General features: G+C 37.4%; 3 pseudogenes; all 3 read right to left on the reverse strand.

The window, feature by feature from the left end:
- Window positions 1-14,389: 14,389 nt before the first annotated feature.
- Window positions 14,390-17,459, reverse strand: LOC149205145 (uncharacterized; annotated as a pseudogene).
- Window positions 17,460-17,547: 88 nt separating this feature from the next.
- On the reverse strand, window positions 17,548-22,055 carry LOC149205146 (glutamate synthase 1 [NADH], chloroplastic-like; annotated as a pseudogene).
- A 2,978-nt stretch (window positions 22,056-25,033) lies between these two features.
- On the reverse strand, window positions 25,034-111,979 carry LOC149205147 (glutamate synthase 1 [NADH], chloroplastic-like; annotated as a pseudogene).
- Between the last annotated feature and the right edge of the window lie 32,200 nt (window positions 111,980-144,179).

Genomic DNA, 144,179 nt, shown 5'->3' on the forward strand with positions numbered 1-144,179 from the left:
TGCATTCAAAGACAGGATTGAGTTTGATGAGCCTAGATCATTGGAGGAGGCCATCCAAAATCTAAAACACTACTATGAACAATCAAAGTGCAGATTTGAGACTAAGATGAACTGGAAACATAATGTAAAGAACAAGGAAAATTAGAAAAGAAGTGAGAAAGTCCTTAGGGTGCAGGTAATAAAGAGAATGTAGTTCCATCTAAGAAGTTCAATGCATCAGACAAAGGACATGGATTTTGATTTGAGGAGAAAAATATGGATGTAGGATGGAAGCCTATAGAGTGTTGGACTTGTGGAAAATATCATCTTAGGAGTGATTTTCCATAGAATTAGGGTAGTAGGACTTCGATATATAGTGCATAGGAGATGTAGACTGTTGGGGATGTTGGTCAGAGCATCCCTCATATCTATATAACACTGGATAACAGACAGGTAGACCATCAGGAATTTATTATTGAGATGGATGGTAAGATTTGTGATCAAGTTGTTTCTATTGTTATTGACCCTGGATCTAATTATAGTTATGTTAGTCCTGACCTGGTGGATAAGTGTGGTTTGAATAAGGAAGTGCATGCAAAGTCTTGGTTAGTGCAGTTGGCTGTAGGTACAAAGAAGTGATTTCACCATTGGGTAAGAGCTTGTGCATTTGATTTGAATGGTATGCCTACCACAACACATTTGAATGTATTACAATTGGGATCATACAATATGTTGTTGGGCATGGATTGGTTGTACCTTCATAGAATCAAGGTCAATTGTTATGAAAAAGCTATTAAGTGTGTGGATGACAATGAGGAACCAAGAGTCTTATAGGGAAAGAAGAAAGCAACATCAGTTAGAATGATAAAAACTATGCATTCAAATCATAGTCACAAGAAAGGGTGTGTGTTATGCACATTGCACATTTCTAGTGACAAAGGTAAGGAGGTTGAGGATGTAGATGTGTTGAGCAGGTACCCAATTCTACAGTAGTTCCATTGTGAAAAATCTATTGAGTGTGTGGATGACAATGGGGAACCAAGAGTCTTACAGGGAAAGAAGAAAGCAACATCAGTTATACTGGTAACAGTTATGCAGGCAAAGAGTAGTCCTAGGAAAGGGTGTGTGTTATTCACAGTGCACATTTCTAGTGAAAAAGGTAAGGAGGTTGATGATGAAGATGTGTTGAGAAGGTACCCAATTCTACAATAGTTCCAAGATGTATTTCCTAAGGACATTTCAGAGTTTCCACCTCATAAGGAGGTAGAATTTTCTATTGAATTGGTTATAGGGGTAGCTCCAACATGAAAGGCACCTTACAAGATGAGTACACCTCAGTTGGTAGAGTCGAAACTGCAGTTGAAGGAAATGTTGTACAAGGGATACATTAGGCCAAGTGTATCACCATGGGGCGCACCAGTATTTCGTATGATGAAGAAGGATGGTACTCTCAGGTTGCGCATTGACTATAAGAAATTGAACAAAGTGACCATTAAGAAAAGGTATCCATTGCCAAGGATTCATGATTTGTTCGATCTGTTGAAGGGAGAAGAAGTGTTCTCAAATATTGATTTGAGATTTGGATATCATCAGGTATGCATTAAAGAAGAGTACATCTACAAGACAACTTTCTAGACCAGGTATGGAAATTATGAGTTTGTTGTAGCTCCATTCGGTCTGACTAATGCTCAAACTACATTGATGTGCTTGATGAATAGTGTGTTGTTTCTGTATTTGGATAATTTTGTTATTGTGTTCATTGATGAGATATTGGTATATTCTGAAAATGAGGAAGAGCATGCTGAGAATTTAGTAGCAGTCCTGAGGTTGTTGAGAGAGCATCAGTTGTATGCTAACCTCGGCAAGTGTCATTTCTTTCAGACTGAGGTACACTACTTTGGACATGTGATTTCCAAGGATGGCATAATAGTGGACCCAAAGAATATAAGAGCTATCATGGAGTGGGTGGGTCCTAAAAACATAGATGAGGTGATATCCTTCATGGTGTTGGCAGGCTATTACAATAGGTTCATCAGGAACTTCTCGCGGATTTATCATCCTATCACATTATTGTAGAGAAAAGGTAAGAAGTTTGAATGGATAGAGGAGTGTGTGGCTAGTTTTGAGCAACTTAAGAAATTGTTGACACATGCACCAGTGTTAAGGATTACAGATCTGGACAAAGAATTTGTAGTATGTACATATTCTTGCAAGAGATGAATTGGTGGAGTCCTTATGCAAGATGGACAGGTGGTATGTTATGAGTCATGAAAATAGAAAGAGCACGAGTAGAACCATCCAACACATTATCTTGATTTGGCAGCGATCATACATGCATTGAATATGTGGAGGCACTATCTTCTGGGCAGTAGGTTTGTGTTGATGAGTGATCACAGTGGTTTGTGGTATCTATTTGACCAACCGAATCTGAATGGCAGGAAGGCTCAGTGGTTGGCCATGATCAGTGAGTTCAATTTTGAGATCATATATATCAAAGATAAAGAGAACAGGATGGAAAATTATCTTAGTAGGCGGATAGAGATAAATCACTTAGCAGCTATGAGTTCCTATGGGACATACTTACAAGATAAGATCTTGTAGGAAGATCAGCAGGATGACAGGTATATAGAGATTGTGCATAGGATGCAACAGAGTACAGGTCATAGTACATTTATAGGTATATGTACAGGTGGTAGTATAGGTACCTTTACAGTTGATGGTACATGTATAGGTACAAGTGGTAGTACAGGTATAGGTACAAGTAGTGGTACAGGTATAGGTACAAGTCCAGGTGCACAGAATGAGGACTATCATCTTATAATAGATGGATTGGTTAGATTTAGAGGCAGGATATATGTGTCAGACAACAATTTACTCAAGAAGGTGATCTTGAGAGAGTTTCATGTGAAACCATATTCAAGTCACCCATGCTATCATATGAAATTGACCACAGTGAAGAAATTCTATTATTAACCAAATTTGAAGAGAAATGTAGCAGGATTTGTTGTTAGGTGCTTGGATTGTTTGTGTGTGAAGGTAGAGTGTAAGCATCCAAGTGGAATGCTATAGCCAATTGTAATTCTAGAGTGGAAATGGGAAGTCATTTCCATGGACTTTATCACAAACTTTCCGAGGAAAGTGAGACAGTATGATTCCACAGTGGTTGTTGTGGATAGGTTGACAAAGGTTGCACACTTAATTCTAGTGAAGTCTAGATTCGCAGTGAGTGATGTGGCACAGGTCTTCATCAGGGACGTGGTCAAACCGCATGGAGTTCCAAGAAAGATTGTGTCAGACATGGATGTGAAGTCCACTTCCAAGTTTTGGAAGGAGTTATTTGCAGGTTTGGTCACAGAGTTGGCCTTCAGTACAACTTATCATCCACATATCTATGGACAAAGAGAGAAGGTCAATAGGATATTGGAGGACATGTCGAGGATGTATGTGATGCATCAAAAGTGGAAGTGGGAAGAGTACCTTCAACTGGTAGAGTTCTCTTACAACGATGGGTACTAGTAGTCACTAAGGATGAGTCCATTTGAGGCATTGTATGGGTGGAGTTGTAATACTCCCATCAATTGGAGTCAACCAGTTAATAGGGTGTTGATTTGACCAAACATGTGGGCAAACATGGAGCGAGAAATGTACGTGATCAAGAAGAATTTGAAAGCAGCAAAGGATAGGAAGAAGAGTTATGCAAATCAGAACAATTTGTTCAAGGAGTTCGAGGTTGGGGAATAGGTGTACATACGCATCAAACTGAAGAAGATTTCCTTGCAAATTGGATCATGTGCGAAGATAGTAGTGCGATTTTGTGGACCCTTCAATATTATTGAGAGGATTGGGCCAGTAGCCTATTGACTTGCACTGCTTTCGATAATGAAATTCCATGATGTTTTCCATGTGTCTTTGCTTAAGAAGTATGTTAAATATGTTTATCATGTGTTTGACTGGTCTATATTGCAGGTGGAACCAGAAGGAGAATTCACGTAGGAACTACAGTGCATTTTCCAAAGAAACATGCTTATGCTCCAGAACCAAGCAATTGAGCAAGTCAAAGTGCAATGGAAGCACTTTGGGCTCAATGAAGCTACATGGGAGATGGAAAATCAGATGCTATGTATCCTTCCTTGTTTGCCAGTTGAGGCAAAGCAGTTTTGGTATGGCGTTTTGGTATATGTATTTCCTATACATTTTGGTACATATTTGATGATGTTTATGTATATGTACATATGTATATGGATTTAAATACCACCATGTGCTATGTTATAAATCTCCAATAAGAAATATGGGTTTCATGTCATTATAATGTTATACATGTTATGTTTTCATGTTGGTTCACTTCTCAGCAGGTTGATCATTGTAAATACTGCAACGTGCTAAGTTATAAGGCTACATGGGCAATGTGTTTTTCTTATAGTGGTCTTGTGGTTATAGGTGTTTTTGGACACCGAGGATGGTATTCCCCCAAGGGGCAGGGTTTTGTAATAACCATAGTGAAAATTCCATGTAATAAAAGTTAATAAAGGAAAAATAATAACCACGGTTGATGGGACACTTATTACAAGCTTAATGTTTGGCAAGACATCCTAGTATGGGTGTTCATTTCAGTTAATATGTCTAATGAAAATAATGGAAATTAGGAGAAAATGGAGGTGAAAGGTAACAGGTTGCATGTGAGGAGAAAAATGAAGGAAAATAATGGAAAATAAAGAAAATAGAGGCCTCATTAATAAAAGGCTTATGAGGATCAATTCACAAACTTTTGCCAGTTCAGTTTTGGAGTTCTCTCTCTGTTCTCTCTCTCATACTCTTGGACACTTAGAGTTTTCTTGGATCACTCTTGGGGGAGTGTGGCATACTTGAAGTTTTAGAGAAACAAAGAAAATGAAGAGAATGAAAGTGCAAGAGGACATCAGGATCAATAGCTACAGTGGATTTTTCTTGTAGGTACTGAGTTGGATGTATGTTTTCCTCACTAGTTTTGGCATGTATGACATATGCATGTGGATTATTAGTCATGATTTGTCACTGGCATGGAGGATTTCTTGGATTGACAATGGATTTTCTTGGCCTTGCCATTTCTTGGATATCCATGGTGTTGTGGAATTATTTACTTGTTTTTTTTGGTTGGTTCTCATGTTTCCTTTAGCTTGGGTTGATTTATTAGTTCTTGGAAGCCCTAGTTGGACAAAGGCTCTTGAAGCCCCATAACAGCTCACGTTGAGTTACTATTCCTTGAAGCCTTGGTTGGAAAAATGCTTTGGAAGCCCTTGGTGGGTTGAGTTAATAGTATTGGAATCCTTGGTTGGACAAATGCTTTGGAAGCCCAGTAGTAGTTGTGGGTTGAGTTACTAGTCTTCGAAGCCTGGGTTGGAACAAATTCTCTAACGCCCTAGAACGATTGGGTGGAGACCAATCTCATGATGGTTTTGTGATTTCCAACCATGAGGTGGAATCACTATTTGATGAGTTGAGGTGTTTGGCCTCTAGAAGCCCTGGATGGTTTAGGGTTGATGTGTTCTATGAGATCCCACATTCATGATTAGAACATGGCACGAGAGCGAATGGCTGAAGAGAGATTTGGCTCAGACATTCTACGGTCAGGTGGAACATTGTAGTCCCATCCCAGGTTTGGATTTTTCATCATTAATATGAGGTTATTTCTCCTTTTATTTCTATGAGTATTATACTGATTTATATGTAGATTACATGGATGTGGTTTCCTTGGTATTTTTGTTGCTATTATGCTAGTTATGTATTTGTTTTATGATAGTAGCTATGTATGGATGTCATCATATTTTTACTTGTAAATGGATGGATAATGTATCTATGACCTAACAAATGAAACTGCAGCTAATGTGTTGAGGCATCAATGCTTCTTAGCAATTCTTAGTTCAGTATGAGACCCTTATGCTTAGATCTATTATTTATACCTGTAGATTATATATTTGTGATATGTTTGACGAAATCCCTGTCATGGCTAGTATGGGTCCAGTAAAGGGCTTGTTCAAGTATTTTCACTTGCACCTTTGTTTCCCTATTATCTATCTATTCTGAAAGTGTCATTAAATTCTAGGCAGTGACCTGGGCTCTAGGCTTGAAAAAGTGGCTCAAATCCTGGGGACATTGGTAGAACACTAAGAAAAATATTCCCTAGACATTGGCATGCCTTGTCATGAGAGCGTCCAAAGCCTCTTGGACACTGTCAGGACCATAGCATGGGAGAATCTGTGGGTCAAGTGTCCTAAAACCTCAATGGGACCCAGGGACTGGTTACCAGAAAGGTTGGGATGGTTCTTAAGAGTCTTTTTGCTGATGTTGAAGGTCTGTATGGTGTGTTTCCATCGGTTCCACTTCCTTAATGTGACTTAGGCGGTCAAATAATATCATAGTAACTTCTCTTCACATGTTTACCCTGGTTGGCTGGTTACTTGGGTAGATGTGGGAGGAGGGTGTTACAATGAGAGTTATCCTTTCATGCATTTAGGATGATTGGAGGTACACCTTGTGATAAAGGAAGGACAAGTCAAAAACTTGGAGAAGCTCTTCTAGAAGGTCAACACCTATTTATCATTGTAACTCACTCCATTTATATCAATACAAAGAGTTCCTTGTTTTCCTAAATGTGATGTCACTATTTCATGTATTTCAATACCATGTTGATCTATTGAATGAAGTAGATAGATGATGCTAGATAGATCTCGTAGTATCTTGGATTGTGTTGTCTACTTGTACAAGTTCTAATTTTGGCAGCAGGAGCTAGGATTGGAGCATTCAAGCCAAAGGAGTGAAACATACGACAAATTCCCAGTAGGTTTCTTCCCATCATCTACTTACTTTAAGGAAAAAATTGGGTCTTTTGTCATTCTGTTGTTATAGGTTAACCACCATACCTAGGGGAGATATTTCTATCCGCAGTCATAAATCCTGCATAACAACCATACCTTTCAAATTCTAATATTCTGAATAATTTTGTTGTTCCAAAGAATTCTGCTGCTCCACAATGCTCCTAGTATATCTCTCCCTTGAAACTTTGGGAAAAATAATGAAATAGTGAATATCTGCTTACTATTTAAAAGACTTTAGGAAATTATATTTCAAAAAATCAATATCCCTCATTTTTCTCTTTTTCGAATATCTTTCATAGTAAAATTCACTGTTGCGTTTACAAGTAAGGCACATCGATTAAGATAATGTATCGGTGTGTTAAATGTTTTTAACACATTGATATGATATAACTCCTTTTTTTATTTTTGAAATTCTAGAAACAGATGTGGTCATTATTTTAATGCACCAGTGTGGTTATTACTTAAACACATAGGTGTGATTAGTTTTAAAATAACACCGATATGATGGAATTTTTTTATTATTTTTTTTTCAAAATCCCAAAAATAGGTGTAGTTATTATTTTAACACAACGGTGTGATTGTTATTTAAACAGATTGGTGCAATTGGTTTTACAAGAGCACTGATATGATAGAATTGATTTTTTATTTTTGAAATCTCAGAAACAGGTGCGGTTATTATTTTAACACATCAGTGCGGTTATTATTTAAATGCATTGGTGCATTTATTATTTTAACGCATAGGTGTGGTTATTATTTAAAGGTCAATGCGGTTGGTTTTACAAGAGCACTAATACGATAGAATTCTTATTTTATTTTTGAAATCCCAGAAACCTGTACGGTTATTATTTTAACGCATCGGTGTTGTTATTATTTAAACACATCAGTGCAGTTAGTTTTACAAGAGTGCCAATATGCTTTAAAAGTTATTTTAAATTTTATTTTCACATAAAATAACATATTTATCTCAAATAATCCTTTAGGATGCATCCACATAAGTTGCAGTAGTTCATAGTATACATTTTCCGCTTAGAATCACCTTATTCTTAAAAAATGGTTTGAACTATATTGAAATTCATATTTTCACTATATGATTCTTGATATTAATTTTAGGTATGTACAAAAAAATTTATTGTTGATTTTTCTCAAATCCAGGGAGAAAATCTCATAATATCAAATGGCCAATTCTTCAAATTCTAGCTCATTCCATATTTCTCAAAGTCTTTCATGGAGTTCTCCCTTTCCATATCCAATAAGTTCATATTTTATTTATATTTCCATTATCTAATTGTTTTTTTTTTAATCCATGTCAATTTGAATCAAAATGTATCCAAATTTGCAGGATCCTAATTTAGAATTGATTTGAGATGCATAAAATATTCCACCATTTCAAAATCATCAGAAGCTCTTATCAAGAGCATCATACTGCAAGCAATTAGTAGATGAAAATGGACAACCACTTCACCCATTCAATTGGAACATGGCATCTTCCAACAGAAATCTTATGTCAGTGGCAATAATAATTCTTTGGTATAATGTAATTTCATCAAACCAATTTCATTGTGCTTACTAATATCATTGATGTGCTAATGTTCAATATTTTTTGAAAAAAGGATTCTAGTGATGATGAGCGACCCACCTATCATCTTCCGAAGCACCCCAATACAATGTCAAATCGAGAGAAGGCTGCATTAAGAGAAAAACTATTAGAGGAAGCATACAAAGAATGGTTGAATCAACCACCTATTCAATTCCCACTATGTCTAGATTCACCAATTAGGAATGAATATGACAATAGTTCTTCATCACAAGTTGGCAATGGAGGCAATAAAATAGAGGTCGGTATGGATGATTACTTATGGGATACGACTGCCATTAAGACAATGTTGTTAGATGCATTCCAAAATGATGAGCTGGGTTTGATGCTCATATCACTGATACCTTATTTGAAAGCCTAAAATTTGCTTCCACCGCCCCTCTCTTTGGACTTGGAATCTAGTCAAAGTCTATCCAAATGGGGACAACGATGTTACTATACAACTTGAAAGAAAATTTTGGCATGTTGAATGCATGTTTCTTGGTAATATTGAGGTAAATGACCATGATAAGGTCCCTTATATTTTGAGAATTCTTGTTACACAATGAAAATTAAAAATGGTTGATTTTATGAACGTTAAATATTGATATTGTACATTCATATTTCTTGCCAACTACAATTTATTCAAAGATAAGGTTCTTTTGAGTGATATTGTCTTGCCTTGTAGCTATGAAGATGCAAACTAGTTGTTGAAAATTTTGGGTGTTGAGTACATATCATATGGTGCATGTTCTAATGATTTTAGTCTATGTAGAGGAGAATATGTAGACAAAGAGATATGTTCAAAATGTGGGCATGACAGGTACCATAAATAACAAAAAGGGTAAATCACACGGTCCTCCTCATAATATATTGAGGCACATGCCTATAATCCCAAGGATTCAAAGAATATTTCGTTGCAAAAAGTTAGCTATGTTGTAGGGATGACATGCCTCACATAGAAGTGAGTCGGGAGTTATGTGAATCCTAACAAATTCAATTGCCATGAAGCATATAGAAGATACATGGCCCAAAAAATTCAAGGATAAAGTACAAAATCTATGATGTAGCATAGACATGGATGGAATCAACCAATATTCCCTCCAAAACACTAGCTATTATGTTTGGTTTGTAGTAGTGATCAATAACAATATTCCCCCATGGTTTTCCCTGAAGAATGAACGTATTACGTTGGCTCTCATAGTCCCTGATAGAAGACAATTGAAGAATATGGATGTATACTTACAACCATTGGTAGATGAATTAAAGGAATTATGGGAAGGTATTACAACGTATAAAGACCCATCCCAACAGAGAGGAGTTTTACATTATATGGCATATGTGCTTACGCCATACATGATTTTCTAGGCTTAGGAGTTTGATCTAGTAAATTACATGTTTATTGATTTGTTCATATACGTAACAATACTATTTCGCATATTAATTTAATTTTTTGCAACTTTTATGATCTTCATGATGGCTAACATGTTATGTACTATACAATAATTTCGAAGGTCTTGTAACAAAAGGGTATCATGGATGCAAATGTTGTGGACCTTCTCTGAAGGCTAGGTGGTCCAACCCCCTATGAAATCCATTGTATGATTGCTCTAGGGTATTCCCCCCAGAAGAGCACCCTTACAAAAGAGTAACATCCGCTTTCAATGGTAAACCAGAGAGAACCCAAAGGCCTATAAAAATGATACCCATTAAATGGATTAGAGCATATGAGAGAGAAGGAGAAGGAGCTTATAAAAATGTTCAATTCAAATGGGGAGCCTATGTTCGATGATCCAGAATTCTTTGACACTTATGTTAAGAAATTTCCCATTGGGATGAAAAGGAAATATGTCTTTTATGAGCTCCCATATTGGGAGCATCTTAAGATTACCCACTTACTAGATCCCATGCATATATTTAAAAATTCTTCATCTTATTTATGGAGGAACATATCATCAAAATAAAATGACACATTGGATGTTAGGAGAGATATTATTTTTTCAAGAAATAAAAAGAAACATTGGCCAAGACAAGAAAGTAGAGGAGAGGTTGGTCCCTCTTGGTCTTTCAAAGAGGGTGATGTCCCATGGATTTTAAAGAAATATGATATTTCTTTGTCAAAGGAAGTTATAACGGGTGTGAGGGTGCCTTCTTTATATGGGTCTTCATATGGTGTTAATTCAGTATGGTAGACCATTTGTCGGGGTTGAAATCGCATGATGATTTAAACCTTCTAAGAGTGTAGAAATTAATAGAAATTTGCTACTACTGATGAAATTGAACTAAAATCAAGAGATTACAAATTTACTCTACTATTCAGTAGAATGGAAATCACAATTTAGAAATACATGCAATGACATGAAACCATTAAAACACTACAAGAACACAATGATTTACAGGGGAACCTAACTGGGAAAAATCCCTTTGCTGCTTTTTATTAATCAGACGAGAATGAGAAACTATTACAATGTCCTGCTTCAATCTTGAAGAACACTCTACACTATAAACATGTTCTCCTACTAACTGTCCTACTCTGGCCAATACTTAGCCAATTCAAGACCCCAACATGCTCCTATTTCCTTGCGTAATTCTGGAGGAAATTAGCTCCTAAAATATAGGAATTTTCTCATATTTTCTTGCATAATTCCCAAGGAATGATTCACCTACTTAACTGTTCATCATGTACACTCAACTAGTATACAATAGATAATTACAATGTGCCTTTTCGTCCACTCTAGATAGGAAAATCGAATTCCATGCATGTTTGGGATATTTTTAGCTAATTGACCAGTTTAAGTGAGAGATCACCGAGTTAACAATAGTTCTACTGCTCAACTAACCATCAACTGACTCAATTAATTACTTGAGCTCAGTTAACTGAGTTCAACTAAAAATAACTGAACTAGATTACTAAATATTAGCAATCAATACATGCACAACTCTACTCTTAGCCTACAAACTCGAATTTACTCATCTAATTGGGAGACAAGAACATGTCACTCTAGCTAACTGAAATCCAAGTCATCCCGCTAATTTGGAAAATCGAATTACTCAATTTGACTAAGGAAAAAGTCAAAATTGAGCATTTTCTTGCTACATTTCTAACAAAGAGTATGTATGTAAAAACAAGATTTTATTATCTGTTATTATTTTTATGCAATGGGATAAAATGTAATTAATAATTGTATGTGTTTACTTTACAATGTCATTATCCTTTGCTTGTGTGTGGGTGTGTGAACCATGACTTTCCCCAAGACCTATGATGTGCAATATCTAAATTATTTGAATTTGTACATTGGATCACAACAAAGGAGATTCATATGGCTAGCATTCTACCACTAGTACAAAATGGCTAATTAGTTACTAAAATTTGCATATAAATGACCATTTTTCAGTCGGTTACCAATAGTGGCTAATTTAAAGTATCTTATAATGCAACCAAATTTTAGTCATATTTAGCTTAGAAATTAATTAGTTGCCTCAATTTTATCATCTAGTAGTATATATATTAAAACATTTGGTCATTAATTTAGTGATTAACTGCCACAATTAATGACCAAATACACAACAAAATATATTACTACATGATCACCCAAGAAAACTAATTAATGACGAAAGAAATATGACCAATTTTTTTTTTTTTCGTGTTATAAGATATTGTAATTTAGCTGCTAATAGTCATATATATGCAAAATCCAGTCATCATTTGTAATCACAAATTTATCATTTACAATAGTCATTTTTTTTTTTTTGTAGTTTCATATTCATTATATAAACAACTAACTTAGTAGTTATAATTCATTTCATTTACTTTAATTAATAATCATTATAAACAACTAATTTAGTTATTATATATATATATATATATATATATATATATATATATATATATATATATATATATATATATATATATATATATATATATATATATATATATATATTTCATCATCAACCAATATAAACTACTAATTTAGTAGTTTTAGATTTTATTTTATGTGTTCATTATTAATCAACACAAATAAATTAGTATGATTTTGCGACTAAATTAAATAAAAAATGTCATACAATATGCATGTTCATCTAATCTGAAAACGCAAAGTTGCATATATTAATGATAATACTAAATAATATCAAGCACAACTATAAATAATTTCAACCACCTAAATTATATTATATGAAATGTCAAGTATTACAATATGAGTTTCCAACTTAATATTGGTTGGACTACAATTTACACATGAATTATTGTTTCATCACTTCAAAACATTATCATTGTGTTGTCAAGGCATTGCAAGTGAATTCACCAACTCTAAATACTGGACCATTAGTTCGTATGTGTGTGTCTCATGTGAGATATTGGATTTGAGGGTATCACTAGATCAGTTCTCTCTCTCTTTTTGAATTTGTCACTCCAGTAGTGTAGTGTTCTCCTCTTTTTTTAGTTCTTAATTCTGATCATCATACTAATTTCCTCTTCTGAAAATAAAAGAAGATACAATGTAGAGTATAAGACATGAAATATGATGAACATTGGATAATATAAATTAAAATAGACTATAAAGGATTTATACGCCATATACCTCAACATTAGCAATGTCAATGCCATTGGTTTTGTAATGGATTTAGACCCCATTTTCACACTCATTAGAAAAACAACTTTAACTTTATCACATAAATTCTATCTGAATGAATGCGGAAAACAATAACTTAATTGACATGTTTATTCTCATCCTCTCTCTGATGCATGTTTTTGAGAGGTAAAGGCACTCTGATTTCATATGGATTACCATTCACATGAGAATCAAACATCTAACCAGAGATTTTTCGTTGATTTTACTTGAACACACAGAATTGCAGTTCCTGCATTTGTGAAAATTAAATTAACTTTTCCAAGTTGATAGGAACAAAGGCATTTTTGTTATGAAGCTATGAAATCCTAGGAAAACTTATTGTTATGTTGTATGGCATTGGCACTACCATGATTAACATTTTTAACTTCTTATGCACATCAAATAATCACAATAATTATTTTCACAAAAACTCACCTATACACAGAGAATCAAGTAACTCTAACTTGGACACTAGTTGGTTCACATTTTTACCTATTAATTTTTATATTCTATAGTTTTTATACGTTATACAAAAGAGATCTTTGTAGTAAAAAACCCTATTATAAGATACAAGAACTGTTAAATTACTCAAAGAAGATTAGATGGAAAGACTATTATATAATCCAATGTCCTTAAAAATTTGATTTCATTAGTCAACTAGAAACAAGCTTTGACAACCAAAATAAAACAAACAATAAACACCAATAATTACAAGAAATACGAGTGTATATAATTACCCTAGAGAATATGAGCCTAAAATTCTCAGGAAATATTCATCGGTGGTTGATAATGAGGACATCTTTCTCAAATTTCAGTTCTGACTCCAATAAGGTTAGTTGATCTTGGTGTCTTCTTTGCTTTATATGTATTTACTACACAAATCAGTTGCTACACCATCAATCAGGTATGTTATTGTTGGAATAAATATTAATCAGATATGTGCTCAAGCTCAAAATTTTAAGTGATATGTTTTAAATACGATTCCATGAGAGGAGTTTCATTTAAGGAGAGGAAGAGAAAAAATGTGAGAACTCAACTTGGTTTTAGACTAGAAAAATAGTTACAGTTTCATAAACAATCCACTTTTCCCACAAGTTTGATTGAAGTCTCTAGAATTCAAATGAGTATAAAATGTTGAAAATATCTAATTTGAGAATTGAATTGGTTCTCCACCTCCATAATATATTTCCATACATGTAATAGAGTCAAGGTTATCTCATAGTAGAGACTCCTTTGAAAAATTCACATCTCCCAAATAGTGCTTACTTTCCCTTTTGATCTCTATCTTTGTTATCTGTTGCATCTCCGTCATCTTCATCCAATAATTTGTGAGGTTGTTTTCTAAGCAACAAATACCTTTCCATGTTCATCACTTATGTAGTTTCACCATAGTCTTCTGCCTTCCAACTGGAACTATCTGAATTTGCATCTTCCCTTATACTTTCCTCTATGTCAGCGTCTGTAGAGGTTCCCTTAGCCCCAAAGGATTTCCCATTACACTATAAAGGCCCTTGTGGGGAGTTTTGAGATTGTAACGATGTTTGTTATCTTTGTTCTTATTGTTGGTCATAGTAAAATGAGTCTGAGTGGTGAAGTTGTGACTTTGAAGTTGTTGGATTCATTTCGCAATAATACTCATGGCCTTGTGGAATGAAGGGCTAACAGTAATTTGTTAGAGGTGGGTAAGAAATAGTTGTAGGTAATGGATTGTAAATCCCACCCTACCCTTGCTGGGTTGCAACAGCTGCATGTGTTGCATATTCAGGAGGTACCCAAATTCCCCCAACAACCACCAACTAAGGTGCTTGAGGATTTGAGCTTGGTGGTGAAGGACTGGGCCTTTTGGTGTGTAGGTGATATTTCTATCCAAATCTAGAATATAAAATCAACAAAAAATATCATTTTCAATGAAAAATACTTTCAAAATGACAGATAAGATAAATTGGGGGTTTGGAAAATATGTTTACCTGCAAATGGATTTTGACCTCATCATTGGTAAGCCCATCCACCTTCATAAACTATCTAATTTTCTTTGGTGTGGCCACTGAACAACACACCAAAATATAACAAAATCATTATTTATATGGGAAGAGAAAAAAATCATTTTTAATATGGAAACAAATGTATTAGACACCATATATCATCTGGTCAAATTAGGCATAGACAAGATCATATGAACATCTCTCAGTAATAGACTCCATCTATCTAAATCCTAATCCCAAATATATATAAAACATGATATAAATAAATAGACTAAACAAAATCCCATTATAAGAAAAGCCTCACCTTGTGAACCAATAAGTTTTTGAACAACATTTATAAAACACTGATGCAATCCAGGTGACCAACACCTTCTCCCCTTCCTTTGTATTTGATCTTGAGATGTATTATGTGTAGTGGGATATGTCTTATCCCCATTTATAACTACAACTATTTCCTTTGCATGTAGTTCAAGTGATAAACACCTTCTACCCTTCTCTATGTTTTATCTTGAGATGTATTAGGTGTAATGGGATATGTGTTAACCCCATCAATAATTCAAATTGTTTCCTTTGCATGCACCAGTGTATGTACCTCTTTTGTTTCTTTGGATATACTAATTCTGGTAGTAGTGGTGGTAGTGACATTCAAGCATATTGTTTCATTGGCCACTAATGATGAATCTACTTCACGCTCAATAGATGACAAAGATATAACAACCTCGATTCAAAATATACAAATAATTACATCAATTTATATGGTTAATAATAAACACCCAACTATTCAACTATTTAACATAAATTTTTTGAAAAAGACGAGTAGAGACGACTTACCTATATCAATGATATTTCTTACTTGTTTTTTGGAGTTGAATGCTCTTTGAATTCTGCTAACCACAACAAAAATTTTGGGGACAATGCTCCACCCAAATCTAGGCTTAGTTGTACATACCTTTCTACAGCTAGCCACCCCCGAGCCCTTAATAAACATTCTACTATCAGGGAATCCTTTGTATCACAACACGTTAAGTTCTCCCAAGAGAATGGATGAAGGAATGGATGAATCTCATCCTCCTCATCGTCCATTAAATAGACTAAAAAATGGAAAGGCATGCACACATTTCATGTGTCAACATGCAACTTTTATTTCATTATTTTAAGTTTTACTTAATATAATATTTCTCTTAATTCAACTCTTTCTTATTTTATTCATTTTTACTTTTTGTTAACTATACTTATTTTTACCATTTTTATAGTTTATTTTTATATATATTTATTTAAAACTCCAGTTTATTATTTAATATTTCATTTATTGATTATTATTATATTATATTCATTATTTATTATTTATTATTTATTTACCATTATTATCTTTTTTTATTATTTATTATTTATTTACTATTATTATCTTTTTTATTTATTTACTATTTATTTACCATCATTATCATTTGTTTATTATTTATTTACTTATATTTTGATATTATATTATTTTATTTATTATTATTAGGGGTCATTACAAAAGCAATATTAGGTAATGTCCTTTCAACAGTACACCTTACAGGTCGGGGAGCGATCACCTAGATTTCTTTCAAAAAAGGTTGGAATGCTCCTCTCGCTCTGTGTTTTGAATCTGAAAACAGTTTGTGATTTGAAGGAAGAGAGTGTACTTGATGCTAAGAATCCTTCTTCTTTAAGGATTCTTCCATATATATCCTCCCTTGTAAGATGAAAATAAGTCCAATCTCAAAGATCATCATTAACTAAATGAATTCCAAAAGTACCAAAAGTCAAACAAACGTAGAAAATGAATTGAATAACCCACAGTCACAATAACCTTTTTAAATATTTTAAGAACATATTAGTGAAGAAAACACAATACATAAGAAATACATAAGTACCCACCCCTTTTTTTCTATCAACAATTTCAGGATCTGGTTTTCGTAAATCAGCCGAGATCATCCAATTAGGTTTATCACCATTGTGGAATATCACCTTCTTGGAAACATGAATTTTTTTTAGCCTCTTGAGAGTATTTCTTAATAGCAATGAAATCCTCAAGCATAGGTATGTCATTCATATTAGGATCATTTTGAACATCCTCATGGGGAGAAATTCATTTTAAGTTAGCCAACTAATCTTTATGAGCTTCAATGGATGGAAACCATCAAATACAAGGTAGTTCATTATGAAAGGGAAAAAATGAGTAGGATTTTGCTTCAACTAGAAAACAAAATATGGATAAAATTAAGACACATATACCATCGTTGAGAATTTGCATACAAAAAGGAAGATCTTGTTTAAATGCTTCAATTTTTCTTCGTTCCTCTTCCAATCCCTTGATATATTCTTCATGCCTTCTCATTTTCTCAAGATGATCGCCCACGAGGGAGATGGAATTAAAAACATTAGAAGTTGAGGTTACAGAAGGCCCACAATTTAAGGTCAATTCTGCTGAGTATCCCATTTCTACATAGATCTATCTGTTCCAATACAGAAATTACTCAAAATATATTCTTTCAAAATAAACATAGGAAAACCTACAATGTGATCTCTTACAACCACTCATCATACCATTGAATCATCCAACCTTATTCGAAAGCTTTATCAATGATGACACATTAAATACTATTAATATATACTAGATTTTCAATTATTCCTAGTACGCATGCACATTCACAAGGGGCAGGGCATACACATCTAGTGAATTCTCAAAAATTATTTTTTTCCAACAATTGTTCCAATGCTTCTCGCCAATGCCCTTGGTGCACTAATTCATTACAATCAAGTGTTTTGTTCACAAGAGGAAATTCACCATTATCTTGCATGGAGGGAAAAGTTTCACATGTTCAGAATACAGAGAAGTGTACAATCTAGCAAAACTAAAAGGATAGAGGGACAAGGAATGTAATTTAGAAGCTTTGCATTATACAAAAAGGAAAAAACTCAAACATTGAATATAACATATGAAGTTTGAGTTGTATAACTACATCATGTTTCACTTTCTGTTTTAATAAATAATTAGGGGAAAATAAATGATGTTTGGGCTATAACCTGATGAAAAATGGGGGTTCCACAATCCATACACCTAGCTGATTGTGTCTCCAGTAGTGGCCCTGCCTTGTTTTCCTCAACCACTTCTTTTGAATCATTTACCTGTGTTGTAGCATATTTTTATGAAAGTCTCTCATGAACATACATCAAAAAACCACGGTTCTTACCTACATTATCTATTTTTATAGGTCTCTGTGCCATAACTTTATGTTCACTTTGCTGCAAATTAGATAGAAATGTTAGCCCCATGACCAGGCCATCACACTCAACATTTATGCAACTTAATATTTGATGATGTTATCAAATAATTTGAAAGAATCAAGGATTTTATATAATGGAGTTAATATTTGATGATGATATACATGTTATACAATTGAAATTAAAAATAAAGAAAACATGAGTTGAACTACACGAAAATATACCTTGTAAACCACATCAATTTTTTTATGTTGATTTGAAGCAAATTTTTCCATCCTCTTCAGCTCGTCAAAATCATATTTCTTCATCAATTTAGCCTCATCTGCTTCCTTTGTGGTATTCCTAGCCTTCATTTCATGCAACACTCTTTTATAGTCTCGTGGAAATACTTTCACAAACTTTGGGAGGAAAGATTCAAAATCAGCCAAGACTTCTCTTACCAACTGATTGTTAGAGTGATGCTAGTGTTGTTGTACCATCATCTTCAGTGTCATGACATCATCTTCCTCTTTGACATTTTCAAGGTCTACCAACTCGAGATTGCATCTTGAATGAAATTTCCATCAACATTAAGAACATAAGTAATACCTCCATTCATTCCAACTATAAAATTCATTATATTGTTTCCCAATATGACCACCATTCCACCAATCATGTATTCACATTAATGATCTCGTACTCCTTCAACCATTGCTTTTTCACTTGAATTCCTCAAACAAAACCTCTTTGCTTCCATACCATTGAAGTATGCTTCCCCACCTGTTTCCCCATATAGAGAAACATTCCCAATGATAATGTTTTCTTTAGGATCAAACGGCCTTCTTCTAGGAGGGTAAACCATGATATTTCCTTCTGATAAATCCTTACCAACATTCCCTATTAGTTTTACATGAATCGTGTCTATGGAAAAACTTGTCCTATTGTATCTTTTTGTAACTTCATGGCTAAGCATTGTACCAACATCTCTATTGACATTCCTTATGAGCATCTCCATTTAAGAAGGTACACCTTTCTCTAGAGATATCTTTGAAATCTTGATCAACTCTTGGTCTAGGACCATATCCATACCATGATCTTGTGCATGAACACAAGATTGAGCAGCTTCTACTCGAATCTATGTTGCAAGCTGAAGTAGAAAAGAAAGTTTGATATTTTCAAGCTTCTCATGACTATCTATAAATTCTTTATCCATCTCTAGCATATCTGCATGACCAACCATATCCTTTACAATTTTGAAACCCATCTCAGACAAAGTTCATGAACCTCTTTGGCATGCATGAAGAAGAAATTAATGACATGTTCTGGTTCTCCTGGAAAATTTTCCCCTAAAACGAGATCCTAAGTAGTGAAACCAACCAAAAATGTCTTTCTGTGACATGTGCGCATCATGATGTAACCCAAACTGATAAGGGGTGTTTTATTGAAACCAAACTCTTTTGTACCAAGTAGAGTAGCTATGACAACATCTCTTCCTATTTTCAATTGACCATCTATTTGTAGAATTGTCTGACCAAGCAAGTCATTAGCCACCAATGTCTGATGAGTCTCTGGTAGCTTAAGTTCCTAAGGCATCCTAGCATTTTTTATTCATATCCAGTAAGATGCTCTAGTACCACCATCATGTCTTGAAATCAATACATGATTTGCATGGCCTTTTACTGCACCACTTGCTATCAATCCAACTCCAACTTCTGAAACTAGCTTTACACCGATTCTAGCTCTTGGATTAGAATTCTGTAGCAAAATCCATCAAAGTAGTCAAATACGTTTTTCTTACCTTCTATCACTGCAAACTTCATATCTTGAACAAGAAACGTTACAAAATGAAAACCCCCAACATTTGGTTTAGAGGAAGGCAGATGGTTTTGAACAACTTTGGTTGACGATCCTTTTAGGAGATTTACATTTCAGGCAAACAAACATTGGAAATTGTATGCAGTTCAAGAAAAGAGGGATTGGGAAGAAAGATAATACTCAATGAATCCTCCAGAATCCAGAATCCATACCATCCATAGAAGGCACATCAAATTATGGTCTATAGTTTAGATGAAAGTTGTGCCTATGCATTTCATGTCAAAAAAAATGTCCCTACTAATATCTAAGAAAAAATTATGAAATTCATTTTGCACAGATTAGTTGATATAACTACATATAAATTTCAGGAACAAAGACTTTTAATATTCAACTGGAAATCCCAGTCCATCTCCTTACTAAGATATACCAAGGCATGTCACATTCTCTCACCACTATAAGATCTGAATAAAAATAAAATAGTGCATAACAAAACAATGTGTACATACTTTTGAAGAAGTAAAACGAAATTTCTTCCTTTAAGTTGTTACTCTATAATTACCTTAAAATCATAAATAAGTTCTGTAAGATCTTCATGTAATAAATATCATGATGTGGAGGAGGGCTAATAAACCCCACACTGATAGTTGAATTTCTTGTAAAAGAAATATCACCAATGACTTAATGGTCAGGAATTCCACCACACTAGATAGGATTTTAACCCTGTAGAGTAACATTTAAAATAAATGATAATAGAAAATATACAGTCTAATGTAAGAAGGATCCTTCACACACATGCCTACAAGTCTACCATGCACAAAACATAATAATCCTAACAACATGTCTTGGAAATAAGTTAAAATAATTATGCTAGCTTAGAAGATGTACTCTCCCAAATGCCACCAGTGTCATCAATAAATTATCTTCTGTAGACTCCTTGAAAAGAAAACTCCATACCTAAGCCATCTTATTATAAATTTCATTTGCATTAGTAAGGTAGATAATAGAAACACCAAATCGCCCACTTGCAACTTGTTTGATTGAACTTCTTTTGGGATTCACTGAGACATCAGGGAGTGTTCCTAACTATGATGGATTCTTTCCCCCTTCACTTGAGGCACATAAAAAATTACAGAAAGAAATATTAATATTGATGGTGCATGAAAGAAATCAGTCTAAGTTATCTTTCAGTATCTTATTTTTGTAAGTAAAAACACATGTGGGATTGTTGGTTCTTATTAGTTGTTGGATTTTTTTTTTATCCTAATATTGTTCCAAACGATAGAAGAAGATGTAGACCTATATTAGATTTTCCTCCAATTTTATCCATTGAAATAGCAAGATTTGTATGAGCCTAAAGTGAAATTGAACCATAACTCATAGCACCTATGCATAATTGCTTCACAACCTCACTAGCAAGTTCAACTTCCTCCAAATGAATATTCCTATTTGGTACTTCCTTAAATTTAGGCATCCCTCGCAAATTGCAGCGTTTGTTTAAAACCTGAATTATTTTAGAGTATTTCTTATACACCACAACACTTTTTTTGTGAGCTGCTTATTGATTCTTTGTAATGTCTAGTGTGTCATTTAGATTTACGTCACCATCTTTACGCCAGTGATAGTCACCAGGATTGGGAAAAGTATGTGCATTAGCACTCCCTTTGGGTGAAAGACTATTGGGAAATGAAAATTTATGCAAACAAAGTGCATCTTGAGAAAGCATCTCAAATGTTCCCCTTCCACCCAACTTTGTGTTCCAAAAAAACACCTTTTAACAACTTCTAATGAAAGTCTAAGTGCCTCTAAAAATTGAGCACCTTTATAAGATGCCAAAAGTGGAAATTCTCATCTTCCTTAAAACCTTCAACATGCCATATTTACTTTCTTTTATGTATTTGTTATCCAACTCTTCTTTAGTGTGTAAGGTTTCATTCTTCTTTGGTGGGATTTTACCATCAATCTATAGTCTCCATATAGCTTCAATTGTTATGTATCGGTGTTGACAGTGCTCAACCATCCAACATTCAAGGGATCTCCTGGGTATGAAGTCCCAACTAGACCTCGCACCATTTGATGTAGAAGTCACATTCGATACGATGGCCCAGTTTCCATTATCTTAGAGATTTTCCTTAGCTCTTGTTGTTTAGCACATGAGATTGTTATGCTTGTATGTTCAAAAATCAAGGTGAGTATGCCAGGTGAGTGCGTAATGTAACTTGTGTCCAGGTTCTCTTAATGTAAAGGAGAGGGTAAAAGTAAGCCTCTAGATGAGAGGTAGTAGTACCACCTAGGGAGAGACACACATGAAACAACAAGGGTCTGACCACCATCCAACGGAGTAGCCCGCAGTGGATGCGGCAGTCATTAAAACCAAATTGCAAGGGAAAACAAGTACACCATCCAGTAGAGTAGTCTCCACGGAGGTGATGGTCGTTATAACTAGGAAAAAAAGAATGGTATGTCTAATGTCCTGTAGAGTAGTCCACATGGATGAGACAACAGTGATAAACAAGACAACACATCTTGAACAATGTAAGTACTAAAACAACCAAAGTAGTTCAACTATCTTAGTACAAGTTAAGAAAACATGCATTACAAATGTTTAAAGAGTAGTCTTACAAACATCTACAAAAACATGTGTGAAAATGTGCTGGCCTAAAACAGGCTTCTGAATTAAGAAAAAGTCCCAAGGCACATATGTACACCATACATCACTAGTCCTAGTAGTGGGACATTGGAGCCACTCCCCACTCCTCAAAGAACAGAATACAGATTCTCAAGGCTATATGGGAGGAGCCAAGGTGAAAATTCCTTTGCTCATACAATGGGAGGGGTATATATAGCCAAGGGTGATGTTTGACCCTTGTGACTCTTAGACTACCCTCATGAATATTCAACTTCCCATGACTTTTCAACTGACGTGACTCTTCAAATTATGTGTGTGTTATTGGACTTCACTTTATCTTGAATTCAGTTACAATGGATATAGCCCATAATGGTGATGTGGCTGAGAGAGATCATGATACAACTTGGTATGACAATGATGACATGTATTGGATGACTGTGGTGTCCATGTTAAGTTGTTGCGCTGTTGAGTAATGGATTTATTCTTGGTGTGCTTTGTCATCTCCTCTGCGTTGCATAATTTTGCAGGGTCTTCGATGGTCTTGGTCTTGCTTGATGGTTCAATGCATGTGTCCCGTTTACTTGTTTCTTGATATGCTTGGTATGCCTGTTGAGTTGGAAGCAAGTCTTCTAGCATATGCGCTACTTCTTCATCCCATTTCTCGTCTCACCATGATTTACTAGTGTACCTGTTCCTGCAATCCACTCATGATGGAACAACATCAAATACAAAACCTCCTAGTCTAGCATGATGCATTGTTGTCGCGTTTCGAGTGACAGGGAGGGAGAAAACTCACTGAGATAGTGTAGAGCATAGCTCAGGCTGGAATGAGGCATTCTAGGAGGAAAACATGCACTGTCGGGAAAAACTATGCAGTGATCATTGGGACGTAGGATTGTGTAGTGAGAGTCACCAATGTCAGCTGCAAGGTGGGACCCTGAGGGTGGCAGCCTCTGCGTAGTTTTAAGAGGGAAGATAGAGCAGGGTTGTATAGGGACTGTTGGTCAGTTCTGTGCAGTTTCCAAGGGGTTGGCAAAGAAGGGTTGCAATCAGAATGTTGGTCATTACTACGTCATTTCCAGAGGGAAGATAGAGCTAGGATGTAGAGGTACCTACTAAACATGATTGCGCAATTTCTGGGAATAGTTCAGGAAAGGCAGTAGGGGAACTGCCAGACATGTCTACATAATTTTTAGAGGTAGGACAAAGCAAGGCAGCAAGGGTCATCTGGGTAGCTCTGTGAAACTTTGGGGAACAGTTCAAAGCAAGGCAACAGATGACCTAGTGGGCATGTTTTCACAAATTTGGAGAACAGTGCAGACCCAGGTCTCAAAGAAGTGTAGGCTTCTGGTGGGCAAGGAGGAGGGTTTATGATTATGCTTGAGAAATGCGTAGTTCAGTTGGATAGGGAGGCATTTTATATGCAATTTTGGGAGGCAAATAGGCTTTTCACCTCCAAGATTATGTAGTGTAGCTGACCTGGAGGACAACCTCAAGCACTATGTAGTTCTGAGTAGCAGAGTAGGTTCACTAAGGGTTGAGACTATGCAGTGCATCTCATTTGGGGTCTGGTGGAAGAGGGTTGTCTGGCCGAGTATATTTTCAAGAAAATGGCTAAGTGCCAAAAGTAAGCAAACTTGTGCAGAATAAAATTATGAACATACACTTAACATACTCGACGACAAGACAACATAGACCACCATGAAATTAAGAAAAAACATGCCCTTAGTGATACTGTTTTGGAGTTGAGAGCGACAAGTTTGACACTTGTGATAGACCTTTGGATGACTGTGATGACACTTGTGCGACAGTTCTTACAGCGTTGTGTGTGAGTAGGACAGATGTTTACATAGCAAAGACAACCCAAACATAGAAAGACATGCTTTCAAACTCACTAGAATTAGATCACAAGCATGGCAAAGAAATCAACACGCCGAAAGACAATTGCTAGTCAAACAAGCAAAAAGGTGGAAAGACTTCACAAGAGCTCATGGGGTGAGGTCGAATGTTTGCAACTACTAAAGGAAAAACCAAGGAAGGCTTAGAAATTTGGATGCAAGCCAAAATTTTGGAGGGTGTTGCAGCTGCTACAACAAGGGGCATATAAGATATACTCCAAACCCTACTAGTGAGATAAGATGGTGATGCACAACACCAACAACTTATAGAGAGATAATGGGGACTCTCTTGCATGATGTAACTGCAAAAGTCAAGATCTGTTTAGTCACACTTTCATCCTTATTGGGGTTAGGGAAATTTAACCACTATCTATATAAGGGAAATATTGTAAACAAATAACAATGATCAAAGTATGTTTTGTCTATTATAATAACCATAACAAACAAGTTAAAAAAGTAAAAGAATTTATATTACCTGCCTCTATCTAATAGTACTAGTAATTTGTAACCTTCACAAATTGCAAGTCGTGCCTCTAAGCTTATCCTCTCCAAGGTCTCTTCCAATCCTCTAGAGCCATGTTCTTTTGGAATTGATATCAAGCACTTTGATATACCAACCTAAATAATTCATCTTTTTAATTGCTTTTGTTTCTTCAATGGAAAGATTAGGACCTTTAAGAGAAATTCGATGGCGCTACTTCTCACTAGTTTTGTGTAAGATCCCCTTCTGGAGCAATCACGCATTCCATTGAGGTGAAAACTGCTTCATGAATTAGATCAATAGGAGGGTTTGTCACTTGAGAAAACATCCTTTTTAAGTACTCAAATATTATTTTCAGCCTATTTGACATCACAACTAAAGGTGTATCATTCCTCATTGAACCAAGAGATTTTGTTCCATATTTTTCCATAGGAAGAAACACAATTTCAAAAGCCTTAACTGTATACCTGAAAAATGAAATGCATATTTAAACAAATGGCGCACAAAACATGGAAACATACATTCAGAAATATTTGATAGCATCTTTACATACAAATCACTTACCCATAAGCCTTCAATAGCAACAACAAGCCATGTATTCCCATGTTTTCCATTGTATCATCCAAATCGTCAACCTGTAAACCAATACAATAAACAAGCTATGGAAAATTTATAGTTGACATCCAAGGTACCCAAGTTATATTAAGATTTCAGAAATCATATTTACTAATCCAATAACTTATTCACGCACTCTTTCTGCTTTTGGAACATAATAGACAATAACTTTTAAGGCTATCTTTTGTCTCTTTATCGATTTTGAATAGGGTCGTGACATGGAATAATGATTTCTTAAGGCCTCATCATCCACAATACCATGTTTTTCAAAATCTAGAAGTAGCATCATGCCAGTTTTAAGCCTTCCCTTTTCACAAATATCCTCGGGTGGAATGTCTACAACACCTACTTCACTTACCATGATAACTCGTCCACTATAGGTTACATAGAAACATCCAAGACAAATTCCATTACGATCTATAGTTTCTCCAAGATAGTGATCGTATGTGATTGCAATGTTTGAACATAATAGCAATATTTACAAGGTTATTATCTATGTCATAGAAACTTGAAAAGCATGTGACCGTTAAAATAATTTAATTATTTAATAGTGTCAAAGCATGTGAGTACAAGTCATATTTCAAGTAATTTCATCTAGATATCCTTTCTAAAAAAGAATTTTCCATTTGAATGAAATACAACTTTGTAGTCCATGCTTTTTAGATAACAATAACCATGGCAATTCATTTTTTTAATTTCTTATGTTTAGTGGCATAGCATGTGACTAAAAGTCATCTTTCACAATAACAGTTTCTCAAAATACATATATTCTTCTAGAAAGGTTGGAAACATATGTATTTTGTGAGGAAATGGTCGATGTGATAAGTCTCAAACACTTTCAAATTTTTTTATATAAAAGAAAATGAAAAAAAATGCTAATCCTTCAAAGAGAGAAACAAATATTTACATGCTACAAGGGTTGGTCCATCCCATGGTTCTATTAAATCTGAGAAATATTCATATAAATATCTACGATCAGGCCACATGTTTTTGTCATTCTTCCTTGCCTATGGAATCATTATCATTACTGCTTCAAGAAGACTCCTAGCTCGAACAAGAAGCTCTAATACACCATCGAAAGCCCCTGAAATACATAACAATTTGAGGAGACAAAATCCTTGATGATGAAGAAAAGGGCCAAACTATAGAAACATTCAAGGGATTTCTTGAATCTAAAGAGCCTTTTCATCCACATTAAGGAAAATTTTTTGCATCTCATTCTTTGAAAGATAAAGGTTTTAGCACTTTAATATTCCTTCCTATGCTTTCATCTTGTAATAAAATTACCAAAAGCAATGCATACAAATGAAAAATAGTCAATATAAAAGCCATAAATAAGTTTACATTCACAAGGACATTGTTTTCTCTCTTGAGAGAATGCAAAAGAGGGAAAAAACTCACCATTTGACATTTCCTCATAGAGTATTTATCTCCCCAATGTTCCCTAATATGTGCATGGGATGAACATGATCCCAGCTAGGAAATGTGTTTGCTGAAAAATGAAAATAAATATGCAAGTAAAACAAGTAAATTTATCTTGGATAATATCACAATCACACATATTTATGGTTGGCATTTCCTTCATTTATGAGGGGTGTTAAAAATTTAGGCTAGAAAAAAAAATTAGATGCTGAAATTAAATGAAGTGGCAAAGGTAATTTTAGAGTCTATCCCATTGTAAAATATTTTGAAACCCTCATATACCTTTACATCTCAACTCCAACTAAATAATTCCCCCACATCTAAGTTTTAACATCACATGATTCATGTGCTCCAATCATCTCTCTGTCTAGGAAATGGAGAAGTCCTCCTCCATTAAACTTTCCATGTAGAGAAATGTATCAACTCTGTAACATATGTCACTCCACATCATGGTTTACACCACCTCACCTATGTGATCGTCAACCAAAACTTAAAAATAATGAACAACATAAAAACCTGAAAACCAAAATCATGCTTGGTTGACAACATCAACTAGAACTAAGTCGTCTAAAGCATAATTAAAATCTGCAAAATGGTCAATCCAACCTTTGGAGTATATTATTGACTTAAAAAGAGAGTAAGGATGTAATTTGCACCAAATCCATGTAGTTGCTAAACTTTTCATCGCCCAAATCTACAATAAAGAAACATATGTGTTCGATTCAACAAATATTCCATGTCAGTTTTCATTAGGAAAAATGTGTGTTAAATCCTTTTCCATTCTACGCTCTATAAAGTTTCTATCTATAAAAGGATTTTGTGATTCTCCTTTATGGGTTTCATTAGTGGTGAGAGCATTAGAGGTCAAGGTAGAATTTGATAAGTATTGAAACATAAATTTTCTCTTGCTTGAGGGTTACTTTTAACTAACCTTTGAAAAACTTGTCATCCATGGAAAAATGTCCAATATCACTTAAATATATCAATGGTTTGTTGAGTTCGATCCCTTGACCTAAAGTTTGATAGTGGGATTTAGTAACATGGATTTGACTATCATTCGCGGGGGGCATCACCATAGTATCTTGAGTCTTGGAAGTGGCTCTTCATTGCAGCATTGTGGATCTTCATCAACTTGATCTAGAAAAATTTGAGTTCTTGCACTCAATCCCTACCATTGTAAACGTTAGGGTTCCAGGATCAATTATGATATGGCAACGATATCTAGGCGACATTTTATTTCATGATCTTGGTCATATTCTCCTTCATCATTCTTAAAGGGTGAATGACCAATGTTGCTATTCCAAATCACGAATTGATGGAGAATACACCAACTTCAAATTCATCCATAAGAATGATTAATTGGAAAGAATTGCAATGCATGAATTCATCTTTTAATTGAAATGTATTTTAAATTGAACTAGATTGGCATGAAATACTCTAGCTTATTTTCCCTAGAAATGAACATTTTGGAGGTTCTCCATTGGCCACTATCTATTGTAATCTATAAGTGGATGGAGTTGGTTTATTTTGTCACATTTTATTGTTGATGTTGTAATCATCAACATTATGGTTCACAATTAGATGTATCTCGCTTGGTATTTATAACTATTATTATTTTCATTGCTCAAATTTTCTCCAACTCATTAGTATTGTAGATACTTTGGAGCAATTGTCATGCTTGGTGCTAAGTGGGAGGGTGAGAATGAAGTTAGAGTCTGTGATTTTCTAATTTCTTTTCCCTTCTCATTTATATTACCTCATTAACAATCCATAGCCTAGGTTTTTCTTCGTTGGTTTGAGAATTTGCATGGGCTACTTAATATTTGGAACTAAGTAATGAGGATTCTACGTGTGATTATTAGTGTTTCCACTTCATTACGTGGGTTTTTGTTGGATGTTGACATTGTTGTATTTGTCCATTAGTATTGCTAGACGATGTCTAGAAGAGTGAGGTTTTTGTTAAAGGTGAGGATTCACAAGGATGTTATGTGCATGCACACTTGACAAATTCTTTGAATTTAATTCCCTATTAATGTGATCAAAGGATATAACATTGAAGATTGTAATCAACTCCATAACTCTAATCATCCACTGATATCATAAAGAATTGTTTAAGTATAACCTTTCACCCAATCTATAACATCCTTTAAATCATATAACACTTGTATGCTTAGATTGTTGAAGTGGCATAATTAAAATGACTAATATAAACGATTGATTCATATTATTGTAGTACTTTTTAGGTAGTCGTAATTGTGTTCCTAGACTAAATTAATCATTCATGTTAGTCATTTTTAGTTGGGTCACTTAAGATTGCTTCTTTTTAGTAGTATTTCACTTGGAAAAGTTGTAGTGAATAAGCATTTGCGGTAATGAAAGGGATGAAGACAAAAAAAGGGGAGCTTCTCCAAATGAATGGAAAAAGGCATATGATAAAGAGTAAGTGACTTATCATTTGTCAAATTTCCACATAGTAACTATTCACACTGAACTAATTCATAATGTATATTTTTATCTCATATGTATTATTTATGTTAGCTTAATTTCATCAACAAATTCATTGTTTACAATTCGGAAGCGACACAAATTTGGGTCGCATTGTATGAATAGAAGAGGAGGAAATGGGACAGTGATACGAAATAATTCAGATGGTTGAATGATAGAATCATGCCTTATCCTGATCATTTAAGAGAAAATATGAGAATGATATGCCCCAATAGTTGGGTCATTTATCAAGTCAGAGAGAAATACAGTGCATCTTGTCATTACCCACATGCTTAAGAGGATGTGCTAAACATAGTGATTGGGTGGAAAAACTCAGTAATAATATATTTTTGTACATTTTTAACTTCATAATTCACCTTTGAATTTTAACATCTATATTATATATTTTAATTATGTTCAGGTTATTAGACACATGACACTGTGATTTTTTCACTTTTTTATAGGGGCATTTTTTCCCATCTATGTGGGCATATAGACATCATTTTTGCATGAAGGATGTCGATGATGGATGCATGACACAAGACTATGGAGTGGAAGTTGGTTTTGACCAATCTATTCATGCTAGCCACCATGATCAAAACCTAATACAGGGGATGTTAGGCTACCTCGAAAAGATACAAGTGATCATTGAAGTGGACCTCTCTTTGTTCCAATGTGTTATTTTTAGGTGCCAGTGGTGGGACACCTTTGATCAGAATAATGTAAAGGAAGATCACGATTGTGGGATGATATCTATCAACTCTAGAAAGATATGGCATGAACCTAGGGAGCCTTATGTTTTCCCCAAACATTGTAGCCAAGTTTTTTTTACCCAGATGTGTTGGATAGGGATTGGTGGTTTGTATTAAGACATGACCCTAGATCAAAACATATTTTGAGAACATCAATGTTATCATGCCAAGTGAGGAAGATAATGAGGGTGATAAAAATGAAGAGCTATATGTACTTGTGTTATTTCATCATTTATGCTATTGTTGTATGTTTTTGTTTTATTATTTTGCTAATTATATTGTTTTTTATTCATCTAGTTGGCATTTTGTATAATTGGTAATATTCAAAAACGTTTTTACATGTTTTATTTCTAGTGGGAACATTTTTATACTTAAAACTAAGTATTTCTAATTGTGTAATTTATAATTTCAAATTAAAATTTATATTTGTTTAATTTATTTAATTCTAATTTACAGTAGACTACTTCTATAGGCTTTGGATATAAATCAGGATGGATCAAAATATTGTAATTCTAAGCATGAGTTATCAATTTTGTACTCTTTTGTTGTAGTTTTGTGACCCCAAACATATATTTATAATACCAAATATTCTCTACTCTAGATAATATAAAAGCCCATTTTGAATCCTAAAGGTGAGCACTCTATTAAGAATGTTTATTTATAACTATTTTCGTTTAATATATCAATCTAAATATACTCATTATCTCCTTTCTCAAATGAGATTGTGAGTATCAATATAAAATAATTCACAACGTGATAGAAAATGGAGATGTGAAATCATATATGTGTTATATATGTGTAATAATAAACCTTCTACAACCATCATCAATTTTTTTCAATATAGTAAGATAACCTCCCTTATTTTCACTATGCAACATATATCCATAAATATAAATGTTTAAAACATGGTGTACAATATATATGATAATAAGGATTCAAGGTGACAATCCTTCTCAAATAGGAAAATGAGAAGAATATCCTAAAAATGAGAAAATAGGGAATTTGGAAACACCAATGAAGTTTTATTCTAGAAAGGTTCACAAGAGAACTCCGTGATTTTCATAAAATAAGTTAATTCTTCCCTACTTGACATAAAATGGTTGAGATGAAGAAATTAAAGAGAAGGAATGTATAATTAGGTGTTATATACTTATTAGTTTATTAATCATTTCACAAGTTTTTTCTTCACGCTTATATCAAAATTAATATAAATCATGTACTGATAAATTTATGAGGGATTTAACAATGAAAAAAAAGTGTATTAATATGTAAGATTAAATTTTTGACAAGAGAGATAAACTCATGTTTAGTATATTTAAATTGCACTTCTTGAAACATTATGGAAACTAAAAGGAGGTATTATGTCCATGTGTAAAATGTTGATTACCTCTTTTTATGGACCATAAGAGAAACAAATGGGCTTTTATGGATGCATGATGTAGAAATTTGGTGATAGAATTGAAACTGCTCAAGGAATGTTAATCTAAATAGAGACACAATTCTACTCTATTGATCTATGGAATTCAATTCACAATTTAGAACAACAATCTCAGACATGCAATAAGAAATAACACACATGCACAATATATTTTCTAGGGGAACCCAACTGGGAGAAAACCCTCAAGCCTCTTTGCATTAAGCAGATGAATAGAGATGTATTACAATTTCTATCTCATTCTAAGCTCAAGCTGCAAGTGAATAACCTATCTCTTTGCTCAATGAGAAGTTGTGACCTATACCTAGTCAATTTATGTCTCTGCTTGAGCCCCTATTTACTTTCATAATTCTTGGAGAATTAGCCCCTATTTTTTAGGAAATTTCCTCCAATTGATTGAGCAATTCCCAAGGTCTGATGATATGCCTCCATGCAACACCTATACACTCAAACTAGTTTATAACTGCTTGTTACACTACCTTGGAATCTCCACCACAACTAGGAACTCAAATTCTCTGTGTGCACTAGTTATTTTAGGTTGATTGATTAGTTAACTAGATGATCACTGCATTAGACTATTGTCCCACTGCACAACTGACCTTCCACTAGCTCCTCCAACTATTAGAACTATTTTAATTGAACTCAACTGGATATAACTGAATTGTATTACTAAAATTTAGCAATCACACATGCTTAAATAAACTCCAAGCCTTCTATCTCAAATTTTCTATGCTAACTGAGTGACAAGGGCCATGTCACACAATTTACCTGCCTCCAAGTTGTTTGTTGATGTGGAAATTCAATTTTTCTCAATTTAACCAAGGCAAAGTTAAATTGAGCCTTTCTAGCTGCACTTCTCAACACATGATGGGTTTTAAATTTTTCTTCATGGAAAATGGAAGATTTTTCACTTTTCTTTTCAATGGTAATTCTACATAAAATTTGAATTAATAAATATTTTATGTCTAAGAATTAAATGATAAATAGTGTGATGGTGATTAAGAGCCATTTGTTTGACCTTCTAATAAACTTGGTGATGCATTTTTCTTTTCTATTTAGATTATGTAAAATAAATGTCTATTTTTTTGTATTTATAAGTAAATTAGTTATAGACATGTCTTTATCATTGTAAACATGATGTATTAGCTAGGATAAATGTGAAAACATGTAAGTGACTATCTTGTGATAAGTATGTGGGAAAAAAAATATTTCTTGAGTTCTTCATTAAGAAATAATCAAATATGTTATTTGTCATAAAGTTAAATCTAATATAGTAATATTCATGTATTATTTAACTCATATTTATTATTAAAAAGAGTTAAATTTAAACCACAATAGTATATAAATAACCAAAATAGCACCAAAATGTTGTATCTTTATTACTAGAAAATAGTTCACTTGTCTCTTTAAGGGAGAACTTCCAATAGAGCAAATCCCCAACTACAAGTAACTTCACAAGCCTTATTTTACATTTTTTCCTCATCTTTAGAGAGCGGATTTTTTATTTTAAATTGGTAAGAGATGCTATAAATATTAAATTTAAATTGCTTGAAACTCTCATAACTTTAGTGATAAAGTAAATTTTATTAAAATAATTTTTTTAAGTTATATTAAATCTAAATTAATTATAATAAATTTTGACTTAGGTTTTTTAAATTTAACAATGGATTGAATTTTATAAACCAGTATAGATCCATCTTAACAATGGATCTCCCAAGAGGCAGGAGGGATCAAATCTCATTATACGAAAATCTCTTTTAGAATGCAAAACCTACAAAAAGGTGTACATGTCAAAAGATTTAATCTCTTTTAGTGCTTCATATATCATTGATTAAGATGGATCTATAGTGGTTTTCTACCTCTATATATAGACCATGTGTAATTTTTCATTGTTTAAAGTGCATTTTCAATCATTTATTATTAATAATATCTTATATTAAAAATTGAATGAGTTACACATTTTTGTCTTATTTATTGACAACTAACTAAATTATTTTACCTTTAATTATTTTTTCCTTGTGAGTATTGAAATATTTTACTAATTAGGTTAGAATGAATATGTATGAACTATCTAAGCAATAGAAAAATATTTATGGTAATTTTAAAATTATAGTTTCAACCATATTAAACTTTGTAATTTATAAAAATATCTTTGCATTTTTTTTTAAGTAAGTCATTTTACATGTAATTTCATATATAAAATTTTGATATAAGTTCAATAATACATAATCTATAATAAATATAATTTCATAAAAATAAACATGATGATGATAACCATATAACAAACATAAACATCATCTAAAATACACATTCAAATTCGCTAACATCATCTAATTATATACACCTCTAGCATATATAAACATCATTAGCTAGCACAAAAATCTAACAATCTAACCGAGCATCATCATTGTGATCACATGTAACAAAACACGATCATTTTAATCTAACATCTTCACCACACACATCCTCAAATATACATCTCATGTCAATTAATTTCTATCACATACACATCTATCTGCAAATCACATTAAATTAGCATATCTAACATGACCTAACAATATACATATCAACACCAACATATAAATTAAGTACATCAACGTGAATAGAAAATATGTACCCTATATATAATATATATACAAACAAGTCAAATAACTGCATAGATTCAAATAAGTTCTATAAAATATCTTATACAACAATAGTAGTGGCAACCTGGTCTATAGTAGAAGACAATGGAAGGTCAACTACGTCAACAATTGAATTATGAGGTGGAGGAGAAGGTGGTTGGCCTATTATCTAAGGATAAACATGCATTATTGGCTGATCATGAGGTGAAGAGGAGGTGGAGTACTACCAGAAGGATTACCAATACCTTGATCATCATTCAAAGGGGTAGTACTGGGTGAAGACTCGTGTATGCTTTCTTCATGCCCATCCCTCCTAATTGCTAATAGCTTGGTAACTCTAAATATATGACGCATAAGAATCATCATATTGCATGGACAATCCCTCAAGAGATCTAGGAGCCTAGGATCTACCCTAATGTCTTGATTCATCATAGTGAGAACTCCCTCCTCAACCAAAAGTCTAGAGAGTCGGTCTTAGTACTCCATCTTGAATCTGGCATCAGCCATGCATGGTCATATGTCCACGCCCATCTGCATCTGAGGATGTGCCTCACCCATCACGACCTTGACCATCTCTACATATGTATCTCCTGGGGGAGGAGTCATGTCCCCAACAAATGTGTTAATACATAATATATAGTACAAAACAATAATTAGACAATTTCATTAAACAATTTAATAAAACAAGTTCAAGAATGTGCTAGAATAAATTTTATTCTAATTAATTAAGACAATAGAATGAAACTATATTAATTTAAAGAAAACACTAATATTACCTCTATCATTTGTAGGCTCATTCGATGTGAAGAGGATATTTGGAAACTATCGCCAATCCATCCTCGTGTAAAGTCATGACACTAATACAATCATGTGGTCATCCTCACTAGTTAGTAGCCCCAGTCAAAATCCTATTCGGATACGTTAGTTGGCCCCTCTTGGGAATCATCTTGCCCCACATGTGCATTTGCACCTAAGTCACTAGCTTAGGAGGGTGATGGTCAAAAGTAGGCCTCGTCTCTATAAACCTCTCAAAAAATAAATAAAAAAGATTTGAATAAAAAGGGAATTTCTCCCTCCCATGTATCATAGCACGAGATCTATCTAAAACCATACAAAACTGCTGCAAAAACATGGAATGCCATTTGATGCATTGTGGCCTCTACACCAAATAATCAACATAAAACAAAAGAGGGAAGCTATTACATTTCCCATCACTAGTATAGTGTGCAATGGTACTCACTAATAGTGAGAGGCACCTAACCTCCATTCCACCAAAAGAAGCGATCCATAGTTTTCCACTAGACACTTGAAAATTTGCTAGATGCACTACATGATCCCCAACATATATTTGGGAGTAGAAAGTTGAATCGTTTCTGCAACACCATGTGAGACATCAGGGAACTGGGGAAATCCCCCCATCTCCTAGATAGGCTAGTGATAAAATAAATGTTCTCCTTAGTGGGATGATACCACTTATCAAGACTTATAGGGAAAGCTTGTTGGTGGAAATTCCACTGTCAGATCAGTTGTGCCAACAACCCAAAGTGCCCCTTTAGGGATGTAGCCTCCTCATAGTACTTAAGGAGGCCCACATTCCTCAATAGGCATTGGGTCATTGTGATAATAGGACGAGGGTATAAATATTTCTCCCTCTCTCGTGCCTCCCATGATCGTACCATATTATATTGGTTCACCCTTTGCTCCTGTTGTTGTTGATCCTCTGTCTATTAATGTCTCTACATGATTGACATATAAAATACATCAACCTCATACATAAAAGATAAAAATAAAATTATTAAATGAAAAATGTGTTTATAAATTTGGAAATATATCTTTTAATTAAAAAAAAATCATCCTTGGTGTGCTAAAAAAACAAGGATGCACTAGACATAAATAAAAACACATTGGTTATTTTTATTTTTCAAGTTGGTGCATCAACATAACATTTCACACCAATGTGTATCCATCACCTTTACGCACTAAAGTAGAATGTTCAGGTTAATGAATGCACTGAGAAATAATTTTTTAATATTATTCTTGCAGTGCATTTGTTAAAAATAAACACACCGGGAAGTAACTTTTAACAGATGCGCTTTCATAAAAGATAAGTTTTCCCGGTGCATTTCAATTTAGCAAATGCACCAACAAAACTGTGGTGCGTTAATGGAACACATCAATTTTTGGTGCACCCTTTAAATTTAAAAGGTGCACCGTAATCGGTGCGATCTGAGCCTATCAATCACACCACAGAAGAAAAAAAAAAAAAAAAAGGGTTATTTTACCTACTTTTCAATTATACTTCACTGAAATATTAAATTAGAGAGAAACATGAACATTACCTACGAATTTTCTCGTCGCGAGGCATTGCTTCCACATAAATGGAAAAAATAAATTTGACCATTGTTTGATAAAATTCGAAAGCCATGTTGTGAGCAACAAACAGAAGGATGGAAAGAAAGGGAAGCATCGATGGCAGGGCGCTTCACAGAGGAAAGAGTAGCACCGATGCTTGAGAGCCCTATAACACTGCAAATGGTAAAATTGAATTTTACAGTCGACATTTTTTAAATTTAACCTTTGTCTGGTACTATCGAGTAGTATATGCACCGGTTCGCCTTATATATATATATATATATATATATATATATATATATAGCACACTGTTGTTTTTATTTGTATAAAAATTAACCCTGCAATGGTGCACCACTTTCTATTAAGTATTGGGGCCTTTAGTTCAATTAATGGCATTAGTGTGTATAATATAATAACCACATTGCTATTTATAAGTTAAAAACCCCACAACGGTGTGACATATTGTTTATGCATCAAGCAGTTCGTATATGGGTTTCGCACCAAGGCGTCATGAGAGCATAGCACCAGACTGGAAAAAATGAATTTTACGACCAATTCTTTTTAAATTTAACCCTTTTCTAATGCTCTTGAGTAGTATACGCACCAATGTGCATTATGTACTTAACATACCATTACATTTTTATTATTACTATAAAAAATTAACCTTGTCATGGTGCACCATATGATATTAATCATCATTGCATATAATTGTACAATGCATCGATGCGTTAGTGTATTATAGAAGTGTTGTTAAAAAACATCTGCTAAAACATCCACCTGCCCAACTTCGCCAGTGACCTCCACTATAAACGGACTTTTGGGCTATTTTTATAGGGGATTCCACACAAACATCTGCTAGAGGGTCTTTTCCTTGTAGTGAATAAATCCTCCCAAGCAATGTAAGGAAGAAGATATTATAAAGCATAGAGACTAGTGAAGAAAGGTATAGGAAAGGAAGCAAGAAAAGCAAGAATAATATGGTCTAGCTCTATATGTTCAAAGAAAAGAAAGTCAATGGTATATAGAGAGTGGATGTTCAAGACATATGACCTGTGATAAGAGAAAATTGTTCTCTCTAAAGGAAGTCAAAGGAGGTATTGGCACTTTTGGAAATGATGATTCACGAAGGATAACTATAAAAGGCATAATTAGCCTTAATAATGGATTGGATAAAACTCATAACGTTCTACTATTGAAGGTTTAAAGCAAAAAAAATTAAGTGTAATTCAAATGGTTGATTATGGGTATGATCTCACTTTCCATTTTAAAGGATGTGAAATAAGAAGAGAAAGTCAAGAATATTGGTAGCAAATGCAATTAGGTCTGCAAATAACGGTATATGTCCTCAAAGAAATTAAAGAGAAGAAAAGATGCTCTATGGGAGTAATATCACTCTTAGCTACAAGAAAAGGAGAAGTTGCTAACATGGGAAGTTAAGTTGTATGCAAAGAAGAAGTGTAGACAAAGAAGAAGTTGTAGATAGGGGGAGTAGACCCTTGTCTATTGATTTCACAGAAGAAGAAGTTAAAACCAAGAGGAAGAATTATAGACATAGAAAGCATTGCACTCGTAAGGAATAACCATTTTCCATTGATATCAAAGGGGGGGAATTTGTAGACATAATGAGCTTCTTAGTAGTTTTCCAAGTTTGTTTGAAGGTTGCCATCAATGAGAAAGGAGATATTATTGAATATTGTGTTATCATTAATGTCAAAGCTAGGAAAAGACCCACGATACCCATTATTTTATCATTAATTGAAAAGTTAGGGTAAGGCCCAAGGTGTTTACATGAGACCCTTTGTATATATGTTAAATTTAGATAGGATTTCTAAAGTTCAATGTGTTAGAGAGGAATCCCACAGTAAGAGGTATAATGGACCCATGTAGTGGAAGCGTGGAGCTAAGTAATATCAGACCCAAGTTAGCATCGACCTGGTTGCGTTCCAGTCAGCTCCTTAAAACAAGCATGAATCTAGGATACCACATTGAAAATTTCATGTAGCTTAAGTGATAAATTCTATATATAACTGGATGGGTGAGTGTTATTGAGGAGGAGATGTGAGTCAGTAATCAAAAGAACGTCAACCTATCTAAGGAGTAGTACGAAATATGAAGTTTGATGAAGATGTATAAGAATATAAAGCTCAAAATCATGAGATCTATTATGACAAGAGCCATGTAGGCAAGAAGAAGAGATAGATTGAGGAGAAGAGGATTGAGCAGTTGGTTCGAGGTGTGAAACTAACTATAAGTTAAATTATTGAGAAAAGCATCAAATTTTGTTATACTATGATTTGCCTCACAAAATGTTTATATCTTCTACCCTACCTTTGATCCAAATCAGATCATTATATTTTTTTTCATCCATCTCAATGCATTTAGAGTGGAAAAAGTGGAGGAATCAACTCAAGGGACCGTTTTTACTGGCAGGACCCAGTTTGGCAAAACAAGGTCTGAAGCCTTCTGCGAGCGTTCTGAGGCATCAAACGATGGTTTTTTTTTTGGGGGGGGGGGGGGGGAATTTTCCACCTACGCATGGCACCTTTTTATACTATTCTATACACATATACCCTTCCAACAACACAAGAAGCAGATCAATCGGAGTTTGTATGCAAACGTTATGCCACTCAGAAATTGACCTTCCTGTTTTCACACCTATAGTTCGAGAGGATGTCGTGTCAGCCCCCATTATTCATGGAAAGGGGGCTATCCATGTTTTTTTGATATAAAATAATCTAGAAGAGTCTATTTTTTAACTCTAGTTAAGAGTTGATGTAGTCAAAATTAGCCACTAGTAGGCTATCGGGTTGTGTTATAACTGGGCCACTAAGAAGAAGAGGCATTCCATTCTTTCGAGAGCATTTAGTTCCATAGCTAAGAAAAGTTAGCCAAGAGATATAGGAGGTAGAGAAAATAGAGAGGATTTGTGCAATATATCAGCCCACAGGCCATAGGCATTACTTCTGTGTACCTACAACCATATTTGCAGACAGAGAAAGAGAGCGAAGTGACCTCACCTTCCAATTGGGTTTTCTCTCGAAAGGGTTTCCTAGAGAGCATATATTTTGTCTTGTGTGTGTGTGTGTGTGTGCGCTTATTTTGTCATTCTCTACTTTTCTACATAATTTCCATTCACATGCATGCACTAATTATAGTTAAATCGACAAATCTTAAAGTTTAATAAACTATAATAGTGTAGAATTTTTAAAGTTTTAATATAATATTATTAGATCTCTTGTGACAAACTGTCTAGTGGAATATCGATGGCAGTTTACGATCAACCTTAATTAATGGATTGAAAATTTTATATCAATAAACATATGTTCTATGGGTAGCCAAAGCTTTGGTAGCAAGTTTCATTTGCAAATTTCCACATCAGGCCTCATTGTTTTTGTAATCACAAAATTTTGTTTCTGGTTTGGTTGATACACTGATATACTGATATCACAGTTCTACTTCTAGATCCCACCTGGCCTTTTCCTTTGTAGCAAGCATTTACTTTCTTATTTATTTTAGTGTATATTCGATGAATTTTAGATATATGATATCCTTAGCCTCTAGTCACATCCTTTGGTTGTAGAATGCGATAAGGTGTAACACCCATTGCTTGAGGCCCTTAACATACCAGCTTATTGTTCTATTTGTTAAGATGATGCATATATTTTCTTAAATATCTGGTATCAAGTAGCCCTTGGTTTCCACTCATGGTCATGAGGTGCTAAGTTGTAGCACCTATGGTTTTATATCCCTTGGCATATTGGATAGAGAGAGTTTTAGAGGTTAAGTCTTATTAAATGCATCGATATCTCAAGCCTTTGCAAGTGCTTGGTCCCAACACCTGGTTATAAAGGTACATGGTTATAACACCTAGGGCTTAGACTCCTCAACATATCATCTAGTAGGAGAAACAAAAGTGAAGTGGTTATTGAAATCCTTGATATATTAGTGCCTAAGAAATCATCTAATGTTGAATTAGCTAGTAGTCAATATAATTATTATTGTTGCTCATACCTGAAAGAAAAACCTGTTTTGTGGGATTTTTTAATGTTAAGGAAATTTGGGTTCCTCCTAATATAATGATATGAATCTAAAACTTTATATTTGAACCCACGTTCATGGTATTTGAACTTTATTGCAAAAATGCCACATTATATTCCTAGAGATTGGAGCTCCCAAACATATCAAATATTGGAAGTTTTAAGTGCAGAGTATTGAATACTTTGATTATACCATTATCTAAATTTCTTGAGTCTGTTAATTGACTAGAAGATCGAAAACATCAGACAAAGAGTGTTTTCATTTACCATACTAGAAATACCTTAATTTTGTGGGGATTTGTACTATTAAGGAAACTTGGGGTTCTTCTCGATATCATGAAATAAATTAACTTGAAGTTTATATATACTAATGCATGGTAATGTGAAATTTGGTGTTTATGTTATTGACAGTATTTGAACTAGATTTAGAGAACTGAGAGCTCTAAAATCATATAATCTCTTCATATGTATTTGGAATTAATAAATTTGGTCTATAGGTGCTCAATTGTAAGTGCATATTTTTGAAAATTATACTAAAAGAAGTGCCTACTCTGATAGTCTGAAGATATTAGGCTAGTACAACATAGTGGTGTTTGTTTGGGTGAAGGAAGCTACCGGTGCAATGAAATATAAAGTACTAAGCTAAATAATAGAGTAGGACATAGTTCATTTGAGGAATAGAGCAAGACAGAGGCTAGTGCTAATAGATTACAAAGTTGTGAAGGGCTAATTGTCAAGCATATTAGTGAGAAAGATAAGTAGATTTCAAAGAAGTAAGTGACCTAGTGTAAGGTAGATTGCAAAGTTGTTAAGAGAAGAGCAGATCATATTACAAAGAAAAGAGGACTACATAATTGATTCAACACATATATCAATTTGGTGTCTCCTATAGGTTGGTGTCTACAAATTAGAGGGGATTGGTGAGATGGTGTCTCTTGTAGGTTAGTGCCTACAAAGTAACAGAAGGGGTGGTTATAAATTTGAAATAGGTTTGTGCCTACAAGACCTTTCATATAAAGAAGTTTTGTGGTTTTCTCTTGTAAGGGTTTCTACATATATCTTGTGTTCCATGTTCAATTTATGATATTGATGCTTTATGGTGTTTGAATGTTTGAAAAACAAATAATGACATATATTGATCATCCTTCGGTATATTTTTCAATCCAACAACTAGAGTTATATCAGGTTCATTCAAAAGCACCTTAACATCTGGAAGGAAGATCTCAAAAGGACCAATTTTCCAATTAGGATGGTTCTTTCTCATTTAGAATCCCACTATTTCATGGCACCAATTATGCTTCATGGAAAGTAAGGGTTGGAAAATATTTGACGTCTCTTGGTTTTGACATGATATGGCCATCTCTTGAGGATGGGTATCGAGTTCCAACAATTCACCCCAACTAATTTAGACAATTGGGGCCTAACCCAGGTTTAGAGTTAAGTTAGCCAAACAAATCCCAATACTACTGGCCCTTTTGGCAACAGTCCACAGAGCGTGGACTAAGTTCTCAACCGAAGTAGTATGGGAGGATTCTAGAACCAGGTTTCCGCACCCTAGAGATGTTTGATGAGTTCAAGTGGTCCACGGTTTGACCCTGCGCGCAGGTTGCTTCGCATGCTTTCCTGTACCTCACAGCCTGATATACTGCCTACGTGTAGCCCTACCCAGGGGCTAAACGCCATGCTCTACGTTATTACCCAAGACCTTATTGGTATTCCAATGTTAATTGATTATCTTAGCCTACTTGCGTGCTTTAAGTTATACTTAACAACATAAACCATTCATACAGGGGTACGCAATAAATAAACAGTATATTTGCAGATTATATCAAACATGCATTAACCCAAGAACAGTTACAGAGAATTATCACAAAACTTCTCTTTATTAATTCCTTCCTTGGTTACAGACTGGACTTCGCCCTGTGCACTCAGCTACGAACTACTAGGCCTCTACACACTCAGCTACAGAGCCTTCTCCTACTCTACAACCCAAAGACACACTTCAACTTGCGACTCAATCGCTTAGACTTTTTCCTACTTCTCCCTTCTTTACTTAGAGCCTTGCTCTATTTATACAATCGCATGGTTCGCAGATCATGGGTATGGCTATCCAGCCAACGTTACATTACAAAACTAGGGTGGACAACCTTATGACTCTATCATATTTTCGCATCCTGCACCCGCAATTCACGGAGCTTTACAACAAGATTCTTTCAAAACTTGGGCTTTGAGCCCCAAAACATGCCTTGGGGGATTCCTTGCCCAACAGGCCCCCAACACAAACATCGTGACTCGCCCTCGAGTCACTCTATCGGTGCGACGATCTTTGCGCAAAGTCCCACCAACTGTTCTCGAACTACGTGGAGGTTAGCAGTGCACTGAGCTCTTGCTTGCTGGATCTGTTACATACGTTGTTCTGAGACCTCTGTGTTGGGAGTGCTTCTCTACATCAATGTGTGCATCCCTTGAATGTGTGTGAGCTTGCCTTTGATTTCTACCATGATGGTGAAGTCCTTGTCAATCCAAGGCTGGACGCACACTTTTAGGACTGCTTCCTTATGTCGTGTTATGTCCACCTGCTCCTTCAGTGGCTTAGCCTGCTGCATCCGCACAAGCCTCTGGGTGAGGACCACTGTCTATGTAGTTCCTTAGACATTGTCATACTATTGTTGGAGTTCTGCACTTCTGTCTCTAAGCGCTGGATGTTGGGGTCCTCCTGCAGAGTTGTGAGGACACCAAGTGATTCTTCCAACATTCTGGTGTAGTCTCACTCTGCACCTCTGATTTCCTCCAATCCTGTTGTGAGAGTGCTAGCACACTATTCTCTGACTTCTAGGGGAGTGGATGGCTGCGCCTTTAAACTGCAGCTCGGCAATTTGAAGATTCAACTCTAGTTAAACCTTTGTCATTTCCTCTCTGGCCTCATGGACCCATGCTGCTAAGTTGTGGATCCACGCCTCTACTGGTATATTTGCTGGGATGGCCAGCTCCGGGATGCTTTGGCAAGTGTCGTCTATCACCTGTACTAGATGTTGATTTTGTGACACTAATTCGTCGCGCTGCAAGCTTAGTTGTTCCATATTTATTTTCTGCTCACTAAGGACATGGAGCACGTGGCTCTCCCTAGCTCGTAGCTCTACAGTTATCCCATCTTACAACACATATAATGTCTCATGCGGGAGGGAAGCTAGATTAACACTGTGACCTTTCAGCATGCTAACCAAAGGCATGTTGGCCTCATTTGATGTCACTAGTGCCCCTTCTAGCAGCACTATTATGTGCATCATCTGCGCACGCAACATCTGCTCTACTGCCATGGATCCAACTACGAAGTTGGTCAAAAGGGTACCAACCTGGGGGGGCATGCCTGTAATTCCTGCAACTGCGCTCTGAGGGCCCCCAACACAATCTGGTTCTCCTGCATGAAATCTTGGAGAGCCTCATTGGTGACATTGCGTACCATCTCACCAATGTCATGTAGATCACCCTCGGTTAGGGTGATCGGGTCAATGGACAATTTCGAGGCCTTGACCTTCTTCCGTGACCCTGCCCACTCTGCTGGGTGTTGGCACTTTAGCTGTGTTGACGTGGTTCATGGGTCCATGCCTCCTTCTCTTTCTTATTCCTCTGCTTCCTGCCCCTATGAAGGCATTTTTTGGCTCTCGCCCACCTTCACGGATACTTCCTGTGTTGTTGCTGCTCTTGCGGCCTTTTTCTGCTCAGCTTATTTCTATGACGCATCCCACACTGTCCACACTTCTGTTGCTGCTGTTTCCTTCCTTCATTTTTTGAGCAATTGTGGGAGGCGCATCTTGGCCTCATCTTTCTTCTTTTGTGCTGCCGAATTCTTGATTTCTGCAATATCTGGGGTGTGCCATTCTGGCGACCATGCCTCCAGAACATTGAAAATGGTGTCATCGGTGGCTACAAAGGGTAGCTTTGTCCACTGTTTATTCAAGTCCTTATGCACCCTGATATATATGTTATGCATGTCTGCCTTAAATTCTATAAAACTCTGCAGACTATTGTAAACCATGGGTGACAACTGCGGCTTACAGTTGATCTAAATTCTAAGGTTCATCTCCATGAACACCCAGAAGATCTTGTTGTCGCATATCCTTTTAGCATCCTTTGTGGCCCAGAGCGAAGCGTATTTTTCGGCCTCTAGTAAATCTCTGTCAATTACGGGGAAATGACTATCCTCTGGCAATTCCCCAGCTACGAGCACTATGGATAACAACAACCATGCATAGTGGAACATTTTTCCCTATTTCTGGGCTTTGTGGCAATTCTCTAAAAATTTTGTGTAGAGGAATTCAGACTAGTTAAATTGGACCCCCTCTACGCACTAATTGGCGAGTGCGACCACCAGCATAGGTACCTCGTCTACGCGGCACTTGCGCATAAATTTCTTGCCAAGATTTAGGTTGCCACGCATACTGCTTTGTCCTTGGTGCTGGAGATGGCATAGCCCTTCTTCTTCTTTTCCAGCTTGTACGTTTTCTTCATGGCCTCTACGATGGCCAAATCACTGCCCTTCCCTTCCAATATGGTTGCGGGGTCCTCTACTTTGTATGGAAGCCAGGAGATGCTATGAATCAAGTCTGCCGTGATGGGGATGGGCTCGTCTAGCCATAAAAACCCATCATGCACCAGGCAGAGCAGTTGCTTGATGATGAAAATGGTTATTGGGGTACGGTGGAAATGCAGCACCCAGAATAGGTTCAGCAACCTAGCCTTTTCCACTTTGCGCAACCACTTTCGTGGCTCTAATGTTGTCACCCCCCCCCCTTTGGTGTTCTTCTTCATAAGGTTCTTGGTCTTAAGGTGAGGAAACTTCTCGTGGTCAACGAGGTCCCAATCTTCGAATTTCAGGCTCGACACGTGGCCCAGGTGCGTGCCTTCAAACATAATGCCATCTGGGAGGAGCGGGGCCTGGAGCCAGCTCTTGGTCTCATCCAATTCCTTGGGCACTTTGGCCTTCCCTTTTCGCGGGGGGACATAGGTGAACAGTTTTTTCGTAGAGTGCGTAGGCTAAGCATCCACCTCCATGCCTTCATCTTCTTCTTCTATGATGATAAGATCTTATAGATATTCTTCTTCTTCGTCTGTTTCTATAGTGACGACTTTCCCTTTCTCCTCCATCGATAGTTTGCTGCGCAGCGGGTTCCACAGGGACATGCGTATGGGAGCCATTGCTTGTTTGTCCTTCTTGGGTCTTGGTGTGTGTGGTGATTTTGGGATTTCTGCCACAATCCTGGCACCTTCTGGAACATCCCCCACAGTTAGGGCATGCGCGGCCTCCTTGGCAGTCACTTCTACTATCTCCATACCATCCTTAGTTTTTGACATTGTATCTATGCAGCAATCTATCACTCACGAATTCAGGGACTTAATCAATGCTTGGCTCACAACAATCAGGGTTTTGCTCGACCGCTCAATTCGCAAATGACCAAGTGTTGTTTGCTGGGTAGCCCTTTGTATTTTATAGCGTTTCTGGAATTTGAATTCGACCGTTACACCCAAATCTGGTTCATTAATGCTCCCTTGGTGGCAAATTTTCCTAGATTTTACCCATAAATCATGTCTTAAATGCATGCCGCCCACTCCATTTGGCCTCAAGTTGAGCATCCCATCATGAATAGCGACTACAACGGTCACTTTCTGGCCAAATCGCGTGGAAGCACACCCCCCCGTGCGTAGTCACAGACCTTTTCACTCTTTGCTTCTACGCGCATATCCAATATCGTGCAGCTCCCGGGTAGAATAGTTTATAGTCCTGTGCTCCCTTTCAACTGCATGGAGTGCTAATATTGTCCTTCCATCGGCTAGTCAAGTGGTCGCACCACCCATGAAAAGTTTCATACGATCATTCATCATGTTGCCTGGAGAATCTCTACCTTTTATTGTTATGGTCGGCATCGTGTACTTTATTATTTGCAATGTGCTGCCCTGGTCATTATGTTTAGCAATATGTGGTCCAAGCCAAGGCATTAGACTAATCAATTTGCGACAATAGGCCTTAACCCTGTCATCGTGATCGCACACACCCTGCCTTACCATTCTAGCCTTTTTGCCGAGAAAATCTTTCTTTATTTTGTTCTCCATCTTCTTGACATCCACGTCCATCAAAGCGCTTTTCTTCCTTAACCGTACCCTTTCTTATTCAAGTTTGAGGAGCCTAAGGTTTCCCTGTTGGATTTCTTCCTCAAGTCCCATGCGTTCTATTTCTTGCAGTTGAGTGATCCCTTCTTTTCGGGCTTCGCGAACCATCATATCTACTGGTGATACTATGTGCAGACTAGGCTTTGCGTGCTCCATAGTGATTACGACATTCAATTCATACTCCAGTTACCGAAGTGCCCACACAGTTAGGGTTTTGCACATGGTCCTATAAGCCCAGGGAATTGCTGGTATGCACAGGTCCCAGTCAGTTCATTTCACATGGTGGACCGTGTTCAGTGCTTCGCGTACTTTTTTAAAAGCTTCTCCATGAATATGCTTCTGTGTGCTTGGTCTTACCATACTTCCTGGTCCCAACTGGAGGGGTCATTCACACCATTGTCTTGCCCACTCCTGCTTGTTGGTCATGTTTCCTATCGTGAGGACAATGTGTGTTCATGCAAGTTGCACACCACAGGCCTGTACCCATCTGGAAAGGTGGGCGTGCAGGCTATTTCGTCTGTGATAATTGGCTTTCATCTGCATCTGAGGCTTTCCAAACCACATGTGCATCATCCTTCTGCATTCGCGCCAATCCTCAACTTTGATACGTACCCGACCATCTTGCGGGTGTAGCACATAGCACCCATTTCAAAGCGTTGAAACACTGCTGTTCCATTACTTCCCTTTCAAATTTGTTTAGGAAATCATCCACCTCACTCAACCCGTCATACATAGGCATATCTACTACCTATGTTTCCATGCAGTGCAATGACCTTGTCATCATGTTACAGTTGAACGTGGTTACCTTGTGTAATCGGTTTTGCCATCGTTCTATTTCTTTGTCCGAATTTGAGGTGCAGGAGCTTTCGCACTCCCACGAGAGCCTGCCATCCAGTGTTGGATTCACCCAGTCCTGCTCCCACGTGGTTATATTATAAATACAATCTAGATCATCATCGCTATCATAGTCACGCACTGTCTCTGTGTAGCACGATCCTTCCACAGGGTCTAAAGATACCACTACGCGTAGTGACATTTTCTCGAAAATCATCTTGCTCTTCTTTAGATTTATCACTCCATTTATATCAGTGGTCCAATATATTCCTAGTAGAGTAAGATAGGGATTTTCGTCATCAACAATCTCTATCACTTCGAAATCTGCAAGTGCGCTCACACCTTCGATATCTACCATTATTCCCTACAATCTTCCCATAGGTAGGATATTTTTCTAGTTCACCATTCGAAATTGAATAGGAGACCATTTCATCGCAAGCTTGCCCATGCGCTCCAATGTCTACTTTGGTAGGACATTCGCATCCGATCCTAGATCCAAAATCACTTGATCCATTTCATATTCCCTGATCTACGTGGTCAATCTCATCTCTCTTCCTGTTCGTGTTGTGTGCTTCCCGAGCTTCCGGACTACGCGTGGTTCTCCTGGCATGGTTCTAGCACATCTAGTGACGAGTTCTTGCAGGCCCTTCATAGCTTTTCTGTCACGCAACAGCTTCATGCATGTCTCCAAAAATGTAGTGAGCATTTATGGGTCCATTTCCGGTTCTAGTTTGTCTTTACTTCCTGAAGTGGAGGCACCTGTGAATCTCTTCTTAGCTTCCATGAATGTCTCCTTAGCGTGCTCTAAATCAAATTTTGGTTCCTTTGTTGGAGCCTTGTGAACCCAAGCACTTTCTTTGGGCTACTTACCTTTGTCATCTCCTGTCGTGATACCACTTCAGAGCATGATATTTACATTCGAGTCTTCCTCGCTTGGCTCAGACCTCATCATTTGCATGTTCTGAGTCGGGGGAGGTTGGAGTTCTCCTTTATCGTGCAACCTCTTTATCAGTGTGGGACAATCCTCCATCTCATGATCAAACTGGGTACAATATAAGCATGATGGTCTCGTTGGATTTGTATAATCGCAGGCATAATGCCCTGGCCCTCTGTAATTGTAACATATCAACTATTTGTGACCTCTTCCTGGTCTCATTCCACCTCGACCTCATCCACACCCCTGAAATCTAGTGTGCGCCATCCCTGCATTTTGATCGAGGGCTCGTGTTTCAGTTTGAACTCTGTAGGTAGGAGTCCAATCCATCATCAGTTCATAACTTCTACAGGTGCGCTCATCGTGGCCTACTAACCTACAGAAATTACAGAACAACTGTTGGGAATTCTGCATACACTTCTGTAATAGATGGCAGTTATCTGTAGCATGCTTCCCTCCTATCTAACAAATTGCACACAATAATGTAAGTGCCACGGTCAGTCCTACTTGTGCCTCTAGGCTCAATGGCATTGGTCCTCCTCCCACCAGGTTGTTTGCAAAGACTAGACAATGGTCCTTATCATGTCCTTGGCCTTTGCATTTTATGTACCATACCTCCTCGTGCGCTTTTGGGCAAGTTGTCCTATTTTGTTTCAAACTCTGCATCTCAAGGCACAAGTTTTTCAACTGCGCATGGATTTGTTGAACTCCTAGGTTAGGATCTTGTATTGGGGTCTCATGCAGTCTCATTGCGATCTCCAAGGCCTCGGCCTGACTGGTTAGCTTCTGCTGTGACAACACATTCCTTAGATGCGGCATTGGCGACGCTACAAACCATGCGCGGTGTTGCCCATCTGTCATGGTCATATTGGCTTCACAAATTGTACACTTCACTCTCTGATCCAGCTCCCAAGGGGTCTCACCTGGAAGCGTCGTGATTTACTTAAATCCAATGATCGAATGTGTCTCTGATTTTGGCCTGCTAAATTCCTTGTTAAGTGCAGCTTGGATATCTGTGATCCCTACATTCGAATTTTCATTAGAATGCTTAATGTACCAAGTCTGTGCATGATCCTGTAGAGCACTGACCAGCGTTGCTTTCCTTATATTATCATCCGTGACTCTCTGTGCTTCCCATATAGCCCTTACCATGAACCAAAATTGGTCTGAATCTTCATTCCCTACTCCTTTGAACATCAGAAACTTTATCGCGCTTGCCGTATTGAACTATGGTGGTGGCGGAGGTGGTGTGGGTGAAGATGGGGGTGAATATGGTGAAACTGGTGGTGGTGTAGGTGGGAGTGGTATGCGCAGAATTCACTGCTTTATCAAACTGATCGCACTTCTTGGTGAAACCTTCACAATCTCTTCCTCACTTTCTTGTGGAGGTGAAATCAAGGGGCTAGTTTCTAGTTCTGCGCTACCTCCATTTCTGTAGATCCTCCCACTCCGTGTAGCCCAAAACATCAATTTATTCGCGTAACCCACTTTTCACATAGTAGCATTTTAATCCAAGTGTTCAAAGATTTAATGTACTTACCTCGCGGTCCTTTGAGGAAGCATCGTTCTGCCTCGCTATAGCTGACTGAAGTGTCTACCGTGAACTCAGTGATAAATCCTCCGATAATTTGATTGAGCCAGTGATCCACAGTGCGCGCGATCTTATCTTCTGATACTTCCAGTCTACGCACCAATTTTGGAGTCCACACAATAGGTTTGTTGACTTTACACCTTCCTTGACCACCTGCTAACTTTGCGATCCACTCGTACAACTCAATAGGGAAGGATGCAAAGAAAATTTCATGGATTTCAGTATATAAGTAGCAATCTAACCACTCTTCCTTTGATAATTGTGGATTCTTGTTTTCTTGTGCTGTGAACTCATGAATTTTTCTGTCCAACCAATATTAAATTCCTCTCTTTGTCGGATTCCAGTGATAGGACATCTCTATGCAAATCCTAGTCCCGACAACATAACCATTTGTTGGCTTATTTGGGCCTGACCTAGGTTCAGAGTTAAGTTATCCAAACAAATCTTGGTACTATTGGTCTTTTCGGCAACAGTCCACAGAGCGCGGATTGAGGTCTCACCTGAAGTAGTACGGGAGGGTGCTAGAACCAGGTTTCTGCACCCTGGAGATGTCTGATGAGTTCAAGTGGTTCGTGGTTTGACCTTGCACACAGGTTGCTTCACGCACTTTCCCATACCTCGCAGCCTGATATACTGCCTTCGCGTGGCCCTACCTACGGGCTGAACATTGTGCTCTACATTATTAACCAAGACCTTACTGGTATTCCAATGTTAGTTGATTATGTTAGCCTACTTGCGTGCTTTAAGTTATACTTAACAACATAAAACATTCATACAGGTGTGCGCAGTAAATAAATAGTATATTTGAAAATTATATCAAACATGCATTAACCCAAGAACAATTACACAGAATTATGACAAAACTTCTCTTTATTAATTCCTTCCTCAGTTATAGACTCGACTTCACCCTGCGCACTCAGCTGCAGGGGTCTGTGCACTCAGTTGCGGACTACTAGGCCTCTATGCACTTAGCTGTAGAGCCTTCTCCTACTCTACAACCCAAAGACACAATTCAAATTGTGACTCAATCACTTAAACATTTTCCTACTTCTCCCTTCTTTACTTAGAGCCCCTCTCTATTTATACAATCCCATGGTCTGAGGACCATGGGTAGGTCTATCTGGCCGACATTACATTACAAAACTAGGGCGGACAACCTTGTCACTCTATCATACTTTCACACCCCGCGTCCACAATTTGCGGAGCTTTACAGCAAGATTCAGTCAAAACTTGGGGTTTGAGCCCCAAAACATGCCTTAGGGAGATTCCATGCCCAACAGTTATATGTTCAATTTATGAGATTGATGCTTTATGGTGTTTGAATGTTTGAATAAACAAATAATCACATATATTGATCATCCCTTAGTATATTTTTCAATCCAACAACTAGAGTTATATCAGGTTCATTCAAAAGCACCTTAACATCTGGAAGGAAAATCTCAAAACGACCAATTTTCCAATTAGGGTGGTTATTTTTCAATTAGAGTCCCACTATTTCATGGCACCGATTATGCTTCATGGAAAATAAGGGTTGGGAACTATTTGATGTCTCTTGGTGTTGACATGATATGGCCATCTCTTGAGGATGGGTATCGAGTTCCAACAATTCACCCCAACTAATTTAGACAATAAAAAATAATCTTACCAACTTAATGAGAACTGTAACATCAAAACAAGAACTCTAGCCCAAAAAACCCTTATTTTTGGTGAGATGGTGTCTCTTGTAGGTTGGTGCCTACAAAGTAGTAGAAAGGGTGGTTATAAATTTGAAATAGGTTTGTGCCTACAAGACCTTTCATCTTAAGAAGTTTTGTGGTTTTATCTTGTAAGGGTTTCTACATATATCTTGTGTTCATGTTCAATTTATGAGATTGATGCTTTATGGTGTTTGAATGTTTGAATAAAAAATAATGGCATATATTGATCATCCCTTAGTATATTTGTCAATCCAACAACTAGAGTTATATCAGGTTCATTCAAAATCACCTTAACATCTAGAAGGAAGATCTCAAAAGGACCAATTTTCCAATTAGGATGGTTCTTTCTCAATTAGAGTCCCACTATTTCATGGAACCGATTATGCTTCATGAAAAATAAGGGTTGGGAACTATTTGATGTCAGACCTTGGTGTTGACACAATATGGCCATCTCTTGAGGATGGGTATCGAGTTCCAACAATTCACCCCAGCCAATTTAGACAATAAAAATTAATCTTACCGACTTAATGAGAATTGTAACCTCAAAACAAGAACTCTAGCCCAAAAAGCCCTTATTTTTGTGCAAAAACATGAAAAACAACATGAAATTGAAAAGTGTTATGTTGTATCACCCCATTTTGTCAAGTTAAAATTCCAATAGTTTTAGCTATGGCACTAGAAACCAAATCATGGTCATGGAAAACCTTAAAATTCCAACAATTTTCAACCATGGCGTTAAGAGTCAAATAGCATGGATCCAAAAATCCCTAAGATCCTAACATTTTTCCACAATGGAATTAAAAACAAAAACCATGAGTACAAAAACCTTAAAATTTCAACCTCTTTCAACTATGGCATTATAAACAAAATATCGTGACTCAAAAAACCTTAAAAATTAACACCTAAATAAACGAGTAATTCTATCAAGTGCAATTTTTTTTAAATGCTAAAATTATAGCTCTTTTGAGATCCTCACCTAATACAACTTGTCCCCCCTTTTTGACATATCTAGAGGAATAAACAACCAGGTCTGGCTCATACTCATGTGACACAGGGTCGATTCCATCCGCTACCACTATACCTCTATGTGAACACATGCACACCCCAACACATGGCCCACATGGCTAGTCAAGGGGATTTGAACCTCGAACCACATACTTCACAAAGAATTCATATCACAGTGATTGTCGATTAAGTTGTCCCCTAGGGGCAACATGACCCATTTTTTATGGAGCACTAAAATTCCAGTACTTTTTAACTATGGCTTATAACATCTTTAGTATACAAAAACAATCATGGAAAACACCCTTTAAAAAAATGACATGAGGGTTTTTTTTTAATTAAATAATTAATAAAATAGTATTAAATAAAAAAAGGTAATTTAAAAAAATTGAAATAAATTAAAACAAAATAAAATAACATGTAAGGAATTTTAAAAGATTAATTTATTTTATCTTATGGACATTATACCTTCTAGGAAAAAATAGCTTTTGCATCAGTGATTTTGTCTCTAGTTCATGGTGTGGCAGCGACATCTTGGGAAAAAGAATAGGTTCATGTGTGTATCACCGCTTTTCACCTAGGGTGTCTACCATGGGTTCTTTTCCATTGGAAAAATGACATATTAGAACTCAATTTTTTATTGGACCAAGGAAATGAAGGGGGAGAGGAGATACCTTTCCTCCTCAGCAGCATAGGTAGAGATGATGTAGTGGAGCTTTCTAGTGGGTCCTTGAGTAAGCTCTCCAAACATGTCTTCAGATACTGATGATGGTTGGAGAAATCTATAATAGTGAGGGTATTTTTGTAGGCCAAGAGAATCCAGGCAATTCAAGGGCATCAAAACCCTTAGTTAATAACACATGAAATTGAAATTAAGGCGACATTGAACTTATAGGCTATAGCCTTGTCTACGAGTAGGCTATGGTGTTCTTGCTTGATGTTGTGTTGGGAAAATACTCAAGCTTTTTTATTGCTCTCAAATTGTTTTTGAAATTTTCTAAACAAGTCAAATGGTGTTGCATAGGTAGTGTTTGAAAAATGTTTTACAAAATGTTTCTACATGATCAGGATTTTCGTCCCACTTTTATCCCTCACTTTGTGTGCCTGTTGGAGCTCTTGGGGAGTTCTTCATCTCAACTAGTTCGAGAAAAGAAAAGACCATTAGTTACAAATCTACTTGAATTCTTAGTATTTGTAAGGTCTTTTACTAGGGGACTCTTTATATCAAGATGTCAACAATTGATATCATAGTTATGCTTGCTGCCAAACTCCGGGATGTTTAGGGATCCCTGTGCAAGAAATGAGACTCCTATTCGAATGAAGGCAACTGATGATGGAAACAGGACTCAAATATTATGGCATAAAAAAGGATACCGGTATCTCTTTAGTTGAAGGTTTTAAAGGAGATTGCACGGGTGGTGGGGCATCCACTACTTCGAAGCCTATGACTTTCAAGGATGTCCTAAAGCTAGATCCTAATTCCTAGAAACTGAGGGTTCTCTTAGGTCAGGCTTTTGTGGTTTAACATTCTTCAAATTCCCCAACGCTAAAGGTGAATGATGGAATTAACAAGATAAGGATGATAGAATATAAACGACAAGAAATTATTTGTCATTTTAATGGATTTTGGCCTTTGGAATCTGCCCTTTAGGATTGGGTTCACCAAAACTACTCCTAGAATATAGATTAGTTATTTTTCTCGAAATGATTTCCTAGTTTTCTTTAAAAATATTGAATACCAAAAGAAGGTTTTCTTGTGATACTTAGCCTAAAACGTCAATAAGAAAAATTTACCACGCAAGACTCCAAACACTCTCCAACGAAAGATTGAAAAAAGGTATCGTCACTTTTGTCTGCATTTATGTGGAAGTGGACCTTAGTGAAGGATTAAGAGATAAAAACATCCTCAAGTGGGAGGGTAAGGAATATACCCAACCACTAGATTATGGAAAATACTGCTTTCAGATGCATAAAATGCCAACAACCTAGGCACCTTCAAAATGCATGTCCCTCTTCAAAAGGGGGCTTCTAAAATTGGGTTTCGAAGATAAGCAGTCATGGATGGATAGACCCAAAGGTAGTAACATGTACCAAGAATTTTGTAGGTTAAAAGAAGAACATCTCCCAACAATAGAAGACATCTTTGGACAACTCAGGTCAGCCTCCAGTATCATAGTCGCAAACCTCATAAGAGGAAATCCTTTCAACATAGGACAATGAAAGAAAAACAACTATAATTGTGCATGCAATTTCTAGGAAAAAGCGCAACCATGGGTTTGATCATTTTGATAGAGAGAAAGAACTTGCGAATTTAGCCAAGCTACTTGCTTTCGAAATTTCTCAAAAAAATGAGGAAATTGTGTTATCCCCAGTTGTTTCAGATAGCAATATAGGATGGTTTGATGTTTGTAGGAGAATGGGGGGAAAGGAAACCCATGAATCATCATGGTATTTGAAACCAAGAATGTAGAAATTGTTCTTTGAAGTTTATGGTTTTGTGATGTGATTTTTTTTTTATGGGAATTAATAGAATTAAATTTACAAAAAAAACCAATAATAAAAAAATCCATAGAATTTTATTTTAAGTATACATATATTTAAAAAAATATATTGAAATAATTAATTTTTTCAAAGGAAAAAAACAAAAATTGAATGAGGAAAAAAAGAAAGGAAAACAAATCATAAGAAAAATTATTAAAAATAAAATAAAATATATAAAACAAAACGAAAGATTAAATAAAAGTATTTAAAAAAATAAAAAGAAACAAATAAACTTTGCATAAAAAATAAATAAAAATAAATTAATTAAAAAAAAATAAAAAAATATATACATATAAATAAAAACATAGTGTTTTGTTTGTGTTGTGTGTGGGAGGATGATGCATAACATCACCCTCCCCCACACAAAACACATAGGACTATTGTGGTTTGTACATGGGGGAGGATGATGGCAGGCATTGCCCGTCTGCCCTTTTTTTCATTTTTTTAATTAAATTATATTTATTTTTAATTTTTTAAAATTTGAATGTTTTTATTCTTTCAACTTTTTATTTAAATTTTTATCTCATAATTTTCAAAATGTAAAATTCTATTTTTATTTAATGATTTTTAATTTACAATTTTTATTTTATAATTTTTTGAAAATATATTAATATTTTTTTACAATTATTTTATTTTTGTTAATTTTTATTTTCATTTTTATTTTTTATTTTAAATGTTATATCAGAGAGAGAGAGAGAGAGAGAGAGAGAGAGAGAGAGAGAGAGAGAGAGAGAGAGAGAGAGAGAGAGAGAGAGAGATTTATTTATTTATTGAGTTTTTAGTGTTTTTTTATCATTTGAAAAATATTATTTTCTCTTAATTTTTTTTTTTAAATTAGTGTTTTTCAATATTTTTAGAATAAAAAGGCATTTTTTAAACTTGATTTTCCCCCTTGAAAAAATATTTATAAATTTTTCCTCAACTTTTTAATGTAAATTATTAAAAAAGTAAATAATTAATGATTAAAAAAAAAGTTATGTAATGTCACTTTTAGATTCAAAGTCTTTTTTTCAAAGGTACTAATGGTCAAGGCTATAATGTCAATTAATTGTAATTTAACCCTAAAAATAAAATTAAGTTAGACAACTTTGAAATAAACACTTAAAAAACAATCATTTAAAAAGGCAAAAAAAGAAGAATAGGTAGACAAACTTTATGTTCTAAGTTTTAGGGGTTTTCCTAGTCATGATATTTGGTCTTTAATGCCATGGCTGAAAAATGTGTGAATTTTAACAATAAAAAAGGGGGGTGACGTTGCATAACCACTTTTTTATTTCGACATGTTTTTTCATGTCTTTTTTAATCATGGTATTCGGTCTTTAAGGCCATGATTGAAAAATGTTTGAATTTTAATCCTTTAAAAATGGAGTTGATTTTGCATCACCACTTTTGCATTTTCATTGTGGTTGTTCCTGTCTTTCATAATCATAATATTTGGTTTTCAATGTCATGGTTAAAAAAATTGGAATTTTAACCCTGAAATGAAAAAAGGGTTATGTTGCATCACAATTTTTCAAAATCAACATGAAAATCATGATTTGATGCAACCTCCAAAAGAATGAGAAATAAAGTTCTTGTTAAGTTGGTAACATTGTTAAAAAGGGTTATGTAAGTAATGCAAAAGAAATGAATGTCATTTTGTGTGGCCTAACATTATCAAAATTTGTTAACGTAATCTAGTGTAATTCTGCAAAATACATGTGAGAAAGCCTTTAGAGCAACTATGAAGGTTATGCAAAATAAAGAGAGAAAATCTTCAAACTCATATAAGTAAATTTGTGAGTTTGAAGATGGATAAAGATGAAAACATTGCAAAAAAATTTCTTGACGTAGATAAGATCATAATACTATTATTTATTGAAATATTGAAGAATCATTAGTTGTTCAAAACGTGCTAAGATCTCTTCCCTTGAGATGTAATGCAAAAGTCTTAGCCATTGAAGAAATGAAAAATATATATAATCTAAAGATGGTTGAACTCCATGGAATTCTCATTGTATTATGAAATGAAAAATGAAAAAGAGAGGTTAGATTTAAAGGAAGTGGCATTCAAAGAAGTAAAGAAGACAAAAGGACATAATGCCTATTATTACTCCAACTATGAATTAGATGAAAAAGAAACTGATTTTGCAAGTATTGGTAAGTACAAAGGTAAGATTTCATTCAAATGTTTTAATTGTGGAAGAAGATAGTGGAAATGAAGAAGAGCGCAAATATAGAAGAAAATATCATAAACATGAAAAGGGAGGATATCTCAATAATAATAAAAATGTACTCCAAGAGACTAGTAGCTCATTGGAAGAAAGTGTTAGATATTCATCTAATGATAAAAAATGAGAAGTTCAATTCATAGCCTTTTGATGCTCTGAATTCTTGTAACACCCTCCTCCCACATTTACCAAAGTTAACCAATCTATTGGGGTAAAAATATGACGAGAGGCTACTATGATGTGATATTGGAACCAACACAACACAACCAATCTGACCTTCTACACATGCTACAAAATCATCGAAAGACAACCAACCCTTTGAGGTGATCAACCTCTGAGACAAATTAGTATTTTACTGACCTAGAACCTCCATCACTCCCATGACATGGGCATGCATGTGACTTAGACCCTCAGGTTGCCCCCACAGCAAGGGCATGCCAGCAACTGGGGACTTTTTCTTTTAGTTCAGAGCTAGCAACCCCATATTCAGTGTCACTTTTTGAGGGTTAGCTCTTAGTCCACTGCCTAGAACTTCATGAAACTTCTAGAAAATATAAATAATATCGAAACAATGAACCTAATCCAAATACTTAAACAAATACTTGACTAGACCCCTAATAGGTATGATAAGAATTTGTCTAACATGTCACAAATATGCATTCTACAGGTCATAACAACATATTTGAGAATAGGGGACTCATAGTTATTTGAGAATTGCTAATAAGCATTGATTCCTTATCACATTAGATGCATTTATCAGTTATTAGGTCACATATTCATTGTACATTCATTGAAAAATCAAAACACAATGAGAGGCATACATCATCACTGTCATAAAAAATGCTCATAACCAGCATATAACCAACAGAAATAACAAGGATGCAACAACCATAAAAACCACATGTAAATAAGTATATTTACCCATCAGATACAAGAGGAAAGAATCTCTTATTAACATTATTGACAAGGTTAATCCTCTCTGCGGGCATAGACGATCCCTCTAGCCCAATGAGTGGTTCTAGCAACTAAAGTGACAATCAACTAGACATCTTCCTAGATCATAATTGAAAAGTAGAACAAGAGAGATTGCCTACCTTGCTCTGAAGCTATTCTGTTTTCGTTTGTTGAGATCCTCGAACCTCTTATGTCACGGGCTTGTTCCTACTTCTTTCAGCACTTATGTACCTACACAAGTGATAAAGAGACAACGAAGCATGAACAGACCAATAGCAAATCCAATATTAACCTAGTTAGCTGATCAAGGAATGCCAAGCCAATACATACATGAACATATATATTTTGGGAAGATGATCCAGCAATTGTGTTATTATTTAAAGAATAAATGGAAGCTTACAACCATAGCCTTGACGTTGAAAGGCTCTCCTTGAGTGGTAATCTACATCCAAGCCAAGAAACTCTCCAAACACTCCTTCTCCAAGTATAATAAATAGCCTCTAAGGACAAGCTCAGCATAGGGGTGCAAATGGACATAGATCAACCATTTTGGAATGGGAGAGGAGGAATTTATAGGATGGGAGAGGGAGTTAGGCCTCCTCTAAAGATAGGATTAGGCCCTCATCTCAAGGAGGTAGCTCATAGGGATGATACCAAGAGGTCAAATTAAGAGGATTTGACCTCATCTATGTGAAACCACCTCTAGCTTGTCGCTCTGGAAGATTCTAGATCACAAAGCTTCTCATCCTATTTGGGAAAACTTCCTTTTTGATACCATCGTGAGTATGAAAGGGAACTGAGCGATGCCATCACTGGATTAACATGGCGCAACAGGCGATCATCACGGTTTTAAGCCTCATAAGGGCGACGACCCTCATTTTAGGGTTTCAAGATCCATTTTGATGCAGCGAAACTACAACTTTACATAATTTGGGAATTAAAATTAACTAAACCCCTATTTAATTAAACTATTAGACCCTAATCTCTTATGTGGATCCCAAACAAATTAAAATCCATTTCAAACCTTATCGCATCCGAAAATTAAATTAATTCATGTGCATTTTCCGGAGCGATATCCGTCAGATCTCGTCCCTTCATAATGAATGACTATGATTGATCTGGAATTCAACTAGATTAAATCACCATCCATAAAATATCATGTCCGCTTTTTGGATTAAACTGTGTGCATCTTCCGACATGATTACCATCATATCTGACCTGTCTAATCGAATGACTATTGCGTCACCCGCTCGCCAGCTAACTTGGCCTATCTTCACCGTTGATCAATCCCGCTTGATCCAACGAATGTCGCGTAATCTCATGTGGGGTCTTGCATGATGTATAACAAGTCAAGAGCACACGAGAAAAGTGGTTTTCCGGTGCTACATTTCAACCCTTCAGGTTAATCGTGTGAATTTGAAAAATACCACTTACTGCTTTGAGACCGCGTGAGATACTGCTTAAGCCTACAAAGATTACTCTTCTATTCTGATTAACATTTTTGTTTATTGGAATGCGATGACCATTAAATCTAATGGATTTGTTGATCGGACGATTCAGATCTTCTCCTGGGTTTCTCACGAATTTGTCAAGGTTTCTTCGTTCCGCCAGGACTTAGCATTTCCACCAAGTTTACTCTATCTCTAAATCATATTCTGTATTTAACAGAGGATTCAACCTACGATTTAGAGAATCAATGAAACCAAATCACATAATAAAATATCACGCAGAACAAGTTTTTAACACAAACTCCTTTCATTCATAACATTATTTACATATACATTCAGACCATCTCATGCTTTGATCTATTCTCACCACTACTTAGCTCTCTCTAACACTCTCTAACACTTCTCTCCTTTTCATTCTCCTCACAGGCTTACATTTATAGATTAATTACATAATTATGGATTATACTAGATCCATGATTTTTCTCATAATTTACTCAACTAATTCATATTCGAGGATCTTGTAATCCCTAAGATCTGTACGAGATTTATACATATCAATTATCCCTGATATTCTCACGTAGTTGAGAATATTTCACAACTGAAAACCTCATGCATAGATTTCTTACTCAATCTATACAAGATTCCTAAAAATAATTAAAAATATCACCCCCTAAATCAACCAAAATGAACAATAATATTCTGAGTAGGATGCTCCTGCATCAGACTCCCGATGTAGAAAAAAAATCATATACTCCTATCTATGAGGTTTGTCACTTTTCTATAGTAATGTGACATTTACAAGTCTAAATGACTTGCTACCTCCAGGATTCCAAACTCTTTTTTGTTGATGTTCCTTCAAAGGAATAACTTCATCATGTAGTCTAGCATTAAAGACACATCATAATATCTTCAAAGAATTATTAAACATGATTCTCGACTTTCCATACCTCATCATCCTCTGTTCTGAAAATACAGACTCGTGAACTGCATGTGGAAACTTGAATACCCATTTCCCTGGTTTCCAAATTTTGAATGAGTCTCGAACTAGTTCACTGTCTGCACCTATAACTTTGCCAGGTAACTCTGTTGTGCTGAGATTAGTAAGAACTAAATCTGAAATTCCACCATCATCATCACTTGAACTATCAACCAAATTCTGTATATCTGTAAAGAAATTTTCTCCACCATGCTCTAGGAGTAATTCCTCTTTTTTAATCACATCGACACAGTTGATGTTCTCTATGGTGTCCTTTCCTCCTTTCTTACAGTTTCTATGGTCTCAACTTCTTTGGATTTTGTCTCTTTAGTTACTGTTTCCTTCTCTAATTGAGCTACAAACTCAACTTCAAGGAATGAAAAACAATCATCCCAATTTCCTTCAGGTTCACAAAATACTTCTTGATCATAACAATGGTCATTATCTGTCTCTATGGAAACAAATTCCTTATTTAGTACCATACCTGCATTTTCAAACAAACTATCAGTTTTAAAAATATCAGACCTTTCTGTCTCTTTTGATGCTTCAAGCACCAAATTACCACCATGGAATTTCTGGGTTTCAGCAAATCCTCTTTGCTTTGACTGAATTCTTATGAGTCTCTCATTCTCCAACAAAGAAATATGTATTTGTTCAAGTTTATTCATCAACATAGCATTCCATTTCTATGTCAATAGATTCCACTTGACCCATTTCCTTATTCTCCATCCATGTCTTCAGTCTTCATTCTCTTTCTCTTGAAACCATTCCTGTAGTATATTCAACTCTGCTCTCATCACTGCAATACTTATCCTACGCACTCCATGACTCATCTGAAATTTATTTGAACCTTTACTAAGTTTCTCCATGTTCATTTTCACTAATTCTTCAAACTCAAATCAATATTCGAAATTCAATAAAAGAAAAATATCTGCCTCATTCAAATCCTAAAATTGACTCCTCTTCTTTTCCCTGTGCTTCCCTTGTGCCTCTGATTTTCCTTGTCATATTCTTTCTTAGCTCTCATAACAACATTCATGAGCTACAACAAAACCTCTGAAGTAACAAGTCCTCCCTGCTACATGATACCTCACTAAGCTTTTCTCCTATGAGCTTAGTCTTTTGGCATTTCTCTGGTTCTCTTCTCTAGAATTATATGAGCACTCCTTGCTCTAGGTTTCTGCAAATATTCTCACCTTCCTTTGTTGTTACTCTGCACAAAAATTATCAAGACTAATGGTGACAAATATAATCATACTTCACGCAGAACCTTCTTCTGCTATGATACCACTTTGATGCAACGAAATTGCAACTTTACATAATTCGGGAATTAAAATTAATTAAAACCCTGTTTAATTAAACTATCAGACCCTGATCTCTTGTGTGGATCCCAAACAAATTAAAATCTAGTTCAAACCTTATCGCGTCTGAAAATTAAATTAATTCACGTGCATTTTCCAGAGCAATATCTGTCGGATCTCATCCCTTCATAATGAACAGCTATGATCGATCCGGAATTCAACTGGATTAAATCACCATCCATAAAATATTGTGTCTAATTTTTGGATTAGATTATGTGCATCTTCTAACATGATTACTGTCAGATCTGACCCGTCTAATCAAACGGCTATCGCGTCACCTGCTCGCTAACTAGCTTGGCAAATCTTCACCGTTGATCAATCCTACTTGATCCAATGGCTATCCGTAATCTCACATGGGATCTTGCACAATGTATAACAAGTCAAGAGAATGCGAGAAAAGTGGTTTTCCCATCCTACATGTCAACCCTTTAGGTTAATCAAGTGAATTTGAAAAATACCACTTACCACTTTGAGACTGCGCGAGATACTGCTTATGCCTACGAAGACCGCTCTTCTATTCTGATTAACGTTTGTGCTTATTGGCACACGATGTACATTAAATCTAATGGATCTATCGATCGAACAATTTAGATTTTCTCCTGGGTTTCTCATAAATTTGTCAAGGTTTCTTCGTTCCGCCAAGACTTAGCACTTCCACCAAGTAAGTCTATCTCTAAATTATATTCTATATTTAACAGAGGAACCTACGATTTAAAGAATCAACAAAACCAAATCACATAATAAAAAATCACGTAGAACAAGTTTTTAACACAAACTCCTTTCATTCATAACAATATTTACATATACATTCAGAACATCTCGTGCTCTAATCTATTCTCACCGCTACTTATCTCTCTTTAACACTTCTCTCCTTTTCATTATCCTTGTCAGATTACATTTATATATTAATTACATAATTATGGATTATACTAAATCCATTATTTTTCCCATAATTTACTCAACTAATTCCTATTCGAGGATCTCGTAATCCCTAAGATCTCTACGAGATCTACACATATCAATTATCCTTGATATTCTCACATAGTTGAGAATATTTCACAATTGAAAACCTCACACATAGATTTCTCACTCAATCTATACAAGATTCCTAAAAATATTAAAAATATCACCCCCTAAATCAACCAAAATGAACAATAATATTCTAAACAGGATGCTCCTGCATCACATTTCTTCAGGGAAAGCTCCAGATATTTTCCAAGCAAAGTTAAAGGAGGGATATGAGCTATATACATGGATAAGTATACTATATAATGATCATGTTTTAGGCACTTCAGGGTATGTCACAGGGAAGTGCAGGAGGCGTGACAAAATACTTTGTAACAGATGACCCCTAAAGCATGAGGTATAATGAGGAGTGATGGTTGAGATGCGTTACGAGCTTTTGGCAACGACAAGGACGCGCAATGTCAGGAGACCTGCAAATGAAGGAAGCATATACATATACATATCGGAGATGAAGACATGAATCCATGGCATGGACACAACCATCTGGATGATGAAGACTAGATAAAAGATCCATGGTATGGGCACAGCCATCCAGATAACAAGGATCATCATAAATATAAAGTCTCACGGTATGGTCACAACCATCCGTATAGTAGAAACATGTGTACAATCATGAATGAAATATAACTCCATGCAACCTGAGTCATAATAGACAAGACTCAGGGTCTTGTGCTACATATCGACCCAATCAATGTATGAATTCTAACATGTGAATAAAAGTGTTGAAGTCAAACATGCTAGAAAACCACCTAATTACCAGCCAATGATGTGGACCATTAACAGGTATGAAAGTAACCACCAATAATGAAAATGGCTCTCAAGGTACAACAGTACAATCTATGAATGTGATAATCAATTTGAGGTCAAACACTCATGGAATCACCCGATCGAAAGCCAATAGTGAAGACCTGTCATCGGATGCAAAGAACTGCCCATTAGGGCATACCATCTCTAAGGTACTGAAAGGGAGCTCCTAAGTCATCTTCCTGGATAATGAGCTGAAGTCGACAAGAAGTGACCCATCGAAGGAGGGTAATGATGAATCCCCCATCATCGACACGAAACAAGGAATAAAGTGGAATAATATTCAGGACTGTAGCAATGACTCAAACAGTGTATAGGTAAATAACTGCAGATTGGACTTCTCTTGAACATATTGGTGACACAACTCCGAAGTGTGGCAACATTTGACTCAACATGGGACTGAAATTCATGATGACAGTTTGGAATAGTCAAATGTGTTGGGCGTGGAATCCCCCCCCAAGGTATGTTTTTGGGCTTAAAGCCCAAGTTTTGACCAAGTCCATTGTAAAGACTCCGCAATTTGTGGGCGCGGAGTGCGAAGTCATAATAGAGTCACAGGGTTGTCCGCCCTTGTTTTTGTAATATAATGTCAGATTGGAAGATCTACCCATTGTCTGCGGACTATGGGATTGTATAAATAGAGCAAGGCTCTAAGTGTAGAAAACAACTAAGAAGAGAGAAGCATGATGAGTCTAAGGAATTTATTGAGTCAAAGTGTAAGTTGTGTCTTTGGGTTGTAGAGTAGGAGAAGGCTCTGCAGGTGAGTCCATAGAGGCCTAGTACTCTGCAGCTGAGTGCACGAACCCCTGCAGCTCAGTGCACAGGGCGGGTCACGTCTGTAACCATTGGAAGCATCAATAAAGAGAAGTTATATCATATTTATGTGTATCTTTTCCTTTTTTATGTATTATTGGGTATGAATTGCAAGTTTACTATTTATTTGTTGCGCGAACTTATAAGAATGTGCTGTATAAATAAATATAACATAAGGCTTCCATTTACGCAAATATAACTAACTGGTGTAAGAAGATAAGTAAAGATCTCAGATGTAACTTCGGGGAATAGTGCAGAGCACTGCTCCAGTAGCACAGGAGCCCCACAAGCCCTAGTTAGGGTTACGCGAAGGCGAATATATCAAGGTGTGAAGGCCAGGAAAGTGCGCGCAGGGACTTACAGTTGGAATGAATCAACCTCTAAAACATCTCCAGGGTGCAGAAATCTGGTTCCAACACCCCCCCATACTACTTCGGGTGAGACCTCACTCTGCGCTCTGCGGACTGTTACCGAAAGGGCTAGTAGTATAGGGATTTGTTTGGCTAATTAACTCTGAACCTAGGTCAGGCCCCAACAAGCCAACAAAATGAGAGGAAAAATGGATTACCCAAACTTGGGAGAACAAGTGACTGAATAAGGATATCCCAAACCTGATACAAGAGTAGAAGAGTGTGATGTTCAAGAGAGACATGTTGACTATACAATGGATGTTTCATCTTCATTTTTCCCTGCTATTTCTAGTGAGTACCCCAATTATTTTGATCAAAAGATTGAAGGGGATAGAATATTCTTGTTATTTAAGTTCATTCTTTGAATGAATCCATCCTAGTAAGTTTTATGAGCCCTAGGAAGGAGAAGCTCGGCCTCATCATGGTGACGAGTCTTTCGCCACAAAGTTTTAACACAATCAACATAAGAATATTTCAGTATCTTTTTCATATTTAGAGAGTTTGAAAAAGAAATGGAAAAGAAAACTCCATCATGTCCCCCTTCATAATTTGTCTCTCGAACCCGAAAAGGTAGAAAACAATATTTGAGGGAACCTCTTGACCATGTCGACCAAGCTGTACCTTTTTTGTAAATAGTCAATCTCGGCCCGAAAAAAGGGTAAACGTATACTGAGGTGACATTCATTTATTTTAATGAGTTTGAAATGACAAGTACTTGGAAATATGTTTAATTTTCGAGAGTGAAAAGATCTGAAAGATGACTCCAAGGGGGTTCCTTTTTTGTTTATTTAATAAGTCCGAAAAAGAGATAAAATAAAACTCCCAAAATCGGTTAATAATAATCACTATTCACATTGAAGGCACCTATAACTGCACGAGAAACACACCCATCACTGATATCGAGAGAAAATATTAAAATTTTACAAAAATATTTGACAAAATGATTTTCAAAACTTATAAATAGGTGAAAGTAATTTCATTTTTTACCATTTTACCAAACTGAGCTCTAAAAGTGCTTTTGTGCCCTAATTCTCTTTATTTTCTAGTGGCTATTGTGGGAGATCCAAGGAACCGTATCATGATCCATCTGTGACAAGTAAGAGCCTCATCCCTGTTCTTGCATTTCATTACTTTTTTATGCAATTTAAAGGGTATATTTGATGCTAGAAAGGAGGATTTCAAAATTTTAGGTCGTCGATGACCTTTGCGGGTAACTTCATCGGACCCATGATGGTCATGCTTGAGCTTAAAGGCTCACGCGATGCCATTGCAATGTTTATAAAAAAAGGCGCGATGACACCGAGAGCGATTTTTTGAGATTAAAACCTCTCTTTTGGGCAAAAAAATGTTGATTTATATCCATGTAAAAGGCATTAACAAGTGTTCAAATGTTGTTTTGTAGGAGAATATGGCCTTGGAGTGGAAAGAAAGAGGCCATGAGGCTGAAGATTTCCAAGCATATCAAGATCTGGCATGCATAAATTCTCTGAGAGATTGTGGACTGCTAAAATTCTTCAGGACCACAGGGTTGAGGGCTCAGAAGGAGTTACTACCTTATCTAATTAGCCTTTGGGATGTTGATTGACAGATCTTCATCATAAAAGGGCAAGAACTAGAACCTAAGGATATGGACATCTATTTCATCACATGATTATCCCATCGAGGAGAAGCAATTCAACTCTTTGGATCTCGCCAAGGGGGTGAGAGTACCAGGAGTCTAGTCCAGAGATAATGTCCTGGTGTTGAGATAACCAATGGAGGTAAGGTGAAGATTGAAAAAATCACCAACAAGCTTGTCTTAAGAAAAAAAAATTCACCATGGCGCCTATACCCAACACACAAGGATTGCATGAGGCTTCGAAGTCTTAGTTTTAGTATTCTATCACATGTTTGACCCCCACCATCTTCAACTGGTGTGGAGGCTTGTTAGCAAACATGAAGCAACAACTGACCAAGGGTAAGCATGGAAACCTGAAGCAATTCGATTTTGGTTCTATATTGACGACCTTGTTTTTGGAGTGAGTGCCCCTCTTCTGGTATCAGTGGGAAGAATTAGCACATCCTGCCCCCCGAGATTTGAGGATTGTGAGATGGAGCCATATCATGCCTGGAGGTGGCACGGGTCAACATATGCATTATCCACCACAGTTCTTCGCTTGGATTGAATGCCAACTACTTGTGGTAGATGACTACGCTTATACCAGCTCATATTTCAGGTGGGATCGAGATCTACCTCTACCACCAGGCGAACAGTGAATCGATGCTGGTAAAAACTTATTTTTTGGATTTTTTTCAAGTTTTATGATTTTTATAAAAGTGTAGACTAAGACTCAAATTATGATAAATGTGCAGATGTGGGACTAGAGAGACCACCAAGCATGTCGCCAATAGCATGGTGAGCAACTCAACTGATAGTGGGTGCAGACTATGAGGAAGCAACTGACCCCTTAGCTAAGATGGAGTGCAATCTTGAGGCAATAACTCAAGGAGTTCTAGATTATGCCACTATCGACGATCTTCCACTATGTTGGAAAAGACACTCTGTGGGAGTTTCTACGAGATTGCATTGGCTATTAGGCTGAGTGATCAGAGCCGTCTCGTGTTATCATGAGCACCGTACAGTTTGATAGTTTATCTAGTCTTTTACACATTTTGTAGGCTTTGAAAGCCAAGTGTCCTAGAACACTCTATTTTTTGACATTTTGATGTAAATATATATATATATATACATACATACATACATACATACATACATACATACATATATACATACATATATATATATATATATATATATATATATATATATATATGTTTTATTTCTACTTATGTGTTCATAAAATGATTTAGTTTTATAAATGATGCAAATGTCTATCAAGAACAAGATTTGCTAATGCATCAACTAATGTATTTAAATTACGTCGAATATGTTGATATGTAATGTAATCAAAATTTCTTTCCAGCAATCTAACATGTAGATACATACGCAATATTTGTGGGTTTATCATTGAGTAATGATTTTTTAATTATAACAAAACAAGCTCTGAATCCAACTTGACAACTAATTCCCTAATGCCAAGAGCAATTGCTTCTGACAAGAGTTCAATAACTGCACTATATTCAACAATATTATTGGTTGTTCGACCAAGGTAGATACCTTGTAAGTTAATCAGCTCGCCATTAGGTTCATAGAGTACCCATGCTGTGGAAGAGAGGTTTCATGCGTTATGACAAGCACCATCAGCAAAACCAATGTAATGACCTGATGGCATATGCAAACTGAGTGGAACACATTGTAAGCATAAAAACATATTTATGTAAATCAAACAAACACACCAAAAATAAAAAAACACACACTAATGAATTAAAACACTAATGTACAAAAGTTATTACATGAATTTCACGCATAATACTTTTTTGAGATACAACCCATTACGGGGCTGTGATAATGCATTTCCCTCATAATCACATAGCTCATAGTCACCTTTATGTAAAACATGTTTAACGATGTAGGGCTCATGCCACATGGGTTCGAACTTTCCTGCCCCCAATTCATTGTTGGCTTGATTGTAAAGAAGGACCAACTTGCCCTCAGCAAAAGTGCGAGGAGAAATAGTTTAGTCAAAATGAAGTTTGACTCCTTTCTTTTGAGCTTCGATTACCATCGCAACAATGTAACGAGTCTTGTCAAGTCTCTCAAGATACAGTAGTCATTCCTCTTCAGGAGAGGTATTCGCAATAAGTTCAATAGCTAGCTTAATAGAAGGGATTTCACATTCGATTGGAAGAGTTGCCTCTAAACCATACACCAACTAGAACGGAGTGAATCTAGTGGTCATTTTAGCAGAATTTCTATAAGCCCAAAGAGAGGATAATAGAATTAAATGCCAATCCTTTTTGTGCTTCCTAATGGTACGTTGAAGAATAGTAATCAAAACCTTATTGACTACTTCAACTTAGCCATTAGCCTTTGGATAATAAGGAGTTGAGATATCATGTCGAAGGCCCAATTGAGAAGTTAGATCTACCATCATGTGCTGACGAAAATGTGATCCATGGTCAGTCACGAAATCTTGAGGGACACCAAAACGTGCTATGATGTGGTTAAAAAGGAATTTTTCAAGAGTAATATCATCAACATTGTATGTAGGCATCGCCTCGACCCATTTTGTAAAATAGTCGTCGACGACGATGATATAACCATGCCCCCCTTTCGAGCGAGGGTTACATGTCATGAAATCAATGCCCCATTTGGAAAATAGGCCAATGGTAATTACTGGGTGTAGGGGTGCGGGTGGGGTGCGCTTCTTGCGGTTGAAAATCTAGAATTCATGGCATTTTTAGACAGCTAGAATGCAGTCTTTGAAGATAGAAGGCTAGAAATAACTAGTGTGGAGGATTTTATGAGCCGTGGCATATCTAGACATATGACCACCACATGCACCAGAGTGGACATCATTTAAGACCCACTCAGCTTATTCAAGGGTGAGACATCTGCAAAGGACAGAGTCCACACTGACCCGATACAATGTATCATCGATGATCTGATAGGGTTGAGACTGATGTTGGATGCTACGTCGGTTAGATCGAGACAACTCAGATAAGAAAATATGGGTTTGGAGATAAAAAATAATTTCTCCATACCATGGGTCAAGAGTGCTCATTAGAAGCATATTTTCATCAGGTATCTGCTCAGTAAAATCAGTTGGGGTGCTTGCAGATGGAAGAGCATAGATTAACTCAGCAAAGATGAGTAATTTCTTTGATTTGGCAATATTAAATTCCAAATCAAACTCCTGCAGGATCACGATATATTTGGAGTATTTCCCCCCAATAATTGGCAAGTCAGTATATATGTCATGGGGTTGCAATAAAAAATCACAGTAGTTTTCTGTAAAAGGATATAGTGTCGGAATATTTGGACGGCATGAACCACCGCCAAAGCAAGCTTCTTGACACGAGCATAGTGAGACTTAGTATCAAGAAGAATTTGGCTCAGATAATAAACCACGTGCTCGTTGTCATTGTCATCATCCTGAACTAACAACATAGCAATAGTGGTATCAGTTGCAGCCAAATACAAGAAGTAATCATGACAGTAATCAGGGGGATGCAGCAAAGGAGCACTAATCAGGGCTTTCTTTAAAGCATCGAAGGATTCTTGGGCAACTTCATACCAAACAAAAGAGATCCCCTTCTTAAGTAAGTGAGTAAAACCCTTGGCAAGTTCAGCGTAATTAGGGACAAATCGACAAAGAAAAATAGGTTTTCCCTACAAGCTCTACAATTGTAGTGGTGATGAAGGAGGGGGTAGATTAACTATGGCCTTAAATTTCAAAGGATCAATCCTGATACCTTCACGAGACACCATAAAACCTAAGAGCCGGCCAGAGTCGACGCAAAATACACACTTTTGTGGATTGAGATGATATTATAATGTTGACATCGTAAAAAGATAACTCTTAAGTGATTTGGATGGTCATGAAGTTTAGTTGAATGAGCTGGTAAGCCGTCGAGGTATGGATGAACAATGTGTTGAATGTCATGAAATTCATAAGGCATTGCTCATTGGAAGGTAGCACTAGAATTCCTCAAAATGAAGGGAAGCTTTTTGTAACAGAAAGTACCCCAGGGACAGATAAAGGTCATTTTATGCTGATCGGTGGGTGAAATATTAATCTGGTTATAGCTAGAAAAGTCGTCCATGAATGAAAAAATATCACTCCCTATGCATTCATTGATGATTTGTCCGATAAAGGGAGTAGGATAATTGTCCTTAGGACGTGCATGATTAATATCGTAGTAATCAACACAAACACGTATCATGCCCTACTTTTTGGAAATAGGAATGATATTGGAGACCCAATCTATCAACGAAATAGGATAAATGAAACCTACTTTCAAAAGCTTCTCTACTTTTTCTTTGATAGCAACAACCTTTCAAGGGTGAATTGGGCGAAGCCATTGCCAAATAGGCTTAGCACCAGGATAAGTCGAAATTTCATGCACCACTATGGCTAAATCAATACCAGGCATTTCCTTGTATGACCAAGAGAAAACATCTCAGAAATATTTAAAAATTTGAGCTAAATCTTGATCTCATCTAGAGAACAGGAAACCCCAATATGAATGTTCTCGACAATTCCTGATTTAACAAAAATGTCGAGAGGCATCGTAGCAGTGATGTTTACCATATTTCACTATGACAAGACTTCAAGCACCTAGATAGGTGTCTGAAGCAGAGGTGTAGGAGAATGAGAAAAAAATGCTTCAAGAAAAGAAGGCATCTCATCGAGGCTAGGAAGAAAAAAAGAATGATGGTGTAGACCATTCTATGGAATTTCATCCAGAGACATGACCTCCACGATACTCTCATAAGTGGGGAATGTCTCATTCAAAGGATCCAAAGAATCCCAAGAACCAAGCCAAAGAGATGGCACATAAGTGTCCAGGTTCATACTAAAGATAATATGACTTTCTGAAGTGGCCATCGAAGCTAAAACAATTTCTTGATAATTTATCTCCAATGGAATTAAAGGCATAGCATCAGAAAATGAGTCAATTTGATCATCAGTAGGGATAATCCAAGGATCCATAGAATTATAGATTATATTGATTGAATGAACATTTGGAGGTGGGAGAGAAAAGGTACCCATTAATGCAGAGTCTTTGAAGAGACCTGCTCCCACACTCTCATAAGGAATCTTAGTATTTCCCACGTAAGGAACATTACTGTTCGATGAACCAGAAGAAAAGAAAGATAGTTGATCAACTGTGACTATTTTTACTTCATGAGGAAAACGAAGGACATGAAAAAAAGAAGACACCACACAAAACATGGCATGAGTCCAGCTTTCCCCGAGAAGAAGATTGTAGTTGAGATTGGCATCTACAACTTCTACTTCTAATTCAATAGTCTTTCCTTCTAATGTAATTGACAATTTTGTGAGAATACCGTATGGTTGTGAAACTATGCCTTCAAAGGCTTCCAAGGTGCTCAAATATTGGTTAAGATGAGGAGAGCCAGTGGCTTTCCGACATGATGCAGGTCGAGGCACCTTCATCAATAACTGTTTGATGAATCGTCTTTCCTTTGATAAGGTCCTGTATCAGAAATTCAATTTGATGAGGAAGATGAGGTACATGATTCTCTAGATCGAAAGTAATCAGACTTGAATTAGAAGGATCGATAACACCTATAAAAGACAACAATGACTTCTGCTACATTGGACAGGATTGAAGAACCTCCAAGGCAGACATTGTCGAAGGTGCCTGAGCTAAATCCTCAACAATATTGTAATGTTACGTAGCTCTAGCATTCAGATTGAAAGATGACTTCCAAAGAACACCTTTGAGATATGTTCGGATGACAGACTCATTGTTAGGGCGCTTGATATGGAGTGAACCAGAACTAGATGGAGTAGAAGGAGTATCAGTGGCTTCTTTCTCCATCATTTGCTTAGATGTGACTTGATAGTCCTTAGTTCGAGTAATAGTAGAGATAGGTGATGAACCTTGTATCATGAACACTTGGGAACCTGAGGAAGTAGAAGACTAAGGTTGGTCTACTAATTGGGTCTATTGTGATGTAAAGGGTTCTTTTAAGACGGTCGAAGTCCCTTTCAGCAAGTGACTAACTTCGGATCGTTGGGGACAATCCTTAGTGTAATGATCCTCTTCATAGATGAGGCAAGGGTATTTTGGCTTTCTTCAAGAAGCATCATCATCAGAAGATTAGGAGGGTCCTGTTTTGGGTCATCGTCTTTGGCCTTACCTTTGCCCTTCTTTTTACCTTTAGAGGTCTTATCAGCTGCGGTAGACTAGATAGCATGAACCTCAGAGGTTTTACCAGGACTAGATGAATTTTTGGAGGGATTATTAGAACCAGTGTTTGAGACAGATTTATACTTCAAAGAAGATTTCGTGGAAGTTTGAGACATGGAACCAATCACACCATCAACGGGTGGTGTATCTGGGGACTTTGATGTTGTTAGATCTAATGATGGTCTCAGAGCATAGGTAACATCTCATACAACGTGCCAGGTTGCGAATAGACCAAGTCTAAATACTGGGCACGGTCAATAGCTTACTCTTTAGTAACACATCCACACATGGCTATGTCCTTAGCAATTTTGCTGACGAATGATTTTGTGAACCATTCTGTCAACACCTCATGAGTAATCTCAAACTTAATGAGGTAATGCTGACGTCTCCATTCAAGGATATGATCGGAAATGTGGGTAACGTGTCTTGCTTAAGGGACGTAAGCAAATGAGTGCTAGTTTCATAGAGAAGTAGCAGTTGGAAATGAGTGAGGAAAGCCATAACGAGAGATTTGAAGTCATTATAGGTACCTCGAGGCAATTTGATGTACCATTTAGCGGCAACACCTCTGAGAGTTCTTTGAAAGAGTCAAATACAGATAGAATCATTGACATATGAATTAGAGGAGCGCCAGAGGTGATATGTCATCACATGGGCTTGTAGATCCTCCTTCTCTTTTCCCTCGAATTTGGGGAAATCACTTGGAATCTTTGTCGGAACTGGGGGCCAGTAAGTCAAATGAAGAATGGGATCATTCGTGAGCCTCGAAACATCGGGCAGCTCCAACATAGCCAGGAAAGGAAATTGTGTGTTAAACGACATATAGGGCCTTTGAGGAGACCCAAACTACAGAGTCCATCCTTGTTGGTAAGGATGTTTCCCCCATAGTGGAGGATTTTATCCATATGGAATCTGGTTTTGTCCCCACTGACGGTTACCTTACCCGTAAGGAGGATTCGGTCCAGGGTAGATTTGATACTACATTGCCATAGGTCGTTGATGAGCATTGTACCTGGCATATGGGTTATAAGGTTGTTGAACCTGTTGACCCTAGATGTAAAGAGATTGAACCTGGTAATGTAGGGATTGAACTTGACCTTGAAAAGGCTAACCTTGCTAATACTGCCAAGGCTGACCTTGTTGCTGCAAAGGCTAACTTTGTTACTGTAAAGGTTGACCTTGTTGCTGCAAAATTGGCCTTGCGAGGACAAAGGTTGAGAGGACTACTACAAAAACTGAGTTTGCAACTTCAAAGGTTGTTGCGATTGTTGCAAAGGTTTCCCTTACGATTGTAGCAATTGTCCTTGCTGCTGCAATGCTTGCCCTTGCTACTACAAATATTTCCCTTGCTACTGCGAAGGTTTCCCTTTCTGCTGCAAAGGTTGTCCTTAGTGCTACAAGGGTAGCTGAACAATTCCTAGGGTTATACCCTGAGGGTATTGATAGTTCCCAAATTGGATCTAGCCATAGCCACCAGGAATAGCGGGTTGACCAGGCTGAACATAAGGTCCAACTTGAGGAATGTAAGGTGGATTAACCATGGCTTGCGAACCATGGGAGACATAAGCCTAATGGAATGGGACCTAAGCCATATATGGCTACTGATATTGGATGTTACCTAACCTAGACGGACTATCAGGGTTAGGAATGTCGCCATAAAAAGGTTGATCCATTCCAACCATGTGAGTTTGTAATCCACTCATAGTGGTTTTTCCTGACATGAGAGGGATATTCAAATCTTTCCCCCAAGGTGGTGGCATAATCTTTCCACTTGATGGAGGGATAGAAGAACTTACCGAGACTTGACCTGAGATAGTCGGTTGAACTAGAAGATTCGTTTGAAACGATGAAACAGGTTGAGATGGAATGGTAGGTTGAATCAGAACTGAAGTGATTGTTGTTTGTACAATCAATTGAGAGGTCGTGTTCGAGATGAACGAACCTGATGTAGGCATATAATTAGAAGACCAGACGGGGTTTTGATACAATGATGAGGCACTAGGAGTGCCCGAGACTAACTAAGTTAAAGTGGTATATCCATCCGGTAACATGGATCCACTAGTCTCAAGATAGGAGAGAGACATGACTCTTCCTATATAAGGAAAGCCTTCTCGAGGGAACTCATTTCCTTGCTCATCATCTATGTGAGGAGTATGGGTAGCAGAAACTTTTGAATGACCTAGAGAGGAGACTGGGATCTCACCTTTTGATTCCATAGACAGAAACAATTGGTGACGAGGAACTTGAGATGTACGAGGAGATAACTCCAAAGGAATACTAGGTTGATCATACAGACTGTAAGGACGCTGAGGAGATATCGCAGTAGGATCGAACAATGGGTTCTCTGGATAGACAACCAGCCTTTGTGGACTTTTAGGAGTCTCTGGACTCTCGGGGGTATGAATAGGATTATCAGAGGAATTCGGATCAGATTCTTGAGGTGACCAGGAATCTGATGGAGGTGGGTGAGAAGACAAAGGTTGGATACTCAGAACAATTCCAAGTTCAAGACCTTGATCCTCAAGTGACTAAGGAAGTTTCAGATGAACTCCTTGGGAGGAACCTTCAGTATCAAACAACGAGGGGGAACTTTGAGATGGACTCAATGGTTCAGCCACGATGGCTTCCTCTCAACAACAAAAAGGAAAGGAAAAAATTCGTTTAGGGTTTTAACAATATTGAAATTAACAGGAAATTACTCAATTTGGTCTAAGAAGTAACTTCATAGGATCGACATGTTTATCGTGGGTAGCTATATTTTAGAAACAAAAACATTTTCTTTTCATATTTTAAGAGTTGAGAAAAGGGTGAAAAGGTGACTCTAGCCACTTTCAATAGTTTTGTGAGCTTGAGAGGACAAGGTGCTCAATGATCTTTTCAAATTTAAAGAGTCAAAAAAGATCAAATCACTGCTCAGGTGAATCTAGGTAAAAGGAGTACAAAGTAACCATGAACTGCAATATACACCTCATAAAATAAATTTACCAAGGACTTGACATACGTGCAGGCAATCTCCCTGAATGTTGTGTTCAGTGTATCATGTTTACAGGGTGGCAAATTCGGCATCCTATGGATAAAGTATTGCAACCTAGGGGGGTCTCCCTTTATATATGCGGTGGTATGGGGAGCACAAGTCCATGCTAGCGATGTCTAATGCCGAAGCGAACAACAACTGCTAAGTTTTTAAGATGCTAGAAGACATCTTTAACCTAGACCACTAGATATGATCATTAATGTTTCAAATGCTCCTTAGGTTAATTGATAGATTTTAAAGTTGATCTCGTAATTATGTCTCAATTTCAAGGCCTTAACAATGTTACCTATTCCTAAAATGAAAACTAGATGGTGAAATGAAATCCTTCAATTCGGTGAAAGCTATCTATGTAGGAAAGAAGATCACTCAAATCGTGCATCAAACCAAATGAAAAAATGCATCCATAACAATCTTCAAATTCTAAATGCAAAATATGAAATCCAATCTTTCATATGATAAGAAAATGCAATGCCAAAACAAAACATAAAGCAAAATTTCCCTAAATATAATGATGATTTTTCCTCTTTTTCAAAATGCAACTAATGTAATCTAGTGCAAAGTAAAAGAGAATGCAAGCAAGCCATCAAATATGAAAATCTCTTTCACATCAATGTTTTGAATGCAACTCAAAATGCTTCGAAAACTATGAAAATAATAACACTTTCACTTTCACTTCAAAACACAAAAAACTTCAAAGCAAACACTTCCTTTTGATTCCAATGAGACAATCGATTTGAATTATCATTCATTAAATGAAGTTTAATTAACTTTCACAATATCCACTAATGAAAACAACTTAAGGTACAAGAACAAAAAAGTGATTTGTGAAGTATGTCTGAACACACAAAGACTCTTTAACACAGGCAATTGATCTCTGATTTTTGATTGGAAGACCAATGAGTGGATGAAGGTTGACCTAGAAGACCTAGAACCCTAAAAGGTTAATCGAACTTAAAGACAATCAAGCCAAGTTAAAAGACAATTGTGATCAGAAAATGAGAGATTCAACAAAGAACACACTGGTAAATCACAGGAAGAAAGAAAATAGAACTGAAAATAAGAGAGAAAACCCTAAATTTCTTATTTTTTTGCAATCATCGCACCTGTCAGGAGTAAATTAGTGATCATCTCTACTATAACTAGCAAACCCACGATATCATCACGACTGTTAGGGTCAAATCCATGATGGTCAAGGAAAACAATGAAGAAATCCAAAATCTTAAAAAACAACTCAAGTTAACAATCTTCAGGGATCTACTAGATAGTGACACTGACTACAAACAAGCAATGAAACCTAAAAATGAATGGTTGACCAAACTCATCAAAAGACAAGGTGAAGGAAGGGAAGGAAAGGGTCATAGGCTCCCCAGTGGAGTTTCCATTTTGTTGGCAAGGTTAATCCTCTCTGTGGATAGAGATGATCCCTCTAGCCCAATTAGTGGGTCTAGCAACTGAAGTGACAATCAACTAGACATCTTCCTAGATCATAATTGAAAAGTAGAACAAGAGAGATGGCTTACCTTGCTCTGATGCTATTGCGGTTTCCTTTTTTTAGATACTCGAACCACTTGTGTCACAGAATTGTTCCTACTTCTTTCAGTGCTTATGTACCTACACAAGTGATCAAGAGACAAGAAAGCATGCAAAAACCAATAGCAAATCCAATAATAACCTACTTAGCTGATCAAGGAATGCCAAGCCAATACATACATGAACATATATATCTTGGGAAGATGAACCAGCAGTTGTATTATTATGTAAAGAATAAAGGGAAGCTTACAACCATAGCCTTGATGTTGGAAGGCTCTCCTTGAGTGGTAATCCAATTCCAAGCCAAGAAACTCTCCATACACTCCTTCTCCAAGTCTAATGAATAGCCTCTAAGCACAAGCTCAGCATAGGGGTGCTAATGGACATAGATCAACCATTTGGGAATTGGAGAGGAGGAATTTATAGGCTGGGAGAGGGAGTTAGGCCTCCTCTAAAGATAGGATTAGGCCCACATCTCAAGGAAGTTGCTCATAGGGATTAGACCAAGAGGTAAAATTAAGAGGATTCGACCTCATCTATGCAAAACCACCTCTAGCTCACCACTTTGGAAGATTCTAGATCATGAAGCTTCTCATCCTCTTTGGGAAAACTTCATTTTTGAGACCATCATGAGTATGAAAGGGAACATAGTGATGCCATTGTTGGCTTAACATGGCACAATAGGCGATCATCATGGTATTGAGCCTCATAAGGGTGATGACCCTTAGTTTAGGGTTTCAAGAGCCATTTATTTAGTGAAAGCTCCAGATATTTTCGAAGAAAAGTTAAAGGAGGGATCTGAGCTGTATACATGGATGAGTATACTATATAATGATCATGTTTCAGGCACTTCAAGGTATGTCATAGGGAAGTGCAAGAGGTGTGACAAAATATTGTGTAATAAACATATGAAAAATGCAACTTGGTCTGGGACTTCCATGAACCACCCGACCATGGAATAGGCTGAACCAAATCTCTTTTTCAACCAGTCACCCCCATGCCATATTCCAAGCATGAATGTGGGATCTCATGGAACAGTCTAAATAAAAACCAAACCAAGTCTTCTAGAGGTCAAACCGCCTCAACCCTCAACCAATGATTTCACTTCATGGTCAGACATCACTAACCATCACCAGATTGGTCTCTACCCAAGCTGTCCAGGACTCCAGAGTGTTTGTTCCAACCAGGGCTTCCAAGACTAGTAACTCAACCCACAACTATTGTCGGGATTCCAAAGCATTTGTCGAACCAGGGTTTCCAAGACTAGTAACTCAACCCACCAATGGCTTCCAAACTACTTTTCCAACCACGACTTCTAGGACTAGTAACTCAACCCAAGTTGTTACAGGGCTTCCAGAGTGTTTTTCCAACCAAGGCTTCCAGGAACTAGTAACTCCACCCACAACCATAAGGAACATGAAAACCAACTAGAAAAAAAAAAAGGAAATACACCCACAACACCATGGATATCCAAGAAATGGAAAGGCTAGGCAAATCCACTATCAATCTAGGCAATCCTCCATGCCAATGACAGATCATAACCAAGAAACCACATGCATGCACCATGCATGCCAAAACTAGAAAGGAAAGCATACATGCAACTCGGTGCCTGCAAGCAAAACTTGTTTTAGTTATTGATCCTGGTGTCCTCTTGCAATTTCTTTCTCTTCCTTTGCCTTCTTTCTCCAAATCCAAAGTATGCCACACTCCTCCAAGAGTGCTCCAAGAAAACTCTAAGTGTCTAAGAGTATGAGAGAGAGAGTAGAAAATGAGAGCTCCAAAAATAAACTGACCAAAGCTTGTGAGTTGATCCTCAGAATCCGATAGTGGGTGCAGACTACGAGGAAGCGGCTGACCCCTTAGCTGAGATGGAGTGCAATCTTGAGGCAATAACTTGAGGAGTTCCATATTATGCCACTATCAACAATGTTCCACTATGTTGGCAGAGACACACTGTGGGAGTCTCTGCGAGACTGCATCAGCTGTTAAGCCGAGTGATCAGGGCGGTCTCGTGGTATCATGAGCACCGCACAGTTTGATAGTTTATCTAGTCTTTTACACATTTTGTAGGCTTAGAAAGCTAAGTGTCCCAAAACACTCTATTTTTTGACATTTTGATGTAAACACTCCCGTATATGTATGTATATATATATATATATATATATATATATATATATATATATATATATATATATATATATATATATATATATATATATATATATATATATATATAGATATATATATATAGATACATCTATGGGAGTGTTTACATAAAAATGTCAAAAAATAGAGTGTTTTGGGACACTTAGCTTTCTAAGCATATATATATGTGTGTGTGTGTGTGTGTGTGTGTGTGTGTATGTGTGCATGTTTTATTTCTACTTATGTGTTCATAAAATGATTCAGTTTTATAAATGATGCAAATGTCTATCAAGAATAAGATTTGCTAATGCATCAGATAATGTATTTAAATTATGTCGAATATGCTAATATGTAATGCAATAAAAATTTATTTCCAACAATCTAACATGTAGATACATACACAATATTTGTAGGTTTCTCACTGAGTAATGATTGTTTAAACAAAACAAGCTCTGAATCCAACTTGACAGCTAAATCCCTAATGCAAAGAGCAACTGCTTCTGACAAGAGTTCAATAACTGCACTATATTCAACAACATTATTGGTTGTTCAACCAAGGAAGATACCTTGTAAGTTAATCATCTCTCCATTAGGGTCATAGAGTACCCATGCTGTAGAAGAGAGGTTTCGTGTGCTACAACAAGCACCATCAGCAAAACCAATGTAATGACCTAATGACATATGCAAACTAAGTGGAACACATGGTAAGAATAAAAGAATATGTTTGTAAAGCAAACAAACACACACTAATGAACTAAAACACTAATGTACAAAAGTTATTACATGAATTTCATGGATAATACTTTTTGAGATACAACCCATTACGGGGTTGTGATAATGCATTTCCCTCATAATCACACGGCTTATAGTCACCTTTTTGTAAAACATGTTTAACGATGTAGGGCCCATGCCACATGGGTTCGAACTTTCGTGCCCCTAATTTATCGTTGTCTTGATCATAAAGAAGGACCAAGTCGCCCTCAGCAAAAGTGCGACAAAACCAAGGATATCCAAGAAATGGGAAGGCTAGGAAAATCCACTGCCAATCTAGGCAATCCTCCATGCCAATGACATATCATAACCAAGAAACCACATGCACGTTCCATGCATGCCAAAACTAGAAAGGAAAGCATACATGCAACTTGGTGCTTGCAAGCAAAACTTGTTTTAGTTGTTGATCCCAATGTCCTCTTGCACTTTCTTTCTCTTCCTTTTCCTTCTTTCTCCAAATCAAAAGTATGCCACACTCCTCCAAGAGTGCTCCAAGAAAACCCTAAGTGTCTAAGAGTATGAGAGAGAGAGTAGAAAATGAGATCTCCAAAACTGAACTGACCAAAGCTTGTGAGTTGATCCTCAAAATCCTTTTTATCAATGAGCCCTCTATTTTCTTCATTTTCCATTATTTTCCCTTCATTTTCCTCCTCACATTAAACATGTGACCTTTCACCTTCCTTTCCTCCTAATTTCCATTATTTTCATAAATAAAATGCCAATAATTGCCTCTTTCTTTCTATAGCCTTTGCCTTTGCCTTTGCCAATTTCCTTTATCCATAATAAACCAAATGAACACCCACTAGGATTTTTTTCCCAACATTCAACTTGGAATACATGTCCCATGCCTTGTTCTTATATTATTTTTACATGATTTTTTTACTAGGGATTTTACAGAACCCTCCCCCCTTGGGGGAACACCATCCTCGGTGTTCAATGACACCTACAACCGACAAGACCACTGAAAAGAAAGACATACTTCCCATGGAGCTTTATAACACAGCTCATTGTAGTATTTACAATGACCACTATTGAAACATGACAAACATAATGTTTACTGGAGCTTTATAACATAGATCATTACGGTACTTATAATAACCACATATACTTATTCACATTTTCTTCAACTAGCAAATAATCATACTGTCTATGGAGCTTTATAAATCTAGCTTGATACAGTATTTAAAATAATATACTCATATGCACATTTTCTCAACCAACAAATAAAAGGATATGATGCCCGTATCATCAACAAGGGAATCCATAGGCTCACACCTCCACCCTCAAAGTAATTCCAGGATTCATCTCCTTCCCAGGAAGTCTAGAATCCATTGCCAAATTCAAAGCTGCATCCAATGTCTAGATCTACAATACTTTGCTACTTGTCCTCTCCATGAACAGTTACCAACACATTTTTCTAGGGCACACTCCTAATGTGCATCTGATTCCATCTGCCATTGCTAATGAACAAAATAAATCCATCCCCAGACTTCCCTTATCTACTACATGGTCCCTCTGGAAATTTGATCACCCCCTTCCATGCAGTCACACACCTTCCAAGTTTCATGGGAATCCCCTCCTCTACTACATAGTCCCTTGGGATACCCTTCCCTTGACAATGCTTCCTCGCATCAGAAGATCCAAAAACCAAGGCATATCCCTACCTCAAAACCATCATACTAGTCATAGAATGCTCATGGAAATCAATGGACACTATTGGGTACCAGTGTCCCATAATGGCCCTACCCCTGAAGTGCTTTACCAACATACTACTACCTATTCCAATTATTTTTGTTGCTACTAATTCTTGTAGTCAATTTCAACCACCCAATCTGGGCATTTCCATGTTTTCATGTACCAAGCACATAATTTCCATTTGATTCAAAACAAATTGAAATAAATCCAAATCATACATCATTGGTGGCCCGTCAATAAGGTACACTTGCAATCCTGTTTACTTCCTATCACAACAAGTCAAACTACCTCTTTCATAAAATCATCATGTATAGATATATCACATCTGGTTAGATCAAATCACAACCTTCATAAATCAAAATCATGAATCACATGCAATCATCATATACCATAATCATAGATCACATGTAACCATCATAAGTCAAAATCATATATCATATGCATAATAAAATTGAAATAAAATACTGATACATATCCTTTAATTGGTCCTTTGCTTCTACATTTTTCCTCTTCATACACACACTAGAATGGCTAACATACCCAGCAAACTCCTAGTGATTTTTATTTTCTTCACTCACGTGCACATACACAATTGTACATCACAACACATACATCCACACACAACATACGACACCACACAATGTATACACCTAAACCCAGTGTACAACACAACAGAATACATACTCCTACATCTGGTGTACAACACAATATACATATGTACACATAGTACAACAAAATGACTACACATGTCATGATACCATGCCTACACAATTCACATACCTAGTAGCACATGTAAATAACACAACATGTACACCATGTACACAATACCACATGTAAACCAGTACCATATGTACAACAAATACACCATACCTCCTATACACAACACCACTTGCACAACGTGTGCACAAAATCACATTTACACAACACCATTTGCACAATGTGTACACAACACCACATGCTGACATGTACTTAGCACCACATTTACACAGCACTACATGCATGACATGTACACAACACCATCTGCACATAACACCTAATCTAGGAGGATCTCGTCAGATTAGTTACACAAGTTCAGTTTTGTCGTCAACATTCAGGTCCGGTGTCGCGAGCTTCGACAGTTATGTTTATGGTTCAGGTTGTCCGGTAATGTATATGGTTTTCATGGTGATATGGTTTGGTACCTAGTCGTTGACATGTGGTTTTCGTTAGTTCTGCTAGGATTTGGTCATCAATATGTGATTGCCATCCACCTTGCAGAGTTCGGATGTCGACAAGGTTTTGTTGTCATGTGATGTCATCAATGTCGCTTTGTGACAAAGAAGTGTGTAATGGGTTTATGTGAAAATGTGTAAGTATTTGACACTAAAACACCTAAAAATCTAAACTAAATCCTATTTTTAGCTAGTTCATCCCTACTCTGCAAGAGGGAGTTTGAATGCATCTAGAGGGGTATAAAGGCAGTTTTGTTCATGAAGAGGAGAGGAGAGTGGTTTTGAGTTTTGTATGCAAGTTTTGGAGGATATAGGTTGTTTCGTTTTCAGTGTAACAGGAGCATCTAGAGTCAGAATTGGGAACCGTGATAGGCATTAGAAAGATGGTTTAGAGAGTTTTCTTATGATAGTGACCATAAGTGCTTGTGTGCACATTCTATTTGGTAAATTTTCTATGTAATCAACCTTCTCGAAATCAATCCTAATAAAGTGGTCAACCGTCTTGAAAGCAAACCAAGAGACGTACTCCATAAGGGACGAACTCCATAATCAATCTTCCTATTTGGTATAATTGTGTATTTGTTGTTTTCACTTCTATTTTGCATCTTGCTTATGTTTATCGTCTATCGTAAAGTCTTTCTTCTCAAGCAGTTCTCATGGTTTCAGCACTTTAAGCTAACATTCATTTCATTGATGGCATAATCAATTCTACTTCAGTTTTAACATATGATCATTTTAGATCATATAATTTGGTATCAGAGTAGGTTTCGTTTGTAGAATTTGTCAGTGAATGTTAACCTTGTCAAATTTGCAACGTGGAGAAGGAATCCTTGAGGATATTGATCCAAAAATTGGAAATCGAAGAGTCGCTCATAAGTCAACCATGACAGGATCTGATGCAGGTGAAAATCCAAAAGGTAAGATGAGCGATGAATAGTTTCAGCTAGCATTCTTGACTATGCATCAGATGTTGGGAGAACTTTACGAAGATAGGAAGGTGAGAGATGTAGCTTCTTCTTCAAATACATTGAAGAAAGACAAAGGTAAAGGCAAGTCTGATAAGCCTCCTTCACCTCCATCATCTCCATCATCATCTTCCTCTTCTTCTTCTTCTTCTTCTTCCAGTGCAAAATCTGAAATAGAAAAGAAACCTAAGAAAACATATCTTTTGAAACATGATGTAAAATTTGAGTTACCTATTTATGATGGCGAAATGAATCTTGAAAAGCTATAACTGGATTAAGTAGTTAGAAGTGTATTGTCGTATTCAAAACATTTTTGATGATAAAATGAAAATTCAATTAGCTACACTTAGAATGGGGGAAACAACTTTAATCTAGTGGGAAAGTAAAACTCAGATAGATTTAAGGTAGAAAGGTAAAGTCATCTCTTCATGGTCTAAGCTTTTAAAAGTTCTTAGGAAACGATTCTATCCTTTAGGATATATGAAACAAGTTCTTATTGATTGGCAGCATTTGATCCAAATGGATCCTAGAATACTCTCTAAGTCTTCAAAATCATTCAAAATATCAAAAAAATCACATGGGAAGAACCCTTATAAACATCGGAAAACACTATCAGGAGGCGAAAAACACAAGAAAATAGTGAAAACAGAGTTATCGGTGGCTTGAACAGTGAATTCACAGATCCGGTTGATCCAGATTTGAACCTTTACCTTGAGTCAGTTGATCCAGTTGATGAAGTCGTTGGTTAAGCAGCAGTTTAAGCACCACCTGTAGAAGCACCTGTAGCTCGTGAGTCAGATGCGGCTGATTTCTATTTATAACATGGCTGGGAGGAAAGGTAGCCCACCCAGGATGATTGGTTAGAGCTGTAGCCGTCAGATCTGGCTGATCAACGGTCCAGATCTGATAAAAAAATCTCAATCGGCAAAGGCTATCGGAGGTTATTGGCAGGGACTCTATGTAACTTGCGATGGCAATCGACAGTGTCATCGAGGACTGTCGATCAAGTGCATAGATTGACAGCCCACATTACATCGCAAAATCGCAATCCACAAACACAATGGAGAAGGGCTTATATATATATATATATATATATATATATATATATATATATATATATATATATATATATATATATATATATATGCGATGCAATTAGCTGGACCCGATGGATATATAAACGCTATTTTATAAGATTTGAGATCCGTCAATTGGCATTTTTAATGTATTTCCATGTATTTCGTTTATTAAATGAAATACAAAGGGAAGCATCAATGCGATGAAACCCGGACCCGAAGGGGTTTAGGAATGAAAATGTATAATATTTCAAATCCGCCCAAAGCCATTTTCACGGGATTTTTCAGTATTTTATTGTATTTTTAAATGCAAAGGAAATCCACGAAACAAGTGGGATTTCAGGGGGAACAAAGCGGTAAGTGGTTTGGGCCGAGCTCCACCCAATCCCATACGATGGTTGCCACATGTCCCGGCTAAGGAGAGAGAAAACCACCCTCATCAGGTGGTTAACTCCCGTATGAAAGAGACACCCGAAATGGATCTCAACCGTTGGATCAAGACTTCTCAGATCAACGGTGGAGATGTGATATTGCCATAAAGGAGGACCCAATAGGAGTTATAAGGCAAAACTTATAATATTTCAAATCTGATGAACAGTAATTTGGTGGATTTTCCTCTGTTTTGTAGCGTTTCTCTGTGTTAACAGAAAATGACTAATTTTGGGATTTCAAAGGCCTGATGACCCATCCCATTATAGGACAGGTGGAAACCATCCTTGGAAGCGTTTAGCAATGATTGTTAACGCTCAGAAAGGGGTTCGAATAGACAAAAGTCGAGAAGCCAGAGAGCCTAAGAAGGAGAATGAATAGACAGAGCAGATTGGCTTTAAAAGCCACAGACTGACAGAAACAAAGGCATGCAGTATTGAAGGCAGTGCTGAGACAGATATCCACAGAGACAGAGAGTTAGTGAGGAGAGTCTATGTACTCAAAGATACTTGGGGGATCCGAGTAAAAGCCTTATTGCTTTGTATTTCTTGTGTGAGGCTCAATTTGAGCTCACTGTTGTAAAACTCTGCTTCTAAAGACATAATAGAGAGGCCATCACTGAAGGCTAGACCAGGATATGTAGCCCAGGAGTTTTGGGTGAACTCCATATTAAACTTACTGTGTTTATGTGTGTTGTCTATTATGTTTCTTTAACTGCTTCATTGTCTATGTATTTCACAATCTTATCGATCCATTGCACAGAGTAACATAGGCATATCCATGCACATGAGTCTATAATACCTTAATAAATGTCTTAGATCTCATTATTAGGTCAAATGGTATTAGAGCTTTAGGTTTGCTAAGGTTAGACAAGCTTGTTCTGGATTGCTGAATGCTAACTAGGTCAAATCTCAAATTAGGAGAGGGAGAACTAGTTGAGACTAACCCAAAAATAGGAAGAGTCTATCCTAGGAAGAAAATGGCAGAAGAAACTCCCTCAGAATCAGACTCTCAGTTCATGGATAGTTTCATGACCATGAGAGCCATGGTAGAAGAGATGTATCGAGAATTTAAGAAAGGTAGAGGTGAAGATACTTCAACCTCCAAACAAGAGAAAGGAACAGAAAAACCTCTTCTATATGGGCATTCTGAAGGCAAAGGGAAAGGAAAAGAACCTCCTCTATCAACACCTCCTTCTATCCCTTTGATTAAGTTAGATGTAAAATTTGATTTGTCAATATATGATGGAGAATTAAATGCAGAAAAGCTAGATAACTGGATTAGACAGATTGATGTATATTGCAGGGTGTAGAACATCGATTCAGAAAGGAGAAAGATTCAGCTGGCTAGCCTACGCCTTGGAGGAACTGCCCTAGTATGGTGTGAAGGCAGGACCCAAGCTAATTTGAAGAAGCATGGTAAAATTCTTTCTACCTGGAGTGAATTTGTTTCTACCATTAAAAAACATTTCTATCCAGTAGCTTATATGTAGCAAGCCATGATGAGTTGGCAAACTCTTTACTAGTTAAAGGGGAAAAGTGTACAAAGCTATACCCAGGAAGTTATAAAAAGAGATTTAATTCTAGGCATTTCTTTAGACTAACCTAAAACTTTGCTGAAGTATATAGGTGGTCTACATAGCTATTTGAGGCACACCATTCTCATGTTTCACCCTACTAGCATAGATGAGGTATCCGTTCAGGCTACACATCTAGAGGCTAGAGGCAAGAATGTGAACCCAAAGATTGGGGGATAATCAAAACCCACTGCAAGGAAAAACAAGGAAAAGAGGAAGAAGAAATGGAAAGAGAGGAAGACAAATGCTGTACAGAAAGACAAACATTCATGCACTCACTGCAAGAAGGATGGACATGATGATGAACATTGTTGGTCTCTACATTCGGAGCTGAAACCCAAGAAGTTCGATGGCAAGAAGAAGAAGACTGTTGCTGCTATTCAGAAAGATTTGGGGTTAGACTCAGGTGATGAAACAACAGTCATAGCTACAGGTATAAAAGGTAAAAATTTTGAAGCATCTACTAGTAATTCTGCACAAACTAATGATAATGAAGAAAATGAGAGGAAAAGACATGAGCTTTTCATATTAGAGTTATTTCCAAGCATAAAAAGATTGATACTTTATTCGATAGTGGTTCACAAGTAAACTTGATTTCTGAAGCAATTGTAAAGAAGTTGGGACTACTAACCACACCTCATAAGAAGCCATATCCATTAGGTTGGGTATGTGATAAAGCAAAGCTACAAGTGACTAGACAATGTAAACTTAGGTTTGCTTTTATGTCAGCATTTGTAGATGAGGTTGAGTTAGACATAGTTCCCTTGGATATATGTGGAATTTTTTTAGGAAGTCCTTAATTGTATGATAGAAAAGCCATTTTCTATAGAGCTGAAAATAAGTATCAACTCACAAAAGATGGAATAGAATATACTGTAAGACCTCATCAGCTCAAAAATAACTATACTCTCATAAACTCAGGGTAGATGAAAAGAATTGTAAATTCATGCAAGAAATTTTTACTAATGGTTGTAAAGGAAAAGAAACTTTATAAAACCAATGTATTTGAGGGTAGTGATGCTAAACAAAAAGCTTATTTAGAAAAAGTTGTTTCAGAATTGTACATGATATTCATTTGCAGCAAGATTCTCCATTGCCTAACATCAAAATGTATAGGTGATCCACTTTAGAGAATGCAGAGATCAAGAAGCAGGTACAGGAGCTACTCGAGAAAGGGTTCATAAGGCCAAGCACATCACCATGCAGATCTCCAATCATGTTGGTGAGAAAGAAAGATGGTTCGTGGAGGATGTGCATTGATTACAGAGCATTGAATTAAATAACAATCAAGAATCATTATCCCCTTCCTCGCATTGATGATCTATTGGATCAGTTGAAAGAAGCTGTTTACTTTTCCAAGTTGGACTTGCATAGTGGCTACCATCAGGTCAGAATTGTAGAGCAAGATGCATGGAAGACTGCTTTCAAAACGAAGCAAGGGTTGTATGAATGGCTAGTTATGCCTTTTGGCTTAACTAATGCTCCTGCCACTTTCATGAGAGTTATGAATGATGTACTCCAACCTTTTATTCATGATTTTGTAATTGTATATTTGGATGACATTCTTGTTTTTAGTAAAACATGGGAAGAACATTTGAAGCATGTAAAGCAGACTCTAGATGTTTAAAAAAAAGAAAATCTCTATGTTAAGTTATCAAAATGTGAATTTGGTAAAACATCTTTGAATTATTTGGGTCATATAGTAGGGGGTGGTGAATTGAAGATAGATCCCTCTAAGGTTGAAGTCATTGTGAACTAGCCTAAACCCAAATTTGCTACAGAAGTTAGGAGCTTCCTAAGAGTAGCACAATATTGGAGAAAGTTCATTGCTAAATTTTCCTTGATTGCAGCTCCCTTACATGCTTTAATAGGATTGAACAAAGTGTTTCAGTGGGGAGGCAAATAGCAAAACGCCTTCAACACCTTGAAAGAAAAGATTAGTATAGCACCAATACTAGCATTGCCAGATCTTTGAAGACCATTTGAGATTGGAACAGATGCCAGTGACTATGCCATGGGAGCAGTGTTGATGCAACATGGTAAACCCATATGTTATCATTCTGAGACTTTTAATTCTGTAGTAGTTAATTATCGCACATATTATAAAGAATTGTATGCATTAGTGCAGAGTGTGAAAAAGTGGAAACATTACCTATTGGGAAAAGAAACAATTATACATATTGATCATCAACCACTTCAATATTTACACTCACAAACTAAGTTGCAGCAATCACAACACTATAGGTGGATGGGTTTTCTACAACAGTTTCATCTAGTCATCAGATATAAGAAAGGCATGCACAATAAAGTTGCAGATATGTTGTCTAGACCAATCATAAATGCATCTACTATAATTAAACATAATTCAGTATTACATGAAAGCTACATTGAACAATATGCTCAAGATGCAGATTTTAAAGATGTATATGCAACTTTATGTCATGGAAAACAAGTAGAAGAATTGGATTATTATGTTAAGGACCAACTCTTGTATCATTTGGGAAAGTTATGCATTCCTCAAACTGAAAGAGCTAATATAATCTAGGAAGCACACACTTCTCTAATATCAGGTCATTTTGGTGTAAGTAAGACATTTGCACAGCTACAAATATTCTGTTATTGGCCAAGAATGCATGAAACAATTTCTAGATATATTAAATGGTGTACCATGTGTACTAAAAGCAAGCCCAGCAATAGAACACTAGGCTTGTACACTCCAGTTCTAGTTCCTTCTCATCCTTGGGAAAGTGTTTCCATGGACTTTGTTGGGGGATTGCCAAAATCTAGAAAAGGTCATGCCTATTTATATGTTATTGTGGACAAGTTTAGCAAAATGTGTATTTTAATACCTTTTAACAAGAAGATTGTTGGAAATAATACTGAGAGGGGGGGTGAATCAATATTATCAAGTCTATTATTTTCTTTTTCAAACCCAGATCATATACGCTACTTCAGTTAGTGAAATCACGTATATACGCAACTACAGATAAGGAAACCTGAGTATACCATGCAAACTTATAATTTAATTTATCTTACAGATGTTGATCATTAATCTGTGTATAAGAATTAGATAAACAGTAACCAGAAACACTGAAACAGTGCAGAAGACAATCACACACAAGAACACAAGATATAAGGTGGAAACCCAATGTAGGTGAAAACCACCTGCTACAATTCGTCTCTATCTTCTTTTAATTAGAAACTTCTTTTTACAATGTTTCTGTACCGGTGCAGTCTTTTACCAGTACGCAGGCTACTACCTACAGAGAGCTACAACCCTCTCTCATTCTCCAGCTTCTCTTGGAAGGGAGCTACAACCCCCTTAGCTCTTATACTAGCTGGGATACTAGTACGCAGGCTACTACCTGCAGAAGGCTACAACCTTCTCTTTACTTCTAGGGACCACGTTTCATAAATTTTCAGACTGGATCCATGAACATCAATCAATCATCAAGAATTTATGCATCAAACAATCTCCTTTTCACCAATTAGAACCGAATCAAGTAGACACTTCTCTGACATCTGTACCCAGAACACAGTAACAGTAACCACACACCAAATTCTGAACCCAAAACACTGCAGCAATAAACAGAAGCAGCTAGAACACAACTCAAGAGATGTACGCTACTTCAATAACCAGAAACCTGCATGCATATGCTTTTGTGTTTGGACCAACCTGCGTATACGCTATTTTTACTCACAGAACCAACTTGTATACGTGCCTTTGCTTCAATGAACCTACGTACAAATCTATAAAGGATAATTCACCCTTTCAAATATTCAGACATTAATTAACCCAGATTACCAGATTTATAGATCAAGCATGGGCCACATATAACGAATCAAAATCATACAAAGATACTATTATTCAAGCCTTAATATTATGACCCATCAAAAGAACTTATCCTTCTCTTTGCGCTCAGGTTCCTCCTTCATTCAGATCCATATCTGCACCATAACCCAATCACCAATATTCTAGATCTAGCACTTTATCAGATATTCAATAATTCAAATGATGCTTTGCCAAATGATCTCCTTCCTCTTTTATAGTCTTAGGCCTTTCACAATACCAAGGTTCAAAACCATAAAAAATAAATACCATGGACCCAATACTTGGGATCAACACTTATGACGAGATACCATGGCCCAAAACCATAGGTCCAAATACCAAGGACTAAATACCACGGACCAAAAATAAGTTCTCCCACATGTACGTGCTTTTCCTTGCATGAAAGTGCGTGTATACGTATACGTGACTTTTGAACGACAAACCCGCGTGCATACACGTCTTCGTCATGGTGAACCTGCATATATATATTTTTCTTCCATTCTGAGAGCCTAAACTATGATCTGTCACCGGAGTGAGTTGCCATCAAGGACAACACCTGTGTCGTACCACCAAACCTATGCCATAATGCCAAAAATCTCCCCCTTTGGACTTGATGGAAACCCGAAGACCCTCCAAGTCATTCTCCCCCTTGGTCATCAAGGGCAAAGGGTTGTGCTCCCCCTAATTACATGCTGAAATCTCTGCTCTGCTGTGCTGAACATGCTCCCCCTGACTGTAGGCGAGATCTGCAAAAAGATGTTCTTCAAGAAGAATCATGACTTTTACATCATAAATGACCTTCCTATCACCAAAAGACTCTATACATACATCCATCACCCAACCAAGTGGGGATCATCCACCCAACCAAGTGGGGATACATAAAAAGTTTACATATGACAACCAAGAATATTACATCAATCATCCCAGGCATAGTGGGGAAACCAAAATAGGCCATTACATGACCTTGATAATAATTGAAGATATACATGACATAGAGATGAAATATCTAGAGCAAGACTTATGAAAGTCACCAATAACTGATATCAGCAGCATCTGTCAATCACTATTCAGATCAGCAACCATGTTCTCCTTTTGTTCTCCCTCTGCATTTGTTCCACCTGAAACCAACAACAGCTGTGTACTTGAACCAAAAGCTTCTAAGATAATGCCAACAATGCATTATTAGAAGTTTATCTGCTCCCCCTGAACCTGTGCCAGATGGTCTCTGTCAGACCCATATCAGACTCTTTTCAACCAGAGTTTGTCCCCACTAATTTCTTTCAAACTACCATATATGCAACTGTCTCTGCATAAACCGGCATATGCACGCTGTTATCACTCAGGTTGTCCCTGAAGGTTAAGAAAGGGATACGGCCGAGGTAACCACAAACCAACTTTGGACTGCAGGTTCTAGCCCACCTGCAATCAGAGAGGGCTCTCTCTTTTAGATTTAATTTTGTTTGAAAGGATTTTAGGCTAGGTCTTGGGTTCAGGGGGTTCTTTGTTTTGTTTTGGTGGGAAAATTGATTCTTCAGGTGGAGAGGCAGTGTATAGTCTAAGTTTCTCGAACCATTGGGCGTGGAGTCAAGGAGGAGAAATGCTGTTATATTTCTTTAATCGCAGTGAGGGAAGATGGAGCCAGATAGCTGAGGTCGAAGCAACCTTCAGGTTTTATGGACGGAAGAGATGCCAAGCAATGAGAGGCAGTTAAGAATCTCTCAATCGACTTAACAGAGAAAGTAACAGGGCACTACCTAGGGGCAGTTAAGAATCCCTAGGTAATTGGCCAGCACAGGTGAATTGGGGTAAATACGAGCCGGGAGGAATTCATACTCATAACCAATTCATTCAGAAGAAAACATCAAGAAACAGCAGGAATTGAGCATAGAGAGTATTTAAACTAATTCTAGGCTATTCTTTTTTCCTGCTATTTAGATAATGGCAAACACATAAACAAAGATAAGAGGCACTTATTGCTTCAGGCCGCAGCGCAGGAATTCCATCTTCAACCCTTCAAAACATTCATCAACAACAGACAGTTCTTTCTCCGAGCTTTCAGCAATCTTTGATTATGGAAAAACTCAGGTGTACAATGCGAGTCTCTAATGAAATTCTCAATTGACCAACCCTTAAAACTATACAGAGGGTGGTATATATAGGGCAAAACTTTCTATCTACTACTTTTATTACAACTTGACCTAATCAGGTCATAAAAAATCATTTATTGACCTAACTCTATCTAGAATTAAATGCAAAAAATCTCTTGAGCGGCGCTGAGGGTCGCCGTATCAGAAATAAGTGAATGATGTGGTCCTTGGTGGCTTGATGCAGTGTCTTCTGAAATAAATATGCATGGGTTCCTGTTCCTCGAAGCCTGCCTGCATTTAAGTTTAAGCTGTGATTTGAGTGCAGGAATGGGCTTTAGCTGCCTGATTTGACTTCCTGATGGGCTCATTAATTCTTAGCTTCTTCGAGCCACTAAAATATCTTCAGCTGATACTCTTTGGCGTTTTCTCCTTCTCTGATACTCTTTGACAAAATCTGGGCTGCTGATCTGATGTACTGTGGGTCTAATCACGAATTAATGGCCGTTGTTCGGCCTCTGTACCTTTGAAATTGTTTTCTGATCCTTTCGGCATGCTCTGCGAAGAAAGCTGATCATTTCTGCACCTTTTCGGGCTTCCTGGGGCTGCATGGGGCAAAGATTCCTTAAAGATTCCCTGAAGATTCCCCATATCGGCCCAAAAAAACCTGCGATGAGCTCATCAAAAACTGCCTCAGAATTCGATTCCGGGGCTCCGAAGTGCGACTTTTGCGCCTCTGCGTCAAAAAAAGGGCTGATGACGTCAGCATTGTACGGCAGGTGACGTAAGCATGGCGACGTGGCGGGATGATGTCAGCATGACATCATCTCGTACGGACGATGATGTGGCAGGTACGGTGGCGGGACACGTGGCAGTGACGTGGCAGGAGGCCACGCAGGTGGGTGACTCATCGGGTGACTGTACAAGGGGGGTGACGTGGGCTGGTGACGTCACCGGGCGGTAAGCGGTATGTGGCGCACCGCTTATGGGGGATGGCGGTTTCGGACGGAGGGGCTCCACCACAACCCGGCGCCTGACGCATGGCGGGAGTACGGCGGCAAAACCACCGAACTCCTGGACGTTAAAGGCCGGGCGCATCGGGGAGAAGGATGCCCGCCAGCCGTAGATTTGTGGGGCTGTGGATCGGACGGCTGGCGTCAGACGTGATGGGATATGGGGTTAACGTGCGGGAATATTTGCAGGAATATTCCAAATTTAATATGCGCGGCGGATGGGTTATAAACTTAGGAAAACGGGTTTACAGGGTTAAATAGAGGCGCGGGTTAATAATTATGCACAGGAACTTTGGGTTAGGGGCGGAATGTGGGTTTTTACAGCGGTGGGGTGAAATTTTACAAGGGGAAGGTGAAAACATGGGTTTTTTTTGGGGGTTTTTGGGGTTAAGGGAAAGGTTACTAGCTGATCAGATGTCAAACTAGTTCCTCAATGACTCGGATGGGCTAAAAACAGTCCCAGATGGACTGAGATTTCCCTGACTTAGTATAATTATGGCTATAGTGCCAGGGGTGGGATATTTACATAGGGGAGTGTTATATACATGATTTTTAGTAGGGGAAAGGGAAAATTGTTAGGGAGCTATATAATAAAGTTAAAAGTTAATATGGAGATGAAGAGAGGGCGCTAAGGTGTGAGACCTTATACCACTTTGGGGAAAATAAGGCTCACAGATGATGAGTGAGCAGTCCTTGAGTGAAGGAGATCCTCACCAAGGCACATGTCATGGAAACGATGTGACTGAGAGACTCAAGCAGATCTTGACCTCTTGGGGGATGTTAGTAAGTGACTTGGGGGGGGAATGAGAAGAGGGGGATGTTAATGAATCTTCAGCCTGAGTACCTTCATGAAACTGCAAACTGCCTGATAACTGTGATCAGAAAAGATAAGACATTGTGGAATACAAAATTGATCACTAGTCATGTTTCTACCACATCAAAGCTACCTACCCAGCCTACTGTCCTAACATTTTTTCTTCTTTTTATTTTGGGTGCACTTGGACTTGCAGACCCAGATTCAAAATTTTTTCTTTTGAATTTTCCTATCTAGATCTGCACTTATTTATGCCAGGGCCCAGATTAAACAGTTGGGTCCCTTTGATTCTCTACCTATCTACAAATCTGCCAAGATTAAAATGTTTGGACAGATGTCATTCTCTATATTCTAAAACAGGAAATTGAAACCTAGGGAGACCAGGATTAAACTGTCTGGACCTCCCTTTAAGAACTTCTTCAAAACTGGAACAACTCATCAAAATTGGAAACAACAGTAACATTTGTATTGGCATACTTTATTACTTCTTCTTTGGTTTTCTTCTCTGGAAATATGGAACCTTGCTGCAAGAAAGATGACATATTTGGCATGTAAAAATGTCAATCATGAAATATGAAACCTGTTGCAACAGGAGGCTAACACACGCGGATCCTCCTCAGGCAACTCGCATACACACATTTTTCTCTGAAACAGACAAGTTTCAACAGCAAGATGATGCATCAACTACTCCTAGCTTCTGTCTGAGGTATTCAAAAGTTTCACTGGGCAGTGGTTTGGTGAGAATATCAGCAACTTGTTCCTTAGATGGAACATACTCCAATTTGACCTTTTGTTCCAACACTTGTTCCCAGAGACAATGATAATTGATCGATATGTGCTTAGTCTTTGAATTCATGACAGGATTCTTTGAGATACTGATAGCACTTGTATTATCACATAAGATGGGGATAGGTGGAGTACAAGTGATTTGAAAATCCTGCAAAGTTTGCATCATCCAAAGGAGTTGAGTGCAACAAGATGCAGCAGCCACATATTCTGCTTCAGCTGTAGATAATGCAATTGAGCTTTGTTTCTTGCTGAACCAAGATACTAATCTGGAACCCATAAAGAATGCACCACCACTAGTGCTTTTCTTGTCATCCACGCTTCCAGCCCAATCTGCATCTGTATAAGCATGAAGAGTGAGATCTGTATCTCTAGGATACCATAGGCCATAGTTTTGAGTTCCTTGAAGATACTTGAAAATTCTCTTTACTGCCTAAAGATGAGTTTCCTTAGGATTTGCCTTAAATATTCCAACCATTCCCACTGCATGCATGATGTCTGGTCGGGTACCTATTAAATAGAGCAGACTTCCAATCAAGGATCTATAAGTTGGTTGATGCACTGCTGCTGATTCATCATTTGCATTGAGGCTGTATCTTGTAACCATAGGGGTACATACTAGTTTTGAATCTTCCATGCCATACTTCTTCAAAATCTGCTTGAGGTACTTGGTTTGAGATAAAAAGATACCACCTTCAATTTGTTGGATTTGTAATCCAAGAAAATATGTCAGTTCTCCAAGTAAGGAAATTTCGAATTCTTTCTGCATCACCAAGGCAAAGTTTTGACTCATAGCTTCTTCATTGCTGCCAAAGATGATATCATCAACATACACAACAAGTATTAGCAATTTGTTATTTTCAATTTTTATATAAAGATTGATATCCGCTGATCCTTTTGAGAAACCTTGTTGATGAAGATATTTGTCCAGACGATAGTACCAAGCCCTTGGAGCCTGTTTAAGACCATAGAGAGCCTTCTTAAGTCTGCATACAAGTTTTGGATCATTTCCTAGGATGAATCCATCTGGTTGCTCAATGTAAACTTCTTCTTCTAAGTATCCATTCAGAAAGGCAGATTTCACATCCATTTGAAATACTTTGAACTGCTGAAAGCTAGAGAGAGAAAGGAACATTTGGATGGCCTCAAGTCTAGTAATGGGAGTAAAAGTTTCTTCAAAGTCTATCCCTTCTTGTTGAGCATACCCTTTACAAACAAGTTTTGCCTTGTTTCTAATAACTTCCCCATTTTCATTCAACTTGTTTTTGAATATCCATTTTGTCCCTATGACATTCTTATCTTTTGGTCTAGGAACCAACTCCGAAGTGTTGTTCTTTTCAATCTGCTCAAGTTCTTCATCCATTGCTTTGACCCAACATTCATCTTTGCATGCTTCTCTTATATTTTGTGGTTCAGTGGAGGAGAGCAATGCCAAATAGCTTGAAGCTTCTGCAATTGTTCTTCTTGTTTGTATCCCTACCTCTTTCTGCCCCAAGATTTGAGATTCTGGATGATTCTTTTGAATGTACCTGGATGGAGTCTTTTCTTCTATCCTTATCTATTCTTCTGGTGCCCCATGGATTTCTTCTTCATCATGAATCTGATTTGATGTTGATGGATAGTCCTCATCATCTTCGAAATCTTCAGATCTTACCTGCCTAGGAGTGTTTTCTTCTTCATCAATCACTACATCAATACTTTCAACAATTTTTCCAAGCCTTTTATTGTAACACTTGTAAGCTTTGTTGTGGGGAGAGTAACCAAGGAGAATGCCTTCATCTGCTCTAGGTTCAAAATTGCCAAGATTTTCATCAGTATTTTTGATATAGCATTTGCTTCCAAAAATCTTGAAATATTTTACCGAAGGAGTCTCACCATACCAGATCTCATGAGGAGTTTGAGTGCTGTTCACCCGGACATTTGTCTTGTTGAGAATAACAACTACAACAAATGCGGCTTCACCCCAAAAGGTTGCGGGAGTTCCAGACTCATCAAGCATAGCACGAGCCATTTGTTGAACCATTCTTTTCATCCTTTCCACTACTCCATTTTTCTGAGGAGTCCTAGCTGTAGAGAATTCCCTTCTTATTCCATGTTCTTCACAAAAATCGAAAAATTCATTCGAGGTAAATTCTCCTCCTTGATCAGACCTGAGGCATTTGATTCTATGGTCTGATTCGTTCTCCACCAAGGCTTTGAATGATTTGAACTTTTCAAAGGCTTCATCTTTGTGCTTCATAAGTCCTATCCAACACATCCTGGAAAAGTCATCAATGAATAATATAAAGTATTCTTCTCCTCGAGGTGACCTTTTCCTAGATGGACCACATACATCAGTATGGACAAGTTCAAGCGGCCTGCGGGCTGATCCTTCCTTCTTAGGGAAGTTAGTTCTGGTTTGCTTACCAAACTGACATGATTTTCATATTGTATTGTCTAGAATTCTGATGTTTGGAAGACCACAAACTACCCGGTATTTGCATGCTTTCCTTATCTATGAGAAGCGAAGATGCCCCAATCTTCTGTGCCATAGCCAGTGTTCATTATTCTTGCTCAGATAGCATTGAGGTTGTCATTCTTTGAATATGTATAAATTATTTGGATTTCTTATGCCTTTGATCACTATTTTTCCTATATCAAGATCATGAACACTACATCCATTTGATCGAAATATTACCTCAGTTCCTTGATCGCACATTTGACTGACACTCAGTAGATTATGCTTTAAGCCATCAACATACATAACATTTCCAGCTTTGACCTTTTCTTTCAAATGAACCGAACCTTTACCTTTTATGAACGCAGGGGTGTCATTTCCGAATGATATCTTCTTCTCCTTCTCTAAGGCACAATATGGCTGAAGTTTTTCTTTATCACTTGTCATATGTTTTGAACATCCACTATCGATGTACCATTGATTTTCCTGCCCTTCTGCATATAAGGCTATACCACATCTTTCTGGTTGCGGTTCTTTCATTCTCCATGTTTTGGCACTTGAGGCTTACTCCTTCTGAGTTGTCTGCCGAAACCTGCTCTTGCATTCAAAATCTTCATGACCGAAATTGTTACAAATAGAACATTCTATTTCATTTTCAAGAGCAGAAAAGTTATTGTAGGTTCTTTTCATGATCCCAGTCATACTCCTCTATTTTTGAGCTTCTCTAGTCATGATAATTTTGTAGGCAACACACTGAGCTGCTTTGTGTCCAAAGTTATGACAAGAGAAACATTGGCCATTGAAGAAATTCCTACGATTATCAAATCTACCAGCCAAATGATTGTAGTTTCTATTGATATCCATTCTTGAAGCAAATTGAGAAGGTTTTACCTGTGGCTGGTTGTAGCTTTTGCTCATCCTTAAAGAAGATTGCCCTTGATTTACCTGGTAGTCTTTGTTCATTCTTGAGGTAAATTGTCCTTGATTTACCTGGTGAGCAGCATTGTGCCTTTGTTGTTGATTGTCAACCTTTTCACTTCTCCTTGCTACATCAAGATAACTTTTGGAGGTGGATGGCTTCTACGCTTGAGATGATTCTTCATTATATCCCAAACCTGTCATGATTAGTGGAGAACGTTGCACTTTGATAATCTCATCTAAAGTGTGAGATCCTTTAACAAATCTAAGATTAAGAACTTTTGTTTTCTTAATCTCTTTTCTAAGTCCCACAATTTCACATTCTAACTTTTCATGATGTTTTTCCTTTTCAGCAAGTTGGAATTGTAGAGTATCTATGATCGCATTCTTCTCTTCTAAACAAATTTTGAGTCTAGAAATCTCTTCATAAAGACCTTCTTCATCTATAACATCCACAAAATCATCATCTTCAAAAGCCATTAAATGTTTATAATTATAACTTTGTTCATCTTCATCACTATTTGAAAGTCCATCACTATCTTCATGAGTGTAATAGCTTTTCTTATTTACATTCTGTTTCTTGTTCCATCTAATAGGTTCCTTACCTTTGTCAAGCTTATCTTTATGAGGACACTTGGCAACATAGTGACCAACTCTTCCACAAGCAAAGCATTTGAAAGGTAACTTACCTCTGAATCTTCCAGCACCCCGTTGAAGGTTCTTGACAAAATTTGATTCTTCCTCTTCTTCTGACATATGTCCTGACTCATAGTAATCTCCTTTGCCTGAAGCCTTGAATGCAGCTTCTCTCCTATCTGATGGTCCTCCTTTCCTCATTTCGTAAGCAGTTAGAATTCTGTGCAGCTGTGACATGGTAAGGTTCTGTAGATTCTATTTTTCTTCTATTGCAAAAACTTTTGATTCAAACTTAGAGGACAAAGATCTTAGAACCTTTTCAACCACAACATCATCTTTTATTTCTTCACCCAAGTTTTTCATACAATTAACAATCTCATCTATACGTAGGAAATAGTTAGCCACACTTTCATCATTATGCATTCTGAGATTTTCATACTAAATTATGAGGGTTTAAAGTTTTGCTCGTTTTACCTGTTCATCTCCTTCATAGCTCAGAACAATCTTGTCCCATATTTCTTTTGCGGTTTTATACTGCATAACCTTGACGAATTATAATTGAGATAGACATCCTAATAGGGTATTGACAGCCTTTGCATTTGTTTCATATTGCTTCTTGCCAGCCGGATCTGTAGGAGTTGCTGATGGAAAAGTGCACCCTGCATCTATGATATCCCAGACTTCTGTACCAAGAGATTGAAGATAGGTTGTGACTCTTACCTTCCAATAGACGAAGTTGGTCCCATAAAAAATTGGTGGCCTAATCGATGCTTCTCTCTCGTAGTTGCTCATGATGATAGATCTTCCTTCAAGCGATCAAGCTTCTTCTGAAGGACCTGCTCTGATACCAATTGTTGGAAATAATACTGAGAGGGGGGGTGAATCAGTATTATCAAGTCTATTATTTTCTTTTTCAAACCCAGATCATATACGCTACTTCAATTAGTGAAAACCGCGTATATACACAACTACAGATAAGGAAACCCGCGTATACCATGCAAACTTATAATTTAATTTATCTTACAGATGTTGATCATTAATCTGTGTATCAGAATCAAATAAACAGTAACCAGAAACAGTGAAACAGAGCAGAAGACAATCACACACAAGAACACAAGATATAAGGTGGAAACCCAATGTGGGTGAAAACCACCTGCTGCAATTCGTCTCTATCTTCTTTTAATTAGAAACTTCTTTTTACAATGTTTCTGTACTGGTGCAGTCTTTTACCAGTACGCAGGCTGCTACCTGTAGAGAGCTACAACCCTCTCTCATTCTCCAGCTTCTCTTGGAAGGGAGCTACAACCCCCTTAGCTCTTGTACTAGCTGGGATACTAGTATGCAGGCTACTACCTGCAGAAGGCTACAACCTTATCTTTACTTCCAGGGACCACGTTTCATAAATTTTCGGACTGGATCCATGAATATCAATCAATCATCAAGAATTTCTGCATCAAAAAATATCCTTTTCACCAATTAGAACTGAATCAAGTAGACACTTCTCTGACAGCTATACCCAGAACACAGTAACAGTAACCACACACCAAATTCTGAACACAGAACACTGTAGCAATAAACAGAATCAGCTAGAACACAACTCAAGAGATGTAAGCTACTTCAATAACCAGAAACTTGTGTGCATACGCTTCTGTGTTTGGACCAACCTGCGTATACACTGTTTTTACTCACAGAACCAGCATGTATACGCGCCTTTGCTTCACTGAACCTACGTACAAATGTATAAAGGATAATTCACTCTTTCAAATATTCAGTCATTAATTAACCCAGATTACCAGATTTATAGATCAAGCATGCGCCACATATAAAGGATCAAAATCATACAAAGATACTATTATTCAAGCCTTAAGATTATGACCCATCAATAGAACTTATCCTTCTCTTTGTGCTCAGGTTCCTCCTTCATTCAGATCTAGATATGCACCATAACCGAATCACCAATATTCCAGATCTAGCACTTTATCAGATATTCAATAATTCAGATGATGCTTTGCCAAATGATCTCGTTCCTCTTTTATAGTCTTAAGCCATTCACAATACCAAGGTTTAAAACCATAACAAATCAATACCATGGACCCAATACTGGGGATCAAAAATTCTGACGAGATACCATGGCCCAAAACCATAGGTTCAAATACCAAGGACTAAATATCACGAACCAAAAATAAGTTCTCCCACATGTACGCACTTTTCCTTGCATGAAAGTACGTGTATACGTATACGCGACTTTTGAATAGCAAACTCGCATGTATACGTGTCTTCGTCATAGTGAACCTGTGTATAAATATTTTTCTTCCATTCTGAGAGCCTGAACTGTGATCTGTCACCAGAGTGAGTTGCCATCAAGGACAACACCTGTGCCGCAGCACCAAACCTGTGCCATAATGCCAACAAAGATTACAGCTGAACAAACAACAAAGTTGTTCTTTCAGCATGTATGGGTTCATTTTGGGTTATCCACTTCTATTGTCTCTGATTGAGATTCCCGATTTGTTGGGAAGTTTTGGTCAAGTCTATGGGAGTTGATGGACACCAGACTGAAGAAGAGCACAACCTTTCATCCATAAACAGATGGTCAAACAGAGGTGGTCAACAGGACAATGATCCAGTTGCTCAGAGGCTATTGTAGGAAGCATCCCAAGCTTTGGGATGAACATTTATGTTATGTGCAACATGCTTACAATTGTGCTAAACATTCTTCTACACAAAGATCTCCTTTTGAGACTTGTTTTGGTTTCATACCAAGATCTCCCTTGGATTTTGTCTTTAGTAAAGACATAGCAGTTGATGGACACAGTAATGTGGACAAAGAAACCAAGTTCATTAAACAGATCCAAGAAATTCACCAGGAAATGCAAGAACAGCTAGAAAAGATCCAAGCCACGTACAAGGCAAGGCATGATAAGCATCAAAATGAGCATAGATTCCAAGTTGGTGATCAAGTCTGGCTGTACATTAGCAAAGACAGAATGCAAGGTGAAGGTAAGAAGCTGAAGCCAATAAGGTAGGGGCCTTTCAGGATACTTGAGAAAATTGGTGAGAATGCTTTTCGCCTTGATTTTCCAGCTTACATGCACATCTATTCAGTAGTTAATGCAGAAAACTTGAGACTATTTGAACCTTCTTTGATTGAAGATCCCGAAGAGAAAAGTCAGTTGCCTTCTATTGATGATCTGTTGCCTGAATATCTCAATGAGTTGCAGGAAGATATAGTTCTGGACAGGAAGGTGAGAACTACACGCAGTGGGGATGTTGAGTACCTGAGAATTGGACTCAAAGGTTCAAAACCAAGTAGTGAAAAATGGATAGAGATTGGACAAGTGAGGAAGTTGTATCCTCACTTGATTGATGCTTAAAAACCAACTTTTGGTGGTCCAAAAGCCTTTTCAGTGGGAAGGCATGATCCAAATGGATCCTAGAATACTCTCTAAGTCTTCAAAATCATTCAAAATATCAAAACAATTGCATGGGAAGAACACTTAGAAACATCGGAAAACACTATCGGGAGGTGAAAAACACAAGAAAATAGTGAAAATAGAGCTATCAGCGGCTTGAACACTGAATGCATAGTAGCCGTCAGATCTGGCTGATCAACGGTCCAGATCTGATAAGAAAATCACAATCGGCAAGGCTATCAGAGGTTATCGTTGGAGACCCTATGGAACTTGCAATGGCGATCGGTAGAGTCACCAAGGACCATTGGTCAAGCGCGCAGATTGATGACCGATGTTGCATCGCAGAATCACAATCGAAAAACCCATATATGCGATGTGATTAGCCAGACCTGATGGATATATAAATTCTATGTTATCATATTTGAGATCCGTCAATTGGCATTTTTAATGCATTTCCGTGTATTTTGTTTATTAAATGAAATACAAAGGGAAGCACCGATGTGATGAAACCCAGACCCAAAGGGGTTTAGGAATGAAAATGTATAATATTTCAAATCCGCCCAAAGCCATTTTAATGGGATTTTTCAGTATTTTACTGTATTTCTAAATGCAAAAAAAATCCACGAAACAAGTGGGATTTTGGGGGGAACAAAGCGATAAATGATTTGGGCCGGGCTTCGCCCAATCCGATACAATGGCTGCCACGTGTCCCGGCTAAGGAGAGAGAAAAACACCCTCATCGGGTGGTTAACTCCCATATGAAAGAGCCGCCCGAAATGGATCTCAACCGTTGGATCAAGACCTCTCAAATCAACGGTGGAGATGTGATATCGCTACAAAGGCGGACTCGATAGGAGTTATAAGGCATAACTTATAATATTTCATATCCGATGAATAGTGATTTGGTGAATTTTCCTGTGTTTTGCAGCATTTCTCTGTTTTAATAGAAAGCGACCAATTTTGGGATTTCAAAGGCCTGATGACCCATCCCATTACAGTACAGGTGGCCACCATCCCTGGAAGCATTTAGCAATGATTGCTAATGCTCAGAAAGGGGTCTGAATGGACAGAAGTCGAGAAGCCAGAGAGACTAAGAAGGAGAATGAATAGACAGTGCAAGTTGGCTTTAAAAGCCACAAACCAACAAAAACAAAGGTAGGAAGTATTGAAAGCAGTTCTGAGACAGAGATCCACAGAGACAAAGAGTCAATGAGGAGAGTCTGTGTACTCAAAGAGACTTGGGGGATCTGAGTAAAAGCCTTATTGTTTTGTATATGTTGTGTGAGGCTCAATTTGAGCTCACTATTGTAAAACTCTACTTCTGAAGACATAATAGAGAGGCCACCACTGAAGGCTGGACCAGGAGATGTAGCCCAGGAGTTTTGGGTGAACTCCATATTAAACTTGATGTGTTTATGTGTGTTGTCTATTATGTTTCTTTAACTGCTTCATTGTCTATGTATTTCACAATCTTATTGATCCATTGCACAAAGTAACATAGGCATATCCATGCACATGAGTCTGTAATACCTTAATAAATGTCTTAGATCTCATTATCAGATCAGCATTTTAGGCAAGGTAAAGGGTAGAGTGTTCAGGAGTTTACTCAGGAGTTTAGAAAGAAAGCATTGGCGCTTGGTATTTCATTGGATACACATGAAACTTTATTAAAATACATCGGAAATTTACATTCATATTTGCAGCATACATTATTAATGTTTAATCCTGATGATTTTGATGAAGTGTGTGTTCAAGCTGTACATATTGAATTAGGTTGCAGACCATTCAAGTTTTCACCGCAATCATCCAAAGAGTTGGAAATCAAGGATTCCAATAACAGTAAAGGGAAGAACAATTCGAAGAGAAAGAAATCAGTGATATCCCAGAAGGAAAGACCTACTTGTTCTCATTTCCATAGAATCAATCATGATGAATCTAAGTGTTAGAAACTTCATCCATACTTTAAGCCAAAAAATTTCCTTAAGGAGAAGGATGAAAAGAAGGCAATTGCTACAATCCAACAAGGTCTAGGTTCCAATTCAGGTGATGAAAGGAGGATAACTGCCATAGTTTCGATAGGTAAACTTCTGACACTGGTTCAAGTTCGAATGCTATTGCATCTTCATCAAACATAAATCCTTCAAATGAGGATAAAAGAGTTGAATTATTTAACATAAGGATTACTTCTACGCACACAAAGATAGATACAATGTTTGACAGTGGATCATAGGCAAATTTAATATCTGAATATTTAGTTAAGAATTTGGGTTTGGAGACACGGAATCATCCAAGACCTTACCCATTAGGGTGGCTAAATAAATCAACTCAGATAAAAGTCACAAAACAATGTCGATTAAGATTTGCCATTATAGCTAATTACATTGATGAAGTGGAATTAGATGTGGTTCCAGTAGACATATGTGGAGTTGTCTTAGGAATTCCTTATCTTTATGATCGTGATGTAGTATTTTATAGAATAGAGCACAAATATCACCTTAAGAAAGATGGTGTTGAATTTATTGTCATGGCACATAAAAGGAAAAATCACTTGAATTTAGTTGTTGCTAATCAGATGAAGCGATTAATAAGTTCAAATAAGAGATTTGTAATCATGTGTGTAAAGGAACAACATAAGAATCAACATGGTGTTTGTTCAGGTTATGGGTATCAGCTTAAAGATAGTTTGATCAAAGAGGTAGAAAATTCTCCAATTCTATTTAAAGAAACCAAACATCTTACTCATAAGCACGGAATACAACATGAATTATAGTTGATGCCTAAAGATCCTCTTCCTAATGTTAGAATGAATCAATTCAGTCCAAGTTTGGAAGTTACCAATTACAGGGATGCAGGTCAATATTGGGGAAAGGCAATGTTAAATTTCTCTTGTATTGTGTCACCATTTCATGTTTCAAACAATTTGGAAGCCTCTTTTCAAGTGGAGAGGAAGCCCTTTCATTTTCATATCAAAGCATTTTCTAAAGCAGTGTCAAAGTATCAAATACATTTAAGGGAAACTTATGCATCAGGGGAAAGTGATAATCAATGGAAACATCATTTAATGAATGGAGAAACAATGATTCAAACAAATCAACAACCATTTCAATACTTTCAAAGACCAACTAAGTTGCAGCAGTTTACACCTTACAGTTTGATGAGTTTATTACAACAAGTTCACTTAGTAAGCAGGAGTCAAGAAAGTATATCAAGTCTAGTAGTTGGTATGATGTCAAAAATGTCTTTGATTGTCTCTGTCATTCCGCAATATAGATTTTTAATACATGGCAATGGTATTGAACAATATCGTATAGAGACTGTTTTCAAAGATGATTATGAATCACTAACTCATGGTATTTCGTGGAAATTAAACAATTATCATGTTCATAACAAGTTGTTTGACCATCTTTGCAAGTTGCTCATACTGTAGATGGATGGAACAGGTCATCGAATCAAAATGTGCCATGGTTAGCATCATCGGGTCATCACTTTCAAGTGGTTGATCAAATGTATTGGTACATCATCAAGGAAAGGTGGAGAGTGAGGGAGCTCTACCCTCATTTACTATATGTCTAGTCAAACTTTTGTGGTCTAAAGGATTTCAAATGGAGAAGATTGATCTAGGAGGATCTTGTCAGATCAGTTACACAGGTTCAATTTTGTCGTCAACATTCATGTCTAGTGTCGTCAGCTTTGACAATGATGTTTATGGTTCAGGCTGTCCAATAATGTATATGGTTTTCATGGTGATATGGTTTGGTACACGGTTGTCGACATGTGGTTGTCGTCAGTTTTGCCAGGATTTGGTCATCAATATGTGATTGTCATATGCCTTACAGAGTTCAGATGTCGAAAAGGTTTTGTTGTCATGTGATGTCACCAATGTCACTTTGTGACGAAGTGTGTAATGGGCTTATGTGAAAATGTGTAAGTCTTTGACACTAAAACACCTAAAAACCTAAACTAAACCCTATTTTCAGCTAGTTCATCCCTAAACTCTGCAAGAGGGAGTTCGAATGCATCTGGAGGGGTATAAAGGAATTTTTGTTCATGAAGAGGAGAGGAGAGTGTTTTTGAGTTTTGTATGCAGATTCTGGAGGATATAGGTTGTTTTGTTTTTAGTGTAACAGGAGAATCCAGAGTCAGAATTAGGAACTGTGATAGGCGTTGGAAATATGTTTCAGAGAGCTTTCTTATGACAGTGACCAGAAGTGCTTACATGCACATTCATTTTGGTCAATTTACTGTGTAATCGACCTTCTCGAAATCAATCGTAATAAAGTGGTCGCCCATCTTGAAAGTAGACCTAGAGACGTAGTACATCAAGGACGAACTCCGTAATCAATCTTCCTATCTGGTATTGCTGTGTATTTATTGTTTTCACTTTTTTTTGCATCTTGCTTATGTTTAACATCTGTCGTAAAGTCTTTCTTCTCAAGCAGTTCTCACAGTTTTAGCACTTTAAGTTAACATTCATTTCACTGATGGCATAATCAATTATACTTCAATTTTAACATATGATCATTTCAGATCAGCACCATATGTACAACATGTACATGACACCACATGCACATAGCACCACATGTACAATCATACACATAACACCACATGTACATAGCACCATATGTACAACATGCACATCATGCAAGATGTGTAAGTTTTAACCCCGTATAGAAATTACCTGCATACGAATTCTAAAAACATAAAATAAACAATGGTGAGAGCATAAAACATAAAAAACTATACACAGAGATTTTCTCCTGGATCCCAAAACCAAGACTACCATATTGATTTTTCGTTATATTCCTTTCAAAGTTAAAATGCATATATATACATGTCGAAGCATCCATAAACACTAATCCATTAATCTTGGATTAGAACATAACCATAGTTCCCTTGACTAGATCTACAAAAATACCATGGATAGAAAACCATCATGCCCAAAACCATGTGTAAAAACCATGCACAAAACCATAGGTAGGTTTTCCCACCTAATATAGGGTCCAAAAAAATATAACACACACCCAAAAATATGTAGACAACATTGCATATGAAACATGGACAAAGCACCATATGTACATATCACCACATATCCAACATGCGTCCAGTGCAACAAACAGGGAGGGCTATTTCCCCCCTTGTGACCCCCCCCCCTCCCCCCACCATCCCCCCCCCTGCACATGGGGCTAGTCATTTAAATAATATGAACACACCCAAAATTCTCCCACTTGTTGATTTCTTTCCACAGGGGGCCATAGGAGAGCTTAGTTAGTGGTCCAACCCTACAGTGCCCATTGTTTCTCTACACCAAGAGAAATTGTTAGTTCTCGTAGACTTTGTCAATGCATCTTTAGTATTCTTCAAAGTGTCCGCCTTTTCCAGCAACACCTTTTTGTCCTCAACCATATCCCTTATAAAGTGATATTAAACATCAATGTGCTTTGTATTTGAATGATAAGAAGGGTTCTTTGCCAAGAAAATTGCACTTTGCTTGTCACAGTTTATCCTTATAGCTCATTGTACTAACCCCATACTTGAACACAATCTATACAACCAAATTGCTTCCTTGCTTACATGAGTGACTTCCATGTATTCTGCCTTTGTAGTTGAAAGTGCCACTACAGACTATCTCTTTCTCATCCAACTAACTGCACCTCCAAATAGGTTCAACACATACCCACTTGTAGATATTCTTTGATCCAAATCTCCGGCCCAGTCTACATCAACAAAGCCATAGATGTCAAAAACTCTGTCCAATCCTGGTCTTCCTTGGTAGCATAGATCATAATCACTAGTTCCATGCAAATACCTGAAAACATGCTTCACTGTTGTCCAATGCTCCTTCCCTAGTTTTGACATAAACCTACTCAATAATCCCACTACATGTTCAATGTCCAATCTAGTAAAGACCATTGCATACGTCAGGCTACCGATTTCACTTTTGTATGGAACATGAGACATGTCATGTTCCTCTTCTTGTATCTTGGGACATTATTCAGTAGATAAATTTACAACGACAGGAATAGGAACCTTCACTAGTTTACTATCTTGCATATTAAACCTCTAGAATATTGTCTTGACACACTTCCTATGGTTTAACCAAAGCTTCCTTTTTGTCTGATCTCATTTAATTTTCATGCCCAAAATATAGTTTGCAACATGTTATCACTCTAAAATTTCCCTAGGGTTGTCATGTTGTGTTTAAAGAAATAATAGAGGTAACCACAAACCTACTTTTGAGATTAGGATCTAGCCTTCCTAATGCTCAGAGAGGGATCTCTCTTAATGATTTAACTTTCTTGGATTAATTGATTTTATGCTAGTTATTTAAGCTTGGCTGGGTTTTGATTTGATTTGGTGGTGGAATCACTGATTTAGATGGATAAATGAATGTCTCTTTACCATTGGGCCATGGAGTCCAAATGTCAAGAAAACAGGACTGAATCAAGTTCTAAAGATAGTGTTCATAGGGAAAGGTAGTTGAGTAAATTCAGATCTTTTAGGCTGGATGAAGAAGTGGTTTTTAAATCGAGGTCAAGGAGCAGTTAAGGATTCCTCAAAAAAGATAATGAGTTAAATGAAAGAGATCAATTGAAACTAGGGAGCAATGAAAAATTCCCTACTCTGGATCTCAGAAGAAAACATCAAAATGAATAATTGTTCAAGACAGAGTGTACTTAAACAAATTCTGTAGTAACATTCCAGTTATTTCATTCAAATTGGAAAACATGTAAGTATGTGAAATACTTAAGAAAATAACAATTCAACAAATGAAATATACTTCACTAAAGTGGCCGAACAAATGAATCCTGTAATAAAATGCCTTTATTACTCAGTCCAGTTGCTGACTTGAAAATGTTACAATAAACCTTTAGGTTTTAGATCAATATAACTATAGAAATGTTCAGAAATCCACCCCTAATACTTCAAATTATGAAGTATTTATATAAAAAAAAACTATTACAAAATATCCTAAACTGTTTTAGGCATTATTCAAGGAAAAAGAAATATCTTCATGCAAGAAGATAGAGACAAATATGTATTGATGCAAGTTATCCCTCTTTTATTATTTGATGTTGGCTTTTCTTTGATATTATGCTACTTTTTCTCTCTTTCTTATTTCTTTCTTGCTGACTGTCTCTTATACTTCCTTTCACTGATACTCTTTCATCTTTAAACTTTGTTACTCTTTACTGTTTTACCTTGACTGCTCTTGACTGCCCTATTTTACCTTTCATCTTCATAATAAATAATTCAACTTTTCCCAACACTCTGTATTTGGTAATTTAATATTTACCATTCTTTTGTAGATTTCATCAATATCTGTGTATTTTGTTAAAGTAGGCTTGTTTATGAAGAGATGTTTAACCTCATACTGGAGGTAAAATAGGCTCTCAAAAGTCTGATAAAACACTTTTCTTGTAGGAATCCCTTTCATGAAGGAATTGTTGGCTTGTTCCTTTCCAAATTCTCTGATTTTCTTATCATAGTATTCATGTGCCATCAACCTGTCATTAATCACCAATGGATTAGGCAGACCTTTCTGCCTCAAAGCATCAAATTTCACCATAAACTTGGCTATTGCTAGCTCCATTGTTTGGAATTTATCCACAAGTTGTGTAATCAGGTTCCTCTTGGTGATTACCTTCTTTACTTCTAGTATGGCCTCAATTCTATCAGCTATTCCAAGCTCCTGCAATTTATACTTGTTCTTTGAGTTAAGGAACTGGATTAGTCTTTAGGCTTCTTCTAGATTATTCCCAAGTGAGGATCTTACCCTTTAAATTGCCTCACCAGCTTCTTTGACCAAATCATTTTTCTCAAATATCACCTGTATAGAAGGCCAAATATCATTAACAAAGTTAATGATATTGGCCCATAGCTACTGCTTTTCTTGGGCAAGTGGTTCTTTCAATGTCAATTCTTTCTCTAACTTCTGTATTCTCTTAGTCAATATGTTTGAATTTTGTGTTTCATTTTTATGCATGATTTGTGCCAACTTATTTTCATCCTCTAGACCTTTTATTTGTTCCTTAAGTCTATTTATTTCATTGGTTTGGATGGACATATCTTGCATAGATTTGATTAATTTACCTGCTTCATCGCTGGCATGAGTTGCTGCTGTTATTGAACCTGTTGCTGATGTAGTTGTCGATGCAGTGGGAAGCGTTGTAGCCACTGGAGCTACTGTGGCCACTGAAGCTGCCAAAGTAGAAGGAACTGTTGTAGTAACTATAGGAATAGTAGTGACAATAACTGCTTCCATGCTGGCCTATTTCTCTTGCACTAACTTATCCATCTCATTTTCCATTTCTTTTAATTGAGCATTTAACTGAAGAATGAGGTCCATCATCTCATCTTTTTGGCTTTAATTCTCTAGAACTTCCTTGGTCTATGGATGTTCAGAAGGAGGAAATTTTAGCTGCTTCTTTAATGCAACAATCATGTCTTCATTCTTCTTTTTTATGATCTTTTCTATTGCCTTGATGTCATTTGGATTATAGCGAATCTCAATAACCAAGTATTCTAGTGATTTAATTATGTTATCCTTTGCTTGTGAGGATGTCTTCTCTAGTTTAAACTGTGTTGTGATATTCTCTAAAGAATTTTGAAGTTTTTGTACACTCATAGCTTTGTTGGTCATAGTTGAGTATATCATTTCTCCTGCTTGCTTATGAAACTCAATTTGATCTATTGGATGAACATTCTTGGCCAAAACTTCAAATTCTGTCTTTTTGTAATCTACTGATGACTTAGGATACTGTATTGTGGGTTGAAAAAAGGTCATCTGCATTTTCCCTGTTTTAAGGTCAAAAGCTGAAAGTAACCTATTTTGATCACTAGGAGTCTGTTTGAAATATTGGGCATAGGTTTCAATTTTCAATGCTTCATTTCTTAACTTGATTTCTTTATATTTCTCCTTTATTTCTTTTTCTTTATCCATTGGTTTTCTTTATGAAGAGACTTCAATACTATGCTTCTTTTGAATAATTTGAGTATTAGAGGTTGAAGGCTGATGAGTTTTCCCTGAAACTGTTGGAGTTGTATTCTCTTTAACCATTGTGTCAGTATCAATGATTTGAATTGTCTCAATTGTCTCTTCTTTCTCATTTACAGGATTTAGCTTGGGCTTCTTCCAATACATAATTTCAAATTTGTCATCTGTTGTATCTTTGTTTGAGCAAGAACCTTCTTCCCTAGTCCTTTTTTGATTTTTTTCCTGTAGGGTTGGAGTATGTAGAATGGAACTAATATCCATCTATTTCTACATATTCATTAAGCTATTTTCCAACCACTCTGATTGGTTGGCATATTTTTCAATCTCTAGCTTGGAATCGTGCATAAAAGGGCTCAATTTAAACTTGTGTATTAGTTTTTTTATGACACCTAAAGGATCATACTGCCATTTGAAACTATTACTGAACTTCATTTCCTGTAAACATTTTTCTGCTTCTCCAGCTTCCCTATTATTGAAAATGAAAAGACCAAGCTGGTTTTTTTTTTTTAACTGTATTTTCTTCCTAGATGATAGAAAATTCACATCATATGAATTTATTATTTGCGTAATATACTCTAATGCATATATCCTCATGGGGAGATATTTGGGCAGCTTGTATGGAGTGAGTTGACATCCATACACCCTTACTTCAGTGTGGTTCTGGTATAAATACCAGTCCCCTATTCTACTGTGTTTGGACAACTATAAAACTCTCTTTGTCTCATCACTAATCCTGGGTTGATTTCTACTTCTTAGCATGTTAACCACTAGGCGAATAAAAGAATCAATGAAATCTTTGTAGCCGAAATCAGTGGAATATTTTTGGATTAATGATGTCCAAAAGATAACAAATCTAGGATTTCCCTTAGTGTCCAACATTTGGATGTCAACTGGAAACCCATCTGATTGGAAATATAGGAACATATGGAACAATACTGGAGAGTATTTTAATACTCTTTCATCTGGCAATTTGATCAATTGATCATGGATTATGTCTGCTAAGAACTGGGCAAAATTGAAAACTGTAGCTAGAGGCTTGCCTAGGCAAAAAATAGAAAGGAAACCAAGTATAGGCTCATCTACATGTTCATCAGTGGTATATCCTAGAATACAAGACAACATGGTTACAATCTATCTGGCCCTCTCAGAGAAAATGGTGGTAGAGTATGGAGGATTGTCTGTAGGAATATGAGCCTCTTCTAGGATGAAAGTCTGAAAATTTTGAGATCTCTTGGGAAGGTCTAGATTTAAGTACAGATCAAGTAGGTTTTCAATAGAAAATGTGGTTTCATTAGACTTTGGATAGATCTGCAACATTTCATTTATTGACTCTACAGTGATTGTGAATAAAATTTGCTGGTTAGGAGAGACTATGGCTCTTTGACTTGGGATATAGTAGAGTTGGCATAGGTGGATGATTTCAGGGAACTGGTATACCTGTGGGAACAAGTATTTGGATAAATTAGCCTCCCATAATTGAATATCATCATTCTAGTTGAGGAATTTATCTTTACTCTGGCAGTGGAGTTTCAATAGATGGCTAGGGGAGGTTATGTCTTTTATCTGGAAATCTCTATCAGCCAATGGGAGGTGGTCAATATTCAAGTAAGGAGTTTGTAGGGGTTTTTCATTCAGAATGCTTTGGGAAGCCATATATTTGTTTATTTTATCAAATTCATCACTATCTGGCTTAAGGAGTAGGCTTAGGACCTTTGAATAGTGTGAAAAGATGAACACAATTTGCAGAAAGGTTTTTTGGATGCATAATGGCTTTCTTTAGGTCGACAAGGCTTTTAATTAGTTCAATTGATTAACCTATTAGAAATACTATTCAAAAATTAAGTACATGCCCTTGGACCTATAGGAATACTTGGAAAATGAAGCTTTGGTATGCAGAAGGGTTCTCTGGGGGCAGCGAAGGCTTTCTAAGGCTTCAATGGTCTTTCTGCTGCTTCAAATCGGAGTCTGCAGCATTTCTGGTCGTAAATGGGTTAAAACAGTTGAGCAGAGTTTTTGGACTTTAGAATTGGTTGGTAGAGGTTCTTTGCAGTGAAAAGAATGGAAAGGGCATCTTTTCAGTTTTTAACCGATAGTGGTTAACCTTTGGGCATGGGGTTAAGTTTGAATAGCATGCAGTTTCTTCTTACACGAGGAGGTGGTATTATGGTTCATCGCACTGATTTTGAGTGGTAGGGTGGTATTCTTTTAGAGGAAACAATATAATGTGGGGCTGACACATAGCAAAAAGGTGGGCAAGGAAAGCTACGAATCTCGTGTGCTTTTGAGATATTAAATATTGGATTTCGGAGTGCACAATATGGGATGCTGGCCATTGGATCTAGAGGTGGGTGATCGACGGTTATCGCATGGTGGAATTGCAAGGGATGAGTTGAGTTGTAGGGTCGGGTTTATTTAAAATGTAACGGGAAGTAATATATGCAATGGGTATTAAAATAGAAGTGGGGACCATGGGTTATACGATGGAGGGTTAGAGCCCATATGCGAAAGATTTTAGGGATTGGGGATATAACATAATGGGAGGTTTAAATATACAAAGTGGGAATAAATGTATAAAAACTATAGGTTAAAATAATATAAAGGGTTTGGGGAATATGAGAGTAGGTGTTTAGAAAAGCATTTGGGATGAGTTAAAAGGGTATCAGAGAGGGCTTTTTAATGGGGCCCGATACATTTTAACTTTTCAAACTTAGGATAAGGGGGTTTTAGTGGGTTTACAAGGGAAAATGAGATGAAATAAGGGAAAAGGTAAAATGAAGGGGAAGGGATATTTTTACAAGGGGAAATGAAGAGGGAAGGGTCCTTTGGAATCAAGAAGGGGAAAAATATTAGGGAATGAAAAGTAATGAAGGGAAATTAATAAATTAGACTGTAGGGTCTCAGTGAAATGAGGGGAAATTAGTGAATGAGCTTTAGTATTCAGGCCTAAAATTATATAGAACTTTTTAGGTTAAATACCTAAAGTAATATATGACTTTTGTGAATGTCTTATTTCTTTGATAATTCCTCCTGCACATGAAACATAGGATTAATCATGATGAAGGTGCATTTGAGCTAGCAACCTTATGCATTCCAAAACCTATTTTACCTACCCTTTATTTACCCTAGCATTTTTTCTTCATTTATTGGGTGCATTTGAGCTTGCTAACCCTTTATTTCTTTTTCTTTGATAAGAAAACTATCTAATTCTAATCTTATAACTTCCAATGGCTCAGATTAAACTAATGAGCTCATTATTATTCTCTACCTAACTATTGATATGCCAATATTAAACAATTTGGCTAGATCTTTATTCTCTATCTATCAGCATGAAATTTAAAGCATGAATGAATCAAGATTAAACTATTGACCATCATGGATTGTGGCATTTTTGATAAGCTACACACAATCTTATTTTGTAAATAAAAGTAAAAAGTAGTGGCATTTGAATTTTCATCACATTCAGAATCTATTTTTTTATCTCTTTTTGTAGGGTTCATATTTTATACTCTTTTTTTATCTTTTTCTTTTATTAGCCCTTTGATTTTTCTTTTAGGACTTCATCCTCTTTACATTTTTTATTTTTTAATATGGGAAAATATTTTGCAGAAAACAGAAGTATGTACAATATTACAAGACTAATCATAGCCAATTCAAAATTATGAATCCTATTATTATAGGACTCTAACACAAACCAATATCTTTCATGTCAAATTTGGAGGACAATTGGGTCTTCAATTCCTGGATAATTTCTTTGTTATTTCCAATCACCAACATATCATCCACATGCAAGACCAAATAAATAACATAGTCACCAATTAATTTAAAATACACACAATGATCTTCTTTTCTTCTAGTGAAGCCAAGTCCCTATATATATGTATCGAATTTCTGATACCACATCCTTGGTGACTATTTTAACCTATATAGATACTTTTTAACCTACATACTAGTTATTTCTTACCCTTCACTACAAAGCCTTTAGGTTGCTTCATATAGATCTCGTCTTCCAGATCCCCATGTAGAAATGTTGTCTTCACATCCATTTGTTCTACCTCAAAATCAAAAGCAGTAACAATAGATAAAAGTAATCTAATAGAAGCTACCTTCATAACAAGACAAAAAATATCACCAAATCAACTCCCAACACCTGAGAATAACCTTTTGCTACCAAGCGAGCTTTGTATTTCTCCACCTTGCCTTTTACATTCATCTTCTTCTTAAACACCCATTTGTTGTCAATGGGTTTCCTTCCAGCCGAAAACTCCACCAGATACCAAGCCTCATTTTTGTTCAAAGATGCCATTTCATCAACCATGGCCTCTTTCCATAGTTTTTCATCCTCTGAATCTACTACTTCCTTGATAGTTTTGGGATCGTCATCAATAATAGACAAAGAAAAATTTGAATAGAAAGAAACTAGACTATACCTTTCTAGCTGCCTTCTTTCTCCAACTGATCATCTAACAGTTGGAGTTTGTGGCTCTTCATCTTTTGATTCCTCTTCTGCTGTAGAGCTTGATTCCTCCTCCTTTAGCTCAAACTCTATCTTCTCAGGTTCCTTTGGTAGGACTTGTTGCGGCCTCAGATTTCTGCTGCCAAAACATGGGGAATAACCACCCGGTCCAGACCTTAAGACGACTCCTTTTCCATTTAAAGTGGTAACTCCGACTGGGGATAATGGGACCAGTTTCCTAGTGTGGGTTTTAAGATGAGAGTGGGTGTTTCACAAGTGATTGCAATAGAATAATGGTAATCTAAATGACCTATCCTATTATGTAAATCTCTAACTAACTTATTCAAATATAAACCCGGGTATTTATGTGTGATATGCGATCTACAAATATATCTGCTTGACATGTGATAATAAAGATCAATCACACATAAAACAGAGATGATAACGTATAAAGATAATTTATTTGACTAAATAGTTAGTCAAAGAAATTGTATAAACTATATCGCATATATGATGATTTATATATGAAAGTAGACAATTTCAGCTAGGCATCATACAATAGTGCAATTAACACTTAACAAAAAGAATGTATCCCATACATAATTCATGAAAATAAAGTGTTGTCACTAATTAAACAGAAAAAGAATCAATCATACAAGATAAAAGTACCATATGTGTGAAGTTCTGCTCATCTGACTAATGACATGGATCAACTCCTTTCTTTAGATCAAATTATCTCCCAAGTATACAATAGTGCATCAACAAAGGAAAGTAGTCTGATATTTAAAAGAAATGATCATGTTCCATAATTTCACCAAAGCATTCACAAACTTACAATAGTGCTTTCTTTGAAATTTTTTTTGATAAAATTCTGGACCCTTCTCTAAATGCATGAGAAGGGTATAAATACTATTCTAACTAATGTGCAAAAATAGATTATACAAAAATTTCAGGAGGTTTCAAACAACCTTCCTCCTAACTAGTTAACTAACTCTAAAAATAAATAGTGGCTTGATGAGCAAAGGTGTCTCACGGAATGAGTCGTTCTTGCGGACAAGACCGACCTCCCTAGTATCTAATGATATCTAGCGACAAGAAAACCAATCAAACTCTATCTTTCTCTAAATATGCAATTTATAAACAAAGGCAAACAAGTGTTTTAGGCCTACCTTGGGTCCAATGCAAGTTTGTGGAAGCCTCACTCCGTTGATCCAAATGAGCTCCCTTGTAGAGAATCTGCAAACACAAACAAGTACACAAATTAAATAGCACCTGAAAAGCCAATATAATAAAGCATACTTATCATGATGATCAAGGAATTCATGAAACAAATCACATAAGACAATTTGTTGAGAAAAATGAATCTGATTGTATTAATTTAAATCAAAGAAGAACTTTACAACCTGTGCCTTGATGCTGTACAAGCTCCTCCCAGGGTCCATCAAGAAGTCTCCTCTACTTTGACAAGTTTCATTCTCTTCCCAATGAAGCCAAAAGGTATGCGATCTCTCCTCTCAAGCTTAACTAGGAAGTATTAATTCCACCAGCATTTACCCTCAAAAATGTTTAGCTTCTAACCTCCCTAGCAACCAGCCCAATGCCTTAATTTATAGTGCAATGGAGGGAAGTTACTAGGTCCACCTTCAAAGGGATAAAGTCCTCCTTCAAAGGGATAGCTCCTCTCATCAAGGGATTAGCTCCTTCACTTTTGGGATGCATGAACCACCTAGGAGCGAACCATCCACATCAAGATTCCTTCTAGAATCATCTAGAATTAACCCAAAGTGAGTTTTTAAGAATAAACTTGCACCTTTTTGACTTTCACAAGGGTCTGCACCCACTCCTTTAGAGACAGAGCGGGCAGGTCTATAGGTAACACGAACAAAGGGTGCGGGACCACAGGCAACAGTGAGAGAAAGTGAAGAACCAGAGCTTTATTGATTTTTAAGGTCTTTCTCTCATTTTCAAAGCTTGACATGAAGAGCTGAGGTTTGAGACTTTTCTTAGGAGGAAGGTATGAATGATGATAGACCCATGCTGACTGCAAATAGTCATGGTGACAATATTTTGTGTAACGGATTGCCCCCTAAAGTGCGAAGTCTGTAGTAGATGAGGATTTTATTTATCATCTAGGAAGAGTGAAGTACTTTATCATTTTGAGGATAATCTTGTGGAGAGCCCGGTTGGAACCTGTAAAAACATTCAATGAAAAATATATATATGAGATCATATCATCGCTGAGATTGGCATTCCCATACTCAGATCAAAACTGACTAGAAAACTAACTACTGCTCTGATATAGGAATGATCTTGTAATACATCACAAGTATAGACACATGTAGACACAGTATGGGTGCAGCCATCTGTTTATGAATAGTCCACTGTATAATGAATACAAAATTCCTCGCAGCCTAGATGGTGGAAACTAGATCCAGGGTCTTGATTTCTACTTCCCGAAATAGTACGATTCTATCCATGAGAATGAATGTGTCGAAGTCAAACATGGTAGAAACCACTTGATTACTAGTCAATGATGTAAACTGTTAACAAGTGAGAGAAACCACCAGTAATGTCAGTGGCCCTCAAAGTACTTAGTATAATCCATGAGATGTGAATAGATGTGTTGATGTCGAACATGTCATGGAATCCTTTGATTAAAGGTCAATGATGCAACCTATTGTCGAAGGCGATAAACCTGCCATTGAGGCATGCAGATCCCAAGGTACTGACGATTTCTAGATCATCTTTCTAGATAAAGAGCTAAATTCGATAGAAAGCGATCCGTCGTAGGCAAGCCCACAACACGAAATCATAGATCAAGTTTGAAGAAATTTAGTTGCAAGGACTGACTCAAGGATGGTCAAGATAGATGACAGTTATTTTGCAGATGAATGGCTTATTTGCACTGACCTCTTGAACACACAACGACAAAACAGATGGTTTGGTGACAATTGACCCAAAGTTAATACCCAGAAACCGGATGGAGACATTCAATATGGTTTGATCAACTATTAGGCAAAGGATCTCCCAACCCAGGTGAATAAAAGTGTCGTGTTCAAGAGTGGTTACAAAGTATGACAAAAAGGCTCATTTTTCTCTCTTTTCCCCCACCATTTCTGGCAAGTACCTCTTTATTTTTGACAAGCTTGAGGAGGATAACATTTGCTTGATTATAAGCTCATCCTTCGGATGATTCCAACTTAGTTTAAATTCGAACCCTAAGAAGGAGTGGTCCGTTCCTATTTGTAATTGAATAGGTCCTTTACTGTTAAATTTTAACGAGTCCATTATAGGAGAAACTCGGCGTTTTTCAATTTTAGAGAGTCCGAAAAAACTTAAGTAGACTCCATGGTTGTCTTTTTTTGTAAATTTGTGTCTCTCAAGCCTGAAAAAATATAAAATAATACTTGAGAGAACCGATTGATCATTACGACCAAGGAGTACTTTTCATAATTAGTGCCTCTGATCCGAAAAAAGTAAAAAAGTGATCAATGACACGTCGTTTTATAACCAAAATCAAATTTGAAATGACAAAAATCCGGCAATCGTTTCATGTTTTTATGGTCAAAAAAGGGTTGTAAGTGGACTGTCTTTTTAGTTCCGTTTTAACAAGTTTAAAAAGAAAAACTCGGCAACCTTTTCATGTTTTAGGAGTCAAAAAAGAGCTTAAAGGTGACTCTAATGTTTTTTCGTCGAAAATGACCGATTTCGCCTGAAAAATCCATTATCCTGAACAAAAACTCAAACATTACTCATACCTGTTTGAAATGGATAAAATGCTTCAAAAGTTACCTCTTTAAAGTGAAACATAAACAAATTAAAAACTCATTTATTCAAAAAACTTATAAAAAGGTCTTTTGTAAATTCACTTTTATTGTTTGAGTTATGGGTGAGAAAATAGAGCTTTTGGTCAGAAAATTCCCGTGAAGATTGCGGAAAATCCGTCCGTTGGAATAGAACGCCGTCTCCTCCAGGTAATCTACATCATCCTACTCTTTCATTTCATCCGTTTCAAAGTTTCTTTTAGGTTTTGATTTCATTTTTTAAAGGATTTTTAGGTTAGAAACCCTCGCGCGGGGGTCCGCAGGTATAGCACAGGTAACCTGCGGACCCCGACTTTTTCGTAAGGGGAAAAAGTCACGGGTCCGCACCTACTGTGAAGGCAAAGTGCGGACCCACGCACTGTCTCTAACAGAGAGGGTGTGGTCCCCGCAGGAAGGGTTTTTAAACCTAAATTTCTCAAAATTCACCCAAAAACTTTGCTTTTAGATATTCTAATTTTCCTTTTTGTTGAATGTAGAGTATACATCATGCTTGATTGGCGAGAACGGGAGCATGAGGATGTAGATCTCGCCGCGATAAATCATCAACCTTCGATTGATGCATTGAAGGCATGCGACTTATACAAATTCTGGGCCATACCCGGCATGAGGGCCTAGGTGGACTTTTTGCAGTGCCTAGTAGATAGGTGGAGCACACAGGACCAGTGCTTCTTTATTGGTGGTCACTAGCTCGAAATGGAGCCGACAGACATTTACTTTTTGACTGGTTTGCCTAAGAGAGGTGAACACTTGACTCTATTCGGGACTAGGCCAGGTTGCCAGTCTGTTGATAGCCTATGGCTAGAGTTTTGCAATGACCAGACTTGAGACAAAGGGATAGATATCAAAACCATATCCCTTCCTGAACTGAAAGTGATTGTGTTTACTGTTACCAGAATCTGTGGGAGTGCAGCACTACATATAGCCACTGGATCCTAGATGCGGATGGCAGTAGACTGCTTTCGAGGCACCATCTTCAACTGGTGCAATGCCGTGTTGGCTAATATAAAATGCCAACTGACTAGAGCAAAGAACGGACAACTGAAGACCTTTGGATATGGTGGTTTAGTTGTGAGCTTTGGTCTGGAGAGGGTCCCAATGTTGGTCCCACAACATCTCACTGTTGGAGCTGGACTTCCTCGAGAGCCCAAATTGATGCGATGGGTTGCAGTTATGGCCCGTCATCCTCAGGAGGGGACAAAATTTGTTCGATTCACTCCTGAGTATTTCCATTGGTTGGAGAACCAAGTTTTTGCTATTTCGGACTTTCCTTACACTGGGGTAGATTTTCGTGGTGACCCAGACATGGCTCTTCCACCAGGAGAGCAATGGGATGACTCAGGTAAAATCATTTTCAACATTTTGTAATTTTCTTATTTTTTTTGTTTTTATCTCGTCCCAAAATTGATAGTAAAAGTTTCAAATGCAGATGTAGGTCCACGGCGACCAGCCGCTCTCTGGCCCTATGAGAGGAAACAACCAGCTGCAGCAGCACCAGTCCCACAGGACGAATCAGCAGAGACCTTGGCCGAATTGGAGAGTCATCTAGAGCGTTTGACAGCAGACATTCCGGAGACCAGCATAGATGACATTCCTCTTAGGCTACAACGCTATGTGATTGGGGTCCCAGGACCTTTCAGGAGGTTCCTTTGCAGGGTGGCCCGTACAGTGGTTTCTTATCAAGATCATCACCAGTGATAGGATGATCGCCTGTTGTAGACACATATGACATTTTTTGCTTTTTGTACTATCATTTTTGCCGATCATAAGGTGTTTTTCAATCTATGATCGAAGACGATGTATATTTGACACACTCCTATGTTATACTATATCACTATTATCAGCTTATCTTGTAAAACATGTTATGGAATCTTTTTTAAATTTACTTGTATGATTATTGCAAATGTCTACTTAACATTCAAGAAGCAATTGCATCTGCTAATGTATTTAAATATCTTGGAATATGCTGATATTCAATATAGTCAAATTCGCGTTCCAAGAGACGAACTCTCAAAAATAATCTCAATAACACTCGTTTTCTAATGGCATATACTCTATTAAGCTGTAATACAACGAGTTCAGAATCTAACTTCACTATCAAACTCTGAATCCCAAATGAAATAGATTCAGATAATAACTCAATCACTGCACTATACTCTGCAATGTTGTTTGTTGTTTGACCCAGGCTTACCCCATGCATAGATACCAACTCGTCAGAGGGTGAATAGATAACCCAAGCTACGGAAGAAATGTTCCGTGTCTTACGACAAGCACCATCAACAAAACCAATGTATGTTTGGAGGGGCGTCAACATTTGCAATATCAAGAGTAAAACCAAGATAAGTAGGAATGATGACGAAAAAAACTCTCTAAGATAAGCACACTTTTTAATCTAAAACACACCAGCTAGAAATAAAACTAACCTAACTAAAAATCTCCACACCCAGATTTAAGCACAATACCTCTTCAGGTAAAGACCATTTCTGGGTTTACCTAAAGAGACCCCGTCAAAGTCTACCAATTCATAGGCCCATTTTGCTAGCTTTCGCTTAACAACATAAGGACCATGCCACATGGGTACGAATTTCCCAGCGCCTAATTTATCATTTGCTTGATCGTACAATAAGACTAGGTCTCCTTCTGAAAAATTTCGAGGGGTAACATTTCGATCATACTGAGCTTTAAAACGTTTGGAATGAGTTTCGATCGCTAATGCAGCATCACGTCGATTCTCATCTAGCTGAGCCAAGTATAACAAATGTTTTTCCTCTTCAAAAGTGGCTAGAAGTAATTCGATGGCCATTTGCAATGACGGGATTTCACATTCAATGGGTAACACAGCTTCCAGACCATAAACTAGTTGGAAAAGAGTGAACCCGGTTGACGTTTTTACTGAGGTTCGATACGCCCAAAGCGCTGAAAATAGCATGTTATGCCAATTCGACCTATGAGTCCCAATGATTCTTCGGATCATGATGACTAGAACTTTGTTGATGGCTTCAACCAGACCATTAGCCTGTGGATAATATGGAGTTGAATTGTCGTGACGCAAGCCAAGTTGGCCTGTAAGTTCAATCATCATAATGTTTCGAAAATGATGCCCATGATGAGTGATAATCACTTGTGGAACACCAAACCTAGAAATTATATGATTGAACATGAAAATCGCAGCAGTTTTGCCGTCTGCCTCAAATGTAGGCATCGCTTCGGCCCACTTGGTAAAATAATCTACTGCAAGGATGATATACGCATGCCCCCCGGCTGAGTGAGGGTTACATGTAATAAAATCGATACCCCATTTCGCAAAAGGAATGATGGCAATTATAGGGTGGAGAGGAGTAGGTGGAGCGCGCATCTTTCGATCAAAAATTTGACAGTTGTGGCATTTTCGGACCGCGTTAATACAATCTTTAAACAAAGACGGCCAAAAATAGCCAGCACGCAATATCTTTTGGGTTGTGGCAAACCCAGACATATGACCACCACACGCTCCAGAGTGACAGTCATTTAGGACCCTTTCAGCTTCCTCATGAGTTAAACAACGTCAGAAAACAGAGTCCACGCCACGACGATAAAGTGTATCTCCAATAATTTTGAATTGTTGGGACTGGAATCGTATTTTTTGACGTTCTGACCTTGAAATTTCTGGCTGAAAGGATTGGGTTTGGAGATAAACGATGACATCCCCATACCATAGATATAAAGTGCTGATTAGAAACAAGGATTCGTCCGCAATGGCTCCTTCGCCACAGTTTCCGTGTCAGCACGTGAGAAGTCACACATTAACTCCGAAAAAACTAAATATTTCTTCGACTTAGACTTTTCAAATTCCAAGTCGAACTCCTACAGGATCACAATCCATTAGGAGCATTTTCCCCCTAGCAATTGTTTGGTCAAAATATAGATCATAGGGTTGCAATCAGAAATTATTGTAGTTTTACGTAGTAAAATGTAATGACGAAAACATTGGACAACTTGAACAGCTGCCAATGCCAATTTCTCCACATGTGAGTATTTTAGCTCAGTTGGATTTAAAGTTCGACTAAGGTAATATATCACATGTTCAGTATCGAATTCATCTTCCTAAACTAACACCATTCCGATGGTGGAATGGGAAGCGGCGAGATACAAGAAGTAGTCCTGGTTGTAGTTGGGAGGATGCAATAACGGTGCATGGGTCAACGCGTGTTTTAGTGCATCAAAAGATATTTTAGCTATCTCATCCCAAAAAAATGGAGTATTCTGTTTCAACAACCGGGTAAAACCCTTTGTAATCTCGACGTAGTTAGGAATGAATCGACGTAAAAAGTTTGCTTTCCCTTGCAAACTTTGGAGTTGGCGAAGACTTGAAGGAGGAGGCAATTTGACAATAGCTTCAACCTTCGAGGGATCGACGCGAATACCGGCTTTCGAAACAACAAACCCTAGTAACTGACCCATTTCTATACAGAAAACACACTTGTGTGGATTCAACCTTATTCGATAATGCCTACACCTCATAAAGATTGCTCGTAAATGGATGAGATGATCAGCTCGATGTAATGAATGAGCAGGTAAATCATCGAGATAGGGTTACACAATGTGCTTGATGTCATGAAACGCGTAAGACATGGCTCTTTGAAAAGTTGCCCCAGCGTTCTTGAGCCCAAAAGGTAATTTTCAATAAGAAAATGTCCCGCATGGACAAATGAAAGCCGTTTTTGGTTGATCAGCAGGTATAATATTGATTTGATTGTATCCGGAAAAGCCATCCATGAAGGAGAATATTTCACTGCTGGCACAATCATCAATGATTTGATCGATATAGGGAGTTGGGTAATTGTCTTTTGGACAGGCTCAATTAATGTCCCTATAATCGATACATATTCTTATTGTCCCTTGCTTTTTGTTAATAGGAACAATATTCGATACCCAATCCGTTAACGGAATCGGATAAATGAAACGTACTTTGAGTAATTTTTCAAATTCTGCTTTAATAGCAGCAGCTTTTCGCGAGTGGATCTGACGCAAACATTGTCGAACGGGTTTAGCATCCAGGTAAGTTTTGATTTCATGAACAACAATTGCTGGGTCAATTCCTGGCATTTCCTCATATGACCAGGCAAACACGTCACGGAATTCTTGAAATAGGGCTTTATATGTTTGAATTTCATCTTCCGTACAAGAGGCACCTATATGAATGTTTTCAACAATTCCAGGCTTAACCGAAATATCAATAGGAATAGTTCGAGAAATGTTTCCCAAATTTAACTCTGAATCAGGATTTTTCATTGGATTCTAAGGTTCCTTGACATATTCAGTCGTAAAAATAGATGAAAAATCATTTTCAAAACGATCAATCTCAGGTAAAAACGAATATCTATGATGAAGATCTTCCCATGGTAAATCATCGACACATAGGATTTCACGAAATTGCTCATCAATGTGGAAAAGTTCCGAAAGCGTTGTTGAATCTGAGTTTGATGTTGAAAATGCTTCCTCATGGACCACATTCATTAAGTCAATTTTGGTTGAAGAAGGGTCAGAAAATGATTGCATGGCCTGATACGCAATTTCATATGGACTCAAAGGCATAACATCACCAAATAAGTCTATCTCAGATTCAAAAGGTACGATCCAAGGATCGTCATAAACAATAGTGTCTGACGACATCATATGAATGGTTGCAGTAGAAGACGATGCGTTGATAGGAGGAAAAGGAAAAGTTCCTAGTAAACTAGAATCTTTAACTAGTCCTACTCCAACATCCTTATACGGGATAGTTGTTTTGCCGACGTACTGAATACTTTCAGAAGAGGCTGGGTCAGATGGAAAGTAAGTTAACTAGTCTATAGTTACAATCTTTCCATTATGAGGGAACTTTATAAGCCGAAAGACCGATGAACCGATAGCTGTCATAGCGTAAGACCAACTACGACCCAAGAGAAGGTTGTAATCTAGAGGGGCATCAACCACCTCCACATCTAGATTAACAGTTTTTCCTTCAACCCCTATAGGTAAATCCTGTAGAATGCCAAAAGGATGAAACCCACGGCCATCAAAGGTCTTTAGAATCGTCGCGCATTGATTTAGCGTAGGAGAACCAAGTGATCTCCAACACTGTATCGACATAATACACGTTGAGGCCCCCTCATCAATCATAGTCCTATAACAAGGTCTGTTTTTTACTAACACTGGGATCTGGAAAGCCATTTGATGAGGTAAGTGTGGTGTACTATTTTCTAGATCGAAAATTATAAGGTTCGAGTCCTGAACGTCAACAGCTCCTATAGCTGACAATAGCAATTTACACTGTACTGGACATGATTGCAGCACTTCGAAAGCTGACATTGCTGAAGGTGAAATAGCTAGATCTTCAACAATGTTATAGTTTTGAGCCGCTCTTGCATGTGGATTGAAAGCCGACTTTCGAAGTATACCCTTGGCGGGTGGTTTGATTACTAATTCTGGGTTAGGTTTCTCGATCTATAGTGGATCGGAACTGGGAGTTGAAGTTGATGGGTTCGAATGAGAAGATTCTGCTTCCTTACCATCAACAGGACTTTTACTTCCATAATAATGCGATCGAGTCACAATCCTAACATGGGACATCATCATTATGGGTTCTTCAGAGGCGTTTGGGGAAGAACCTATCATCTTACTATCTTGACTAGGAAAAGGATCCTTCAAAACAGCAGGCGTTTGGGAACCTTTGACAATTTTCGCAACCTCTGCACGATGAGGGCAGTCTCTTGTAAAATGCTCTTCGTCACAAATGAGACAAGGATAACGAGGTTTGCGTTTCTCATCAGTTGATTCCATTTTTTCTAGTTTCTCTTTCGAATTTTTATCTGTTTTATTTTTCTTCTTCCCTTTCTTCTTACCGTCGGATTTTGATTTGGCTGTAGATGACTCTACAACATGAATATCGGCGAAAATTTCCACGGAAGAATCTCTTGTCAGGGAATCTGGTAAAGTTATGATAGGAGAAGAATTCTTGGAAGATTTCTTCTTACTTTTGGTATTAACTGTACCAGTCATACCATCAGCGTCATGAGACCCTGAAGGAGCTGCAGTTATTTGATTTTTTTTAGGAAGGTCGGGGATTTTCTTGTGTAACGTACCTCACTGCATATAAACTAAGTCAAGGTACTGAGCTTGAGCAATTACTTGCTCTTCAGTAACGACTCCTGCCTTAGCTACATCCTTAGTGATCTTCGTTAATAAAGACTTTACAAACCATTCAGCCAAGATTTGATCCGGGATAAAAACTTTCACTAAATGCCATCGACGTCTCCATTCATGAATGCGATCTGAAATGTAAGTGGACGTTGACTTCTTTAATGAAGTTAATAATTTCGTGCCATTGTCATATCTGACTACAAACTGAAAATAAGTTAAAAACGAGGTAGCTAACTGACTAAAGTTATAAAAAGTGGCTCGCGGTAACTCAATGTACCACTTGGCCGCAAGACCAATTAGAATGCGCTGGAAAAGCCTTAAATGGATTGAATCATCTGAAATGGAATTAGACGCACACCAGAGGTGATAAATCATCACATGGTTCGATGGGTCCTCTCCTAATTTTCCTTAAAACTTAGGAATATCACTAGGAACCTTATTCGGCATTGGCGGCCAAAACGGAAGATAGTTAATTGGATCATTTGTAAGGTGCGACAAGTCAGGCAAGTCCAAAGTTGCAATAAATGGTAACTGACGATTAGGGTCCCTGAAACCCTGGGTCATGAGACCAGCCCCGGGAGGAGGATATCCAGGATAACTAGGAATTGGAATTGCATTTGGGATATTATATCCTCCTGGAAAACCGGGATTAACCGGACCGTGCTGGGGTTGTTGAGGTTGCTGATATGTATACCCAGGGTACGGTTGATACTGATAGACTGGCTGCTGCACTGCAGGACCGAATTGGTACTGTCCCTGGTACGGTTGATAAGTAAATTAAGGTTAACTTGTGACAACCGTACTTGGACCAGGTTGTCCTACAGGCATTTGAACCGAAGTCTGAATTGTGGATCCAGACTGAGGTAAAGATGTCTGAGGAGTTGATATAGGAACAATAGAAATTGGAGCTGTCGATACTCCAGAAGTAGGTGGGGTAGATTGAACAGATGTTGCAGCAGTTACAGCAGTCATTTGAGGTGGAATACGAGGTGTACTAGGCCCAGACTAAGAAACTACAAAAGGTGTAGAAGTTTGAATAGTAGACTGGACAGGTTGCTGGGTGAACCAGAAACCAGGGGTTGTCCAGATTGAGATAACAACTGCACATTCGGTTGCAAGATCTGTTGAGTTTGAGATGGATCCCATACTAAATTCATTCTGGGGTACGGACCCATAATAGCTTGAGAATATTGAGGACCATAATCGGGTTGAGGGTAGGGTTTATATTTCAAAGGTACATTTCTAGATCCTTGGACAAGTGATTGACCGGAAGGTGGTTGGAAACCTTGGGTTGGGCACTGGCCTTGAGGTTGATAACCTTGAGGCACGTACTGATACTGGGGTTGACCTTGAGGTACATATTGATACTGGGGTTGACCTTGAGGTACATACTGAGTCTGGGGTTGACCTTGAGGAACGTACTGTCCCGTAGGTATGTACTATCCTTGAGGTTGTCCCCCAGGTGGAAATTGGGTACCTTGAGGTTGCCCCCAAGCAATACTTGAGGACTTTGAGGTTGCCCCCCTAGGCTGTAACTGGCCACCTTGAGGTTGATGATTAAGAATAGTACCTGACATCATAAGAATATCTTCTACACTCAACGACTTAGTTCCATTATTTCCAGTTAATAACCCTTGTTCAATAGGTTGAGGAGATACTCTCGAAAAAGTACCAGTAAGTGACTGATACCCAGAGGAAACATAAGGACCGCCGTATAAAAAGGTTTCTGGAGATTGAGAAAACATGGACGACTATCTTGACATATTTAACCGAGGATAATAACCCCTAGGTGTTGGGTGAAAAGGAATGCGAGGTTGTGAAAAACTTAGTCTCGGGTTTTCCAAAAAATTGGTTAATGAAAGATACCAAGCGTTGCTCCTAGGTGGACTGTAAAAGATTGATTCATGCTCCCTAAGTTCTATAACTGGTTGATTTTCAGGGATAGGGATACCTTCTTCTTCCGGAGTAGCAAGTTCTTCAATAGCTATAAGTCTAGAAGGAAGATTTTGGGTAATTATTCTTTATACCATGGGTGAACCAGGACCACTAGAAGTTGGAGATGCAAATCCCAATGTTGGCGTAGCAGCAAACTCAGTTTCAGGTTTAGATATATCAGGTTCCTCACCTAAATCACTAGTAGATGAAAAACTACCAGTAACTTCGGAAACAGAAACAGATTGTGGATTATAATCTGCTACTAGGGCTTGATAATTAGGATGTACCACTAAAGAGGAATCTCCTTCTTCAGGTGACCCAACTCTACTATCTCTAGGAGTTACAAGGGCTTGTAACCCTTCAGGCTAGCTCGGTGAAAACTCAGGAGGTTAGCCTCGAAGTCTATGGGACTTCCTCGGTAATTCAGCCACGATTAAATATTTTAACCACTTCACACGCAAACAAAGAAACATCTCAATGAAAACCACCTAAAACCTCTAAAGAACCAAACAATTTTGAATCACACGCCTAAAGAATCTAGGAGATCAAACCACACACAAACAGTAACTTTCCGTACTGAAAACACTAGTTGATGATGAAATCCAACGTCACAGAGTTTAATACAGAAATGGTGGTTGGAACAGCTACCCCAGCAACCTGCTTAATGAATATACTGGCACAAGTTTCTCCACTAAACCGTCTCGAGTGAAGAGAACCCCCCAGAAAATCCAAGTGAGTCTAGCCGACGTCTGCTCCAGGTACAGTGGGATCTTCCCTCCACCGTCACCTTAGGAAAGAATCCTATAGAATATGGTCACTATGGTTACCAATGGAAACAAATATACCTGGGGGAACAGTCTACGATCCAATACACACGCAAGGGCAGAGTAACAAGCTCAATCCCCTTAAAGGCTCCTTGACATAATCCAAGGTTTACCAACAAGTGACCCTAGGCTCCTTGACAATGGTTAATTCGAGGTTTACCATTTTTAATACGTGAATATCTTCTATCGTTCTCAATGAGGAAGGATTGATTCCCACACTAGTTCAGATATGATCTCATGCTTCTCCTTTAAGAGGAGCTTTCCCAGAGCATAGATGTAACAATTCAATTTTATCTCCTACCGCAAGATACAGCTACTTGTTTGTTTTACTATCTTGGAGAGTTAATTACTCCCTACTCCAAGATACTAGCCTAAGCTATGTTGGTGATATAGAGCCCTAGAAATAAAAAGATTACTAGATAGATTTTACTTTAAGCGTTATTTTTATTGGTTTTTCTTAAGTCAAGAGGTGCGGAGATGAAACTTATGGTGTGAAGACTCAACTCGAAATCACTAAAAAATGCACTTAAGATGATAAACAATCTTTTCCCTTCAATGAATTTCTAGCTAGGAAAGAGTTGAGAATGCAAATTCTTGCAAAAACAAATCTTTTCCTTAACAAACAAATCAAAAGAAGAGTTTTTTGTCTTTTCCAATACACTCAAAAACGAGACAACTAGTTATGCTCACAAAAATTTCCCTTTTCTTTCAAACAATCAAATACTGCAAAAACAAACTTTTTCCAAAAGAGATTTTTTATTTTTTATAAAACACTCAAAACTATGGAAAAATATAATCTTGAGATCTATAAATTCTAAAAACTATTTGAAGTAAAAGCTTACAAGATTTCTTTTCAAGGATGTTTTACTTAGCTATAAACAAACTAAGGACTAATTTGTCCAGAATCTCAAATTAGTCAAAAAACAACCAATTTTTGTTTTCTTTTCTAAAAATGAAATCCAAAACTTTTAATCACAAGTCCTTTCAAAGTTTCGCAAAGAGAAAAAACAAGATGGATTCCTCAACAAAGGTAGATTTTTCAAATGGTCAGACTCATAAGAAGGCCAATAAAAATAAAGGTAATCTGAGGCTTCTAAGGCTTCTAATCTCTGAGCTACTACAAGACCAAAATGAAAACCAAGCCCGGTAACCAAAACTTCTAGTAATTTCACCTAAAACCCTAATGCCAATGGAATTAGCCTAAGAAAAGTTCCTGACAAGTCACATGCAGGTCTGGGCAGAGGATAACAACACCTAAAGAAATCCTAAGATGACTGAAAGAGAAAATCTTAAGTTTTTCAAAATTTTGACAGGGTCCGCAGACCCGCAGTCCACACAAGTGTAGTACCGCTTTGTGTGTAAAGAAAAAGTGTGGATAGGTCCGCACCGTGTTACAAGCAGAGGGTGCGGTCCTCTCCCAAAAGTATGAAAAACAAAAAATAATCCAAGATCTACTAAACCTACCCAATTCCACACACAACAAGCCAAAAACATAAACAAAAACACAGTTTCTCAAGTCAAATTAAAGCAAATAAAAAAATCAAGTCCCCAGTGAAGTCGCCATTTTGTCTCATGGAATGAGTCGTTCTTGCGGACAAGACTGACCTCCCTAGTATCTAATGATATCTAGCGACAAGAAAACCAATCAAACTCTATCTTTCTCTAAATATGCAGTTTATAAACAAAGGCAGACAAGTGTTTTAGGCCTACCTTGGGTCCAATGCAAGTTTGTGGAAGCCTCTCTCCATTGATCCAAATGAGCTCCCTTGTAGAGAATCTGTAAACACAAACAAGCACACAAATTAAATAACACCTGAAAAGCCAACATAATAAAGCATACTTATCATGATGATCAAGGAATTCATGAAACAAATCACATAAGACAATTTGTTGAGAAAATTGAATCTGATTGTATTAATTTAAATCAAAGAAGAACTTTACAACCTGTGTCTATTGTACAAGCTCCTCCCAGGGTCCATCAAGAAGTCTCTTCTACTTTCACAAGTTTCACTCTCTTCCCAATGAAGCCAAAAGGTATGTGATCTCTCCTCTCAAGCTTAACTAGGAAGTCTTAATTCCACTAGCATTTACCCTCAAAAACGTTCAACTTCTAACCTCCCTAGCAACCATCCCAATGCCTTAATTTATAGTGCAATGGAGGGAAGTTACTAGGTCCACCTTCAAAGGGATAAAGCCCTCCTTTAAAGGGATAGCTCCTCTCATCAAGGGATTAGCTCCTTCACTTTTGGGATGCATGAACCACCTAGGAGCGAACCATTCACGTCAAGATTCCTTCGAGAATCATCTAGAATTAACCCAAAGTGAGTTTTTAAGAATAAAATTGCGCCTTTTTGACTTTCACAAGGGTCTGCACCCACTCCTTTAGAGACAAAGTGGGCAGGTCCGTAGGTAACACGAACAAAGGGTGCGGGACCACAGGCAGCAATGAGAGAAAGTGCGGAACCAGAGCTTTATTGATTTTTAAGGTCTTTCTCTCATTTTCAAAGCTTGACATGAAGAGCTGAGGTTTGAGACTTTGCTTAGGAGGACAGTATGAATGATGATAGACCCATACTGACTGCAAATAGTCATGGTGACAATATTTTGTGTAACAAAAGGCTAAGATGATGATTTGTTATCTGCCAGCTTGTCCTTTAAATCACATATGTTAGCCATTGGTTTGACTTGAGGAGGTGCCCCAAAATGTGTTATGACCTGTCCTATGAAAATCACAACAATGAGAGGTGGCAGCATCCGATGAGTCGAATGAAGTGAGCAGTTAAGGGTCATGATTTGGCTGTGTGGCTTGATGAGGTATTGCCAATACGAATCCTAATCAGTCTTTGCCAATTTTTCGATTGCTTCCCTTTGATATTTTTCCTTTTCTTACCATCTTTTATGCAAATCACCTAAATCATGCATTTCTTTTGGATTTCCTTCTCTTACCAGGTTGGTGGAAAAAAATGTATGGTTTACCACCTTGATTATGTTTTTCACCACCCTAGCTGCTCTTTCCACTGCTAGCTCATCTTGCTTGATCCTTGCATTCCAATCTGTGAATAGGATGTCCTTGTGTGTCTCCTCAATCTTAGGCAGATTGGCTTTCCTCCCATCTTTTGTTTCTTACCATTCGATAAACTCTAAGATTCTAGCGTTTAGATCAGTAAACTTAGTTCTCTAGTCAATCGCTTTATCTGTTAGTTGGTCGCTAGTGATCAGATAAGGAGTGATGTGTGACATCTTTTGGTAGAATTATTCTTGCAGTTTCATCAGGAGGGAATTCAATTCCAGCGCCTCTTTAATGAAATCCTCGACAGTAGGAGTATCCTTATGTCTTTCCATGGCTTGCTGCAATTCTTGGAGTTGTTTATTTTTGGATGATATATCAGCTTCATGGCTTATCTTCAAGACATCCACGCTTTGTTGCAATTGGGTGAGCTAGTCAGCGGCTTTCCTATTCACACTTGCCCTCTCTGTTTCGAGCTGTGCAATCTTCTCCTCCATTTCTCTCAACAAAATAGAGACTTTAGTGGCTTTTTCCATGGTGATTGTTGCATATGCTCCCGTACATTGTGACAATCTAGTCAAGTTCTCAGTTGGGTTTGAAGGAGTGTCCCTCCAAACTATGTCCATTGGCTCATTTCCAGGTGGGAGCTCAGGTGTTTCTACCCTTCTCCTTTCGTCTGTCTTCTTACTACAGCCTTCTACAGTTGCTATAGAACACATCTAGAGGAGGGATTTCAATCACTTTCAAGACAATCTCTGTTGTGGGCAAAGCAGGGATAATCTCAATCTGCTGAGATGTTGTCACTTGCTCATCTATTGGCTTGGACTCTACATTTCCCTGATTATGCAGAGGATTTTGAAACTCCATTGTTTCCTGGGTATCTGTGTTGTTGGGGGTGTCCTGCAGTTTCTTATTAAATTGATCCCACTCCTCTTCCAAACTATCGCTTTTGACCTCTGAACTGATCTCTTTAGGTGGAGTGCTCATAACTTGTTTCTCAATTGACTTCCTCCTAGATTCTGCTAGGTTATCGATGTCTTCGGCCTTCCCTATATCCAGTGCTTTCTCAGTATTTACTTGAGTTTCAAAGCGAGAACTAGGTCCTTCACTATTTATAGTCACATTGGGTGTGGGATTGTTGTCGATTTTCAACAAGTGCATCAAGATTATTTCGAGTCTTCTGTTTATGAATTCTTTAAAGTTTCCAAAATCTCCATGTTATAGACATTTTTGGGCACTGCAACCCCAATCAAACATGTCCATAAACCAGGGGCTCCTAAGTCCCTAAAAGTGTTATTTCATACCCTAAAGGAATAAGGTCAGTTGATTACATCATCTCCCAGAAGTTCTCCACACAAAACTGCTCAGAACTGGTCAAAACTAGACCATACAGGTTGCTCAGTGCTAAGGGTGTGATGCATCCCACCTGCCCAGTGTAAAGGGTGTGATGCATACTGAAAAGCCCTTCTATAGGGTGTGATGGACGAGAGTGGAAAAATGGCAGAGACAGTTTTTGAGGTGGATGATCACTAAATCTTCCAGAAACTTCTCCTAAGACACTTGCCTCTCTGAATTCACCCAGGGATGAGTAAGAGATCATCAATCTCCAAGTGGAATCAAGAACTATCAGAGAGAGGACACTAATCAAAATCCCAGAAGCTGACTCACCCGCTTGCAATCATCTATATATGGATCCCTCATCCTAGAGATCCAGAGGCTGGAATTTTGTATCTTGTAAGGAAGTGCTGTTGGTTTCTTGTTGGAATATCATAGTGTTGGGTGATCTAAGCTTTTCATAAGGTGAAATAAGGGCTTTCATGCTGGAGGATGACACTGGGTCAGAACAATTGGTTGTAATCCTCTTTTGTATTCTTGATATTAATAGAGCTATTCAAGTTTTCCTCCACATTCTTGTATGTTTGATGATATATGCATTTGTGTGGTCAATATACATCTGGTCCTATATTGTTTATGATTGTAGATCCCTGTTCTTCGATAGTATTATGCTGCTTTGATTCCACAGGTGCTCTTTGAAGCCGGGTAGACGAAGGATCTGTCAGGAACGAGAGGAACCGAGCAAGGAACCAAGCGCAAGACTGAGGTTGGTGTCCTTCATTCCACTCTTATCTACTTCTCATAAAGGAAAACGAAAGTAGTTTTAGTTAGTTTGTTTCTAAGATAGCTACCAGTCTTAGTGGGACAAGCAGCTCCGAGTGGACACTAGATTTCCCAATAACAAAATGGTGACTCCACTGGGGAGCGAATATATTGTTTGTTTGTATATATTTGTTTGTTTTATAAACTTACAGACAGAGCCTGAATTCAAGCCAGCTAGCCTTCGAACTGCATTTGCTATGCAAGTGCAAAGTAGATCAATGCTACTTCAGTCTATCTCCGAGTTTTGTTTATAAACTGAACAATCGATTTGCAAACTTTCTAATTGCCCTAGTGGTGGCTCTAGTAACCTCATTAGATCAGTCCCTATGATTTCTATTTACTGTACATCACTTGCTCGGCCTAAATCCACAAACTGAGCTGCAAACTGTGACCCGAAACCCAGTTGAAGTCTCGTCCCTAGACCATGGCACCTTTTACTCTTGGGAATCTGGATGCATCGTACTTCCCGTGTGTAGTAGGTGCGCTGCATCACACTTTCCCTGTGTTACAGCTGCGCTGATCAGACAAGACCTCTTCTGCTCTCCGATTTTGGTTTCTATGTTCACTCTCTTCACCTCTATTCAGGAGTTTTGTTGTCTATGATCAGTATACCATTGTTGAAACCCCCTTCCTTTCCATCATTCCACCTCCATTGCGCAAAGAACTGTGAATGTTTTTATGTATTTTCCGCCATTTTCAGTTCTCTTTTACAAAGTAGTAGCATAGTCGAACTGTCGTCTTTTGATTTGAAAGTGTCGCAAGTGTCATTTTCAGTCAAAGAAAAGAATTCTATTGTTATTGATGGTCGATTATACAATTACTCTTGTATTTGATTTGAATTAGTAGCTTTTCAAGTGTCAAAAGCAGTTTTCAATTCAAAATAGTAAAGTGTCGTTATTATCTTCCTTTCATTTTTGAAGAGAAATTTGTTAGTATTTTCGCTTTGAAAAGATAATTCAGATTTTTACTTGGCATTCTTCTTGTCATTCGCACATTAAGAAAGCTGAAAACAAATACATGCATGTGCATTTGCATCTAGGCTGCTTGTTGGTTTGATTTAGGACAGTGCATCTAGTGTCTGCTCTCTGCTCTATGTTGAAAGAATATCATCTCTCTTTCTTTAGTAGCTAGGATTTTCATTGCAAAAAGAAGATTAAACGATTATTTATCATCTTAGATTGCATTGTAGGAATTGTACATCTACATCACACGGTGAACCTGAAAGGAAAATTTCTTAAGAAAGATCAACTGTAAAATAAATTTAATGAACCTAAAAATGCTTTGGAACCTAACGCACAACATCTAGAAGTCTAGGCTAGAGACATATTTCGGTGTCGTAAAGCCTGGTAATTGTCGTTTTCACTGTTGGTTGGGTGATTCCTCCTCTTTGAGAACAAGTGCTAGTACGGACTTGTGCTCCCACGTACCGTCGAGTATATATTGGGAGACAACAATAGGCTATATCCTTTATCCATAGGAAGCTGTGTCTATCGCCCTATCGATCGCAATGCACTGAACACAGCATTCGGGAAGATTGACTGCCGTACCGTAAAAAGTATTCTGTGATTGGTTTGGTAATCCCTATGTCTAGATTTCTAGAGTAGTCTCTTTCATTCCTTTTTAGACTCCTTAAAGGAAAAGGTCCATCTGAGCACTTGTCACTTCAGGCTCATTAAAAATCAAAGGTGACTAGAGTCATCTTTTGTTTTTTCTCGACTCTTAAAAATTGAAAAAACAAGTTGTGTCAAAGCGTCTAAAATTCATTTAATTCGAAAACATTTTCCCCTTTATTTTTAGTTGATCGAGTAATCTACGATCATGGAAGAAATTCAATTGAAACCCCGTCGTTCATGGAGACTTACGAGTCAACCATCTTTGTCCCTAGAATCAAAACTATTCCGGACAAAGCAAACTCATTTAACCGGCTCAAAGTCCCCTGGTCGGGTTGGAACAAGTGTTCCGACACCCTCGGAGACTCCGGTTACTCCAAACATTTCTGGTACCCCTGCCTTTACAGAAGAAGTTCCGCAGCCACAAGAGGATAGTAGAACTGATCCTAGTGTGAGGGTAAACACTTCTATACCTGAACCGGCTCCATCCATAGCTGATTCGGAAGGTGTTGTTCCCCAAACATCAGTCGCTACAGAATCTATACCTTCTTTGGCACCAGAAATATTTTATGGACCTGACGATCTACCTCTTCCACCCGGTTTGATTGCTATAGAAGAGATTGTGGAGGATCCACCATCTAGTACTCCATTGCGATTTGGAGTAGGGATCACTCTATATCCTTCTTCATCAGAAATTAGTCTACCGTTATCGGAAGTTCTTGTAGAATCGCTAGGAAACCTTTTGGATAAACTAGATATGTCTGAACAACCGTCGACATCTAGGACTGTGTCATCTGACATAGCAGCAGCAGAACTTCCTATTGCTACTTCGACAATGTTCGTCAGCGTACCATCTGTCGTAACTAGCTCTCAATCACTAGATGGGATCCATTCAGGGGCTGTTTCGACGGTATGGTCTATTCCTGTTTGTTCATTCGAAATAATATCTGGAATCTCTTATGTTGAGTCTCAGCAAATTGTTCCTTCACAATGTCAATTTGGGCAATCCGGTCCTCAAAGGCAAATAATTCCCTTAAGCACTGGATTACCTCCATATGGAGGGCAATATGCCCTTTCATTATCACCTCCAGGAGGTCAAACATACGAGAGTTCGCAACAGAATTCACGTTATGCTAGAATTACATCCAGTGGTTGGATACCAATACTGCCTCAACAACCAAGAGTTGTATACTCAATGCAACAAAGTATGCCTATGTCAAATATCCCCACTACACCGGCTATTGTGATGATGTCGCAAGTACAAGCGTTACCTATTGTATGCCAACCTCAAGTCTCTCAGGTCACAATCCAACAGCCCCTAGTCCCTGTGACACCACCACAATCCTCGGTTAGTGGCTCCTTAACTAGAGTGACCCAGGCTCAAATGGGTACCATTACCCGTCATCTCGGTCAAACAGCTAGTATTGGGCAAAAACACATGGTCTCACAACCATGGCTGGTGCAATATCAACAACCACAATTACAACAAGTTTACCAAGGATCTGAGCACCAAGTCTTTGCAAGTAATTGGCAGCCGTATATTCAAAACAGACAACATCAACCATTTCATAATGGTTATGCCCATCAACCTTATCAAAGTTATCAGCATCAAATGCACTATGCTGGTATGCAAAGACCCACTGCTCAGGCAATCCCATCTTATCCTGGGTATTCTTCGACGAACCTGAATCAACAGTTGCCCTTCGTTGCAACTTTAGAGTTACCAGATCTAAACCAGCTAACAAATGATCCAATCGCTTACACCCCTTGGTGGCCAGCGATTCCTCATAAACTTTTGTTAGATATTCCTAAATTTAATGGAAATTCGGGTGAAGACCCATCAAATCATGTGATGACCTTTCACCTGTGGTGTTCATATAACACTCTAAATGATGATTCGATCAGGCTTCGCCTTTTTCAGCGAACGTTAACTGGTCCGGCAGAAAAATGGTATATTGAATTGCCTAGAGCTTCGTTTGATAACTTCAGTATCCTAGCCACAACCTTTTTAACCCATTTTCAGCTACCCATAAGGTACGAAACGGGAACAGAGCTTCTTACCAATTTCAAGCAAACGATGGTCACTCACATATCTGAGCATATTCATGAGTGGCGACGTCGTCGTAGAATGGTAAAAACATATGTTCCTGATTATTTGTTGGCTGAATGGTTTATTAAGTCGTTGTTACCTTCTATTATGGAAGATGTGGCAAAGGGAGGAGTCATCACTGAAGAGCAAGTAATTGCTCGTGCGCAATATTTAGACTTAATCTATGCTCAGTTTGGCATGCTTTATGATAAAATCCCTGATGCTCCTAGACCGGAATTTTCCATTCCTCCATCGCCTAAATCAAACAAAGATTCTCATGCTGGGGATGGCATGATAGGAACGACTAGCACAAAAACCGTAAAGGCTAAGTTGAAGAAAGCCCGTACGGTTTCAGGTCAAAATGAAAATGAAGAACTTCTTGCCTCAGAAGTAAATTTCGTATTGACTGAAAAAGGCAAAGAAACCAAGCAACCAGGAGGCAAGAAGAAAAAGAAAGGGAAGAAGAAGAAACAGGAAGAGTCGTCCCCTGAAAAATCTTCTGCAAACCCTTCTAGAGATAGGAAACCAAATCGTCCATGCCTAATATGTGATGAGGATCATTGGATGAGAGAATGTCCATATAAAGCTAAGCTTAGAAAATTCTTCAAGAATTCAAAAACCTCGGCAGTATTGACTGATCTATTTCCAAATCCAGGAACAAATCTGGTTACTAGTGACAATGCTTCCCCATCCCAAGTGCTAATGTTGTCGATTTCAAAGCAGCAAAACAATGCTTTGATATCGACAAGGGAAAAATATTACGGGCATCCACAGCTGTCGGACAACAAGGCCAATGATCAACCCAGTAGTTCGACAATAACTTTGACCAAAGTTGTGCCACCCATCATTCCTGAACTAACGATAAAACCGCCAAAGGGAGTAGTACACAAATCGACATTTAATCCTCATGCTAGAGTAGCACATCATTATAATATAGTGGAAGATTTGGCCCAATCGCCATCCGCTATGTCGACACTTGAGGTAATGAAAAATTTCCCCTCTCAAAAGCAGGCTTTATTATCAGCGATAGGTGGGATTGACCCAACGGATTCCAATCTTGTGTCCTTTAATCACAAAGGATATGACCCTCAGTTACCAGCTCAACTAGCTTTCCTCATTCAAGTGAAAGCACTCAACAAAACTGTTCATCGAACAATTATTGATGAGGGGGCATATACATGTATTATGTCGATGAGTTGCTGGAAAAATTTAGGATCTCCACCCTTGTCGCGATCTTCGACGACATTAAAAGCATTTGATGGACGAACATACACCCCATATGGGATTTTAAGTAACTTGCAAGTCGAACTGGGGGGAAAAGCAATATAAATAGATGTTGAAGTGATTGACAGAAACCTTGATTACAACATCCCACTGGGAAGGCCATGGATATATGCTATGGCAGCCATTGTGTCGACCTACTTCAAGAAGATTGCATTTCTCTTTCAAGGAGGAATTACAATCGTCGACCAACAAACATTTCTCCCCAACAATTCACAAGTTACGCGAAGCATTCCGATGATCCATGGAAGCCCTCATTCGCTTCAAAATATCAGAGTAGGCCTACTAAAAGACCCTACATTGATGGGGACTTTTTCCCTACCACCTCCAAACAATATGGCGGAAGTGGCCATGGTGGGAACCTGCAACATGATATCTTTTAGATTCAGAAGATTCCTAAACATTTTGTCAGCATGGATCATCGCCCTAAGAGAAATATTGTAGCAATAAATTTTCTTGGCCTAGGGGGCAAACCCAAATCAATGCTCATCGAGTGTTTGGATAGATAGGTCTAAGGAATATAGCACCTCTTCAGATCCTTGGTCACATGTACATTATACAGACAAAGGAATTGTTCAGTCAATGATGATTGATGGGGCACCATGGGAAGATTACCACCATCGCTCCCATCTTCCGGATTACCACGAAGATTATTCTAGCAACCTTAATCATCCTTCAGTTTTTGATTGTCTATCAAATACTGTAAATACGGTGGATTCTGAGGACAGTTCCTATCTTGTGTCAACCTCATTAAAAAATAAAACAACTCCCTTTCCAAATCGAATCTTTGATTATGATCTCATAAAATCCAAGCCGAGTATTTCAAAGATCTCGAAGGTAAACCTTCATTCCAACCATCGTGTTGAATGCAATGAAGCTTGGGGGGCATACACCTCGATTTGCGTTATTATGTTGGGGGCATGCAAACTTATCACGAGCAGTGTTACCGCAAGGTTAAATCTCGTTAAAAAATAAACCCTCTATGCACCTCAATTTGCGTTATTATGTTGGGGGCATGCAAACTTATCACGAGCAGTGTTACTGTAAGGTTAAAGCTCGTTAAAAAATAAACCTGCCACGAGCAATTTTTATGCGAATTTCAAGCTTGTTAAAAATTAAACCTTAGCAATGAGCAAATGTTTCCCCCAGAGTTTAAGCTCATTAAAAAATGAACCAATCCACAGTAAATAACCATTGTGAATGCATTATCATCAGCTTTTGAGCCCTGGTCGTGTTCTTACCATCACCTCCACTCTGTTTTAGCTGATCATTCACCTCCATTTGATTGTTTACCCCTTTTGAGGAACAGCTACGATGAGTGATCCTGTTAGCCATCCTTGTGACATTGCCATGATTGGAAAATTCCAAACCTTACCTAGAATCAACTGCTACCCGAAATTATCACTCGTTCCTCGAAAGCGAGTCTCCTTTAAGCTCTTTTCATCTAACTCGTAAAATATGAAAAGATTGTTGAGAAATTGGCCTCTCCAACTCGTTAAAGCGACCAGAAGTGCTATCCCTCCTCTAGATTTTAATCTTTTTGGACTTGAGGGATTATTACGCAAAAATATCGAGCGCTTGTCTTGTTCGGCTCGTTAAAATTACCGAAAATTCATCCCTTTCGTATTATTTTATACTTTTTTGGACTTAAGGGATTATATGACGAAAAAGGATTATTGGATTTTCCTTTACGTCCCTTTCAGACTCTCTAAAATTGAAAAGGACCAAGTTATCTTTGTTGTTAAACTCGTTAAAACCGAATAGCGACAAACTTGTCCATATAGACAAGAATGAGTTTCACTGTCGCTAGGCTCATTAAAATATAGCGACGGGTTTGCCTGAAGGGAAAATTATAGAACAAGCATATGTTATCCTCCTCAAGCTTGACAAAAATAAACAGGTACTGGTCAGCAATGACTGGGGAAAAATTGGGAAGAAAACTTGAAGAAACTTTATTGGTAGCAAGTCGCTCTTAAACATGACACTTTCACTCTGCATCCGAGTCGGGTTGGGTTGTTCCGTTCACTGGTCATATCACCATTGGTCCATCACACCATCCATATTTGGGGTTAATGCTACCAATCCATGTTAGTGTCACTGGTATGTTCAAGAGAAGTCACTCAGAGAATTCACCTGTGTCTCATTCGCTGCAATACATTCACGCTCCATTCTTTCATGACCGCCACCCTGAACCTTGTATCATCAGATCGTTTTCACCTCCAAAATCATTTACTCTGTTCCATGTCATAGATGTGGGATTCATTAAGGCCCTCCTATGGCGGGTTGCTTCTTGTCGACATCAGCTCATTATCCAAGAAGTCGACTTAGGAACAACCCTTTCAGTACTTTGAAGCTTGCATGCCTCAATGGCAAGTTTCTCACTTCCGGCAATAGCTTTACATCAATGGCCTTCGACTGAAAGATTTTGCGCGGTGTTCGACGCCAAGTCCCTTATTCACACCATGTGAATTGTACTGTAGTACCTTGATGGTCATCATAATTATCGGTGATTCCTCTCGCACCTGTTAACTGCTTACATCATTGGCTGGTAATCAGGCGATGTCTTTCCATGTTCGACTCCAGAACATCTTTCACGTGGATCGACTTGTACTCCGAGTGAAGATTGAACGAGTTTGAAGACCCCAAATATAATTTCATCCATCCGGGCTGCGATATATTCAGGAAAATAAAGACATCAAATGTACATTGCTGTTGCACAGATGATCATCCGAATCAAAGGATGATGACTCTATTAGAATCATCAGTCTCCTGCACAGACGGTTGTCTGTCTTATGTACATGAAAATGAATTTATAAATATGAGCATGGGAATGCCCGCCTCATATAGATCATGAAAAATATTATGAAGATAATGTATTGTATTGTATCTTATTACAGGTCACCTTCCAGCTTGAAAAAACTTTGGATCCTCGTGATAAAGCATTTCACCCGACATCAAAAGATTAACGACCTCATGCTTTAGGGGGCAACTTTTATAGACATTTTTGGGCACTGCAACCCCAATCAAACATGTCCATAAACCAAGGGCTCCTAAGTCCCTAAAAGTGTTTTTTCATACCCTAAAGGAACAAGGTCAGCTGATTACATCATCTCCCAAAAGTTCTCCACAG

This window comes from Pinus tabuliformis, chromosome 1_2, assembly GCF_031772625.1.
Source record: "Pinus tabuliformis cultivar Carrire ecotype Pingquan chromosome 1_2, CPIR1, whole genome shotgun sequence".
Taxonomy (NCBI): Eukaryota; Viridiplantae; Streptophyta; class Pinopsida; order Pinales; family Pinaceae; genus Pinus; species Pinus tabuliformis.